At 40.6% G+C, this 137800-nt stretch overlaps 1 protein-coding gene across 1 annotated transcript; it reads right to left on the bottom strand.

The window, feature by feature from the left end:
- Positions 1-48717: 48717 nt before the first annotated feature.
- LOC126253144 (ATP-dependent RNA helicase CshA-like) lies at positions 48718-128168 on the bottom strand. The gene is made up of 5 exons (XM_049954288.1): positions 127637-128168; positions 127390-127563; positions 92811-93012; positions 92262-92543; positions 48718-51411 (listed from the first exon to the last, which is right to left on the bottom strand). Exons 1-5 carry the CDS (start codon positions 127821-127823, stop codon positions 49809-49811), a joined length of 2448 nt encoding a protein of 815 aa, XP_049810245.1. The 5' UTR covers positions 127824-128168; the 3' UTR covers positions 48718-49808.
- Between the last annotated feature and the right edge of the window lie 9632 nt (positions 128169-137800).

The following is a 137800-nucleotide window of genomic DNA, read 5'->3' as shown; positions in this document are numbered from 1 at the left end:
AATTACAATGTCATCGGCAAACCTCAAAGTTTTTATTTCTTCTCCATGTATTTTAATGCCTACTCTATACATATACTCTATACATATTCTAAATTAAATTCCCACCATTTTTCTATCTGTATGTGATGGGTAATCTCAGGAACTGCTGTAGCGATCTTGATGTGATTTTCATTAACAGTCAGACTGACTCCCAAGAAAGGTTTGTGTACAATTTATTGTCACTATGCTAGTCAAGTCGACCAACCAACAGATACTTCATACTGGCAGTATTTTATAATTTTAAGTTGATAAGAGGGTGGTTTGAAAAATTCTTGAAACGGAATAGGAAAAAAGTACTTACATTACTGAAACTTTTTTTTTTAATTTCTCAATGTAGTCTCCTTGTAGGTTAATGCACTTGGTCCAGTGATCTTCGAGTGCATTGATTGCATCTCGATAATGAGTTTCCTCCAGGCCTGCAAAATAGTTATCAACTCTGACTATCAATTCTTCGTTTGAAGTGAATCTTTGTCCACCAAGAAAAATCTTCAGTTTTGGGAAGAGGTGGAAGTTGGATGGATCAGGTGAATAAGGTGGATGTGGCAACAGTTCATATCTTAGTTCGTGTAATTTTGCCATGACAACAGCACATGTGTGTGGGCATGTGTCAAGAGTCACAGCACCCATCTTGCAGATAATTTTTTAATTTCTAATTCTTCCACTAAAATGTGATATACCCTTTCAGATGACATCTGGCAAGTGTGAGCAATTTCACACACTTTCAATCGGCGATCCTCCATGACCATTTTGTGCACTTTTGCAATGATTTCTGGAGTAGTGACACATCTTGGCTGACCACTGTGCGGATCATCTTCTAAGCTCTCCTGACCAAATTTAAATTCCTTTGTCCACTTGGCAACAGTCGAATATGAAGGAGCAGAGTTCCGCAGTGTATTCTGGAAATCGGCATGAATGTCCTTTGCTTTCATACCTTTCTTTACAGAGTACTTAATCACTGCTCGAATCTCGAGTTCTTCCATCTTCACAATTCACTACATGGGAACAACAACAGAGCCATGTCACTGCCACACCTCCCTTCCAAGAGCACTGACATGGCTCGTGTTTACAAGCAACAGTCCAGTGAATATCACGTAAACAACTCGGTGCTAGTGCTGATCTCTCATGGTGATTCCAAGAACTTTTCAAATCACCCTCGTACATACATATTAAATAAAATAGTATTATTCTGAACTAATTTCCCTTATTCCCTGTGGGTTCCATCTGAATGTTAATATATTTTGCCATGCTCAGAGAGAAATCAGTATGAATGAAATCTTGTGTAAAAACCTGTTTGCTTATTCAAGAATTCCATGGAAGGAGGAAAAAAAATTCTTGTCACAAGTTCATGTGAAGATTCTAAGAACTGAATAATAAGGTATAACTTTGACAGTAATATGTAGGGATCTCATATCTATATTAAGATGGCTATTAAATGTAAAAAACTGCCCCCCACCCACCATCCACACACACACACACACACGGGGTTTCCAGGTAAGGTAGTGTTGCTTCTCTTGTATGCACTTTACTGGGTCAGTTTAACACAAAATATTTTATTGTCAAGATAAGCAACTTCAAATATTTTATGCAGTATCACTTTCTGGACAAGCTCTTCGTTCTGTTGAAAATATTCTGCCCCCCCACATTTGTGGTCAGTTTATACTTCTATCCGAATTTTCATTTTTTCCCTAATATTTCCTTTGTAGAATCACAGTTCAGGTGTGGAGATGCCTCCGATGGTTTAGCAGACTAATCCTGCCATGAAACATGTGGCCTCATAGATAACACATAATAGAAGATGGAGGGCATGTCTGGGTCTGGCGAAGTTTGGTTTTTGCTCTGTGATGTTTCTCTCATTATCCAGTTTTCAGCATTACTGCTCAGAGTGTATGATGTTCTGCTGTGGTGCACCAGTTACTCAGGTCAGTGTTTAAACACACTAGGATTTTCTCAAATCGATTCATATAGTACTTCACAGAAGCACCATGGGGCCTTCTACCTGTGCCCACTCCACTATATAAAATTTGTTGGGGAAGTCTGTCGTTTCTATATGCTGAATACCCCAAACCATTTGACCTGGATGACCAATGATGTGATTTGTATACTGTAAATCTTCACCTTCTATATGAAGTCAACCTATATAATGATCATAATGTATCTAAAACTACTGTTGCTTGAACTATTGTAGTTTCTTAAGATCACAGAAGCATCTAGGTTTCACAACCAGAGAGCAGGGTAGAAACCACCACTGCTTGATATAGCATTAGTTTGGTGCATTGTGTCGGATCTCTATTCTGGAAGATGTCCAAAAGCAACATGTGCAGCACATATTATATTCTCCACACTGACTTCCAATGAGCAGTTAGTTGATAATATATTTCCAAAATAGAAGAAGTTACCTTCTTTTCCAAAGGAGTGCTGGAAATACAGATACTGAAACCCGAAAAGCCAGTTCCAGGACCTGGCTGTGTGACTATCTTTGTTTTTGGGATGTTTATGGTCAGGCCAGACTGTTCACTTGTACCGCTGAAACAATCCCAGATATACAGGTGTACGAGCTGGAGCAGCACTGTTACCTGTATATTGCAGTTCAGTAATGTGGTGACACTTAAGAACTTTTATAATGTAGTCTGGGCTCATTAGTCCTCCATCATATCTGTTTTTAAGTTCTACACCTGCATTATTTACACACAATGTCTCTCAATGCATGGATGCAAGGTACAGGGCAAACTTTGTTGACACAAGTACTCATCCTTTCTTGAGCCTGTAACGTCTCTTAGCAAAAGACATATTATGTAATAAAGAGAAAACATTGTGTGTCATGTTTTGGTCTTGTATGGAATTATGTACTGTTTTTTTTATTTATTTTAGATAATATCTGTGTCGGCGAGTACTGAAACCGCCACAGACGATACTTATTAAATATCGAACAAAGATGAGAATGTGTGACTAGTATAAATAATACAGAACGAACATTAATTTCTCTGTCGTGTTCTTGGAGTTACGTGAGTAGGATAGCCTGTGACGGTATATTGTACGCTAGCGTAGCATTCTTTTGTCAAGATTGAGAGACGTACGCCATTACGTACTCATTGTAAAGGTGTGTAATAATTAATAGATTTAAATGTTTTGAATAGAGTTACTTAGTGAAACCTTGCATAATGATTTGTAATAAGCTTGCCTGGTATATTATCCCATCCCTTTAAGACATTTTCAGTTATTTAAATATTATTCGTGGTGCAGAGCTGCGCTACGAACGAACGAGCCACTGCCGCGGCGCATTCAAACTGCATTAAACGAAATCTCTCATACCACAAAGAAGCGGGAAGGTAATAGTGAAATATAATTATTTCTTTCAGCTTTCGGACTTGCAGAGCAGCAGATTGTATGATGTGTTTTGCAGGTTGACGCGGGCTGCTGATAGTAATAACAGTACAAAAAAGATAATTTACCTTCATAACATAAAAGAAATCTTGCTGTGCTTAGTTCTGGTCTGGCAAACCTTATAGTAAAAACGTCTTTTTCTCCGATAATAGTCTCATGTTCTTGTGCTAGTCGTGGTACTTATTGGTGTTTTACTGTTAACAAAAATCCACTGCAAAATTTTGATGTTGAACAATCATTGCGAACTGTAACATCAGTATTCATAACAAAGTAATTTTCATTAACCTTTTTAATAACTATAAAGTTAACTTTATAGTGACTTACAGTAACGAAAAAATGTTCCTTTAATAGAAAGCCAGATCCAGAAGAATAAAAACATAATATTTTTTTGTTGAAAATTAATGATCCCAAGAAAGTCACGGCACAGCATCACTAAAAGGTATTTCAGGGCTCTTTTTGTAGTAACATATTTCATTTAATATATGAGTTGTTACGCGAGTAATAGTAAAACAAAGCAAATAATATAAGAGCCAGCGAAACTGTCGCCCAAAAACGTGGGGCCCGAATTTGCAGTGGCCACGAAAATAATAATGTTTTATGTGTTTTCTTTCATTGTCTATTGTTATATACATGTATGTATTTAGTGCTAAATGTATGTGTGTGTCTCATGACTAATGCCATGTATTAACGAATGTACAAAAAATTTTTCATGAAAAAACGCGCCACTGCAAGCGAGTCAGAGGAAAAGATCCTGATAGTACTGAGAAACTGTAACGACTACATAATCCGGGGGCAGCCGAACCCCGAAATCAGATAAACTGAAGGTAAGACTACAGTGTAGTTGTCCTGTTTGTAGAAGCTTAACTCCAGTGAAGTGATCTCATATCGCTAGTGGTGTGCGTAGTTTGACATTAGTATTTATGACAGGGCAAAGTTGAGTGTAGATAGTAATTTTTAGTGTGCAGTGTATTGTAGATAAATTAACATATTTTGTGTGCAAGTGGCAAAACTGTCAGATCCTGTGTTCGAGTAGGTAATTTATGAATATGGTTAAATTGCGTAGTCAACGTCCGAGCAATATGGATACTGAGGAACAGCCATTAGTTAGTGCAGGAAATGTAGAAACGGGTGCATTAAGCAGTACAAGTACTCTCTAAAAAATGGCTCTGAGCACTATGGGACTCAACTGCTGTGGTCATTAGTCCCCTAGAACTTAGAACTACTTAAACCTAACTAACCTAAGGACATCACACACATCCATGCCCGAGGCAGGATTCGAACCTGCGACCGTAGCAGTCGCACGGTTCCGGACTGTGCGCCTAGAACCGCGAGACCACCGCGGCCGGCAAGTACTCTCTTTGAGGATATACCATGCGAAAATGTGGGGGCAGGGGCACAGGAAGTGGTGCCACCACCCACCAGTGCTCAAGGAGATGTAGATAAAGAAATTGCACCACCCCCAGAAAAGCAGGAACCAGAGAGTGGTAATCTGCCTGGTGGGTATTCACTTCAGGCGATATTAGAGCGCGTGCTGGATTACCAGTCAAAATTTGCTCAACAAGAAGCTGAAAAGGACGAAAAAATTGAGATCTTTCTCGCACAGCAAGCTGAGCGAGATCGCCAGCTAACGGAAAATTTCCTTGCACAGCAAGCTGAGCGGGATCGCCAGCTAGAGGAAAAGTTTCTTGCCCAGCAGGCTGAGCGGGATCGCCAGCAAGCTGAGCGGGACCAGCAACTTGTGCATCGTTAGAAATTATGAAAAAAGAGATTGCCTGTATGAAACAGAATTATGAGTCGATACCTAAGGCCGTGCAGGAGTTGACTGTACAGGTCAACAACCTGCAAGTAGCAAACACTAACATTGTAGACGAGATAGGTATCCTAGCCAACCGATTAGAAAAGCTAGAAATAGATTCCACACAGCTTGTAGAGCAGAGGTGGAACGAACAAGCAACTAAAATTGAAACCGAATTTAACTCATGGCTAGAAGCGAAGGAGAGTGAGATCGACAAAAATATAAATTCTAAGGTACAAGCAGCCATGGCAGATAGAGATTCCGAATCGTTCAGTACCGCAGTAAATAGTCAGGTACAGAACGACGTGCAAACCATCAAACAAATACTCAGTGAGGATATTCCGCAGTGGCAAGTGAATATTAGCAAACGGATATCCGACTTGGAAAAGGGTTTAGCACAGAGCAGCAAACATCTTGAACATGAAACTATGTCGCCAACAGCCAATGTTTTTGGCAATGCACAAACTTATAAGCGACGCAACAATGGTGAATCTTTAGGCGATGATGCGACGAGCTGTAGCTTCGGGTCGGAGCACACAGCCTATGTCCCAGGAGCAAACCAGTATAGTCCAAAAATATTGGTTGAAGAAAGTTTGATCAAAAATAGGCAGTTTCAAACGTTCACTACTGAACGGAAGTCAGTACACCCAGTAGTATTCATAAAAAGCTTTAAAAATATCTTGCCTAGTGTGTGGAACGAAGCACAGAAAATTCAATACGTAATGTCATACATTCAGGGTGATGCAGCGTTGTGGGCTACGGAAGTAGCAGACAGCTGCATGACGTATGAACAGTTTGAAAGGGCGTTTTTGTCGAAATACTGGTCGCCTTGTATACAAGAGCGGCTAAGAAAAGAAGTATACAATCCCGAACCATACTCACCCCGTCTTGGGAATCTGAGACGGTATTTCGAGAAGTATATAAACAAGACACGCTACTGGGATGAGCCGATCTCACCAAGAGACATAATAAGACTCCTAAAATCACATTTACCCATTCATATCAAAGAGAAACTAATACACGTACCAGAGAATGACATGGAACATTTCCTGTCTGTTCTAGATTCAATAGACTTAATCCAGGAAGACGCAAAAGCAGCGTGTGATCACTCACGGAACAATGGATCAGGGTGTAAACATGACAGAAATAATAGTGCACAAAACCACAACCATGGAAATGGTGGGGGTGGTAACAAGCGGCAAGAGCATTCGCAAAATGGTAATAATGGTAGAAGTCAGAACGGGTATGGGCAGCCGTCCCATAATAAAAAGCGTCGATTTGACGACCGGCACGATTCCGGACTGCCAGGGACCAACCGCTGGAAAAATGCGCGAGGTCAGTGGCATAGCAATTACAGCGACAGTAATCGCAATTGGAATCAGAATCAGCGACCAAGCCCAGAGCGGCAGGGTAATGACCGGTACGATAACAACAGACCACCACTGCAAAACACGCCTATTGTGCAGTCGTGGCGGCCTACAAATCAAAACGTACACATAGTAGAGGTCGCGGACAATAGCCGTCCAAATACCTTGCAAGCAAGCCATCCAACAAACTAGAATCGGCCACGATATGCTCTCCATCGCTGGCTGAGGGGTGGAGTGAGAGCAACACCAATGACAATAATATGCCTGGAATACATATGTTGCGATACAACGACGGTATCAGTATGGATAAAGATCTACTGACCGAACCGCATGAATGTAAGAAAGATAGCAACGAAAACGTGCAAGCCATGATAGAAGCGAAAATCAATGATATTGCAGTGAATATAATCATCGACACAGGTGCCTCAGTGAGTGTAATGAGTACAGAATTGTTTAAAGCGCTGGGGAAGGGACGTAGCATACCGACTTTCCCGGTTAATAATTGCAAGGTGTCTGGAGCTATAAGTGCACAGAGTTAAGTACCAGGTGCCAGGTGGAGATTTGTAAGGAGGGCGAAGCCATAGTGAGCTCGTTCCTCATTGTTAAAGGGTTAAAGGTGGCCTGCATTCTGGGAGTAGATTTTCTCCGTGAGAGGGACGCAGTGATCGACCTCTCCTCGGGAAAACTAAGCATAGTTAATAAAGGAAGGAGGATTGAGTTGTCTATGATGAAATTGATGGAGGTACTTGTGCCATGTTGCAACCGAATTAATATCAAATGTAGGAACCCCTGGGTACTACACCTCAATGATTATTCACCTGTGACGGATCTCTATTATCCGAGTATAGAAGATAGAAATTTTGAAACAAATGTTGATGCATTTCAAACCAAAGTACAGGAATCTGAAAGTTTAAGCAACATACAAAAGCAACAGTTGACGCAGCTGCTATCGGAATATACCATGGTATTTACCGACCGACCAGGAATAGTCTAGGGGTACCACTATCACATAGAGGTGATGCCTCACAAAACGTACTGTCGCACATCTTACTCCATCCCTTGGTCGAGGAGGGAAGTAGTGGCTAAAGAGATTCGGAAGATGTTAGAGTGGGATATCATTGAGCCCTCTCTCTCCCCATACAGTAGTCCTCTTGTAGCAGTGGCGAAAGCCAACGGAAAAATCCGGCTAGTGTTAGATGCACGGGACATCAATAAAATTATTATACCTGTCAGAACTCGTCCAGAAAATTTAGATGAGCAGATACAAAAATTCCACGGAGTGCAGTACTTGACCTCGGTCGATCTTAAAAGTTCTTACTGGCAAATCCCACTTACGCCAGAATCAAGGAAGTACACAGCCTTCATATTCGGAGGGCGAAGTTACCAATTCAAGGTACTTCCCTTCGGGTTGAATGTAAGTGCTGGAGTATTTATTACTGCTCTAGACACGGTACTGGGTCCAGACTTGTTAGAAAAAATCACAGTATATGTTGATGACCTGGTAATCGCTACTGCTACTTGGGACGAACATGTGGAATTGCTGCATAGAGTATTAGTGAAATTTAAACAGGCAGGTGTGACAGCAAATTTAGAAGAGTCAAAATTCGGACGCAATAAAATTAAATTCCTAGGACACCTTATCACGCCGCTTGGTATCAGCCCAGACAACAAAAAACTAGAGGCGACCCGAGAATTTCCGAGCCCCCAAACTAAGAGACAATTGAAAGCGTTCATTGGACTTATGTCTTTTTTCAGAAGGTTTGTACCTAATCAGTTGTTAAGTGACACGTCATTGTTAAATCTACTGCGAAAAAATGTGCAGTGGGTGTGGACTGACAAATGTCAGCAAGCCTTCGAAGCAATTAAAACCGCCCTGCTGAATGCAAATATTTTGCAGCACCCGGACCTATCAAAAGATTTTTGTCTTGCGACGGACTCGTGTTCCTATGGCTTGGGAGCGTGCCTGTTCCAGTGGGAGGAAGGCAACGACCCGGCAACAATAAAGATTATCGGCTTTGCCAGCAGGACTCTAACTAGCTGCGAGAGAGCCTACTCGGCAATCGAACTGGAAGCGCTCGCCATAGTCTGGGCTGTAAAAAAGTTTAATTACTATCTATATGGGAAGGAGATTAAAGTGTATAGTGACCACCAGGCGTTAAGTTTTTTGATGTCATGCAAGCTATTCCATACCCGACTAAGGAGATGGATGCTTACCTTACAAGAATACCGAATAAAGATTATGTACATAAAAGGCCAAGACAACATAGTAGCGGATGCTTTGTCGCGACTGCCGGTAGGATTACCAGAGTTAGCAGAAATGCTAGAACAATCCGCCGAGTATAAAGTGCTTTTAGTACGAGACAATGCGTACAGGAAGGATTTTCTATATATGTGTAAAAATATGTCTGAACTACAGAGATGAGATCCGATGTGGGCAAAAATCATTAGTAATATTGAAAATTATGCCAACAATAGAGATGAGCAAGGCTTTAAAATTGTGGACAATCTTTTGTACCATAAACTTAGCACGAAAGAAGACTGCTGGGCAGTATGCATACCTAACCAGTCCGTCAAAGTCATAATATGGCACACGCACTTGGCATGGGGCCATGCAGGGATCGGGAAGTGCGCAGAACTCATGGCGAGATACTGCTACTTTCCCCGAATGAAACACCAAATTCAGGTAACAGTTAGGACTTGCGTTATATGCCAGAAAGCAAAACACTATAATAGGTCCACAAAATTTGAACTTCATCCCATAGTTCCACTCCGGCCGCTTCAGTTAGTATCTTTGGATGTAGCAGGTCCCTATCCCATGGCCAGGGGAGGTATGAAATATATACTGGCAATGTACGATATTTTTTCCAAATACTTGGAAATTTATGGTATAAAATCAGCTACTGCCAAAACCATAGTCAGACGGATCAATCAAGAATACTTGCCTCAAGTGGGGAAACCTGAAGCTATAACAACTGACAATGCCACTTATTTCATTGGTCGTACTTGGAAAAATTATCTACAGGAACAAGGTATACAGCATATTCTGGTATCCCGGTTCCATCCAGAAGCAAGTTTAGTCGAAAGAACATTCAGAGAATTGAATAAGTTCCTTAGAATTTACATTGGGAACCGACACACAAAATGGCCTGAGTTGGTACCTAAATTTGTAGAAATACACAATTTAACACCCCACTCAAGTACAGGATACCCACCAGTAGATATATTGAAAGGGGTTGATGAGACACAGAGTGAATGGCTCACGCCTCTCCCGAGACTACCAGCCAGGGCAGAAACAAGAGAGGAAAAGATAAAAAAGGTATGGGACAACTTAAACAGCTGTGCCGCAAAGAGAAAAAAGAACTACGACCGAGGTGTAACTAACAAACAGAGATACAATGTAGGGGACATGGTGCTTATTCGTAACCACCCCAAATCCTCAGCCACCCTAAAGCAAAATAGTAAGTGGCAATTGGTATACAGCTGTGCCGCAAAGAGAAAAAAGAACTACGACCGAGGTGTAACTAACAAACAGAGATACAATGTAGGGGACATGGTGCTTATTCGTAACCACCCCAAATCCTCAGCCACCCTAAAGCAAAATAGTAAGTGGCAATTGGTATATTCAGGGCCCTTTGAAGTAATAAAGGTGCCACACGAATGTAGCTATTTGTTAGCACATCCCCAGACGGGGAAAATAAAAGGATTGTATCCACGTAAAGATGTAAAATTATTTATTCAATGACCTGTCAGATGTAAATAGTAGCAGTATGAAGATTTCAATTGTGTTTTATAGTATAAGTATGTGAGCTTTAAGAAAGAATTTGTGTGTATTTAAAATTTTGAGGAAGTAAAACATAAATAAGTAAGCATAGCATGTGAAAGTAGAATCAGTAAACTGAGCAATAGCATGCAAATTGAAGACTTTGTTTACAGACAATTAGTGTCATTAAAATACTACATGCTCATCAAGCAATGAACAATCTTTTTGTTGATAAAATAATGATTGATTTCTTGAATCATTTTTCATTTGTAGTAAGTAAGTACAATTAATGATGACATCTCATATAGTAATGTAACAGGTGTAATTGTGTTAGAATTAAGGAACCCTGAGAGAGAGTCTATACTGGACAAAAATTGACTTTGTAGTACGAAACAATTATGTGATGTAACGTTACTGCCAATAGTGATCTGAGAACGACACTGGAGCAGAATTCAATCAATGACAAACCCGTTCCGTGTGATCTACGCTTTGTACGTATCGATGCTTCAATTGAAGCATGTGTACTGGGTACATGTCCTTGAGTATTAATTACGCGATACGCGAATCAAGTCAATCAACGCGGAAACTACACTGTAGTCCTGTAGGACAGATCATTTAAAAAAAATTACTAGTACTAAATGAAGTATTTATTGAGCAATATGCCCAAGTCCAGCTGTCATGCACATGGTAAAATCTGTTTGCTAGATGGGTGATAACCTGGCAAGCTACACCGAAATAGGAAAAGAAAACTATGTACAAAAAAAACATCACACACCTTTAAATGTACTTTCTAATTACAAAAAAAAGCCATATGCCTAGTAACAATACTAAAAGTGTAATGACATGGTAAACACAATGGACTCAATGTAGATGAGAGTGATTATGCTAAGAACAGTTGATATGCATTAAAAATAAACTGTGTGCATAAACAATCTAGGAAAGGACGGAATATTGTGTGTAGCAGGGACAGAAAATGACTGTTGTATCTGCACCAATATATACGTCGGTATAAGTCAAGTGTTGAGTGACTAACTGTCATAGTGCAGTGCTCAACGAACAATAAATTTACTGTGTATAAAAACGATAGTTAGTGATCCGTTCGGAGTCAATTCAAACAAACATCGCTCGACGGAAACATTTTCGCGTGTTGAGAGACGCTCTGGCAGCGTATCGACCGTGAGAACAAATGAAAGTGTGTAGTACAACGTGCGTGTGACGAACCCTAAATACCAGTGTCACAATGCGATTCACTTGTGAAGCCACAAGAAACCCGTTATCACGCCAATACATCCTGTGCATACCAGCGAAACGACGGCTTACTGAACAATAAACGCTTTTAACCAAGTTGCATTTTCTTCCACAGCAAATAATCTGTATCCTTAAAGACAGTACACCGTTGTGGAATATTTGTTTCATGCGTTGTGACGGGGAGCCATGCGGAGAAGCAGAGACGGGTGCCGTGCCGCCAGCCAGCCGGTCGCGGGAAACAACTGCAACACGCCGACATTGGTGGATGGTTCGGCGCGGTTCGCGACTGCACGGGCGCCACCCCAACACTCCGTCGCTGGTACGGCGTGCAGGTCGTCGACCCCAGCGGTCGTTGGCACGCCGCGTTCCAGATGATGCTACGCAACAATTGCTTCGCGCCGCCCACTCCATACGACATTGTTGACATTCAACCGAACATTGCCAACTATGCTGTTAATGTACTAATATGAAAATGATTTATTGGACACGAAATTACGTGACAAACATTTTTTTCTTTAGTTTACTGTGTATACACTCAAAATATTCATTTGTTCGATGATATATGTTATATGTTTTCGTCACATTAGTGAATCAAACTGAGACGAATGATATACCATGGTAGAACATTTGTCATGAGTAAGTGTAGAGACAATCCATTACACTGCTGTAAAATTGTTTAATGGTTGACTTTCAGTGTGACACAGAACACAAATATTATCACGAATGTGAAAGAGCGTAGAAGGTACATTTTTAACAAGGAGACTAAAGGTTTAACATTTTGTCATAAATAACCTTTGTTATCTGTGAACATTGGATAAATTCCAAAACCTTTTTTTGATGAACAATCAAACTGTGTTTTAAGACAAACCAGGTGAGATGGCCATGGCTCCGGCGCAGTTTTCCGACCACACGTAGCCCGAATGGGGGAGCCAGAAAACTGTAATGACCCTGGGACTAGGTTTACGGTCACCTCGCAAAGTGTGAGAAAACCATAAAGAGTGTAATTAAAACTATAGTGCAAAAGAGCAAAGAAGTGAACAGTGAATATTCCAAATAAGGTGACAAACAAGGACAAAACGGACGTTAGTGGCAGCATATTGCCGAACATTCTTAACATTAGTCAATTGCTGCCAGGGGGCATTGTAACGTCTCTTAGCAAAAGACATATTATGTAATAAAGAGAAAACATTGTGTGTCATGTTTTGGTCTTGTATGGAATTATGTACTGTTTTTTTTATTTATTTTAGATAATATCTGTGTCGGCGAGTACTGAAACCGCCACAGACGATACTTATTAAATATCGAACAAAGATGAGAATGTGTGACTAGTATAAATAATACAGAACGAACATTAATTTCTCTGTCGTGTTCTTGGAGTTACGTGAGTAGGATAGCCTGTGACGGTATATTGTACGCTAGCGTAGCATTCTTTTGTCAAGATTGAGAGACGTACGCCATTACGTACTCATTGTAAAGGTGTGTAATGATTAATAGATTTAAATGTTTTGAATAGAGTTACTTAGTGAAACCTTGCATAATGATTTGTAATAAGCTTGCCTGGTATATTATCCCATCCCTTTAAGACATTTTCAGTTATTTAAATATTATTCGCGGTGCAGAGCTGCGCTACGAACGAACGAGCCACTGCCGCGGCGCATTCAAACTGCATTAAACGAAATCTCTCATACCACAAAGAAGCGGGAAGGTAATAGTGAAATATAATTATTTCTTTCAGCTTTCGGACTTGCAGAGTAGCAGATTGTATGATGTGTTTTGCAGGTTGACGCGGGCTGCTGATAGTAATAACAGTACAAAAAAGATAATTTACCTTCATAACATAAAAGAAATCTTGCTGTGCTTAGTTCTGGTCTGGCAAACCTTATAGTAAAAACGTCTTTTTCTCCGATAATAGTCTCATGTTCTTGTGCTAGTCGTGGTACTTATTGGTGTTTTACTGTTAACAAAAATCCACTGCAAAATTTTGATGTTGAACAATCATTGCGAACTGTAACATCAGTATTCATAACAAAGTAATTTTCATTAACCTTTTTAATAACTATAAAGTAAACTTTATAGTGACTTACAGTAACGAAAAAATGTTCCTTTAATAGAAAGCCAGATCCAGAAGAATAAGAACATAATATTTTTTTTGTTGAAAATTAATGATCCCAAGAAAGTCACGGCACAGCATCACTAAAAGGTATTTCAGGGCTCTTTTCGTAGTAACATATTTCATTTAATATATGAGTTGTTACGCGAGTAATAGTAAAACAAAGCAAATAATATGAGACACTGAGAGCACAAGCGGACTAACCCACACTTTTTGTGAATTTGAGGTATTGACATGTTGTGATAACAGTATACGAGTATTATGCAATGCATGTTGATCTGTTTGTTTATCTGAAGGTTTGTCTAATGTAGCAACGTAAACATTGCTGTTGCACTCAACCGCCGATAGATACCGTTGAGAGCAGGAGTGGACTATGCGTCATAGTCCATTTGTGCTCTATGCTCTCCGTCCACTGCCATTGCGCGTGACGCCGGCGAACGAAAGACTTGTGTATTTAGTGTGGAACAACGTATTGGACCAGTGACCACGTGGACGTGTATTTCAGTTGATCAGCATGGCAGCCCCTGCGAAAAGCGTGGAGGAGCAATTGGAAGGTTAGTTTTTATTGTGTTCCATTCCTTTTTTGCGGATAACATTGTCGATTGTACACTAACGCGTTCATATGCAAACACGTCTAGATGTACCGTATCTTGAATGGTGACTTTGTTCAGAAAATGCAGGTTGTTTTCCATACGAAAACAGAATGACATACAAACAATACTTTATGTATTGCTATTTTGTGTAATCAAGTAACGATCACTTGTAATGTTATGTGTACAACAATGTTTTACCGGCCGCCGAGTTGTGTTGAGCAATTGCTTCGCCTGTGGATACCAATGCACACGTTGACCATTACTGTAGTGTAGTTAATATTACATTGAGGGATGGATATTGTTATTACAGAGATGTTTGCGTCCGATGGGGAAGTGCCGGGAGACGCGAGAGCGAGCACGGCTGCAGCAACAACTGTTCCAGAGGACGTGCCAGAGACGAACGACGATGCCGTGGTACGGAGCCGAGGAAAGAAGCGCCTTAGAAACGAAGATAAATGGCTTCGTAACGTTAGGAAAGAACGGAGAGCTCTAGGTCAAGAGTATGTAAACCGTAAGTGTAACCTTGTACCTCGAAAGGAATTGCGGAACATCAGCGAGTGTACGTGCCGGTATGAGTGCCACAAACACATCAACGAAGAACAGCAGGAACAAGTGTTCAATGAGTTTTATAATTTAGGCAGCCACGATCTGCAGTCGGCTTTCCTGTTTACCATGATTAAAGTCGTTGATAAAGCACGGTCTTACGTAGGTCAGCAACATTCACGTAGGGAGAAGACGAGATTGTATTACTTGCTCAATTCAAATGGGTCTGAAACGAGGGTGTGCAAAAGATTCTTTCAGAATACTTTAGCCGTATCTGCTGGAAGAATCGATAGGGTACTCAAGAATAAAGGGGAAAAAGCCACCCCTCCTCGTGATGGTAGAGGTAAAGGTGAACCTGGTAATAAAACACCTCGCCACAAAGTTGATGTAGTAAAACGTTTCATAGAAAAATTCCCGGCGTATGAAAGCCATTATGCGTATCATAAAAATAACGGTAGAAAGTATTTAGGACCAGATTTAAATTTATCAGTCATGTATTCACTGTACTGTGCAGAGGAGCAAATGCCCGTTTCTCATTTTATTTTCCGCAAAATTTTTTACGAAAACTTCAATTTGTCATTTCATCCACCAGTGTCCGACTCTTGTCGAACATGTGATGCTTTGCAGGTAAAAATAACAGCTGCCGATAATGATAAGGAGAGGACGGAGTTAATTGCAGAACGTGAATTCCATCAGCAAAAAGCTGAGTATGCACGGGCAGGTTTACATAGTGATACATTGCTTAGCAAATCAGATGGTAACGTTACAGTGATAACATTTGATTTGATGAAAACTTTGCCTACACCGATCATCTCAACTGGAGTTTGCTATTACAAACGTCAGTTGTGGACATATTGCTTTGGCATCCACAATATGCACAATGATGATGTATACATGTTTCTGTGGCATGAATCCATTGCGTCGAGAGGGCCACAAGAAATTGGTTCTTGTTTGCTGTACTTCATACGCAATTTTGTCAGGACTGAAAAACTAATTATGTACTCTGATCAGTGCGGAGGCCAGAATAGAAACATAAAGGTTGCTGTACTGTGCCAATACATTGTCAACAGCTCAGAGTTCTCTGTGAAGGAAATAGACCATAAATTTTTAGTTAGCGGACACTCGTACCTGCCGTGTGATCAGGATTTTGGCTTAGTTCAGAAACGAAAAAAGTATTTTCCTAATATTTACCGTCCTAAACACTGGAATGATGTGGTAGTGAGTGCCAGAAAAAGGAATCCATTCAAGGTAATTAATATGAATGCGGAATGTTTCTTTTCAACAAAACAACTCGAAAGAAACATCACGAATCGAAAAATGTCTTCTGGCAATTGTAAAGTACAATGGTTGAACATACAGTGGCTGCGGTATGAAGCAACCAACAGATTCAAAATATTGTATAAATACTCGAACCAAAACCAAGAGCCATTTCAGGAAATTGATGTGGCCAAACGAACATCCACATGCATCAGCAATCTCGAACTGCTTTATCCTAATGGAAATGTAATTACAGAGGCAAAAAAGAAGGATCTGCTAAGTTTGCTTCCGTATGTACCTCCACTTCATCATGATTTCTACAAAACTTTACAAACGTCATCAAATGCTGTAGAAACATTGCCTGTGGATGATTTTGAAATGTAACACAATGCGTAACATTACAGAAACCAATGTAAAATGTTACATGTAATGTGTACAATGTATACTAGTAATGAATACTATTGTCACATGCATCAGCGTACTAACGGACCTGTCATTGAGAATGTTCAACTACTTGGAGCGAAAATGGACTAAGCCACAACAAAACTGCTAATATTCTACTATATAGTACTTTTGTAATTTATCTATGTCAAAATATTGTTCAATAAAACCACAGTTACATCATATGCATGTTACAAGGCTGCAATGTATCACAAACATACATTATTTGTGGGCCCGTATTATGAGACCTGTTTCCTCCATATTGACTTCTCCGGGGTTAGTCCGCTTGTGCTCTCAGTGCCTCATATAAGAGCCAGCGAAAAGCCCTTTAGTAACAGTGGGATTTATCAGATGTTTCATTCTAATTTAGCACGTGTCCGGAGATCTTGAATCAGTTCAACAGAGTTCAGGGCAGCCAAAACATGTTAATAACTTCCACAAAGTTTCTCTGCGTAAAGTATCAAAGGCCTTTTGTAGGTCGCAGAACACTAATAGTAAAGGTTCTTGTTGTTCCTTGCACTTCTCTTGCAATTGTCTCACACATGTCATATCAATAGTGTCTCTGGCGGGGCAAAATCCGTACGGTGATTTGGGAAGTACTGTTTCTGAAAGTCTGTAGGCGATTCAATGTAACTAGCAAAAATTTTACTAGCCACAAAGACTAATGATATGCCATAGTAATCACCACAGATGCCTCAGTTGCCATTTTCAAAGTTAGTAACAGTTGTGGAGTTCATGTCATCTGACACCTTACGGGTTCCATCACCAGAAGAAGCAGGGAGAAGAGCCTGATTTTTTTTTTTTTTAGAGTCAAGCCACCATCTCCTGGGGGATATTTGTCAGATCCAGGTGTCTTCCTCAGTTTCATACTACCTAGAGCCTTGCTAACTTCATGAATCGCAGCAGGACTGCCGTCCAAGTTGTAGGACATACTTCATAAATTTGTCAGCAACAGAGAGGTACACAGTTTAAAAGTGAAGTGAAGTGCCCTTTCTAGCTACATAAGATATCCTGAGTCATTGAGGAGGCCGTGCTGGCGGCAGCTTTCAGGGTTCCTAATTAGGGATGAACAGATCCATATATCTTATTCCAGTGTAAAAACTCTGCAAGTTTCTTAGATTTTTGTTGCCACCTGTTCTTGATCATTATTTGAGTCTCACATTTCTGCTTGGGCTCTTGAAAATGAGTTTTCTTTTCCATGGAAGGTGGATCTTAAGCAAGAGTTGGGTAAGCATCCAGCTGGAAACTTTTGAGATTCTTAATCACTTCATTATCATGAAACCAGTCATTTTTCTTCTTGCATGAAAACTAGTGACCTCTACTGCAGTCTCTTTGATGATATATTTTTTAAAGTGGTCTATTCCTGTTCAACACCTGGTGTGTAGCTAACTCAGTTTAAAAGTGTCTTGCAAGAGAGAGCACAGTTTTATCCTGCAAACTGGGAAGCAAGATTATAGTTTATGATGAACGAGAATAATCAGATGGCTAGCTAGCAGTTTGTGATCAGTTGTGCAATCATTGATGTCCTAAGCTGTTTTTGTAATCAGAAACTCTTTCTTGTCATGCTGCTGAGTCAATAGTGAATGAGATGCATGTGTTTTGAGTGTGACTGCATTCATGTAGTCTTATAAAGGTTAGGTAAGCTGTCAAGTAAAAAGAGTTTATCTTTGGTATGTATCTTGATAAGACTATTGTTCAGTTGATCGTAGGAACTGACTCATTGCAATCTAAAGTGGGAGCACTTCCAGCAAGAGGAATTCGAACAGTCAGAATTATTTCATTGACAGAAATAGGGGTTAATCAATGTTCTTGCACTGTTTTTGTTTTTACCACAAAACCTACATCATGGTTCCCCCGCATCCTTTCCTTTCCAGAAGATGGCATACTGTGAGCTAGTCTCATCAATGTGTTCTTCACGTACTAGTCTAGTTTCACTTAAGGCAACATTTGTATCTAGGGACAGGAAAACAACACAAATTAGCAGTTTCTAGCAAAATAACAAGAAACTGATGACTTATTATGTACTTCAAAATCTGCGATTTTGCAATGTATAAAAATGCTATAAAAATAAACATAGCAAATTACTAATGTTTGTAACTAATAAGGCTGATCTGGAAATAAAAGGTAATTTCCTGCGTAACAAATTTTGATTTTACAACGTAAATAGTGCCAAAGTCAACAAAAACCCCACTGAATGTGACCACAGACACCACTGAACTTGACAAAAAGCAACGATAAATTTGGTAAAACCACCACCAAATCTGGCAAAAACATAAAAACAACACTGAATTTGACAGGAAGCATAGCATTTGGGAAAAAAAACACTAAATTTAGTGAAAAAGCATTAAATCTGGCAAAAACTGAATCAGGCAGAAAGTAACACCGAATTTTGCCATGGAATGAAACGATTTTTTTCCTGTCCCTGTCTAACCTACCTAGCTCACAGTGACGGGAGCTGCCCTTCTTCCTGATCTAGTACCATTTAAGTCCAGAGGGGTACTGACACTCTGTGTTCCGTTAGTCATAATCGTATTGGGCTTTCTCCACAGGTTAGGAGTGACCTTCTGAGTGCATATTCTCAGCCAGGTGCAAATGAGAGTACTAATGTTTAGACCACCTTTTCTAGAGCCATCCCCCTTCATGGTGGACAGCAAATAGGACTGTCCAGTCACAGATGCAGGACTGGATGCATCAACAGTCAAAGGGGTTCTCAGGAAGGTGATTATCACACACTTGCTGTCAATGTGCAGGTGCAGACTTACCAGCTTCCAGCCTCACTCAAGCCTGCTACCACTATCCTCATCCCATTCCCATTGGACTTAAGGAAAATGGCAGGAGAAATTGCCATTCATGTAATTTTGTTTAAGGGGGATCTCAACTTTAGGAAGTAAACCAGTCACTATGATTCTGGAACCATTCATCACAGCACATGGGCATGAGACACGCCTTTACAGTCAGTTTATCTGGCATGAACTCTTTCACATATGCAACTTTTGGGAATCTCAAATGTGAAATGTGCCGGGTCCTAGAATGTCGGGGGAAAAAAGACTATGGAAAAAGATGTGGGAGGAGATGGAGTGTTGTGGAATGTACTTTGTCAGGTTAATCCACTGAGATCTGTCCAGCTTGGGATACCCTGAGAGTAGCTACACTACCATTGGCATAGCGTCCAACATCACATAAACACACAAAGCTCTCCAGCCAATCAATCAATGCCACAAGGTGGTCTCCCTGTATTCCACTTTTGAATAGACCACAATATGAGTTTAACTCAATGACTGCTGTATATCACAAGTAAGCTTATGTTGAACATTTTAGTAATAACAATTTTGTTGAAACTTCCTGGCAGATTAATACTGTGTGCCCGACCGAGACTTGAACTCGGGACCTTTGCCTTTTGCGGGCAAGTGCTCTACCAGCTGAGCTACCCAAGCACGACTCACGCCCCGTCCTCACAGCTTTACTTCTGCCAGTACCTCGTCTCCTACCTTCCAAACTTTACAGAAGCTCTCCTGGTAGAGCACTTGCCTGCGAAAGGCAAAGGTCCACAGTTCGAGTCTCGGTCCGGCACACAGTTTTAATCTGCCAGGAAGTTTCCACACTCCACTGCAGAGTGAAAATCTCATTCTGGGAACAATTTTGTTGATGCTTATTTAACACTCAGTCACAGAGATATCCCATCTGATGTCAGGTCTCTTCTGTTAACTTTGACACCTGGAATATGTGATTGGGCAGCTATAATGGTCAAATGTAAAAAAAAATAAAGGTTTAGAAATATGTATTAGTAATTAATTTCTTGACGTTTTTGTCTTTGTTGTTCCAAATTAAAGTTTCTCTGAACAAGTTGCCACCCAATTATTTCTCTATGTTAGCAGGCATTCATTATTGCCACAATCCGCATTCCCTTACCTGTTAAAATAGGATGGTTCGAAAGTAACTCCACATTTTAGAGGACAAGATGGATAGCAGACTCGTAACTAAATGTGATTTGAGTACTTTGTTTTTCACAAACAAGAATACATTTTCACTCTAGATTAAACAATGTGTTTTAGCTTGTGTTAAAAATAAAGCGGAGATAGGATGATTGCACCAGCCACACGAGGGTTCACCCCTTCAAATTTGGGCAGGGAAGATGTGTTAGGTGATGGCAAACTGCAGCATCGAAGTGAGCAAATGCACTGCCAAGTTGCAGCAAATTGCTTAAGAAACTCCCGATACATTTGTTATTGGAGTCAGAGGAGGTAAAGTTCAATCTGATAGAGGATTCTGATTTTTAGCTAGGATCTTTCTGTTTGGTTTCCTAACCAAAAGTATTCAGTTTTGATTCCTCTATCAGTTGCACAATTTTGAATTTGGGTTGGGAAAACACCTTTTACATGGTTACAGACATTGCAATTTTAAATTTATGTATGCAGTTGTTTTTCTCGGTTGAATGTTGTGATGGAAGGCATGATGCACTGTTCATAGCAGTCCATTTATTCTGTTGCATTCATTTCCATGGGGGAAAAAATCATAAGTGGTAGTGTGACATTCTGTCTCAAAGGATTGAATTGCTTTCGCCGGCCGGTGTGGCCGAGCGGTTCTAGGTGCTTGAGTCTGGAACCGTGCAACCGCTACGGTCGCAGGTTCGAATCCTGCCTCTAGCATGGATGTGTGTGATGTCCTTAGGTTAGTTAGGTTTAAGTAGTTCTAAGTTCTAGGGGACTGATGACCTTAGATGTTAAGTCCCATAGTGCTCAGAGCCATTTGAACCTTTTTCTTTTCTTTTTTGAGATGATTAGCAATGTAGGAGGGTTTTCTGAAAGTTTCTTACTACTACATTTACAAAAGTAATAGTTTTGTCAGGCATGACGTTGTAATTAAAAATAAATTGTAATATTCCTGACCTTCCGTGTACCTTATATGACGATTTCCTATAGCTCAGTTGACGAATAAGTAGATAGTTGTAAGAACTCAAGTAATGTAACACTGTCTGTATTTATATTGCAGTCAATGTAGGTTTATTTCCTGGCATCAGCTCGCAATCTCCAGTCCATTACTCATATGGACTCAAAGACTCGAGCCTAATTATGAATAATAGTTTATAATAATTACTGTAACACTATTTTGAAAATTTGGCAACATTTGACTTAAAATATTTGAGATTAAATGCTTAGTGATCACTATTGTTGGTCAAATGCAACATAAGTTTCAATAACAATTAACTGGCTTTACTATGACTTAACAGTGACACCTTGGAACTGTCCATGTGTCTAAAGACTCACCAAGAAAACTTATTACAAACTTTTTATATAAAAACCAGTTACACATTAATACCAACATAAAGACAGATTGTAAACAATACCTACACACATTTGGTAATGAGTTTATTTTATTAACTGCTGGCTGTATATTCTTTATTTGGTTTAAACATTGGGTTATTTTATGACTGGATTCTTAAGCACCCAAATTTCCCCCAAGCTTTCTAATAAACACTGCCACGATTATTGTGGCAATCAAAATTTTGTATCTGAGATATTTCACTTCATATCCATAGTTGGATCCTAGATAAAATAACTGTCTAACTAATTCAGTACAGTGAAAGGGCTGTGCTTTTTGTCACGGGTCCACCTCCACTCTTGGACCTATGAGATGCTACCTTCCCAAATTGCTGATTGGTCCCTCTGTCAAGTGTTTGGGAGGTGTGAACAATCACCTAAGGCAGGTGCGCCCCCTTGTGAAGGGTGTCCCCAGTTGGATGCTGGCAATTATGGGGGATTTTCACACAATGAGCCACTCATCGTCACAATCAACATCTACGAAACGTAAACAGAATGAGGCTAACAATTCAAAAACACTTCCAGCTGCACCACGCTTCATCGTGTTTCACGTACTGAAGACTGTCAATCCTTCCCAACGGTAAATCTGCTCATTATTCAGAAAGGTGTCGTGCAGTTGCCGGCGCTGTGAATTCCTGCTCTTGTTTGTGGAATGGCATTTTGCTTTTGGAGACTACTTGTGATTCTCAAACACAACAACTGCTTGCCGCTTTTCTTCTCCATGGCTACCCTGTTCTTGTCAAGGTCCATAGAACTCTGAATTCTCTCTGTGGTGTTATTTACACTAGGCTGCATGAAAGTCTGATCGAGGCCGAAATCCAGTCGTACCTCTCTAATCAGGGTGTCATTGCCGTCCATCGGGTGATGAAAACGGTAGATTCCTCCTTAGTGCCCACATGGACTCTGTTTCTCACCTTTGATAGGGTGGTGCTTCCGTCCAAGATCGAAGCAGGCTATGAAATTATCACAATCTGACCATTCATTTCGACCCCGATGCCTTGCTACCAGTGTCATTGTTTTAACCACACTCGGATGTCATGTCGACACGCAGTCAAATGTGTAACCTGTGGTAGGGATGCAAACGGGGGCGATCGTCTGCCTCCTCCTCCACGCTGTATCAACTGAAATGGTGGCCAAGCTGCCTTGTCTCGAGATTGTCCCATATATCTCAATGAGCAGGTTGTCCAGGAGATCTGGGCCAAAGAAAAAGTTTCATAACTGGTTGCTTGCAAGTTATTGGCTAGTCGCAAACCGTATGTTCTACCGTTGGGTACTTAAAGTATTGTTCTTGATACATCTCACACCTTGAAGGACATGGCTATGCAGATATGTGACCTCAAATTCAGCTCTGAGGTTGTGTAATTGCCCAGTGTCAAGATAGAATTACCGTCCCCTCACCCAGCTGTGCAACAACCATCAAACTCTCCCTCAAGGGGTGAAGTCACCAGCTACACAACCGGCATACTGGAAAGGACAGAAGGAGTACTCCCATGAGGAGTGCCTATGGCCCTCCAGCCAACCAACATCTGAGTCTTCCTCTGCTAACTGGAAAGGCTTGAAGAAGTCCAACAAAAGCAAATAGTCTTCTCCTTCGCTGAATCAAAGATCCTCTTTGATGGTGTCACCATGTGATACCTTTGACAGGCTGGCCTCCTCCATGTTGCCGTTGCTCACCACGTTTTTCTGCGTCCGACTCCGCAGACCAGAGCACAAGAAAGCCGATGCTTCTGTGGACCTCATGGAGTAGGATCCTCCTGCCTCTGTGCCCTGTAGTGGCGAGTCTTTGCAGGCTGGCACTCATCATGACTCTCCTCCAATGGAACATTTGCGGCCTTCAATCCAACAAAGAGGATTTACGGCTGCTTTCAGAATCACAGTGTCCCCTTGTACTCTGCCTTCAGGAAACAAAATTGCTTCCTAATGACCGCTTTGAGCTTTCACATTTCTTCCTGGTCCGTTTTGGCCTTCCCCCTGAGGTCGTCATTCCTTCTCATGCGGTACTCATGCTGCTCTTATGGGATGACATTCATAGTCAACCCATTTCCCTAACTACCTGTCTTCAAGCTGTTGCAGTTCACCTTTTATTCCTCACCTGACATTTTCCCTATGTACCATTTATATCCGTCTGTCATTTCATGTCACCAGGACAGACTTCCTCCAGCTTATTGGACAGCTACCTCAACCATTTCTGCTGCTTGATGACTTTAATGTGCATCATCCCCTTTGGGGTTCTCCCAGAACCTGTCAGAGAGGTGCCCTCTTGGCTGACCTTCTTAATTAACTTAACCTCTTCTGCCTTAACACAGGAGCACCTACATTCCTTTCTGACTCCTCACACACCTATTCCCATTTGGACCTTCCTTCTGCACTGCTGAGTTTGCCTATTGTCTTCAGTGGTCCGTTCTTTCTGACACATACTTGAGCTGCCATTTCCCAAGTGCTACCCCTTTACTGACTCCTAGCCCACCTGCATGCACACCGGAATGGCAGCTTCCTAAGGCTGACTGGTCGCTTTACTCCTCTCTGTCGACCTTCGAAGAACAAAATTTCCCCAGTTGTGATGCCCAGGTGGAATATCTTACGAACGTTATCCTTATGGCTGTAGTACATTCCATTCCTTGCATTTCCTGTTTACCACGCTGTCTTAGTCCGTTGGTGGACTGAGGAATGCTGCGACATTTCGCGTGCACAGATGTACTCTCTGCATTTTTAACCATCATCTGATGATGGCAAACTGCATTCTTTGTAAACAGATGCATGCACAGTGTCATTGCATTCTTGGAGATAGCAAAAAAGCTAGCTGGATTTCTTTCAATAGTTCTTTTAACAGTTTCACCCCCTCCTCTGTCTTGTGGGCTGACTTCCAACGGCTCTCTGGAACCAAGATCCATTCCCCAGTTTTCGGCCTGACAGTAGCAGACGATGTCATTGTGGACCCTATTGCTATCTCCAACATCTTTGTCAGCCATTTTGCGGAAATTTCTAGCTCTTCCCACTATCACTCTACCTTCCTCCATCGGAAATGAGTGCACGAGGCTCGGGCAATACCCTTCTCTTCTCAGAATCGTGAATGATACAATCATGCTCTCAGTTCATCCCAATCCTCTGTCCCCAGAGCAAGATGCTGCTCACATTCAGATGTTGCAGCATCTTTTTCTTGTGGGCAAGCACTTTCTGCTTAATACGTGCAACCACATCTGGGCAGAGGGCACTTTTCCCAGATGTTGGTGTGAAGCAACTGTCATACCCATACCTAAGCCTGGTAAGGACAAACACCTTCCTTATAGCTATTGCTGCAATTCCCTCACCAGCTGTTTCTGCAAGGTTATGGAATGTACGATTCATGCCCGGCTGGTATGATGGCTAGTCTTGCAGTTTACTAACCACTGCACAGTATGGATTTAGAGCGCCTGCTGTTGTGCAGTTGACCATCTCGTCACTTTGTTCACCCATGTCATGAACTGTTTTCTGCGGAAATCATAGATAGTGGTCATGTTTTTCGATTTGGAGGTGGCCTATGACACCTGCTGGAGAACTGGTATCCTCTGTACTCTACACATGGGGCTTCTGTAGCCAGCTGTTTTGTTTCCTTGAGGAGTTTTTAAAAGACTGAGTTTTCAAGGTGTGTGGGTTGTGCCTTGTTTAACAACAGGAAAACAGTGTGCCTCAGGGTTCCATCCTGAGCGTCATCCTCTTTGTGATCACCATTAACTGTGTAATGGTCTATCTCCCACCGGGCATCTCCGGCTACCTTTTTGTTGACGATTTTGCCATATACTGCAGTTCTCCACAGACCTGTCTCATTAAGCGACATCTTCAGCGATGTCTTGATCATATTTACTCATGGAGCATTGACAATGGCTTTCGTTTTTCCACTGACAAAAAACTGTATGAATTTCTGGCGGTGCAATTGGTTACACATTTTTACACCTTGGGCCTGTTGCTCTTCTGTTCATTGAAACTACAAAATTCCTGGAGCTCATGCTCGATAGGAAACTCTTGATCCTCACATGTGTCTTACCTAGCAGCCCGCTGTATGCAGTCCCTAAATGTCCTGTGTGTCCTCAATGGTACTTCCTTGGGAGCAAATCGAACCACCCTCATCCATTCAAAACTAGACTATGGGTGCTTTGTTTATGCACCTGCACGTGCATCCCTCTTACACTGTCTCAACGCTATCCATCATTGTGGCATCCGTTTGGCCACTGCAGCTTTTTACTCTAGCCCGGGTGAGATTCTGTATGCCAAAGCTGCTGAACTACCACTGACCTACCACCGTGACTTTCTCCTCAGCAAGTATGCATGCTATTTGTCTGCTATGTGTGGCCACCCATCCTATGCCTTCTCCTTCGATGACTCCTTTGACCGCCAGTATGGGGCGCGTCCCTCTTCTCTGTTACCTCCTGGAGTCCACTTTTGGTTTTTACTCTAACAGTTTAACTGCAGCTTATATGCAACTTTCCCAGTGGGTGTGAACCCTTCACTACCAAGGCTTCGTATGGCCCGTGTTCACCTTGGCCTTCATTCACTCCCTAAGGACACTACTCCAGCCTCGCTCTATTGCCTTCAATTTCACGACCTCCGAATGGAACTTTGCGATAATACTTTTATGTACACTGATGGCTCTCGGACTGACCATGTGTCGGGTGTGCCTTCGTCATTGGCACTGATGTTTTTCAGTATCAGCTTCCAGCACATTGCTCAATATTTACAGCAGAACTCTTCGCCCTGTAATAGGCCACAGAGTACATCTGGCAACACAGGCTTTTTGTGTTCTCTGTTCAGACTCTTTCAGTGCCCTTCACATTCTCTGTATGCTGTACATTGTCCATCCCTTAGAGTAATGGGCCCAGGAAAACTGTCATTTGCTCACTCTTCATGGAGCCACTGTGCTGTGATGTTTATGTGGGTTCTTGATCATGTCAGTCTGCCAGGAAACAAAGCTGCTGACAAGGCTGCAGTCCTCTTACCCCAGCCCACTTGTTTCTATATTCTCTCTGATGATCTCTGTGTTATCATCTGTCAGGAAGTGCTGTCACTTTGGCATTGTCATTGGCACCCCCTTCATTAGAATAAGCTCCATATTATTAAGCCTCTCCCAGCGACTTGGAAGACCACCTCTTGGCTGTCCTGCCAGCAGGTGGTCATTTTAACTAGGTTGTGTATTGAGCACTGCCTTTTTAGCCATTGCCATTTGTAAAATGGTGCTCCCCACCACATTGTGCACATTCGCCCCAGTTTTAACTGCCCGCCATTTCTTGACAGAATGCCCATTTTTTAACCGTTTACATTCTCGCTTGGGTTTGCTGTCTGAGTTAGCGAGTGACGTGCGGGCTGTCGACTGCGTTTTACCTTTAAACCATTGTTTTTGCGCCGTAAAACGAAACAACACTTGATCTCTTAACAGAATTTCCATAGATTATTCATCCAGCAGGTGTGCTTGATCCCCTCTTCAAGCCATTCAACAGTGCACCTTATATGAACTACAGGTGGTTCATCCTCTTTTTCAGTTGTGTGGTGATTACAGAACACTAAACGAACAGATAATTTTGTGCGGCATCTTTCTAGATATAATGTTTTTTTCTTTACTGCTGGACTTTCTCAAGGCCTACAAGCAGCTCCCACTGGCCACATAGGCTATAGCAGTACACAAAATGACTACTAGAACTCTGAATTTCCCTACATGTTGTACAGAGTTCCCAAAAATTTGCTGATGAGGTGTTAAGTATTCTATCTTGCCAACACTGAAAATGTGCTGTCGGCACCATCTTTGCCAGAAGAACACAAATGTCATCTTTGAGAAGTTTTCCAAAGCTTTGTAGTGTTGTGATCTGGCCTATTCAGAATAGACGAAAGAAAATGGTGTAGGAGAGAGCTGACTTACGTCAGGGTGCACAGTGAAACAGTAGCAGCATTACAAACTGTTTATTCCAGCAGCAGTGTACAGTGCAACAGCCATCCTCTAGGCCCCTCAGCATGCATGCTATTGCAGCTGGTTGTGGAATATGCTAATGTCCTAATGGAGCCCACGTGGCTTCTAACATGGCACCATGTGGGCTGCAAACTGGTGAAGAAATGGCCTCACTAAGGACCTCCAGAGATTTGTGAGCTACACACCCACATGCTTACTTGTAGTCACCGCACGTCATGAGCTTTGGTGTAATAGCCAATGTTCAATGCCCAGCAGTGATGGCCCTGGTCATCCACTGGTGTTTGACAAGGTGGCTGATGATGTCTAGATGACAAGCAGGCCATGAAGGCGAGCCTCCCCCAAGCAGACTGTAGATAGCCATAGAGATCCATTGGCCAAGGTCCCTCAGAGGGCAAGGCTGGCCGCACACCAGCATTTCACATCAGGAAGTTTCCAAGTCCAGCAGCTGCTACGTCACGGACGTGGTGCACCTTGGGCTGGCATTTAACAACCTGATCAGTGGTCAGTCAGCCAGCAGATCTTCATCACCGAAGTGTTAGTCGTGGTTTCTCTGAAACTCAGCAGACCATCACACAATCCAGTTTAGGGTGCAAACAGAATGGCAGTACACTGAATGGTCTGAGCTTCTAGGCTCAGTTATTTATATACTTACTGCTACACTTCTGAAGTAATCTTACTGATGGGAAAAATGGATCTGTTCCACATGCTTGCTCCAGGGCTCAACTTTGAGCACAGATGGCTAGGCACTGTCACTTTTGCAATGCACCAGTTTCCAGCAGAATGCAGATGCTTCGAGTTACTCTTGGTCACACTGTGTTGCAGCATTATCTATTCTATGCGCTTCACTTGTGGTCAGTGTAATGAACCCATCTGGCCAGAGTGTTTGAAGTAATGTCAGCAGTACTGCCCAATGGCCTCCCTGATTAGTTCGCTGGGCCAGGGTAGCCTCTATTGCCTAGCAGCAGCTGGAATAAAGATTTAAAAAAATTTACAACTGGCATGCTGAAGTTTTTTGGGGCACAGTACACCTTCCCCCTTCTGAAAGGTTCATCCCGAATCTTCCAGGACGAATCAACTGTTACAATTACTCTTAACCATAAAACACTGTACTGTGTTGATGGTAACACCCACCTTTGACAATGAGCTGTCCCATATGGGTTCCTCCCTTACTGTGAGCTTACTCTTTAAAGTGTGGTTTCCAGAACCGTATTACAATGCAATCCTTTATCTAGTGCTTATATTACTTAAAACCCAGTTGTTTTGCTTCCATTAATTTTCCCCCCAGCCTATGACCGCTAACCACTCGACTGGCAACTGATGTGTCAGTGGATCTGTAGACTGTGCATGTCTGCGGTTTTTTTATTGAGATTTTCCTCTGTATAAACTTTTTTTTTTCCAACGTAACAAATACCCAGAAATTATTACTTCTGTTACGTAAGATCTTAATTTCTCTCTTTAGGGTGTCCTTAACAACATAATCACTTGAGCTTCTTTATCATCTGACATCGACAATACCTTCCGTATACATTTCTCAATTACCCTCATTTCAACAGATATGGGTGAATGGCATAACACTGAAATTGTACACAAACCCTTGATATGGAAAAAACCTCTAAATTACTTTCCATCAGTTCTGCTATATGTCTTAATTCTGCCAGGAGCTGTGAGGCCTATTCCTATTATGAATTCCTGTGGTGGAATCAACACCAGACTGAGCCATCTGTTTACTGCACGATACACTACTTCCTGCAATAACGTCACATCATTCCTTGTCTCACCAAGCCAATCTGCCAATGCACACAATAATCTTGTGTGGCTAATTTGTTATCTAGTATCTTCTCTAGATCGCTATTCAATACCTTCTGCGAATCGTTGATATATCGCGTTAGCTCCACCATTAATTCTAGTACCAACCTCCTATTATTCAATACTCCCAGCTGCAAACTAGACAGTCGCGTTGGCTGCCATTCAATGACACTTTCCATAGAGTACCATTTGCTGGAACAGACCAAGTGTTTGATTTAATTTCTGAGCATTTTCCTCATCTGTTGTCCCAAACACAATTTTTAGTAATTTCCCTCACAAATTCAACCAACCTCTTTTCCTCTGAATTACAGTCTGTGGTACAATATCCACCACTGGTGACATCTGTACCCTTAACTTACCATACATGAAGTGTAACCCATGGCACTCCCCTTGCATTTCCCTTTGCCTCTTCACATAATTCCGAAAAAAATAAAAATTAAAAAAAAAAAAAAAAACTTCCAATCTCCAAATATCATTTCTAATTTCCAAATCTCTGCTGATTTTAACGTCCACCGATGGCTCAAACTGCTCAGAGAACCACACACCTTACTCCATCGGCTGAATGACAGTTAAGTGTTCTCTTGATGAAGCACGGCCAAACCAGGACCATCACCACCCAGGATCTCCCTACAAACATGAACTCCCCACCTAAGGAAAGAAACTGTCCATCATCCTCTTCCTCCTTGAGTACCAAGTAACTATCAACAAGTAGAAAACAAACACCACCAAAAAAACCTGACAATAACCTTACAATAATAAAAGCAAAATACACATGGCAACAATATACCCATAACAATACAACATAAAATCCATCTGAACACAACACAATGTAAAACATGTCCATAAACAGCAAATATCAAGATTAAATCTAACACCTCACAAAGCACTGCAAAGAACTTGACAATATAATTAGTTATGTGACCTTAAAGCATACCATGTGTGCCTTGCACTGTCTAACTGCTAAATGTCCTTTCTTTCTGCCTATTGCACCTTTGTGTATTGGATCAGTTGCCGTTAACTGTGGTACCATATCCACCTAACTGACATGAATGATAGATTTTCTGATAGGAAATTGTACTTTTACATTAACTGGTGAGGTCATTTTCATGAACTGAAACTGATATGGTTGATGATGTTTGCTCGAGAACTACTTCGTCTTTCCCTTCAGAGTACAGTGATTAGTGACCAGTACCCACTGCTTTATATGACATTGTGGTAGTTTGCCCAAGGGCCTCTTTGGCTGTTCCTAGCTTTCCTGAGCCTTTGTGTTTGCTTTTTGCACTTATTCCATATTCCCATATTGTTCTCGCAAACTTCTTTACCAATTCGCAATCCAGACCCAACTTGGGACTTAAGACATCAAAGGGGACACCATCTTTCTCCCATACACCACCTCAAATGGTGACATGCCTGTTCCTGTATGAGCCTCTTAGATGAATGGGCAAACCACATATAGAAGATACGTCTGTCAGTCATGGCATCCAGCATTCACACAGAAGTTTGGCATTTTCAAAACAGTCTTATGGATATGCTTCGTTACTCTGTTGGTCTGAAGATGGAACAGGGTCATTCATAACTTCCAAATACGTAACACACAGCACAGCATTTTGTAGGTTCTGAAATGAAGTTTGACCCTGATCTGTGACTAATATATCAGATATTCCAAACTTCAATATCTGACTTAACTGATGCCTGTCACAGTATTGGCCTGTTCGTCTGGAACTGCTACAAACTGTGAAAAATGGTCAATGATAATAAACACATACCTATTCCTCGAAGATGTTTTGTTGAATGGTCCGAGGATGTCAAGCCCATGCATGAGAAATGGCTGTGGAAATTTCTGCAAAGGGATTTTCTGATGTGAAATATCTACTCTCTGTGTGCATGGTAAACACTCCTTGACATACTGCTCCATGTCTATTTCTCCACCAAAACCATTCTGCAATACGTCTATCTGTTGTTCGTTGGCACCACGACCTAACATAACATGGTCATGAGCTTGGCATAACACTTCCTTTTGAAAAGCTGCTGGGACCACAACACATGGCTTGCTGGTTATTGGGAGCTCCAACGTTAGGCGGGTGATGGAGCCCATTAGGGAAATAGCGTACAGGGCTGGAAAGAAATCCAGCATGCACTCTGTTTGTCTGCTGGGGGCCATCATCCAAGATGTGGAGGCTGCCTTCCCTGCGGCTATTGAGCGTACGGCGTGCAGTCGTCTGCAAGTAGTTGCTCACGTCGGCACCAATGACGCCTGTCGCTTGGGTTCTGAGCCGATCCACAAGTTCGTACAGATGGCTGGCGGATTTGGTGAAGACCACTGGCCTCGCACGTGGGGTGCAAGCAGAGCTCTCTATTTGCTGCATCGTTCCCAGATTGGATCAGGGTCCTTTGGTTTGGAGCCGAGTGGAGGGTCTCAACCAGAGGCTTCGTCGACTCTGTGACGGTCTTGGCTGCAGATTTCTAGACTTGCGCTATTGGGTGGGGAATTGTGGGACGCCCCTAGATAGGTCAGCGGTGCACTACACGAAGGAAGCAGCTACTCGGGTAGCAGAGTACTTGTGGTGTGCACATGGGGTTTTTTTAGGCTAGGCAGTAGTGCGAGGTGTCCTGATGAACACTCACTAGTCGACGTCCAGGCAGGGAAATCAGGACGCGCTCAGTGTAAAGACACTTCAGCTATCAAGATATTAGCAGTAAATTTTCAGAGTGTTCAGCATAAAGTTCCTGAATTTACTGCCCTCCAGGAAGCGTGTGGCACGCAAATTATTCTCAGGACTGAGACCTGGCTGAACCCTGAGATAGGAAGTTCTGAAATATTTAGTGAGGATTGGAACGTGTATCGGAAAGACAGATTAGACACCGTAGGAGGTGGTGTCTTCATTGCAGTTGACAAAAATATTGTGTCTACTGAGGTCGAAGTAGAGTGTGATTGTGAAGTTATCTGGACATGTTTAACAGGGCTAGGGGAAATAAAGTTAATTGTGGGGTGTTATTACCAGCTACCAGGATCCACCGTGACAGTTCTAGATCATTCAAAGGGAGTCTACATTCTGTATCGCAGAAGTGCCCGGATCGTGCTATATTAGTCGGAGGCGACTTCAACCTACCTAGTATAGACTGGGATGTCTATGGATTCATTACAGGTAGTACAAACAAGCCGTCGTGTAAATTACTTTTGAACACATTATCCGAAAACTGTCTTGAGCAGCTAAATCAACAGCCAACACGTAATGGAAATATTTTAGATCTGGTAGCCACGAACAGACCAGTCCTCATCGACAGTGTCAGTGTTAAGACTGGGATTATTGATCATTACGACTATGGTTACGGAAGTTAAAAAGTCGATCAAGAAGGCTAGGAGAGTATTCTTACTAGAAAGAGCAGATAAGCAGTTGTTAGCATCCCACTTAGTAAATGAATAGACTTCATTTACTTCCGGTACGATGGACGTGGAAGAATTATGGGCAAATTTTAAACACATTGTAAATCACGCATTGGACAAGTACGTGCCGAAAAAATTCGTTACAAAACGGACTAGACCCACCGTGGTTTAACAGCGCAATTCTGAGAAGGCTCAGGAAGCCAAGGCAGTTGCACTCGCGGTACAAGAAAGATCGGGAGAATGAGGACAGGCAAAAGTTAGTAGAGATTTGTGCTACAGTAAAAAGAGTGATGCGCAAAGCATACAACCACTACCCCTGTCATACCTTAGCAAAAGATCTTGCTGAAAACCCAAGGAAATTCTGGTCTTACGTAAAATCGGTAAGCAGGTCAAAGGCTTCCATCCTGTCACTCACTGATCAGTCTGGCCTGGCAACGGAAGACAGCTAAACGAATGCTGAAACTTTAAATTTAACATTTGATAAATCTTTAACGCAGGAGGATCGTACAAACATACTGCCATTTGAATCTCGTACTGATTCCCGCATGGAGGACATAGAGATAAGACATCCCTGGGGTTGTAAAGCAACTGAACGGGTAGAAAATAAATAAGTCGCCAGGTCCTGATGTGATTCCAATTCGGTTTTACAGAGTACTCTACTGCATTGGCTCCTTACGTAGCTTGCATTTATCACGAATCTCTTGCCCAACGTAAAGTCCCGAGCGACTGGAAAAACGAGCAGGTGACGCCTGTATATAAGAAGGGTAGAAGGACGGATCCTCAAAATTACAGACCAATATCCATAACATCGGTTTGCAAACCTGTCCAGCCAGAGTGTTTTGACGTTAGCAATAGTGGCCAGTGGCCCACTTGATTAGTGCATCGGGTAAGCTGGTCTCCATTGCCTGGCGGGGGGTCAGAATAAAACTTTAACCCTTTATAGGGCATGGTACAATGATGTACGACCTTTCTTAAAAAAATTATGTTTCCCAAACGTCTGCAGTACAACAGTGTACCACTTATTCAGTGCCTTGTACACACAATATAGTATCGATTTGACAACATTAAACGCTCTTGGAAACGATATTATAGGTAGCGCAATGATAATGTCTCTGATCGGCCATTACTTCCGCTGCTCCTTTGCAACTGTTGTGAATTTTCGGGCAAAAACAAGAAGAGTGATTGCAGTTCAGCATCTGTAAGTACAGTACAATAATGTGACAGTAAAATAAGTTGGCTTACAATCTTAATTTTCGACTATTTGATAGTTTTTCAAGAAAAATAAGTTTGTATCACAATGAGGTACATGAAAGTGGGGGCTTTTTACTTGCATTTTTCACCAATTCCACTTTTTGTTTAAATGAAATTTCACATTTGCCGTGAGCTATAGTGTCTTGGCTTTGTACTTCGATAATATGTTTCCCCGAAAGATAATACTGAATTAGTTTCAATAACTCTACGAAAATTTCACACCATAACAGAAATCTCAGAAGCATGTGTCCACTAGAATTTTTAGTTCATTTTTATTTCATCTTTTCAATTATCTTTCAAAACATTTATTTCAGGTTATACAGTTTGATAAACAATTACAAAAAGAGAGTTTGACGCTTGATAATATTTGGTTGGGGGATGTTGGGATGTTTAAGGGGGACTAAACAGCGAAGGTCATCAGTCCCTAATATTTGGTATCACCAACAATACAGCGTAGTAACAAATAGCTTTACAATCCTTTCAAATAATGAAGGGACTTTTGGATAAAGAAATGGAAGATCTCAATTCGTTTACCGACGATCAAGTTTACGACTCAGAAGAAGGAGGCGATGATAACACCAAAGATTTACTGCCAGTGACAGTGCATGGATCACCATGCACGACCTGCACATAAGCATCTCCATGCACAGTAGCTGGGCATTCACAGCAACACAGAACATCTGCATGTCTATCACACTTCACAGAAATTGTAGATGAAAGTGATGACCATATCTCGCCATACGATTCAGTTACTGATCCCAATTATTTTTCACGAGATGAGTTAGTTAAGTCAGGAAGAAATCTGAGTTTTTCAGAATAATTTTCCCAGCTCTGATTCAGACTCAGATTCTGATGAAAATACTAACTGTTCTCTTGGTCCAAGCATATGTGTTTACCCACTAAATTTAGTACCATGCAATTTTACGAACCTTATGGTCCAAAAATAAACACACATAATAAATCACCAGGTGAAGTATCATATTTTTTTTACATCTGATGTTTGGAAAGTTATCATGGAACAATCCAATCTCTGTGACAGTCAAACAGTGGGTACAAATCTCTCTACTACAACAGAAGAGATGAAAGCTTTCTGTGGCATTCTTGTAATAATGGACTTTCATAAGTTACCAAGCATGAGGCTCTATTGGTCAAACGATTCAAATTTTCACATGGAAAGAGTTGCCAGTGGGATGTCAGTGAAACGTTTTTTGAAACTTATTCGATGTATTCATCGAAACGATAATTTGAAAGCTCCAGCTTGTAGCACACCACAATATGATAAATTGTTCAAAATAAGGCCCCTAATAAGCATTTTACAGAAATCATTCAAAGGTTCATTCTTATCCATCTAGACACATTTCTATAGACGAAAGCATGATCAGGATCAAAGGAAGAAGTACCCCAAATCAATACATGCCTATGAAACCTATAAAAAGGGGCTTCAAAGTGTGGGTTGCTGCATGCACAGTTTCAGGTTATATGATGGGATTTTCAGTATACAATGATAAATCGAACTCTGGGGAGATTACTGTTGGCTTAGGTGAAAGAGTGGTTCTTGATCTAGCAGAGCCATTTCAAAATTTGGGATATTGTATATACTTTGATAATTTTTTTTACATTTCTTCCTCTTCTAAAACATCTGTTGGCAAAGGTCCTTTTCTCCTGTGGGACAATTAGGCCAAGTAGGAAATATTTTCAAAAATCACTGCTGAATGAAGACCATTAACTCAAACAATCCGAAAGTGATTTCACCCAGTCAGGTGACATATCAGTATGCAAATGGATGGACAGGTGGAAAAGGGCAGTATGTGTAGCAAGTTCAATGCACGATCCCTCTGCCGAGGCAACTGTGCAGCGTACCAATCACAGTGTGAAAGAAAGTTTCGCGTCCCGTTCCAGAGGCATCCTATAATATGTATATGGGTCGTATCGATAAATTCGACCAATATATGGCCGTATACAGTTTGGGCTGGAAGTCACAAAGATGGTGGATGAGAATATTGTATTACCTGTTTGATGCTACTATTGTTAACAGCTATATTATTTATTGAGAGAATGTAGACTGCAGGATAAGAAATTGTGGATGACTCAACTAGAATTTCGTTCACAGTTGCCAAATGAGCTACTTGCAGATTTTACGTCCAGAATAAAAAGTGGGTATTCACCAGGAAATTTATCCGTCTCCCAAAGAAAACTTCCTACTGATAGAAAGACTTGCGAATGCTGTTCGTTTTGCTAATATTGGCATCTATTTGCTTGAAGTTGGTAGCAAATGATGGTGTGCTTAGTAAAAATTTTAAAACTTAATACACTGTGCAGCAATACTTGCAAAGTAGCACTTTGCAAAGGGTATTTTGCACCTTTTCACAAATCAGTGCAAAAATAATTCAAGTTTATTGTTATAGCTTCTGCAAATTATAGTTTGTAAGAACATGCACATATATGAATAAAACTATGTTTTTTGAAACTTGTTTTGTACCTTACTCCTACTGCCCATTTACAGATTGTAGTCGTCATTATAGGGCTATGGTACACACACGTACCACCATATTAGTCAATCTAAAAATTTGGAAAAAATTGTAACTTTTTTTTGGTTAGTGGGGACCAAAAATACCTGTTAGAAGTTTAAAGAGAGAAAAAATACATTTTCATTTATTGCCCTATAAACGGTTAAAAATTGTACAGTTTGCTTACTAAACTTTTTGGATGCAGCAATTGAATACTGAATCTTGTCAAATGCGTTGTCATTGCGACTGAGGTGATCTTTGTTGGATTCAAGCTATCTGCCAGTGGCTCATGCCCACCTGCAGACCGGGGTCGTTGCCCTAAGAGAGTATTCAGTCCCAATGACAATGCAAGAACTGTTTTGATTTTTAGGCATGATCATTTTCTATTGCTGCTTTATATCTTGCATTGCTAAATGCCAGGTGCCACTTCAAGTGGTCCTTGCTGGCTCCACAGTATGTGGTTCCAAAAGTCTCACTTGGAACAACAGTCTACAGAATGCATATGAATCACGTCATGCAAGCCTGGAACGTGTTGCACTCTTTGCACCTGCTGTTGTTGGAGACTGCTTTAACATCTTTTCCAACACTTCAGCCTGTTCTGTGGGTGGTGTTGTGCAATATAATCTCAACAGAGCCTGGAGACATGTTTTTCTCAAAAAACTATCTGAAAAAGAGTGCTCTTCGCCAACATTCTACACAAAGCTCGTGGCTGCTTGTAGGGCCTCTCAATTTGATGATGTGTGTTGCACAAGCATTTTTCAAACTGAAAAATCATGACTGGCACTACAAAAAAATTATTTTCGTAATGAATACATAGGTGGTCATCGAATTTTTTTGGTCGAGCCAAGGCTTACATTGTGAGGCACATTAGGCCACATGTTTACCATTCTTGTTATTAACTGCTAATCTACATAAATTAGTAGGTCAAGAGTCCACAAAGACTAGCTATAGTAAGGACCTGATGTACTGACTGCTAGACTCGAAGTACCGATCTTTCCAAGTCGGCACCATTCGAAACATTTCGTGTTGACAGTTATCTATTTCAGATTGCTGACACTCTTGGATACCACAAAGTTGTGAGATAATAACTGCCTCATAAAGTGTTGTTGTGTTGTCTGTATGATTCAATGAGAAACTAACTAATAACAGTAACTGTACTGTTATTTAAGTTCATAACACAATGTGAGACATGATCACAAAAGTTTGATAAGTGATTTACATGCCAGTTTTCTTCTGACCACTGCATTGAATTACAACAGTGTTAATTAATTTAATGCTCCTTGCTACAAATAAATACTGAATTTGAAGATTACTATCTCTATAACTTGCATTCACGAATCCGTGTTACTTCCCTGTCAAAATTTATACCAAAGCCGAGTTGCACATGACCATGAGTTGTCAGGAGTGGCAAACAATAAAACATTCACTCTCTCACATCTTGTAACTTCACAGTGGCCCGCTACTTACCCCTCTGCTCCTGAGTTGAGTGGCCAACTTAGATCACGGTTGAGTTAACCAACATCAATTAAAATTAAGTACATCTTAAAGTATTACTGTCTCAGTAAGTTTTCGTTTTTTTTACTGATCAGAACTACTACACTCTTAAGAAGCACTTAACGTTAGTTGCCATTTCTGGATTCAGGTGTTAGTTGATAGATGCATATTATTTTAAAATTTGGTTGAGAACTGCCGGCCACATGAATACTTCATTTGGGCTGCATGCAGCCCTCAGGCCACAGTTTGATGACCACTGTATAACATAATCTGCTCTTTGGATATATGTTTTATTTGTGTGCAAGTATCATGAGATGGATAGATGCAGCATATCTGCAAGCTGGGATGACAATATACATCGTACCACCGTCACAGTACCTGCTGGTGTGGCAGTTTGTTGTGTTGTTGGTTCCTGACTTGGTGGCATGGTGTGCACTATAGAGGAAGAGTGGACATGACAATATACGGGGATAAGGCAAAAGTTGTTATATAGATACATTCAACTGACATCCGATAATGAAGACAAATCTTATTTTCTCTTTTACTTAGTTTTGGCATTATGCACCAACTTCGTAACGCACAGTTACTATAAACTAGAGTGCAATATATGAGACATTGTTAATGAGAAGTCTTGCATTTATTTAACTTCCAGCAGCAACTGCAGCACTTCGAGGAAAAAAGTATGATCAAAAGAGGTTGGCACGTGTTCTGAAATAATAAGATGATCAAATAACAGGAAGTGTTGGCTCCTGATCAGACTTTACTTCGCCACCTGGTATCACCGTAAATAACAGTGGAACATCACAGGTGAAAAAATATTTCAGGTTTATGATTAAAGATCACAATATTTCATGTTTATGATCAAAGATCACATCTTAACCATATACACCAAATGTTGATTGCTGAAGTTCGAAATTTCACAGCCCTTGAACAATAGCTCTCCATTCGATGGAGTGACATTTGGCACACTACTGGTAATGAAAAAATGGTTGCTGACACTGTCTAAACTCGGTACCACATCTCAACGAACAGATTTCGACAACACAAAACAATAACACAGAACTGAAGGACCTGCTGCGAGTAACATTAGAGAAGCCACAGGCCAGCAGCAGTCACACACATCCATATCACTGCAACACCATGAAATCGAGTCCTTGCACGGGCTAAGCTAATCAGACATATGCACCATGCTGTACCAGATGTCGAAGAGAAGAAGGTGTGACTGTGACAACACAATATGGATGACACGTGTGATTCCCTTGGGCCACAAGGAAAATTTCATGAACTTTATCATTATTGGTTTTTCTGCATGGAAGAAGAGTGGTGTGGCATTCTCAGCCACTTCTATGCAGGGAACAGGCAACACTCAGTCAGGAATTTATGCAGAACAAATGGTTTAAGAACGCCAGCTTGCATCTAGCCAGTGACCCAACCAGACAACTGTAGGCACTACTCTGCATACAGTTATGCAAATAAAACACTGTGCTACCATATAACTGGAGTTGACTAAAAGAAAGTATTAAATGTTTTGACAGGTGACCTGTATGGACCAAAAAATAGCAAAAATGTCCAGTAAACATGGACTGCAAAATGTATACTTAAGAGCTATGAGCACCACACTTAAGAGCTATGAGCACTTGTTTATCTTCATTACTATGAAACACTTCATCTCCTACAAACTCTTTGCTAATACAAACAACCCACAGAATGAAGTAAACAAATGAGAACAAATGCCTGTTACTATCCATGGATTCAGCAAACATCCGTTAGCACTGTTCCAGTAAACTGTATTCATAGTTCAGGGTTAAGTGCAGCATATACACTCCAATTCCAATCGAACCAGTCTGTGTTGCAATAATTTTGTGAAATGTTTTACATTGTAGTTCTATCTTTGCACATACCAGCATAATACGAACCAATTCCGCATGGGAAATGGTACACATGATGATCTGTTATGGTTGACAAATGGAAGCAAGCAGTGTGCCTTTGTCCTGTATACTAAAAAATATCCAGAAACCAAGGTGCTATCTGACTATTATTCAGCTGTCTTTTCCAGTGACTAGCAGACTCTGAAGATCCAACAACAGTTGAGTGTGGCAAACATTGCATCATTTGTACTCCTGGTGTGAAAGAACAACTGTTGCAATGAATGGAAGAAGATCTTTGAGCACCCAGCATCTATTAACGTTAGCCATCCTCTAACCTGGGAGATCCTCTATGAACAGATGTTACACCCATATCATATGCAGTGTGTCCAAGCCTTACTACCACAAAATCAGCCTGCCAGAACACAGTTCTACCAATGACTTATGCAAAGATATGGTGCTTCACTTTTCACAAAAAAGATACTGTTCACTGATGAGGCTGATTTGATGCAAGATGGGTTTGTAAGTTTTTATAACCACCGCATGTGGGATGATGCATGGGCAGGAACAGACTAGATGGGCCTTACATACTGCCAAACTGGTTGAGTGGTGCAAGGTATCATCAGTTCCTATCAAATGGCTTGCGTATTCTGTTAAAGGTGATATCATTCCAACGACAGCTGGAGTTGTAGATCATGCATGATGGAGCGCCAGCCCATTTTCTCCTAAAATTCCGAGAATACCTCATGCAGACAACTGATGGGTAATTGATTGGTCAGAGAGGACCAGTATATTGGCCAGCTTGTTCCACTGATCTTAATCCCTTAGATTTTCAGTTGTGGGGATGCTCAAAATCTGTGGTGTATGCAAGCCCCACTAACGATGTACAAACACCATGGGAACATTTCATCAACACCTACCAACTCATTTGTGACCATCTGGAGTTTTCCAGAGTGTGCATGATTTCCTTAAGACAGGGCCAGTCATGGAGTGTCAAACTTCACACAAGCAGCAAGTGCGGGCCAAGGCCCGGCCTGTCATTCGGCTTTGCTCGGCTCTTCTTGGAAGTACATGGAGCAGTGCAAAATTTCATTCAGCACTGTGATGCAGCATTTTTTGGTTGGTACAACTTTCTGTGTTTGGCAGAATTGTGCCGTGATTGCTGATTAACCTTTACTATTTGTTCACCGGTCCAGTGGCTGTTTGCACAAAAAGAGGCAGTCTGGTGATCTATCATCACAATCCTTTAAAATGAATGGCAATGACAGAAGAGAGGGATGAGAATTCTTAATTCGCATAAGCAACAGGTACTGCATTTATGTCCTATGAAGCGACATTACAATACCATGCAGAATGAGTCTGAAGGTCTAATTGACAATGAAAGAGCAAAAAATAACAGTGATCGACAGACATGATTCATTGTTCTGTACATCAAAAAGCACTCTGTGCTTAAATTTGAGGCTTGGAGCAAGTGAAGAAATTTGTGGTATGAATAGTAATATTTCTGAAGTCACATGAATTATTTCATTGTCAGTTGCAACAGTTTCCAATGGAAGTGAACAATATGTATGGAGACTTCATATATTACTGCAAAGTACATTGGTTAAGTCAAGGGGCATAACTGGAACAATTTTTTTGGTTTAAAACTCACTATTGTTGAATTTATGAAGGAAAAAGGAGTGCTGGAACACAAATTAGAATATTTTGAATGGATTGCTCACTTCACATTTTAAGAGACTTGACTGCACACTGCCCATAGTAAGACATTGCAAAGTAACTTCTTCCTGATTTTGCATTGTAGAAGGGATACATTCTAACAAAACAGTCCAGTTCTCTAAGTTCTCTAGTATTAAAGAAAACATGAGGTTTCAAGAATTCATTCTGGCCTTGAAAGAATTGCGAGGATAGTTTTATAAAGATTTTGGGAACATTTTCAATCTTACATCTGTTTCTGAGCTGATTTCAAGACTGTTTGGCGTTTCAGTTAAAAGTGTCCCTGTGTATGTCAAATTGTAACTGTTTGGCCTGCAAGATAATTCGTTTGCCTGCATCTGTCTGTATGCCAACAGTTTGTACCAGACAGAAATTATATTGTCTTAAGTGCACCAAAAATAATTAAGCAATACTGAAAATTTGTTTTGTTTGTGACCTATGTTGTCGATTAATGTGAAATATAAAACCACTGCACTGCCATTTAAATGTGCTGCATGCACAGTTTTCCCCTTGTGCTCAGACAGTCTGGCGTGGTCGTGGAAGAAATGAGAAGTGAGGCTGTGCGCTTCGGTACTCACACCTGGGCATGACCTATCAGTCACACTCTTGGCCACTTCACCTTACGACATTGAATAGAAGAGTGCCCTATTATTAATGGACACCATAATGAATATCTCCTCTAGCAATGTCTCACAACTGCAGGTAGCATACAATAACAAGCGAATTAAATACCCGGTATACTTCCAGTCGAAGCATATTTGCACCCCATACATTCATTGTAGTTCTCATGGTGACAGCATTTCTCATAGGAGTCAGCAGATTAATTTAACAAGTAGCAGATCACAATCCCCTGTATCTGCAAAAAACATGAATTTCCAACCAATTCACTTCAGAAATTCAGCTACACACTTGCAACAGCTGTGTAAGTATTTTTTTTTTTTTTTAATTTCTCTCCATGGCTCTCATAAAGGTACTCACCAAAGGTCCACATTAGCAGCTCTTTTTCCAATAGCTGTGATATAGTGATGTTCTGTAAGGTTCTAGAAGTCACAGTTACACACCAGCTGTAAGGGAATGCCAGGTACACTGTGTACACTTTCAAGATACTTTAGTGAGTCCATCGGTGGATTAAACTGAAGATCGGGGCTGAGCCCAGAAGTTCAGACAAAAGTTAATTTCAAAGTATAATGAGCTTAAAAGTGATAAGGAGAAGTTTTTAAGTCATGTTCATGATTGAATATTCATGGGAAATAATTTCACGAAGCAGAAGTGTGTAGAATTGCTAGTTTTGGGCGGTCTGATGATGGCAGAATGATACGTCTATGGTTAAAGGCCATTAACAGCGCATGACAAATTTCTTAGGCAACAGTTTATGGAAGTTGAATATAGGAAGTAATCTTAAAGACTTTCTTATGAAATAGCTAAGTAATTGAAACATTCGTACTGTGAAACCGTTAATTAAGGGAACTGACTTATATGGCTATGCAGGATGAGTGAAGCTGGATTGAGAGAGAGGCAGATGAACTATAAACTTGCCAAAAATCAATAAATGAACTGTGGTAAAGTTGAGTAACTTTGTATCATGAAAATAGTTCCCTACATACAGGATACAACGTGCAGTTTGGTTTATGCAAGCAGTTCAATTATATCGACCTGCTTGTCTGATATAAAGAATACCTTTCACTCACCTGATTACCATAAAACTTGAGCGAACACTTCAATTATTAAAAACCATAGCTGGGGGAGGTGATTCACACTTTTCATGCTGTACCAAAGATGCACTACTCTAGTGCCCATACAATCTTTCAATCACTAATGTTGGTTAGCTCTCAACTTGTTACAGACAAGCTATCTTTGCTTCAGTTTTTCCACTTACGGTGGATGTCTGCTGCACCTGTCATGGGTTTCATGCCTGTCAATGGTTTTTTTTTCTGCTGGAATATGAACAGTAGTTCTGATTCACAAACACATAAAAACCATAACTTGGTAACAATTGTTCAGTGGAATTTAATGTAACTTGGGTTAAAACTACACAAGGTCAAATAAAAACTGTAGTAATTTATGAAACAAATCACACACAGGAGCATGAGTTTTACTCAGAAAATAATCAGAATTTTGAAATTTCATACGGTGAACTATTCCGATTTGTTAGAGATTTTTGTTCTGTTGATAACTATGTCTGAAAGATACCTGTACAGTATCAACCAAAATCGAATATTAAGACTGCTGTCAAGCTGTCAAAAAGGTTACACGAGAGTTGGCAGCTCTGGCTATTATTTACTCTTTATAAAAATAGATCACAGAATTTGTGTTAAATTTTGATATAAGAAGAGAACAAAGTGTGTTATCAGTTTATAATGTCTTGGTTCCTTGGCTGTGGTAACACTGCTCATACACTACTTCTTGCATAGTGCCGGTAGGATTGTATGGTGATAGGATGCTCCAGAATCAGGTGAAATTAAATGGTTCTTCATGCAGAAAGTGTAAAAAACATGTAGTCAAAGGAATTCGGTGCATTAAGTGCACTTTTGGTTACACGAGAAGTGTGCAAACATGTGCATGAAATTTATGAATGATGATATTCAGTGGACATGCCTCGACTGTATAAGTGACGAAGATGCGCGATTAACATCCGCACCAACAATAAGTTCTAAAGATGAAATTATTTGTTTTCCTCAAAGCGTCATTGGTGCTCTGAAAGCAGAACTGACGTTGCTAAAGCAGGAAAATATTGCATTGAAACGTGAAAAACATTATGTATGGGAAAAAACTCCAGTATTAGATGGACCTACATCGGCAAATACGCGGAGTGACAACTGACAAACCACAAAAAAATACAGCCACCATTACGAAAGGAAAAGAAACTGAAGATACAATAGAACCAAACGGATGTAAGTGAACCAGCATTATAATAAGACAGAAAGTGAATTTTTTATTATAGGAGACTCATTGTAGAAAAACATAGTCGTTCCAAACACCAAAATCAACATTTGACCAGGAATCGGGACGCATCAATTGCACACACACCTAAACAAAGTCTTAAACAAAAGAGAAAATACAGCAGATAAGCATAACAGACATCCAAAAGGTGTTTTTATTCATGTACGAACAAATTCGCTTTGAAACAACAGCAAGGAAGAAATTTTAAACCACACAAGGAACCTCATCTGAACAGCCAGAAGACTCTACTCAAATTCCAGAATAATTATAAGTGGCATTGTGTACAGGAGATTGTTGGGTGATAGTTATGTGCAGAGAATAAATGGCAATATTAAAATAGAGTGCAATAAATTAGGAATCATTTTCATTGATTCCACCAAATTTCTAAGTGCAAAGTGTCTTGCCAAAGATGGTCTACATCTGAATAACTTGGGCTCAAAAATATTCAGTAAGATGTTCACAGATCAGAGTGTATAAGTGAACAAGGAAAAAATAATCCCGGAATTCCCAGTTAAAAATGCACTTTTCCCGTGCTAACACACACGTTTTCTGTGTTAAGTGAATGTCGTGTGACTAGGGTCTCCCACTGGCTAGACCGTTTGCCGGGTGAAAGTCTTTCAATTTGATACCACTTTGGCGACTTGTGTGTCGATGGGGATGAACCGATGATGATTATGACAACGCAACAGCCAGTCCCTGCGCGGAGAAAATCTCCGACCCAGCCAGGAATTGAACCCGGGCCCTTAGAACTGACATTCTGTTGCACTGACCATTCAGCTACCGGGGGCGGACCTGTGTTAAGTGACAATATACTTTCCCCTGGACTTGTAAAACTTATCAATCCTGTCAATGGTTAAGGTTGTATACTCTGGTGCAGAGCTTCCCGGCACTTTAGAAAACAAAACCCCCTCCCCCCAAAAAAAGTGTTTTGGAAAGATCTTTGGTGTGCAGCAATATGTATACTGCATATTTTTGTTTTACATTATGCCTCATATCTTCGAATTACCTACGTATAAAGTCGAATCCCACCAAACTCAGCACGTTAGTTTCAGGAGCATTGAAATCGAGGCTGTGATGCATTTTGTAAGTCACCACCAAACTCAGCACGTCAGTTTCAGGAGCATTGAAATAGAGACTGCAATGCGTTTTGTAAGTCAATCACAGCTCATGTCATGTGATTCCGCCAGCCGGACACAGGATGTAGTCAGCCGATAGCAACACCACTGGTAAGTAGCGGGAACACACAAACAGGAAAAAATTAATGGTTTAAATTAATATACATACTGTAGCTACAAGAAAAGCTAAGCTTTCACATACAATTTTTTTGTGCATGTTACACTTTAAGATACATCACACAAACGTTCAAGTAAAATTTTAAATAATGACAGAAATGACTGGTCTCTTGGGCACGAAGTTCTTGTAAGTGGCTGGTCCTCTAAGTGTTATTTTTTAAATGAGAGTCAAAGGTTCCGTGATTCAAAGACTCGATTGCACATTCACACACTTAACATAATTAATCTTGCGTAAAAGGAAGTTCACTGTGAAAGTAATGCTTTTCACAACCATCATCATTCGCAGTATTTTGCAGCAACCTGTTAGAAATAGTTTTGTTTCGGGCAGGAAACAGGCGTTACTGTGCGAGCACAGCTACAATAATGCAGGAAGCCTGTATTTTTGTACCAATATAATGTTAAGAGATCTTACATTACATCAAAATAGAAACAGGACATCAAAAGATACTCCAAGAGCATCAGAATTTCAAACAATACACTAAAATGCATAATTCAGTTTAAAATGTGAATTCGTATGCCCAGATTCATAGAGATTACTTTTAAGGAAGTCAGCATGTACTAACAATTTCCTTCTACTATCCCAAATTTTAATTTCTAGCTCACTGGTTGTCATACAAAATTGGCAAAAAATATAAATTTTATTATAAAATTAAGAGAAAATAAAAAAGTAAACGGCAGTAAGTCTTTACGGTAAATTCGTGTAGTTACAGTAATTCACATTTACCTAAAATTTTAATACAAAATATGCAGAAAATAAAGAGAAAAATGAGTGTTTGTTTTCTTAAGTTCCCTTTTTCAGAAAAAAATTAAGTATGAAGAAAAAAGGTAAAGGAAGATAAATAAAACAGCAAAATAAAATTATTCATGTTTACTTAAAATTTTTCTTTTAATAAGGTTTCAAAAGAGTGCAAAACAACTCCCACATTGCATATAATTATGCTATGATTTTGTTGATGCTGTTGTATCAAAAGTTATCTTGTTGTTATACCTTTTAGAGTGATCTGTTTCGTATGTCATTTTACACAGAAAATTGCATTAAGAAGTTTTCATAGGCAGTCCTGTAGATGACTGATGGTGACTAGTTTGTAATTGGAGTTGTCACAGATCTTTACTTAGTCGAGTACTAATGTAAGTAGCCCCAATAAAATCAGAAAGTTGTCTTCTAGTTGGTTAACCTGCAGTTAATTGCAGAAGTTATTTTATTGTCATTTTTATGCCTACATACAGACTGTAAACTGTTAGTAGCTCAATTCTATGTAGGGGGTGAATTCTACTTGATAATTTTTTCATAATGTGAGGCCACAGTCATAATTTATTTCTTTAAGTCAGTACCGCCATTAGACTTTTTTTATTTGCAGTGTTACATTTACATAGTCATGATCATGATTTCGGCTTTAAAGTGCCATTATCAAGTGTTTTAATGTTACACAGTACCTAATATGGCATACTGTCATATTTAAAATACACTATTAGACACATTGTCTAAGGGTCAATCTTTCTGACTCAAGATGGCATACTCAGTGATAAAACAAAGCAGTAGGCTTTTACCAGAAATACTGACCCTTAGACAATGTGTCTAATAGTGTATTTTAAATACAACAGTATGCCATCTTAGGCACTGTATAACATTAAAACACTTGATAATGGCACTTTAAAACGAAAATCATGATTGTGTAAATGTAACACTGCAAATAAAAAAACAGTGTAGTGGCGGTACTGACTTTAAAGAAATTCTGCTTGAATTTTGTATTCATTATGCTAAAGACATTTTACTTTGTTTTTTGCTTGTTTAGCCCAGCCTCCAAGAACTGTATTGGGCTGTAAATTTTGTTATCATTTCTATACTGTCAAGAATAATATTTTTTGTTAATAAATTCATTGTCAAATTGAGCCCACACCAGCACAACCCCACTCCACACAAAGCCTAAGCTACAAGTGCAGCAAAGTTTTAGAAACATTAAATACTACTTCTCATGAGTCTATTACGACAGAAACAAGGGTTTACTAATGGTGTAAGTGTTCCAAAGAAGTCCGTGAAGATGTTGATGATAATCACTCTGGATGCCCCAGCATGTTGTCAGTCAACGAAATCACTGGAAAAGTGAAAGGAATGATTATGAACAATCGCCAAATCCCAATTGGAGAAGTTGCTGATGACACTGAAATATCAATAGCTTTGACTTTTCGGGATGTTTTGGGCATGAAATGTGCAACAGCAAAATTTCTTTTACCCTTGTTAAATTTCAAAGAAAAACAGCGATGAAAGCACATTGCTCAGGAGTCGCTAGATGACATCAATACCTATAGCAGAGCTACTGAAACATGTCACGTAGGTGATGAAATATGGGTTTATGGTTATGATATCACAACCAAGGCTCAGTCATCTCAGTGGAAGCAAGACAGAAAAGCTCGATTAGTGCAATCAAATGTGAAGGTTATTTTTTTATTTTAGTGGCAATATGCACTATGAGTTATTGGCTGAAGGTGTAATGACCAGTAAGAAATACTACTTACAAGCTCACTGACTGCGCTAAGCATCTGAGGGACTTTTTCTTTTCTTTAAGGGAGGGAGGGAAGGTGGGGAGGGTGTTTTTGGCAAAACAATTCATTGCTTTTGCACCTCAATAATGCACCTGCTCAAATTTTGTTGCTTTTCGTGAATTTTTTCCAACAATAATACCCCCCAATGATGTCCCAACCTCCATACTTGCCACAAATGGTATCATGTTTCTTTATTATGTTGTCAAAAATAAATAAAACCTTACAGGGCCATTGTTTTATAAGCATAGATGAGATTAAAAGTGAATCTTTGGGAGAGCTAAAAGGTATTCCAAAGATAGAGTTCCAAAAGTTTTATAGAGAATAGCTTCAAGGGGATAACATTTATGTATTATACAGACAAATAAAATTATCTTCCATTTTTTTAACATGCCTTGTACATGTACAGTGCAGAGTTGGCAACTGATAAAGGCTTCTGCTCTCTGATAGCAGTCCTCCCCCTCTCCAGCACTACGACATCCTTATATATTCCACCACCTCACGTATACAAGTTGTTCTCTACTACAAACAGCTGTTAGCTGGGTGATACGGTGACTTAACCCGTGGTACTTCCACGTTTTTATAATCATCTGTAACTGTAAAACTGTATATGAATGACATTAAAAATAATTAGTAAAATTTCTAAAAAAGGTAGCCAAACAGTACCACACTGCATCTGCAGTACAGTACCACACGTCTTCTCACATTATTGGAAAACATTATTTTGTTTGTTAATAGGTAACCAGTGTACTGTGTTAAATGCTGCTGGTATCAGGCTGGATTTGAATTTTCTTGAACACAATTGTTCAAGTTTTGGAGTCTCAAGAAACACCTATGTTTGTAGCTAGATGCAGTGAAAAATGCATTTCCAGGTATTGCTAGAAATTTCAGAGGGAGTGAGAATATGAGGGTGGTGAGACTGAGGAAAGTTACACAACAAGTGGGGAGAGAACAGGCCTCTGCCCAGCCTTTTAAACAAAAAATGGATGTCAGTTTCATATGACCAATGGAACAAATATAAAACAGGGTTAATGTCACACAGTTGTATGTGTGGTCATCCATAATTAAGAGAAGGTGAAACTATTTAGTACCAAATCTCTGTATTTCAATATCAGGAGTTTAAATAAATTAACATCAAAAACCCATTTTGTACATTTTATACATATATGCAATATACAAAATATCTCAAAATTACCAACATTTTACTTCCTAAGCCTCACAGCATAAAGTGCTTTAAGGGAAAATGTACTTTTGCTGCATCATGTACTGGAAGTATTCTACATACTGCAAATACTGCCTATATATCTGTTCTCTCCATGTCTTGTGCCAGTCTGCATTATCAAAAGGAATACCTTTACTATTGTTGCCCAATCTCTTGCTGGCAACAGTATTGTTTTCAAGATAATAATGCCAGTTAGTTTTATCAGGTTTTCTTATCCCTGAGTAAGTGTTGTGAGAGTTCACACCTTGGTTTTGGGTGATACTCTTTTTGTTTCTTGTAATATATTTATAACATTTATCCCACTTCACTTCAGGACCACAGTTCACATCTCCATTAGGATATCCTTTAGCGTGAGCCTCCTGATGCAATTTACTTAATTTTGGGTTCACACCACTAACTTTAACTTTTCTGCCAGAAGCATGACATGGAAATGGAAAATTATTTGTTTCATTACTCATCACATTTTGTCCATTCAGGATCTCCGATTTTGTAGCCATTTCATCTTCTCTGACTTCCTCTCTAAGAATTAATGTATCATTGCATGGAGTTTTAGGTATGTGACATGGATAAGACATTTCCTTATTCTCTGTCTTTTTATTGTTTTGACTAGAGTAATTCTGACTTTTCCCCACTGAAATCACTTTGTTTCTACTGATATCTTCCTGAAGGACAAATGTACCACTTTTACACAAATCATTCAGTAGCTCTTCGGTTTGAAGATTTCTACAATTTTCGAAGGCTTCACTGAATGTTACTTGTGCCTTTTGTTCAATCATTGACAATAATGCTTCAAGATCTTTAGTCACTTCTACCAGATTCAAAGAACAATTTCTTTTTAGTGATATTTCAACTACTTCACTGTTTCCCATCTGTACAAGTTCATTGTATGGCTCAAGTGTTGTTAACCAATCACTACTGTTTCGATCAAGAAGCAGGTTTTTAGCAATTCTGTCAATTTTATTATTTGTACTCTCTTCTTCAGAAATGTTTGGATTATTCCCATCCACGCAAACATGGGCAGTAGAAATCGGTTCATCCAGATTCTCGCATTTAACCAGCATTACTGACTCCTCTTTGTTGCATCCTCCTACATCTGCATTACACGGATTTTTGACAACAGTTGTGGCATTTCCGGTGAAGGAGTTTTGTACTGTAGCTCTTGTTTCCTTGTCATTTTCATTATTAACAACAGTTCCTTGAATTTTTTCAAATTCATCCATCTTGTAAGCCCATAAGTCTAATACTAAATGATCCAAAGTAAGCTTATAAACATATGCACTTTCCCCACCATATGAACCTAACATCTTCTGGAAGTCCTCAAGCTCTTTACCATCAGCTATAATAGAAATCACAATTCCATGAGACCCATACCTACCTGCCCTACCAATTCTATGTAAATATGTAAGACTATCATATGGTAAATCTAAATTTATCACTAGATTAACATTTTCTAGGTCTATGCCACGTGCTGTCAGGTCTGTAGAGATCAAAATACGGTTCCGGAACTCGCGCAGTGTAGCTATTGCCTCGAGGCGAGCTTCCTGTGATTTGTTGCTGCTTATCCATGTGGCTGGCCAACCATGACCATTCAGCATATTGCAAATACTTTCAGCCCTGCAACAAGATATTTTTGAATTTTTGAAAATAATTATTGAGAATGGCAACAGCAAGGTGTATATTTTCCGTGCATATCATTTTCTGACAAAACATGCAACCATCTTGTCTTGACTATATACTAAAAAGAATTACATAAACAGATTATAGTTTCTGTAGTCTTCTGGATTCAAAAATAGGGAAAGCATTAGAAATAAAAGATCACAGAATCAAAAAAGGTCCAAAAGCCTATGAAAGAGACGAAGAGTTCAATAAAATCATTTAAAATACACCTATACCTCACCTTATGGCCTAGATGCATTCTGTGAAAGTCGGTCGTAAAGCGAAAAGCTTTATAACAACAACAATTTTGAAAAGAAACCACACAAATTTAACTGGATCTGTTTCATATTTTGCAAAGAAATATAGTCTTTACTTCACAAAGCATTTTACTATTTTTATTTCATAAAAATGCTTTCTTAAAAATGAAAATACAAAAAATGCAATAATAAACAAACGTAAAAAATCATAAGCACAAATGCATACCACCTACAATAAAAAAGTTTACAAATGTTTTAATCTAGTGACAAACATTAACATAAAGAATCACTACACTATTACGTTCAGACATCCTCACTTTCCTCTTTTTGTGGATTGAATCAATTTACAATACTGTTTCAAAGTTGTCTGCTTCACTTTGCTTTCTGCCTCTTTTAGCAATGTTTTGTAACAGGCAATGGCTGAGTTTGCTCTTAAAGACACATTAGCACTGCCTTCTTCACTGGGAACATTTTGAAAAAAAGATGTTCACTCCCAGCTGAAAATAAGAAAGTGCACTTCACAAGTTTTTTTGTAGTTACCTACTGGCCCACAGCAGGTTCAGGTTCTGGCTCTTTATCAAATGCTCATTCTAACTGGAATAGTTCCTTGTTTGAAAGAGATTCTCTGCCAGCATCTAGAGTGCCAAATTCTCAAAATTAAAAGATAGTTTCCGTAGTTCAGTATGTCTTGTCAAATTTCTGAATGAGAATCACCTTCATGAGTTTATATGCGTTCTAGCCAGATTTGTTTCCAAACCTGGTTCAATGTGGTTGATTTCAATTCCTCCCTGATTTGCTAATGTTGGTTATGACATCTCTGATGTTGTACATTGGCAAAATTGTTTTACTGAAGTCCCTTATAAATAATAAGACTTAAAAGTGGCAATTGCACCCTGATCCATCAGCTGGAACAGAGCTGTCGTATTTTTCGGAAGATATGCTATCTCCACATCACCAGGTAATTCGAATAAATTAACCAGGTGTCCTGGAGCATTATCCAAAACATCTTTATACTAAAATTGGTTTCAGCTTAATGTCACCTGCAGCATTAGCATAAAGGAGCAAAGTTTATAAGTCTTTTAGCACCTTATGCAGATTTTTTACATTTTGGAGTTTAGGTTCTTTCAGGCATTCACTTCCAATAGAGTTTAAAGAGTAAATCACTATTTGACTGTGTATTGCTTTGTGTATTTATCTTTTGTCTTATTTAGATTTTGGCTCTTATGCCACTCCAGAGCATTATTATGTCATATCTATTAATGCAGTCCAAAGACTTCTAGAGTCTTTGACAGTTGCATCTTAAAGACGTGTTAGTCTTGTTTACCTGCTTTGGACTGCCTTAAGGATACAGGGTACTTATAAATGGTAGAAAATCGAAATTTTTTTATGATTTTATTAAATTCTATAGTCTTTCCTGATTACATTGCTGTATACATTATAGGGTTTCAAATGAAAAATGACCTATATATACCAAATTTTAAGTTACGGTCATGTACGCCACCATGCCTCCTTTATTTCTGTTGCAGAAACCAGTATTATTTCGAAAAGAACTGTGAATTTTCTGTTTCCAGCAATTACACGTATCATACATTGTATATGTTGGTAACAGTGCAGGTTTCTAGTGTCTGTAAATGATTATCTTTGCTAGTATTTACTTTTGTTTCACTGAAGTAGTTTGTTCACTTGTTACTGAATTTTTGTTGCCCAAGTGCTACATATATTTGAAAAGTACATATCCTTTAGTGTGCAATAAATATGAACTATGCTCGCATCAAGAAATTCAATAAAAGGGAAATCCAGGTAACCAGTTCACAAACAAACCAAGCCACACTGTTGAAAGTAACCTATGTATCAGTTCTTCAGGGAAGAAACTCCCACATGCCATAGGATGGGGGAGGGACACAAGGGAAAAAAAAAAAAAAAAAACCACTCCGTCTTCAGGCCACTCATACGACCGCCATGTCATCCTCGGTGGAGGATGCGGATAGGAGGGGCGTGGGGTCAGCACACCGCTCTCCCGGTTGTAAGATGGTATTCTTGACCGAAGCCGCTACTATTCAGTCGAGTAGCTCCTCAATTGGCATCACGAGGCTGAGTGCACCCCAAAAAACTGGCAACAGCACATGGTGGCCAGGATGGTCACCCATCCAAGTGCCAACCACACCAGACAGTGCTTAACTTTGGTGATCTCACGGGAACTGATGTATCCACTGCGGCAAGGCTGGCACGCCTCCTGGTGATTCAAATTTGTGTGTTAACAATGACACTGTTTGTAGTGGATTGGTCGTTCTGGAAGTGGCAAAATGTAAACAATGTGATGGTGTAGGCTGCCTGGAAATAATTGAACAACAAAGTAGCAGGAAGGGTTGAGAGTCAAAATTAGTTGGTCTGTGAAGATCCTGCAATAAATCTACCTAAAAATGACTTCGAATATTGTGCATAATTCATATGATGTGAATTTGAAGTTAGTGCATACAATGCGTGCAATAGGAAAAGGAAAAAAAGGCTGCTGAAACATTTTGTGGTTTGATGGACCTTCCTGCTCCTCCCAGGAGGTTCAGCAAGTACATAAAAATACTTTTAGATGTCTTGACGGTTGTGTCTAAAGCATCTGTGAAACATGAAGTAGAATAAACTAAATATTAGTGGAACCGGGGACATTGCTGTTGCACTTGATGGGACAAGGCAACATCAACGACATTCCTTGAATGGTGTCGTAAGTGTTATTTCTCTGGAGAATGGAAAAGTTGTTGATGTTGAGTGCTTATCTAAGTACTGCCACACCTGCCATGGTAACACTGAAGGACATATTTAACATCGATGTTCTAAGAATTATGATGGTTACAGTGGAGGTATGGAGTGTGCTGGAGCTCTGATATTTCAGAGGTCGGTGCCCGTTTATTACATTAGATATACGAAGTACCTAGGTGATGGAGACTCTGAAGCTTTGACTAAAATTAATGAGTTCAATGTTTATTGTGATACCTTGGTAACAAAAGTGGAGTGTTGTGGATATGTGCAAAAAAGGATGGGTGCTAGATTGAGGAAGCTATGAAGAGAAATGAAAGGAAAGTTGCTATCTGATGGAAAATCTCCGTCTGGCGCAGGCTGATTGGCAGAAGCTGAAATAGAACTCCTTCAGAGTTATTATGGAATGGCTATTAGACAAACTGCACCTCTGAATGTTGTTACAGCAATGAGAAAAGCTGTGTGGGCCACCTACTTTCATAAGTTGTCCACAGATGACCACCCTGCTCACGGACTTTGCTCTAAAGGAGCAGATTCTTGGTGTCGTTACCAAAAAGAAAAAGAAAGTGGTCAAATATACCATCATAAGCATTCTCTTCCTGAGCCTGTTATGAATGAAATGAAACCAATTTTTAGAGACCTGAGTGACCCTGTTTTGCTTAGTACATGTCTTCAGGGGGCACTCAGAATATAAATGAAAGTTTCAACCACTGTATATAGGAAAGATTACCCAAGACTCTTTTTGTAGAACTAAATACATTAACAGTTGGTGTACTAGATGCAGTGATATGTTTCAGTGATTGAGTGATAGGAAGGTTGGAAGTCCTGAGAAATTTAGGCATAAAATGTGGCTAGAGCCACGTATGGAAGATATGGAAGATCAATTGCTTGCGTGTGACAGACAATGGGTGCATGATGCTGAAAGATTTGCTCTTCAAGTTACAAAGAAGCAAGAAGTGCTAAAAGGAATGCCAAGAGGAAGCTTGCAGATGAAGAAATGCTGCAGGATGAAGACTATGCTTCAGGAATGTTCCGAGGTACAGTTAAATTGGACTCATCTCTTCGTTCAAAATTTTCCGCAAGTTGTATTTTTCAGCATTGACGTACAAACATTTCCTGAAGTTCATGAAGCATTGCTCTGATTTTTTTCTGTAACTTGCGATAGTCCATACGTATGTAGTAGACCTAAGCTTTATTGCAGAATCAACTAAATTATAGAAAAAATAACATTTTTATTAGGAAAAAAATTATATAAAATTAAAATGTATGATGTGATATTTTTTTATCCTGGTAATGTACATAATGGGTGGAATTAAATAGGTCTAGTACCTCAGCCATCATGTCACACGTATCTGGTAAAAATTTGGTCTCCTTCAAATGCATAACACTGGATTAAATGGTACCTCAATTTGAGAAAGCATTTTGGAAAAAAATGCATCAATTTCTTTGTAATTTTTTTAATGCCCCTAAGCAGGTTCAAAAATATTTAAAATACTTCTAATTTGTTCAGAAAGTGTGCTGCATTATCTGAGATCAACAAAAAATCTGTAAAACAAGTACATTGTAAACAGAGCCTGAAAGAAATAGATGTTGATTTTTACATAACATTGAGACTGAAAAGTACCCTGCATCCTTAACAGATATGACATAATGGTCTAACAGCTTTTAGCATTGTACTTGAGAATTGTATAAAACCTGAAATCTTGATAGTACAAAAGATAAATATAGTAATACATAGTCAAATGGTGGTTTACTCTTTTAAACAGTATTGCATGACTGTGGCTCAACATCATCAAAAACTTTATTTCCAATAGAGTTGTGTCTTATCTACACTGAAAACTTATTTGGGTCAGCATCCACCTTTCAGTTACACCATCATCTGCACTAACTATCTCACTTTAATTTTTAAGTTTTGCAAATCATGCCGATTTTTGAATTTTTCAGACCAACTGTGGCTTCCTTTAAGTGTTATCTGTTTCACAAATTTGTCACTATCCCTCCTTTTGATTTTTCAAAAAGACTTTCTTGGATAGTCATTTGACTCATTGGCATCCCTCATTAATTATAATTTTCAATAGAATTTTTTCCATTTTTTCCATCATGGAACTTCTTCAGCGAGTTAATTTTGAAATAGTTGAATGAGCAGCAGTTAGCAATTGTGTTTTGATTTCTTTTTTTCTATCCTGAACACTATGAACAATGAACTTTGCCGGTTCCATGACATTACAAGTTTTATGAGTACTAATATCCAACTTCAAACATTTTGGTAACATTCTTTCCTAAAAACAAATGATTATATTTGAAGGGATTAATAAATTAATTATGTATACAAAAAACAGCCTTTTAATTAATGTGTATTAAATATGCTTACAATTAAGCAATTAATTCAAAACAAACTAAACAGGAATCAACATGTCAGATTAGAGTCACTGGAAAACATTCAAGTGACAGCACAGTAAATAAAGATATGACAGAGGCAAAATATAGCAGAACCACCTGAAGGAAGAGGTTGAAACTTAAGTATTGGCCATGTAACAAACTAAAGTGTTGCTATTGGCCACATAACAAAATGTTCTTCCCCCATGAACCATGGACCTTGCCGTTGGTGGGGAGGCTTGCGTGCCTCAGCGATACAGATGGCCGTACCGTAGGTGCAACCACAACGGAGGGGTATCTGTTGAGAGGCCAGACAAACATGTGGTTCCTGAAGAGGGGCAGCAGCCTTTTCAGTAGTTGCAGGGGCAACAGTCTGGATGATTGACAGATCTGGCCTTGTAACATAACCAAAACGGGCTTGCTGTGCTGGTACTGTGAACGGCTGAAAGCAAGGGGAAACTACAGCCGTAATCTTTCCCGAGGGCATGCAGCTTTACTGTATGATTAAATGATGATGGCGTCCTCTTGGGTAAAATATTCCGGAGGTAAAATAGTCCCCCATTCGGATCTCCGGGCGGGGACTACTCAGGAGGATGTCGTTATTAGGAGAAAGAAAACTGGTGTTCTACGGATCGGAGCGTGGAATGTCAGATCCCTTAATCGGGCGGGTAGGTTAGAAAATTTAAAAAGGGAAATGGATAGGTTAAAGTTAGATATAGTGGGAATTAGTGAAGTTCGGTGGCAGGAGGAACAAGACTTTTGGTCAGGTGATTACAGGGTTATAAATACAAAATCAAATAGGGGTAATGCAGGAGTAGGTTTAATAATGAATAAAAAAATAGGAGTGCGGGTTAGCTACTACAAACAGCATAGTGAACGCATTATTGTGGCCAAGATAGACACAAAGCCCATGCCTACTACAGTAGTACAAGTTTATATGCCAACTAGCTCTGCAGATGATGAAGAAATTGATGAAATGTATGACGAGATAAAAGAAATTATTCAGGTAGTGAAGGGAGACGAAAATTTAATAGTCATGGGTGACTGGAATTCGTCAGTAGGAAAAGGGAGAGAAGGAAACATAGTAGGTGAATATGGATTGGGGGGAAGAAATGAAAGAGGAAGCCGCCTTGTAGAATTTTGCACAGAGCATAACTTAATCATAGCTAACACTTGGTTCAAGAATCATAAAAGAAGGTTGTATACCTGGAAGAATCCTGGAGATACTAAAAGGTATCAGATAGATTATATAATGGTAAGACAGAGATTTAGGAACCAGGTTTTAAATTGTAAGACATTTCCAGGGGCAGATGTGGATTCTGACCACAATCTATTGGTTATGAACTGCAGATTGAAACTGAAGAAACTGCAAAAAGGTGGGAATTTAAGGAGATGGGACCTGGATAAACTGAAAGAACCAGAGGTTGTAGAGAGTTTCAGGGAGAGCATAAGGGAACAATTGACAGGAATGGGGGAAAGAAATACAGTAGAAGAAGAATGGATAACTTTAGGGATGAAGTAGTGAAGGCAGCAGAGGATCAAGTAGGTAAAAAGACGAGGGCTGCTAGAAATCCTTGGGTAACAGAAGAAATATTGAATTTAATTGATGAAAGGAGAAAATATAAAAATGCAGTACATGAAGCAGGCAAAAAGGAATACAAACGTCTCAAAAATGAGATTGACAGGAAGTGCAAAATGGCTAAGCAGGGATGGCTAGAGGACAAATGTAAGGATGTAGAGGCTTGTCTCACTAGGGGTAAGATAGATACTGCCTACAGGAAAATTAAAGAGACCTTTGGAGAAAGGAGAACCACTTGCATGAATATCAAGAGCTTTGATGGAAACCCAGTTCTAAGCAAAGAAGGAAAGCAGAAAGGTGGAAGGAGTATGTAGAGGGTCTATACAAGGGCGATGTACTTGAGGACAATATTAAGGAAATGGAAGAGGATGTAGATGAAGATGAAATGGTAGATATGATACTGCGTGAGGAGTTTGACAGAGCACTGAAAGACCTGAGTCGAAACAAGGCCCTGGGAGTAGACAACATTCCATTAGAACTACTGATGGCCTTGGGAGAGCCAGTCATGACAAAACTCTACCATCTGGTGAGCAAGATGCATGAGACAGGCGAAATACCCACAGACTTCAAGAAGAATATAATAATTCCAATCCCAAAGAAAGCAGGTGTTGACAGATGTGAAAATTACCAAACTATCAGTTTAATAAGTCACAGCTGCAAAATACTAACGCGAATTCTTTACAGACGAATGGAAAAACTGGTAGAAGCGGACCTCGGGGAAGATCAGTTTGGATTCCGTAGAAATGTTGGAACACGTGAGGCAATACTAACCTTACGACTTATCTTAGAAGAAAGATTAAGAAAAGGCAAACTTACATTTCTAGCATTTGTAGACTTAGAGAAAGCTTTTGACAATGTTGACTGGAATACTCTCTTTCAAATTCTGAAGGTGGCAGGGGTAAAATACAGGGAGCGAAAGGCTATTTACAATTTGTACAGAAAGCAGATGGCAGTTATAAGAGTCGAGGGGCATGAAAGGGAAGCAGTGGTTGGGAAAGGAGTGAGACAGGGTTGTAGCCTCTCCCCAATGTTGTTCAATCTGTATATTGAGCAAGCAGTAAAGGAAACAAAAGAAAAATTCAGAGTAGGTATTAAAATTCATGGAGAAGAAGAAAGAACTTTGAGGTTCGCCGATGACATTGTAATTCTGTCAGAGACAGCAAAGGACTTGGAAGAGCAGTTGAACGGAATGGACAGTGTCTTGAAAGGAGGATATAAGATGAACATCAACCAAAGCAAAACGAGGATAATGGAATGTAGTCAAATTAAATCGGGTGATGCTGAGGGGATTATATTAGGAAATGAGACACTTAAAGTAGTAAAGGAGTTTTGCTATTTAGGGAGCAAAATAACTGATGATGGTCGAAGTAGAGAGGATATAAAATGTAGACTGGCAATGGCAAGGAAATTGTTTCTGAAGAAGAGAAATTTGTTAACATCGAGTATAGATTTAAGTGTCAGGAAGTCGTTTCTGAAAGTATTTGTATGGAGTGTAGCCATGTATGGAAGTGAAACATGGACGATAACCAGTTTGGACAAGAAGAGAATACAAGCTTTCGAAATGTGGTGCTACAGAAGAATGCTGAAGATAAGGTGGGTAGATCACGTAACTAATGAGCAGGTATTGAATAGGATTGGGGAGAAGAGGAGTTTGTGACACAACTTGACTAGAAGAAGGGATCATTTGGTAGGACATGTTTTGAGGCATCAAGGGATCACAAATTTAGCATTGGAGGGCAGCGTGGAGGGTAAAAATCGTAGAGGGAGACCAAGAGATCAATACACTAAGCAGATTCAGAAGGATGTAGGTTGCAGTAGGTACTGGGAGATGAAGAAGCTTGCACAGGATAGAGTAGCATGGAGAGCTGCATCAAACCAGTCTCAGGACTGAAGACCACAACAACAACAACAACAACAACAACAACAAAATGTTATGGACCGTAAAATGAAAATGCATCACAAAGTGAAAAGGCCATTTATAATGCAAAGCCATATAAAGAGTGGCTGTATAGTGAGGTATAGGTGTGCTCTAATCAGCTTGATTATATCATTATCAGACAGAGGCAAACTAACTTATCAAAGAGACATTTTGTTTGTTGCCCATTTCACGGACAGATTGCATAATGATGCAGTATGATATAGCACATGTCAATAACAACACTGTTAAATAACTTCATAAAATATTTGACAAAATAATAAAACTAAAAAGACTTGCAGAACACTTGTTTTAGTCTTCAGTCTGAAGATTAATTCGATGCAGCTCTCCATGCTAATCTATCCTGTGCAAGCTTCTTCATCTCCCAGTACCTACTGCAACCTACATCCTTCTGAATCTGCTTAGTGTATTGATCTCTTGGTCTCCCTCTACGATTTTTACCCTCCACGCTGCCCTCCAATGCTAAATTTGTGATCCCTTGATGCCTCAAAACATGTCCTACCAACCGATCCCTTCTTCTAGTCAAGTTGTGCCACAAACTTCTCTTCTCCCCAATCCTATTCAATACCTCCTCATTAGTTACGTGATCTACCCACCTAATCTCCAACATTCTTCTGTAGCACCACATTTCGAAAGCTTGTGTTCTCTTCTTGTCCAAACTGGTTATCGTCCATGTTTCACTTCCATACATGGCTATACTCCATACAAATACTTTCAGAAACGACTTCCTGACACTTAAATCTATACTCGATGTTAACAAATTTCTCTTCTTCAGAAACAATTTCCTTGCCATTGCCAGTCTACATTTTATATCCTCTCTACTTCGACCATCATCAGTTATTTTGCTCCCTAAATAGCAAAACTCCTTTACTACTTTAAGTGTCTCATTTCCTAATATAATCCCCTCAGCATCACCCGATTTAATTTGACTACATTCCATTATCCTCGTTTTGCTTTGGTTGATGTTCATCTTATATCCTCCTTTCAAGACACTGTCCATTCCGTTCAACTGCTCTTCCAAGTCCTTTGCTGTCTCTGACAGAATTACAATGTCATCGGCGAACCTCAAAGTTCTTTCTTCTTCTCCATGAATTTTAATACCTACTCTGAATTTTTCTTTTGTTTCCTTTACTGCTTGCTCAATATACAGATTGAACAACATTGGGGAGAGGCTACAACCCTGTCTCACTCCTTTCCCAACCACTGCTTCCCTTTCATGCCCCTCGACTCTTATAACTGCCATCTGCTTTCTGTACAAATTGTAAATAGCCTTTCGCTCCCTGTATTTTACCCCTGCCACCTTCAGAATTTGAAAGAGAGTATTCCAGTTAACATTGTCAAAAGCTTTCTCTAAGTCTACAAATGCTAGAAACGTAGGTTTGCCTTTTCTTAATCTTTCTTCTAAGGTAAGTCGTAAGGTTAGTATTGCCTCACGTGTTCCAACATTTCTACGGAATCCAAACTGATCTTCCCCGAGGTCCGCTTCTACCAGTTTTTCCATTCGTCTGTAAAGAATTCGCGTTAGTATTTTGCAGCTGTGACTTATTAAACTGATAGTTCGGTAATTTTCACATCTGTCAACACCTGCTTTCTTTGGGATTGGAATTATTATATTCTTCTTGAAGTCTGAGGGTATTTCGCCTGTCTCATGCATCTCGCTCACAAGATGGTAGAGTTTTGTCATGATTGGCTCTCCCAAGGCCATCAGTAGTTCTAATGGAATGTTGTCTACTCCCGGGGCCTTGTTTCGACTCAGGTCTTTCAGTGCTCTGTCAAACTCTTCACGCAGTATCTTATCTCCCATTTCATCTTCATCTACATCCTCTTCCATGTCCATAATATTGTCCTCAAGTACATCGCCCTTGTATAAACCCTCTATATACTCCTTCCACCTTTCTGCTTTCCCTTCTTTGCTTAGAAGTGGGTTTCCATCTGAGCTCTTGATATTCATACAAGTGGCTCTCTTTTCTCCAAAAGTCTGTTTAATTTTCCTGTAGGCAGTATCTATCTTACCCCTAGAGAGACAAGCCTCTACATCCTTACATTTGTCCTCTAGCCATCCCTGCTTAGCCATTTTGCACTTTCTGTCGATCTCATTTTTGATACGTTTGTATTCCCTTTTGCCTGCTTCATTTACTGCATTTTTATATTTTCTCCTTTCATCAATTAAATTCAATATTTCTTCTGTTACCCAAGGATTTCTATTAGCCCTCGTCTTTTTACCTACTTGATCCTCTGCTGCCTTCACTACTTCATCCCTCAGAGCTACCCATTCTTCTTCTACTGTATTTCTTTCCCCCATTCCTGTCAATTGTTCCCTTATGCTCTCCCTGAAACACTCTACAACCTCTGGTTCTTTCAGTTTATCCAGGTCCCATCTCCTTAAATTCCCACCTTTTTGCAGTTTCTTCAGTTTCAATCTGCAGTTCATAACCAATAGATTGTGGTCAGAATCCACATCTGCCCCTGGAAATGTCTTACAATTTAAAACCTGGTTCCTAAATCTCTGTCTTACCATTATATAATCTATCTGATACCTTTTAGTATCTCCAGGATTCTTCCAGGTATACAACCTTCTTTTATGATTCTTGAACCAAGTGTTAGCTATGATTAAGTTATGCTCTGTGCAAAATTCTACAAGGCGGCTTCCTCTTTCATTTCTTCCCCCCAATCCATATTCACCTACTATGTTTCCTTCTCTCCCTTTTCCTACTGACGAATTCCAGTCACCCATGACTATTAAATTTTCGTCTCCCTTCACTACCTGAATAATTTCTTTTATCTCGTCATACATTTCATCAATTTCTTCATCATCTGCAGAGCTAGTTGGCATATAAAATTTGTACTACTGTAGTAGGCATGGGCTTTGTGTCTATCTTGGCCACAAAAATGCGTTCACTATGCTGTTTGTAGTAGCTAACCCGCACTCCTATTTTTTTATTCATTATTAAACCTACTCCTGCATTACCCCTATTTGATTTTGTATTTATAACCCTGTAATCACCTGACCAAAAGTCTTGTTCCTCCTGCCACCGAACTTCACTAATTCCCACTATATCTAACTTTAACCTATCCATTTCCCTTTTTAAATTTTCTAACCTACCTGCCCGATTAAGGGATCTGACATTCCACACTCCGATCCGTAGAATGCGTTTTCTTTCTCCTGATAACGACGTCCTCTTGAGTAGTCCCCGCCCGGAGATCCGAATGGGGGACTATTTTACCTCCGGAATATTTTACCCAAGAGGACGCCATCATCATTTAATCATACAGTAAAGCTGCATGTCCTCGGGAAAAATTACGGCTGTAGTTTCCACTTGCTTTCAGCCGTTCGCAGTACCAGCACAGCAAGGCCGTTTTGGTTAATGTTACAAGGCCAGATCAGTCAATCATCCAGACTGTTGCCCCTGCAACTACTGAAAAGGCTGCTGCCCCTCTTCAGGAACCACATGTTTGTCTGGCCTCTCAACAGATACCCCTCCGTTGTGGTTGCACCTACGGTACGGCCATCTGTATCGCTGAGGCACGCAAGCCTCCCAACCAACGGCAAGGTCCATGGTTCATGGGGGAAGGGATTTTGTGATTAGAGTTTCTAAAAAAAATGATTATAAAGCCTTTCCATGCATTGATGTGTACACTCACAGGGTAGTTTGGTTAAATTTGTTCCTTTTACAAAACGTTCAGCTAGATTATTAGACACAGGCATTGTAACTACATAAATTGTTTTCTGATAAAAAGAACCTGAAGATGATGCAAATGTAGCACTGAAACTAATCATCTGAATAATAAGTACTTTGACAATATGGCTGTGGTGTTCCATTTGCATTACTTACACTGTCAACCACTGTCCCACGTTCACAAGAATAATGGTCTTTCATAAGGTGATACTTCTTTAATGACATATTTCCTCATCTAATTCCCTCAAGCATTGCCTGATTCAATTTAATTGTTTTCATTACCCTTATTTTACTTTTTTAGCTTGTAATCTATTTTCAAGATGCTATTCATTCCATTCAACTGCTATTTTGGAGTCCTTCAAACCTTAGACAAAATTACAATGATATTAGTAAACCTCAACAATCTTATTTTCTTAATTCCCTTTTCAAATTTCGGCCTGGTTTCCTTTACTGCCTGCTCAATGAACAGACTGAATAACATGGGGGATAGGCTACAACCTTGTCTCATTCCCTTCTCAACTACTGTCTCTCTTTCATATCCTTAGACTCTTATATGACTGCAATCTACTTTCTCTACAAGTAGTAGATAATCTTTCACTTCCTGTATTTTGTCCTTGCTGGCTTCAAAAGTTAAAAGAGCGGAATCCAGTCACCACTGTCAAAACCTTTCTCTAAACCTACAAAGGTTATAAATATAAGTTTATGAATAATTTGAGAAAATCAGCCAACCACACCTGCAGGCATAAAGATTTATTAAAACCCTAGACCATTCTTTCAACAACTGTAAAACTGCCTCCCTCAGAAGTAAGTTTTACAATTGTTGAAATAATGGTGAACGGCTGTTAATAAACCTTTGTACCTGCAACTGGCTGGCTGATTTCCTCAATCATTTAATTCACTGCTGCTGAACAGCAGTTATGTTCAAAATTTAAAACATAAGTTTGCTTTGCTTCAACCTAAATTCTAAGCTACATCAAACAATAAATATTAACAATACGAGAGAAGGACTACTACTCACCATATAGCAGAGATGCTGAGCTGCGATAGGCACAATAAAAAGATTCACACAATCACAGCTTTCGGCGATTAAGGCCTTTGTCAGCAATAGACACACACACACACACACACACACACACACACACACACACACACACAAGCTCAAGTGCAGCTTGCACACACATCTGCAGTCTCAGAGAGCTGAAACTACACTGCGAGCAGCAGCACCAGTGCATGATGGGAGTGGCGACTGAATGGGGGTAAGGAGGAGGCTGGGGTGGGGAGGGGGAGGGATAGTATGGTGGGAGTGGCGGACAGTGAAGTGTTACAGTTTGGACTGAGGGTAGGAGAGAAGGTGTGGAGGGGGGAGGGAGTAAGTAGTGGAAAGGAGAGAAATTAAAAAAAAAAATTAAAAATGAAAAGACTGGATGTGGCAGTGAAATGATGGCTGTGTAGTGCTGGAATGGGAACAGGGAGGAGGCGGGATGTGCGAGGACAGTGACTAATGAAGGTTGAGGCCAGGAGGGTTATGGGAACGTAGGATGTATTGCAGGGAAAGTTCCTACCTGCGCCATTCAGAAAAGCTGGTGCTGGTGAGAAGGACCCATATGGCACAGGCTGTGAAGCAGTCACTGAGATGAGGCGTATCATGTTTGGCAGCATGTTCAGCTACAGGATGGTCCACTTTTCACAGGGCTACCTGTGAAACCAGTCATGTGATCTATAAGATAAGCTGCAACCACTGTGCTGCATTCTATGCAAGCATGACAACCAACAAGCAGTCTGTCCGAATGAACGGCCACCGACAAACTGTGGCCAAAAAACAAGTGGACCACCCTGTAGCAGAACACGCTGCCAAACATGATACCCCTCATCTCAATGACTGTTTCACAGCCTGTGCCATATGGATCCTTCCCACCAACACCAAAATGGGTCAAATGGCTCTGAGCAATATGGGACTTAACTTCTGAGGTCATCAGTCTCCTAGAACTTAGAACTACTTAAACCTAACTAACCTAAGGACATCACACACCTCCATGCCTGAGGCAGGATTCGAACCTGCGACTGTAGCAGTCGTGCGGTTCCAGACTGTAGCGCCTACAACCACTCGGCCACTCCGGCCGACCCACCGACACCAGCTTTTCTGAATTGCGCAGGTGGGAACTTTCCCTGCAATACATCCTACGTTCCCATTGGCCTCAACCTTCATTAGTCACTGTCCTCACACATCCCGCCTCCTCCCTGTTCCCATTCCAGCACTACACAGCCGTCATATCACCGCCACATCCAGTCTTAATTTTTTTTATTTTAATTTTTATTTCTCTCCTTTCCGCTACTTACCCCCTCTCCCCCATCCACACCCTCTGTCTAAACTGCAACATTTCATTGTCCACCACTCCCACCATAATATCCCTCCCCCTCCCCACCCCAGCCTCCTCCTCACCCCCACCCAGTTGCCACTCCCATCATGCACTGGTGCTGCTGCTCGCAGTGTAGTTTCAGCTCTCTGAGACTACAGATGTGTGTGTGTGCAAGTTGCACTTGCATGTGTGTGTGTGTGTGTGTGTGTGTGTGTGTGTGTGTGTGTGTGTGTGTGTCTAATGCTGACAAAGGCCTTAATGGCCGAAAGCTATGATCGTGTGAATCTTTTTATTGTGCCTATCGCGGCTCAGCATCTCCATTATATGGTGATTAGCAACTTTCTTTCTCTCATACTGTTACATTCCATCCTGGATTTTCCATTGTTTGAAAGAATAAATATTGCCTCGCATGTTCCAGGAACCACAACTGATCTTTCCTTAGTTCAGCTTTTACCAATTTTTCCCTTCTTCTGTAAATAATTCATGTCAATACTTAGCAACCATGACTTGTTACACTGACGGTTTGGTATCATTCACACCTGACAGCACCTATCTTTTTTGGAAGTGAAATTATTACATTTTTCTTGAAGTCTATAAGTATTTGCCCCATCTCATCTATTTGGCACACCAGGTGGAATAGTTTTGTCAAGGCTGGTCATCCCAAGAATTCCAATAATTCTGAGGAAATGTTGTCTACCCCACAGACCTGGTTTCCATTAGGTCTTAAGTTAAACTTTTCTTGGAATATTTTATTTTCCATATCATCTTCATCCGATTCCTTTCCTTTTTCCATAATATTGTCCTCAAGTTTATTTCTCCCTACATAGAGCCTCAAAATATTCCTCCTACCTTTCAGCGTTCCCTTCTTTGCTTAATACTGGCTTACCACCTGAGCTCTTTATATTCATAGAGCTGCTTCTCTTACCTCCTACAGGTAGCATCTATTTTTTCCTTGGCATGCATATTTCTAAAGTCTTACATTTGTCCTCTAGCCATTATTGCTTAGCAACTTCACATTTCCTGTCAATATCAGTTTTGAGACACCTGTATTCCCTTTTGACTGCTTCATTCAGTACATTTTTATATTTTCACCTTTTATCAAATTCAACGTCTCCCATGTTATCCAAGGATTTCACCAAGGCTTTGTCTTTTAACCTACTTGATGCTGTGCTGCCTTCACTATTTCATCACTCACTGTAAGCCATTTGCCTTCTACTGTATTTCTTTTCCCTGCTTCAGTCTAATGCCTAATGCTCCCTCTCAAATTCTCACAACCACTGGTTCTTTCAGTTTATCCAGGTCCTATCTCCATATGTTCCTACCATCTTGCAATTTCTTCAGTTTTAATCTGCAGTTCATAACCAACGGCTCATGGTTAAGAGTCCACATCTGCCCCCGGAAATGTCAAAAGTTTAAAATCTGATTTCGAAATATTTTTCATACTGTAGTGTAACACGTAACAGTATGCTTTAAAATTCATTTTAAATAGGTTACGAATGCACTCTTGGCATGGCCTCGGGTGGCTACCATTCAGGGAACCATATTACTTATGAATGTAGGGATTCTGTGCTACTATTGGCATCCACTCACCGATTCATTTTGTATTATGAAATGGATGGTAATATGGCCCAAGGCCCCACTCCTAATTCTTAATCTCATGTCAATGATGATTACTGCTTGCTTTTTTGTCTTTTTCTTTTTGATTATTCAGACTTAAACCTTGACCTAAAATTAGAACAACTTCAGATCACACTATGTAACACACAGAAGTTGATTAAACAGGCTTGAGCTCTATAATTGCAAAATTAACCAACCCTATCGTGCTACAGAAGAATGCTGAAGATTAGATGGGTAGATCACGTAACTAATGAGGAGGTACTGATATAAATGGGGAGAAAAATTTGCAACACAACCTGACTAGAAGAAGGTATCAGATGGTAGGACATTCTGAGACATTAAGGAATCACCCATTTAGTTCTGGAGAGAAGCGAGGGGGGGGGGGGGGGTAAAAATTGTAGATGGAGGCCAAGAGATGAGTACAGAAAGCAGGTTCGGAAGGATTTAGGTTGCAGTAGTTACTTGGAGATGAACCTCGCACAGGATGAGCAGCATGGAAAGCTGCATGAAACCAGTCTTTAAACTAAAGACGACAACAACGGAATCTTATTACATGATTGTTTTCACAACACCAGTTACAACCTGCATTTCACTTACAAAGTCCGATAGCCTGGTTTGTTAACATTATTACAAGAATTAATTTTTTTTAAACACATTAGCACCAGATAGGATGGGCATGCTATAAATATAGCACCTGTTCGAGGACGCTTAAAAAATATTTAATTAAATATCTGTATACTAACATTAGTTTCATGCACTTGATATAACTATTTTTGGAGTGGGAAATATTACCAAGAAATTTTCAAAACACGCAAAGAACTGCTGCTGTCCAGAATCAATGCAGCAGACGTTGTGCAGGTACATGTATACCGTCTCACATCAAGTAATGATGTCTCTCACAGTTCAGTGTACTGTAATCAAATTTGCAACACTGTTGAGTGATAGTTAACAGACTGAATTTTGGCATGTGTTATAAAGCTACACTAGACAAGGGCTTAGAGATTGTTTATGTAAACTAGACAGTGTGAAATTGTTACTGCTTGATACTATTATTAGTTTTGCCAATATTATCACTAACATATTATGGAAAGGATAGGCTGCTCACCATATAGTGGAGATACTGATTCACAGACAGGCATAACAATAAGACTGCTGGACAAAAAGACTGCTGAACAAGTAAGCTTTCCGCCCCAAGGCCTTAATTCGACAGGAGACCTTTACTTGTTTAGCAGTATTTTGTTGTGCCCGTCTATGACTCAGGATTTTCACTATATGGAGAGTAGCAGTCTATTCTTTTCAAAATTGTCATTATTCCATCCTGGATTTTTCATTGTTCAATATTGTTAGTATTATTACTTACTCTTTGGCTAATGCAACGTGTGGTGCAGGGCCAATGCCGCATTTTGCTAACATGTTGCTAGAAGAAAATGTTTAGGCATTGTCAGCACCAGGCCCTTATTCAGAATAAAAAAAAAGAATTGTCCACCCAATCGTGTTCATAACAGCATTTCAAGGAACTGTACCATGCTCGTGGAGAGACATACAGAGGACTGCGTTTGTGACAGGCTTTATGCAAGTAAAAGAGCCTTATGGGCAGCAGATGTTGCTGAATAATATAGAAGCTATGGTTATTTCGAATGTGCATTTATACCCAAATATTGATCAGCAGCCATGCTTGGAAGACTACATAAGGAAGTTTTTAATCCCAAGCCTTTCCTAGTACGACAGGGAGATCTGAGGAAATATTTTTACAAATACTTGAATAAAATTTGATACTGGGATAAACCTATTTAACAATAAGATGTAAGAATTTTAAACACTAAACTGCCAATTTATATTAGAGGAATGTTAATTTATCTAGTGTCGAGGAATTCATGTTGGCATTAGATTACATTGACATGATTAATGAGGATGCAAGGCATATTATCAAAATGGAAAAAACAATGCTACTAATTCAAATGATAATCATAATGGCGCAGCAAACCTTAATCATCAACAGTGGCAGCATCAGCAAGTCAATTACCACATAAACACTAATTGTGTGAACAATAGTAATAACAATAATAATAGTAATTCCAGTGGAAACGATACTGTTCAAATGGTTCAAATGGCTCTAAGCACTATGGGACTTAACATGTGAGGTCATCAGTCCTCAAACGATACTGCCAACAATAATCGACTGCATGTATCACGTTTAGGAAACATGTCTTTGACCCTGTTTAGCCCTGAAAAATGTGAAGGGGGCAAATAGGAAAAGGTTAATTTAGTAAGATGTGACAATGGTCATGACATCCAGGAAGAATTTATTGCTGATAACACAAACTATCAGACTCAATTACAAACTACATCACAGTCGACTATACATGCCATAGTAGGAGACATACCTATCACAATAGCTATACATACAGCTAGCTTAGTCTCTGTAGGCTTGTTCGAAAGATTGCATCGAACAATTTAGCTGCTCACTTTGCCAATCAATGGTCGTATGATAAAAGGGGAAACATACACATGATATCAGATTGTTAAAAGCCCAAATTCCATAAACTGTAGGAAAAGTAGCAACGTAAAAGTGTTGAGCACAGATTGTGCAATAGGTACTGATTTCTTGCATGAGAAGATGACTACAGTAGAACTCTCCACAAGAAAATGTGTATTTTAGTTAGTGAATGCTAAGGGATGATCGATCTTGTCAAGACCAATCTAGGCCATGGCACATACTGCCTGGAAATCAGACTAGAGTTCATGAGTAAGGAGAATGCAAAACCATTATATTAGCATTCTGAAATAGTCAGCGAGTTCAGTATTGAACAGTGAACTGAATCTCAGTATCTGTGTAAAATTCAAAGAACATATTTGATCAGTGTTTTATTGCAACATGTTTAACTATATGAAGAAAATCCCGATGACATGAAAGGTTATTCTTATCATCTGAACATTCTACCTCAAAAAATGTTCTGTATACCCTCCTACCCCATTCTTTGGTCAAAATGGACAGTTGTTGCAAAAGAGATCTGAAAGATGGTAGACTGGAATGTGACTACCATTTTCAAGCCAATATGGCAACCCTTTGTTGGGCATAGCTAAATTTGGGGGAATATTAGGCAAGAGAGCAATAAATAAGGTAATAATTCCTGTGAGAACCCAACCAGAAAATTCTGAATAACAAATACAGAAGTTACAAGGGAATCAAGTACTCAAATTCCATAAACTTTAGAGGGTCATAGTGGCAAATTCTTTTAAATGAACCCTAAAGGTAGTGTACTTATTTTATTTTTGCTGGTCATAGCTACAACTTCAGAGTAATGCCAGTTTGGTCTGAACATGATCGGTTTTGTCTTTATTGCAGCACTGGACTACATATTAAGTCCTAAATAAGCCTCCACAAATTTGATATGTCTTGTTTGGATACTAGTTTTGGTGTGATTTCACAGTTCATCCTTTTACCCAGAATTTGTGGGATTGCATCGCTCAAGGTGTGGCTGGTGAGGTTCACCACTGTTCGTCACATGTCCAGAATCGGTCCTTCATCCCTTGTTTTCCATTGCAATTTGCTGAACTTCGTCGTCTGGCGGCTGGTGGTACTTTCACTTGATCTTGTCACTTGTTGGAAGGTTAACCTGTGAACCTTCTCCCAGTCATCTTCATCCAGTTTTAAACTAGGAAAAAGGTGCAGTTCACACAGTTTTATGTTGTTCACGTCTAGACCACCTCGAATGTGGCAGATCCTTTCCCAAAGCTTTGCTGGCTTGTATAAAGATATTCCTGGCCTGGTTTGATTTTATGTGGGGCAGCAGCCATAAAATCAAGAACTGTTAAAGGAACAGAGTGAAATAAGAAAGTTCTATCTTGCTATAGGCAAAATAAAGAGAATAAGGGAGGAAGAAGAGAGAGAGGGTAGATGGGCAGAGCATTTGAAAGATACACTAAATACGAGTCTAGAAGATGATGAGACAGCTGCACAGGAAGAAAGAGTAGAGCTGGAAATAGACAGTAAAGCCAACGAGGCAAGAAAGCCAAAACTACAGGAGATCTCACAGGCTGTGCACAAAACAAAAAAACAATCAAGCCTCTGAGGAAGACAGCATAATCCCTAAATTAGTAAAAACTGGCAGAGAGGCTGTAATAAAGGAACTGCACACGTTAATATCAGATATATGGGAAACGAAAACTATGCCAGATAACTGGTAAACTGGAATAATAATCCCCGTTTATAAGAAAGGGGATAGAACATGTGAAAACTATAGAGATATAACACTCCGAAGTGCAGCTTGTAAGATCTTCAGAAATATATTAAATGAAAGGATACAGTAGTGCGCAGAAGACATACTAGGAGAATATCAGTGTGGCTTTCAACCAGACGGGGCAGCAACTAATCAAATATTTGTGATAAGACAAATGATGGAAAAGTTCTATGAATATGATATAGATCTGCAGTTCCTATTCATCGACTTCAAACCTTGTCAGTATAAACCAGTAAGAACTACAAAGAGTACTGAAAGAAGCTGCCATATGCGCTAAACTAATAAGATAAATCAGAATGACAATGGCGAGGACAGAGACAAGAGCAAAAGTAAAGGTCTTCTGCATAACAAGTGAAAGCTTTGACTTTAATAAAGGTGTGAAGCAAGATGACAGTTTCTCTGCTGTCCTATTCAATATATCCCAGCAAAATGTAGTGAATAAAACCAACAAAAGAGGCACCATATTTATATGTGCAAATACTGATGACATTACTATAGCGGGAAGAAATATCAGTACCAAGAAACATACTGGGCAATGGAAACAGAAGCATTAAAAATTGGCCTCATAGTAAATGAAAACAAAACAAAGTATATGGTTATGTCACAATCTGAGGTCAGAAGAACCACTAAAGATCTAAACATCAATGGGAAATGCTTCAAAGGAATGTTCTCTTTTAACTACTTGGGAGCCCTAATAACAAATGATAACAGTATTGGAAAGGCTATAAGAGAAAGAAAACCGAGCCTACTTTGCAAATATACAAATTTTCAGAAATAACGTCATTACAAGTAAATCAAAACTACTAATACATAACTCCCTAGTCCATTCAATTATCACATATGGGTCAGAGGTATGGCTGTTGACAGAGCATGACAAAAATACACTAAGAACCTTTAAGTGGAAAATACTACACAAAATCTATGGTTCAATATGGGAAGAAGAGACTTGGAGAATACACTACAGTGCCATGGATCGCTCGTGGGAAAATTCCTGTAGTAGTTGGTGTTAGAGCTGCAACTTTTTTAGACTGAAGTCAGCTGATAGGTATACCACCTGCTTAAACAAAGTTCCTCAACTAAGGGCTCACCTTCAGAGGATGTAATGTTTCCAAGTAGAGAAGGAATTAGCATATTTCATCAAAATATAAGAGGTATTAGAGATAAAGTTAGTGAACTGCTTATACATGTTGCCTCTGAAATTGTTATATCGGAACATCACTTAAGTAACTTTACAATTCAGAGGCTTCCTTTACCAGGATACAGATTAGCTAGCTGTTTTCCAAGGAGTTCCTTGCGTGGTGGGGGAGTGGCTGTGTACGCAAAAAACAGTATTACATTTGAGTCCACAGACACATCACGGCACTGCACTGAACAGATATTTGAATGTTGTGCAGGGACAGTTGAATTTAGTGAAACTAAACTTCTAATTGTTGTTGTTTATAGGTCCCCAACTCTGACTTCAGAGCATTTCTGCTCAAGCTAGAGAGGGTTCTTGATTCACTTTTGTAACAACACATTCCGACGCAGAGACATACAATACCTTAAAGGCTGCGCCAAAGATTAAATTGAGAGGCATGTAGATTATAATCTTTGTAATGTTCACATTGGATTCTCTTTTGTTTCATACTCCAAGAAGGAGCGAAGAGACACTTTCGATTGTTGCCTTGTGGAGGATGGACGTAATTTTTGGAGTGTGCGGAAAGGCAGCCATATAGTTAGTAATTATGTTTTGTGCGATGAGCAGAGCAAGTCTTATTGTGTTGTCAATAAAAAATAGTGAGAAGTATCCAAGTTTTACGAGAATTATTTAAAGCGAGGTAGCATTGTATTCATTTGTTTCCACCGTCTTCGTGAAGGAAACCGATGCCGACTTAGGAAGATACACACGGTCAACAAAGAGGAGAGCATCGATGGCGACTAATGAATTAATATTGTGGCAGGACGAATTCCACGTCGAAGGTGAGAACTCTGAATAAATCAACAATGACGTAGAATTCAAAAATGTAATTAATCAGAATGGTAAATTATGTTACAGGCAAATTTCACGCAGCACTGAATTTGTCCGCATTCAAGCCGGTCAATACAGTCCGTAAAAAAGCCTTTCAAAAATTGTGAAGTTACAGTCCCAAGTCCATAATTTTTCCTCTTTTCAAAAAATCAATAAATTTAATTTTTTTTTTTTTATTTATTTCGCCACACTGGTGACTGCTGACAAGGACAGTGCTGGTGGAACAAAGAGTAAGTACTTGATTGTTGTACTACAAATGTACTTGTACTAATTACTGTTTCTCTGTTACATGACGCACATGGAAAATGACGAATAAGGTGAAACAATATTAACTGTAATCGTGAGTGACGCAGCTCAGCAGGAATTAAGGTAGAAAAGCGCAAACGCATGCAGCGGCTGCACCTTGGCTTAGCTCCACTTAAAGCAGAACCTTTTCCTTTCCATATTAAAATCCTGGTAGTGTTTGTGGCAACACACAATTACACTTTGATAATTACTTTTTTATGTTCAACAATCGCAGAATTAGAAGACGTAGTGCACCATCTTGTAAATTTCCGACGCGAAACAAATAATCGCGAGATATTTTTATTAATTCAACTGCGAGAGAATTTAAAGGTTTAGATTAACAGTGAAGTACAGATAAAAATAGTATCTTCACAATGGAATCGGAGAATTTTAATTTGACAAATGTTCATGGACACGTCACCGATTGTGACAATAGTGACGTAAATGGCGACGTAATTAGTTTTTCAGCACAACATAATGTAGAAGTAAATACAATTCAATTGCACTCAACAGGGATTAACAATAACGAACCACTTGCAAATGAAACCTTGTACACAGTCAATGAAGCATCGATTACCAGATCAGATGAAAATATTTCACGTGAAATCAGTGAACCTAGCCCTGTTTAGATTCAATCAGACCGTGGTAGAGAAACAATAGCTACAAATAATGGCATAAATACAAACACAGAAGCTTTGTCAGTTACGCTTGAGGCATTATAAAGTCTGATGTCAAACAGGAGCGAGCAACTATCTGATTTAAAGATCAGTCACAACACAATGAACACAAAACTGTCGAGTCTAGAAATCAGCCACAACATGACAAACACAAAATTGTCAAACATGGAAATTGGGCTCCAACAGCAGTTTTCAAGTGTAAACACGCAATTTGAAAATATGCACAAACATTTCGATCAACGCTTAAATAAACTCACCAATGAAATGGATCAAAAGATCGAAGACAAAGTCATCAAAACAGTCCATAGTGTATACAATGTATTGGCAAATGTTTTAGAAAAGAAATTGGTCAGATCTTACAAAGAAACAGGAACTGCCAGAAATCGTAGAAACACACAATCAAACACAAATGGTACAAAAAGAAATACATGAAAACGTACAGGCTATTCAATTAAATTTAACCAGAGTACAGTCCGCATGTGAAGAAATACCTGACTAAGGAAATTGCTAGTAGACTGAATGTTTCAAATGACTTGCCTACGTCAAGCAACAGGCAGTGCGACACTTATTCGCCCGCGCCAGATTACGATGTAAATAACGCAGAATATCACGCGCCCAGTCCGCATATGTGCACTAGAGATGGGGGATCCGCTCTTGAACTGATTCATAGAGTTGAATCTTTCAAAGGAGTGAACAATCAGTGATTCAGAAAAAAAGAACGGTAGCTCCAAATGTTTCCCACAGCAGAGAGAGAGAGAGAGAGAGAGAGAGAGAGAGAGAGAGAGAGAGAGAGAGCATATCAGCGGGGCCTCCGCTGGTCAGAGCACACTGCACGCCACACAACACAGTCAGCACCGGCCTCTGCCCTGCTTCTGCCTTGGCTGCCTGCATTGTGCAGTGCCCCATTGGATTTTGTGTTTCACATATGCCATGCCGTCTCTGTGCTTCCTCTGCCGCGTGCAGTGTCTGGAGCAGCTTAACTTACAAGGGAACATCCCCATCGCACCCCCCTCAGATTTAGTTATAAGTTGGCACAGTGGATAGGCCTTGAAAAACTGAACACAGATCAATCGAGGAAACAGGAAGAAGTTGTGTGGAACTATGAAAAAATAAGCAAAATATACAAACTGGGTCGTCCATGCGTAAGATAGGCAACATTAAGAGCAATGTGAGGCGAGGAGCGCCGTGGTCCCGTGGTTAGCGTGAACAGCTGCGGAATGAGAGGTCCTTGGTTCAAATCTGCCCTCGACTGAAAATTTTGCTTTCTTTATTTTCGCAAAGTTATGATCTGTCCGTTCGTTCATTGACGTCTCTGTTCAGTGTAATAAGTTTAGTGTCTGTGTTTTGCGACCGCACCGCAAAACCGTGTGATTAGTTGACGAAAGGACGTGCCTCTCCAATGGGAACCGAAAACATTTGATCGCAAGGTCATAGGTCAACCGATTCCTCCACAGGAAAACATGTCTGATATTTTGTATACGACACTGGTGACAGCATGTGCGTCACATGACTGGAATATGTTGTCGACCCACCTAACTAGTACACTTAGCGAATGGGTGAAAAGATTCTTCTACCTTGCCCGATTTAGGTTTTCTTGTGGATGTAATAATCACTCCAAAAAAAGTGATGAAAACATAAGAGTTTTTCACATAAACTGAAAATAAAAAGTTAAAATTTTCGGTCGAGGGAAGATTTGAACTGAAGACCTGTCGTTCTGCAGCTGTTCACACTAACCACGGGACCACGGCGCTCCTTTGTCTCATACTGCACTTAATATTGCCTATATTACACATGGACGACCCAGTTTGTATATTTTGCTTATTTTTTCATAGTTCCACACAACTTCTTCCTGTTTTCTCGATCGATCTGTGTTCAGTTTTTCAAGGCCTCTCCACTGTGCCAACTTATAACTAAATCTGAGCACGTCCTGCCCTCTGGGTGGTTGATGCGAGCAACAAGACAGAGAGCCTCCTAGCCGAGAACATAAGAACTACTTGCAACAACCTGCTCGCAAGAGAATGGACGATTTGTCTTGGAGCGGGTGACTGGTGGCCGTTCACCGCTCCCCCCACCCTCGGAACTCGCCCGCTCAAAGCTCACCCCTCCGTTCTCGACTCTAGCCAGAGCGTTGAGCAAAGCAACTCAGATGTCACTCTGGTCTCTGCGGTCTTAGCTCACGCAGTAATACAGCTCGCGGCTCCACCTGCTTGACTCAGCGCCTCTGCATCGGAGTTCGTCTCTACTGGATATTGTTCTTCGTAGTAATACCGCTATGTATATTATGTTATTATGTTATGTATACATCATTTGTTTTTATTTTATTTTTATTTGTTTAAACTGATCAGATTAGGTTCCTGACGACTCCTCTTACTATAGGATTTTTATTACGGAAACTCTAATTTACGCTTTAATTACGAGCGAACCGATAAACGTATCGCAAAATGTCATACACCAATATTTTCCTTGTTTTATTCTGTATAAGGCTATATGCAGCACTTTAGTCTTACAGTCAAATTATATATATTTCTTTCTTATTCTGGTACGGATTTTACGATTTTAGGCGTCTTCAGAAGGAAACGTTCACTTTAAAAATATATGGCTTGCGATGCATTTGTACGAGGTTAATGAAATTTTAATACATTATAGCCAAATATATTGTTAATTTAAATCTCAAGTTACAACATTTTCCGATCAACCAAAAAACCATGATAGTGCAAAATAAATCAATAATCAAAAACTTTGTCATATTGTGGAAATTTCAATAAACAATACAAAATTCTTACTCATTATCTGTGTTACTTCAAAATAGGATCAAATAAGATCAAAATACAGGTATAGTACTGGAATAAACCAAGTTTAAAGGGCAATGTGCCTTCCATTTATTTTCTATTGTGAATGAGTGGTGAGTCATGAAAAAGAGCTAGTTCATTTCAGGGAGTGAACAGTTCTGATCCGATCTCTGAAAAGAACAGTTTTGCCCATCTCTAATGTGCACACATCGGCGCAGGCAAACAATGGCTATTCGCCAAACGCGGTGCTGCAACAGGCAGTAGGCATGTCGCCTTGCATCTCGACGATTCTAGTCGATGAGAGCCTGTTGAAACATAGTTTCCAGTTTTCTCCACAGAATCCAGAAAAACTCATCCAGTCGTATTCGTAAGAGCATTTAAAAATGTCTTACCAAGAAACTGGACTGAGGCACAGAAGATTAGATATGTAGTAGGCTTCACACAAGGCGACGCACTTTTGTGGTCCACAGCCATGGCTGAACAGTGCGTCACCTACGAACAATTTGATCGGGCTTTCTTGGAGAAATATTGGTCTACTGGGGCCCAAGGAAGACTGCAACGTGAGGTATTCAACCCACAACTGTTCAACCTAAAGAATGGCGGGTTGAGAAGGTATTTCGAAAAGTATTTGAATAAGACGCACTATTGGAACAATCCAATACCGCACGTAGATGTTCTCAATATTCTGAGAAACAGACTACCCGCGAATTTACGCGAAAAATTGGTAACCATACCGGAGAACGACTTTGAATACTTTCTTTCCGTGCTTGACTCAATATATGAAGAAGAGCCGAGCACAAGTAATCGGAATGAACACTCCGTAACCAATAAAAACAACGGTAACGGAAATCATTTTAATGGCAGTGGACAAAACCAACACAGTTGGCATCCATATGCTACAAGGCCAAATAATGGAAACCGGAATCACGGAAATCGGAGGAATTCGGCGCCACAGAGACGTGAAGACCGAAGATATAATACAGATTACGGTCCATGCCGGTATGGAAACGATAGAAATCACGTGAATGATTGGTCAGGTCCGAGTTATGAAAGGCGGCACACAAATGAAAATTACAATAGTTACAGTAATATGAATGACCGACCAAGGAGAAATAGCGACGGCCGGCCGCAAGAAAATGTTGCGCGCAGCGGTCCGAAAACTAACTGGCGACAGAATAACCACTCAGTACACTTCGTAGAGGTAACGGACAGTAATGAAGCAACGCCGTTGTCTCCCCCGGTAAACAACAATCGGTCGCAATGAGCCCCCACCGGCCGACCGATTTGACAACAGGGGGCACAAAGAAGCACACATTACATCTTAAACAATTATTTTTAAGATATGATCAGGATGCTACAGTAGATGATGATCTATGTGAAGAAGAGATGAAAGCATCGGACAAGGTCAGTGACCTCGTGCAGGCTGTAATAACAGCCAAGATAGTAACTATAATTACCAACGTAATTTTAGATACAGGCACATCTACGAATATTATTTCTAACAGTTTATTTAAAGAAGTTTCGAAAGCATAAAAAGTACCAGTGTTGCCAACGGAAATTTGTAAAATCTTGACAGCTGTAGGTAACAAGTCAAAAAGTATTACATGGCAGACGCAAATACCTGTTACCATTAGCAATGTCACGATAAACTGTACATTCTTAATCGTTGAGAAATTAATCGTCAATTGTATTTTAGGTATGGAAGTTTTCCGGCAGCACAAAGTAAACATCGACATAGGCAGTGGACTTTGCTATTTCCGAGTGGGCAGTCGTAGCGTGAAGGTCAATCTTGTAAAGTCAACAATAGAGCGTAATGGCCAATTACAGAAACAAGCTGAAGTAAAATTAGTTTACCCACAAGTGTTATTGATAGGTATTCCTTACCCCGAACAATTAGACACGGAAATAATTAACAAACAGGCCGCCCACGAGAAGGTAGGAAAATCCACTTGTCTTTCAGAAACTCAACAAAATGAACTAGCAGATCTTATTTATGAATACCGAGACATTTTTAGAAAACAGCCGACAATAATCAAAAATTATGAATACAAATTGGAAGTCTACCCACATAAAACATACTGCCATAAATCATATGCGATACCATGGGCAAAGAAGGAAGCAGTTCGCAAAGAAATAGATAGAAAGGTTCTGTGGAAGGTGACAGAACCTTAGCATTCACCGTACTGCAGTCCCATCCAAGCTGTCAGCAAACCTGACAGGTCAGTCAGATTAGTACTTGATGCGCGGGAAATTAATAAGATCATTGTACCAATACGCACTAGACCGGAAAATTTAGATGAGCAATTGCTTAAATTTCATGGAGTGAAGTATTTAACATCCGTTGACATGAAGGCTTCGTATTGGCAAATAGCCCTACATAGTGATAGCAGTAAATATACTGCATTCATTCATGCTGGCAGAAGCTATCAGTTCCAAGTACTGCCATTTGGAATCAACGTGAGTGCTGGGGTGTTTATAGAGTATTGGGTCCAGAACTGATTAGCAAAGTGACGTTGTATGTAGACAATCTCTTGATAGCCACGGAGACCCGGCAAGAGCATGTAGAATTGGTACGCAAGGTGTTCCAAAAGTTCTGAGAATATGAAGTCATAGCAAATTTTAAGAAGTCCGAATTTGGAAGGGATCGAATAAAATTTTATGGCCACATTATTTCACCAGGCGGAATTTTACCAGATCAAAAAAAGCTTGATGCCATAAAATATTTCCCCTCACCACAAACACGTAAACAATTGAAAGCTTTTCTGGGGGTCACGTCATTTTTCGAAAATTCATGCCCAAACAGTTACTGAATAGTGATTCCCTACTCAACCTTTTAAGGAAAAACCAAACATGGTTGTGGACAGAAAAATGTGAGGAAGATTTCGTAAAAATCGAACAGGCACTAATAAACGCAGCCATTTTGAAGCATCCTAACATGAACTACAACTTTTGTTTGATCACGGACGCCTCATGTCAGGGATTAGGCTCTTGTCTGTTCCAATTAGTAAATGATAATGGAGAACAGAAAGTAAACATAATTAGTTTTGCCAGTAGAACGTTAACGGAATGTGAAAGAACCTATTCGGCAACTGAACTTTAAGCGTTAGCTGTAGTGGGGGCTTTCCGCAAGTTCCAATACTATCTATGGGGAAGGCATACACGAGTGTTTTGTGACCATCAAGCATTATCATTTTTACTCACATGTAAACTGCTGCACAAACGGATTGCACGTTGGTGTTTATTCCTCCAGGAATTTGATTTTGAGATAGTTTATATCAAGGGTGAACAGAATGTAATTGCCGACGCATTATCGCGCTTGCCACAAGGCTTGAGCAAGTTCAATGAATTGATCAAACAGACTTCCGATTTTAAAGTTTTTCTGATGCATGATGGCACATTTCAACCATATTACTGAAAGATGTGTAAAGACATGAGCAAACTACAAAAGGAAGACAATAGATGGAGACAAGTTATACAAAAACTGCAGGCGGATGACAATAGTACACTGAAACAATATTACACACTGTCAAACGATGATCTTTTCTACTGGCACAATCCAACACCTGGTGTGTATGCATCCCGGAAGAATACATAGACAATTTGATAAGACACACACAGAGTATGGGGACACAATGGGGCATCAAAATGTACAGCAAAAATATCAACGTATTTTTACTTTCCGAATCACAGATGCAGGATTGAACAAATAATAAAAAAGTGTACAATATGTCAGAAGGTTAAACATCTTAACAGATATTGTTTGGACGTATTACACCCTATCATTCCAACTAAACCAAGAGAAATAGTTTCCGTGGACACAGCAGGACCATATTCACGAGCTAGGGGAGGAGTCAGATATGTGATCACATTTTATGTTGTCTTCTCAAAGTACTTAAAAATGTATGCTTAAAAGCAGTACTGTCGGGATCAATAATCAAATGCATGATAGAAGACTACATACCACTAGAGGGAAAACCAAAAATTATATTAACTAATAATGCAACAAACTTCACTAGTAATAAATGGAAAACATTTCTCGAATCTCAAAACATAACACATATATTGGTATCCAAATTCCACCCAGAATCAAGCCCGATTGAGAGAAATTTTAAAGAATTTAATCGCTTTATAAGAACTTCTATACCAAATAAACAGACAAAATGGGTACAGTACATAGCCCCATTTGAGCATATTGTAAATAATTTAATTCCTACTTCAAACATTCAATTCATACTCCCCCATGAACCATGGACCTTGCTGTTGGTGGAGAGGCTTGCGTGCCTCAGCGATACAGATAGCCGTACCGTAGGTGCAACCACAACGGAGGGGTATCTGTTGAGAGGCCAGACAAACGTGTGGTTCCTGAAAAGGGGCAGCAGCCTTTTCAGTAGTTGCAGGGGCAACAGTCTGGATGATTGACAGATCTGGCCTTGTAACATAACCAAAACGGGCTTGCTGTGCTGGTACTGTGAACGGCTGAAAGCAAGGGGAAACTACAGCCGTAATTTTTCCCAAGGGCATGCAGCTTTACAGTATGGTTAAATAATGATGGAGTCCTCTTAGGTAAAATATTCTGGAGGTAAAATAGTCCCCCATTCGGATCTCCGGGTGGGGACTACTCAGGAGGATGTCGTTATCAGGAGAAAGAAAACTGGAGTTCTACGGATCGGAGCGTGGAATGTCAGATCCCTTAATCGGGCAGGTAGGTTAGAAAATTTAAAAAGGGAAATGGATAGGTTAAAGTTAGATATAGTGGGAATCAGTGAAGTTCGGAGGCAGGAGGAACAAGACTTTTGGTCAGGCAAATACAGGGTTATAAATACAAAGTCAAATAGGGGTAATGCAGGAGTAGGTTTAATAATGAATAAAAAAATAGGAGTGCGGGTAAGCTACTACAAACAGCATAGTGAACGCATTATTGTGGCCAAGATAGACACAAAGCCCATGCCTACTACAGTAGTACAAATTTTATATGCCAACTAGCTCTGCAGATGATGAAGAAATTGATGAAATGTATGACAAGATAAAATAAATTATTCAGGTAGTGAAGGGAGACGAAAATTTAATAGTCATGGGTGACTGGAATTCGTCAGTAGGAAAAGGGAGAGAAGGAAACATAGTAGGTGAATATGGATTGGGGGGAAGAAATGAAAGAGGAAGCCGCCTTGTAGAATTAGATTTGAAATCGGGATTTTGGCAAATTCAGCTCCATCCGAACTCCAGAAAGTATAGCTAACACTTGGTTCAAGAATCATAAAAGAAGGTTGTATACATGGAAGAATCCTGGAGATACTGACAGGTTTCAGATACATTATATAATGGTAAGACAGAAAAACTGAAGAAACTGCAAAAAGGTGGGAATTTAAGGAGATGGGACCTGGATAAACTGAAAGAACCAGGTTGTACAGAGTTTCAAGGAGAACATAAGGGAACAATTGACAGGAATGGGGGAAAGAAATACAGTAGAAGAAGAATGGATAACTTTAGGGATGAAGTAGTGAAGGCAGCAGAGGATCAAGTAGGTAAAAAGACGAGGGCTGCTAGAAATCCTTGGGTAACAGAAGAAATATTGAATTTAATTGGTGAAAGAAGAAAATATAAAAATGCAGAAAATGAAGCAGGCAAAAAGGAATACAAACCTCTCAAAAATGAGATTGACAGGAAGTGCAAAATGGCTAAGCAGGGATGGCTAGAGGACAAATGTAAGGATGTAGAGGCTTGTCTCACCAGGGGTAAGATAGATACTGCCAACAGGAAAATTGAAGAGACCCTTGGAGAAAAGAAAACCACTTGTATGAATATCAAGAGCTCAGATGGAAACCCACTTCTAAGCAAAGAAGGGAAAGCAGAAACGTGGAAGGAGTATATAGAGGGTCCATACAAGGGCGATGTACTTCAGGACAATATTATGGAAACGGAAGAGGATGTAGATGAAGATGAAATGGGAGATATGATACTGCGTGAAGAGTTTGACAGAGCACTGAAAGACCTGAGTTGAAAAAAGGCCCCGGGAGTAGACAACATTCCATTAGAACTACTGACAGCCTTGGGAGAGCCAGTCCTGACAAAACTCTACCATCTGGTGAGCAAGATGTATGAGACAGGCAAAATACCCTCAGACTTCAAGAAGAATATAATAATTCTAATCCTAAAGAAAGCAGGTGGTGACAGACATGAAAATTACCGAACTATCAGTTTAATAAGTCACGGCTGAAAAATACTAACGCGAATTCTTTACAGACGAATGGAAAGACTAGTAGAAGTCGACCTCGGGGAAGATCAGTTTGGAATCTGTAGAAATATTGGAACAAGTGAGGCAATACTGACCTTACACTTATCTTAGAAGCTAGATTAATAAAAGCCAAACCTACATTTCTAGCATTTGTAGACGTAGAGAAAGCTTTTGACAATGATGACTGGAATACTCTCTTTCAAATTCTGAAGGTGGCAGGGGTAAAATACAGGGAGCGAAAGGCTATTTACAATTTGTACAGAAACCAGATGGCAGTTATAAGAGTCGAGGGACACGAAAGGGAAGCAGTGGTTGGGAAGGGAGTAAGACAGGGTTGTAGCCTCTCCTCGATTTTATTCAATCTGTATATTGGGCAAGTAGTGAAGGAAACAAAAGAAAAATTCGGAGTATTATTAAAATCCGTGGAGAAGAAATAAAAACTTTGAGGTTCGCCGATGACATTGTAGTTCTGTCAGAGACAGCAAAGGACTTGGAAGAGCAGTTGAACGGAATGGACAGTGTCTTGAAAGCAGGATATAAGATGAACATCAACAAAAGCAAAACGAGGATAATGGAATGTAGTCGAATTAAGTCGGGTGATGCTGAGGGAATTAGATTAGGAAATGAGACACTTAAAGTAGTAAAGGAGTTTTGCTACTTGGGGAGCAAAATAACTGATGATGGTCGAAGTAGAGAGGATATAAAATGTAGACTGACAATGGCAAGGAAATCGTTTCTGAAGAAGAGAAATTTGTTAATATCGAGTATTGATTTAAGTGTCAGGAAGTCGTTTCTGAAAGTATTTGTATGGAGTATAGCCATGTATGGAAGTGAAACATGGACGATAAATACTTTAGACAAGAAGAGAATAGAAGCTTTCGAAATGTGGTGCTTCAGAAGAATGCTGAAGATTAGATGGGTAGATCTCATAACTAATGAGGAGGTATTGAATAGGATTGGGGAGAAGAGGAGTTTGTGGCAAAACGTGACTAGAAGAAGGGATCGGTTGGTAGGACATGTTCTGACGCATCAAGGGATCACCAATTTAGTATTGGAGGGCAGCATTGAGGGTAAAAATCGTAGAATGAGACCAAGAGATAAATACACTAAGCAGATTCAGAAGGATGTAGGTTGCAGTAGGTACTGGGAGATGAAGAAGCTTGCACAGGATAGAGTAGCATGGAGAGCTGCATCAAACCAGTCTCAGGACTGAGGACCACAACAACAACAACTTCAACAGGCTTTACACCTATAGAGTTAATGTTTCAAGGCACAGAACTTGACGAATGGGCTAAACCTTTACCTAAATCCGCCAGAAAGGAAATAACACTATACGAAAAGGTACGTCAAGCATCACTACAGATGGAAGAACAAGCAGAAATAAGGAGAAAACAGTTCTACAAAAAAAATAAGAAAGGTTACAGAATTTAACGTTGGACAGGAAGTACTATTACGTACCCACCCAAAATCCTCTAAAATTAAGGCATTAAACAAGAAGTGGCAGTTTTTGTATGATGGCCCTTTCATTATAATAGATAAACCTCACCCAGGATGTTATATGTTAGGTAAAACACGAACGGGCAAGGTGAAAGGGTTATACCCCCACAAGGATATCAAGGAATTTTTTCATTAAATGTTATATGTTATTTTAGCAAAATTGAAATTATGCTACCTCGGATCACATAGTAAAATTGCTGTCATTAACCTAAGAAACGTGCGAACACGGAAAAAAAAAAAAAAAATTTTTTTTACTCTAAGTCCGGTGTTCATAGTTTAAGAAGTACATTGATAAAGACAGTTAGTTAGTGAAAAACATGCATTAAACTAGAAAACATAACTGAAATTTCAGCTAAACATCGAAGCTAGTAAACAACTGGGGGCATAAGCCAGCTTAAAAACTCATAGTTAACCACACCTAATGGAACATGTGTTACTGTGAGGGTTAACACTATAAAATAAACCATACGGTACTTTTGTAGTCTAACTCAGTTATTCAAGAGAGAGGAACAAAGACAAATTAGTGCGAGGGTCAGAGTTTGTTCGCTTGAGACGAGCAACAAACCACGCGTCGAAGTTGCAATCCAACGCTCAGCTGATGAGCACGCGATAGCTGCATGGCAAGACGAGGTCATTGGCCACGCTGTAGGCAGCAAGCCGGCGAGAAATCTTCCCCCTTACCTGTCCGATCAGCGAGTGTATACAAAGCGCGAAGGCGCATGCGCGGTTGAGTCCAGACGACACGTGACTCATATTACACGATGGCGGCTATCACGAATAATGTTCACAAATAATGCAGAGTTTTCCCCGCGCCTACAGTCCAGTCGTGGTACATAAGCGCGCATGCGCAGAATGTTTAAAAGTTTTGAAACCACGCTTACTATGAGGCACAGTGACGAAAGTCATTCAAAAACAAGAAAGAAAAGGGTACACAAGTCTTGTAAATAGTAGCTTAGAAAATTTAATTATAAGCTGGTACTACGTAATAAAAGTGAACATACAAGTACATACTGGTCATGGACGGTATTGTAATATTTATTATATTATATTATATTGAGTAAAATCTTAGCTTGTACAGAAGGAGAAAGAAAATAGCACAATAGAAAAAAATAAATAATGCAGATATATAACCGGAAGAAGAGCTATGTTCACGAAAACTACACACAATTACATATAGGGAAAAGCTAGCAGCAAAGAGGAAAGCAAACATAACGCATACATTTACGTTACACAGTAGCGAGCGATTTTCAGAATGAACAACAAGACAAACGTGTTAATTTTTGTGACTACGGAAGAGAATGACACAAGCTTTAAAATAGGAAAATAATAAACAAATCTATGCAGTGTGAGTAATGAACTGAATCCCCTCAAAACAAATACCTAGACTTTATACAGAGAGAAACACATTAACGTTAGGATACACCTAAAGCACTCAGCAAACAACTTTGTAGAATATATAAGCTATACACAATGGTACATGTACGAAAGCAAAAGCTAAAATGTAAAGGAGGAAAATATGGAATGATTGCGCATTAACGGACCGTAAGGCAGTTATGTATGTAAGAAGAAATATTTAGTTCTAAGTATTATTAGTATGAGGGGACGATGCTCAGCACGCCCTGAATTATTTTGGAATATTGAGGGAATTGTGCAGGGTAACGAAAAAGGGCCCCACCACCAAAGTGTATATTATAGTGGTAGATATTTTTTGTGTGTATAAACGTATGTATGAATGTGTGAAAGGCGAAAGAAGCTCTGTACATGTACGGAGCCTAAACAACATAGAAGTGTATAAGGAAAATTAAACTCTAAGACAGCCTCGTATAAACAGGTATACCTAATGTCAAGAAACAATTAAAACCATAAGACTACGAGTTTCCGAGAAAATACGAAAAACCTGATACACAGTGCAACATTAGCGATGCTTCACTCATGTATGCTGCAGGAAGGTATGAATTACTTTACACACTTGAAACATAAAATTATGATCATGTCAAAATTATATCTTTCATACGTATCATGATTTATAGTCACAAAGAATGAAAATGATATCGCCACTATACGAGAAACAGGTAAGTAGTGTGATCGACGATCTGTAAGGAATCGTCTATAAAATTAGGAACAAAGACATCATACAGAATTTTTTGCTGCACTGAAGCTATGAAAGTCTGATTATTCGTGTACATAGATTTTCATGACAACCGATGCATTAAAATGTCTGTATTTTTTTTTTTTCTCATGACAACACAGGACGCCTATAAGTGCATTTCAATTGAAGATGATACACGCACACAAGGGCATGCCGCTAAAATGAAACACTGTACATAGTAATAGTAGCTACACCCTGAACTTCAAGATTTTATGTTTATATGTCCATGTTAATGTAAGAAGTTTTATTAGGGTTAATGATTTACAAGCACATCAGAATGTGCTTACTCACAAAACACTGTACATATTAGGGTTATGCTACATACAAATGATTATTTCGTACATTTTCAGATTTTATACGTAAAAACCGTAGCATACACGTAGTCGTTGCCATTACCCTAAGTCAAAGGTAGAAGTTCCCTTCCCAAGCTTCAGTAGAGTGGCTACAGGTGTATTCTCTGCATGCTGATGCATGTCGTTGTGTATAAAGAATACGTAACGAAGGTAAACCTTAAATTACACTCGAGTTCAAGAATGAAAACAAAGGACTTGTTCCTTCTAAGAGATTACTGGAAAAAGGTGTGTGTCAGTAAAATCCAAGATGAAGAAGCCACTATGAGTGGTCAAAAAATTTTTCAATTTTGGTTGATAGTTTTTTCCTGAAATTCATGTAAACAATGTATTGTATGTGTTATATGTTATTCCATTGTATGTGATGTATTTTCTATTTCATGCCAAGTCCCGTGACTTACAAATTTGTGAATACTTATGTACAATGACCAGAAGTATTGAGGGGAATGAATCTAGGTGCAATAGGTAGAAGAGGTTAATGCGAAGAAAAAAGTGTAGTGAAAAAGGAAGTTTCGATCGCAATACTCGCAGTTAAAGTGGTGTGTGTAGAAATTAAAATTGTGCAAAGTAGTGCTACGTTGCAAGTGTCAACGAGCCTAAACAAGTGACATCGAAAATTGAAGCTTGTATCGTCAAATGACCCATGGTGTCACCATAAGAAAGGACAATGCCAAACAAGTTTGACATGGTACGCTTCTCACCTGGAGCTGCATCGACGGGATCGTCCTCAGCCTTGCACATAGTGTGGTGTGTTCTTCGGGGCACATATTCCAATGTACCTCGTCGTATCCAGTCAAAGTACTGGAAGGAACTACAAAAAGCACATACATACTGAGGTTCGGAAGTCTAGACGGTACCCGCACGTCTGTGTATATTCACTGCACTGGCGCGCGCATTCAACCAACGTCGCCAGCTAACGGACGACCAAACAATCAGGCTCGCATATCGCCCGCCCATATTCAACACTGGGGCTAGCGAACAAACCTCGTCGCCCCAGAATAAATACAGAAAGCAATACAAGGACTTAATTTTCACCTCTGATGAGGAAGGAAACATTTGTAAATTACGTTGTATTCATTGTATATTTTATTGTACAAACTTTACCACATGATGTCATTTTCTCAGTATTAACGAAAACTTTGTATATTAGGATTAAGGTTTGTAAATATAAGCATAAATATACCAAAAAACTGACACACACTCAGTAATACCAAAGAATTCACAGTGCCATGAAAATGAGACAGTAAAAATGAAGTTTGTAAATAAAAGACCCCCAAACCTATCAATTGCAAGGTCGACTACTGTATCCTGTCAACCAAATAAAATTTTCTAGTGACAATATACAGTAGGGGGCAGTTGTAATGACACATTCCGACGCAGAGACATACAATACCTTAAAGGCTGCGCCAAAGATTAAATTGAGAGGCATGTAGATTATAATCTTTGTACTGTTCACATTGGATTCTCTTTTGTTTCATACTCCAAGAAGGAGCTAAGAGACATTTTCGATTGTTGCCTTGTGGAGGATGGACGTAATTTTTGGAGTGTGCGGAAAGGCAGCCATATAGTTAGTAATTATGGTTTGTGCGACGAGCAAAGCAAGTCTTATTGTGTTGTCAATAAAAAATAGTGAGAAGTATCCAAGTTTTACGAGAATTATTTAAAGCGACGTAGCATTGTATTCCTTTGTTTCCACCGTCTTCGTGAAGGAAACTGATGCCGACTTAGGAAGATAACACACGGTCAACAAAGAGGAGAGCATCGATGGCAACTAATGAATTAATACTGTGGCAGGACGAATTCCACGTCGAAGGTGAGAACTCTGAATAAATCAACAATGACGTAGAATTCAAAAATGTAATTAATCGGAATGGTAAATTATGTTACAGGCAAATTTCACGCAGCACTGAATTTGTCCGCATTCAAGCCGGTCAATACAGTCCGTAAAAAAGCCTTTCAAAATTTCTGAAGTTACAGTCCCAAGTCCATAATTTTTCCTCTTTTCAAAAAAATCAATAATTTTTTTTTTTATTTATTTCGCCTCACTTTGTAGGAAGTACTAGAAATTATTGTTCATGTCGTGTAAGAAGGTGGCCCAATTATCAGGCGTTTTACTACTCAGTAGTAATGCCGCTTTATACAAAGGGAGAAAGGGATAATGTAGACAATTTTAGACCCATTTCTATGCCATCAGTTATTAAAAAGGCTGTGTATATAAGGATAATTGATCATTTTATATCACACGATTTGCTATCAAATGTACAGTTCAGCTTTAGAAGTCATTTAACAACTGAAAATACTATGTTCTCTTTTCTCTGTGAGGTACTGGATGGGTTAAACAAAAGGTTTCGATCGCTAGGCATATTTTTTGATTTAACTAAGGCTAAGGCATCTAATGGTGTTGATCACAAAATACTGCTCCAGAAGTTGGACCATTACGGGATACAGGGTGTAGCTCACAATTGGTTCACTTCTTACTTTAGCAACAGAGAGCAAAACATCATTATTCACAATGTTGAGAATGGCTGTGATGTGGGGGTCTTAGTGGGGGTATAGTTTATTCCCAAGAATAAGCAACTTTCACTCAGTTAACACTTGGCAGAAATCAAACCTGCATTTGGATCAGACTTCTTAACTTTTGTGCGGAAAGATGTGCAGTATACTGCTGCATCCATTTTCAATAAGCTACCACTCGAATTCAAAAATCTTAGCAGTAACCCACGTGCTTTCAAATCTGAACTAAAGGGTTTCCTCATTGGTCACTCCTCCTATTCTGTCGAGGAGTTCCTTGAAAAATTAAGCTGATTCTTGTTGTATTGTTGATTGCGTTTACTTAAACTTAGAAACTGACTTTTTAAGGGTTCGTGAACATTTATTTTTATTTGTTATTACTTTTATGTTGTAATTTCATGTACTGACACATTCCATGACCTTGGAGATTTGCTTCTTAATTTGGTCCTATGGAACTTGATGTGTAAATAAATATTATTGCAAGGTAAGATGTAAATCACAGTGAATACGCTGGCTAGGACATGTGCAGAGAATGGTAGAGGATAGAATTCCAAAGAAAGTAATGAAAGGTGTGATCTACTCAGATAGGTGAAAAGGGAGACCTAGAAGAATATGAATTGATGATGTAATAGTGGATCTCATCATCATGAGAGTCTGGTGGTGGAAAAGAGCAGCAAACAACTGATAAATGGAGGAAAATCATTGAAGAAGCCATGGCTCACCAAGGGCTATAGTGCTATCGTAGAAGAAGAAGAAGAAGAAGAAGAAGAAGAAGAAGAAGCTACCAACCTGGTTAATGTGGTATATGCTAAACAATTTTTACTTCAATTTGTTTAGTTTCCCAACTGGTAAAGCATTTCTGTGGAGAACTGCATTGTCCTGATGGTGGAAAACAAACTTTCCATTCTGCAAACCCAAACCCTTCTTACACATTTTCATCTTCATAGACCATAATACTTTTGTAGTACTTATCACTTATTGTTTTACCCTTTGCAAGATTATCAGTAAGATGGATCCTTTTTACATTAAACGAAACTGACTGTGTATAACCTTCTGACTAGATAAATCTACTTCACCTTTCTTGAGTGCAAGGCCATCAGTTACCACAAACTCATTTGACTCCTGTTTTACATTCTGGTTTTAATTTGTGGACAACTAATAATACACTAAATCAGTTAGATTCTTTTCAGAGTCATTTAAACATTGGGCATTCCTATTCCACTTCCATTTGTGATGAACCATCCAAAAAGTAATAAATAAGAATATGTCTATGGCAACAATAAATTCTAGTTTACCGTAATGAAACACACACAAAACAACTACTTTAAAAAGTTGTATGGGAAAAACTACTCTACAGATGAAACAACACTACACTTCTGTTATTGCATTACATGTACCAACAGAATTAAAATAAATTTTCATTTCCATGAAAGTTTTCTGTGTTATACTAGGTAATTGTCTCATTGTTCTTTGACTATATTTAAAGCAAGCAAGTGTTTACAGAAAATCTGAAATTTCTTACCTGCTCTGATAATTTGAGAATATAAGGCACTGCTGAAAGGAAACATGTGAAAGAACATGTACAAGACATTCAAGTTTTATCTGAACTTGGGCTGCAGGATTAGGGTGTGCTCGAACCAGTGTGACAAATGGCCGAAGTCCCAATAAAGTCAATGCTGTTTCATCAGGACTCACATGCAATGGATTATGCATATAACGAGACAAGAAGTTCTGCAATTCTTGAGGAAATGTAGCAGTCAAAGCCAACAACTGTTTCCTTGTTGGCAGCCTAGAAAATATATAACTGCAAGAAACAAACAAATTAGAATCCACTGAAGACATGAATATAAAATGGAAAACATCAAACATACAGAGCGATACATGTTATATTTTTACATTACATTTTTTTCAGACATATTTTACATGTGTTATTTTGAGTAAACAATAACTTCTTAGAAAGTTTGGTTTTCCAAGGCAAACTAGTTTACAAATACATTTAGCAGCCTGTTTACACCGCACAAAAGTAACATTCTAACAAGAGTTTATGTAAGTACAGAGACATTTCACTTACTTTATATCTTTCTGGAAAGAGGGTTCCAACAACTTATCAGCTTCATCAAGAACAAATAGACGTATACAATTTGTTTTCATGTATCCTTTCTCTATCAGGTGTTTCACTCTGCCTGGAGCTCCAATAGCAATGTGAGTTCTTTTGAGCTTTCTCACATCTTCCTCAAAAGGCAAGCCTCCGATAAATGTGTCTACTTTCAGACCTTGCAAAGAAACATTGAAATCATTAAGTCAACAAGCTTTCAGTAAGAGACAAAAACTTGAAGTTTTTAATGGGGAAGATGCTAAGCTGCTTCTAGATATTTTTAAATGCTCCATTTAAAGCCCACTCAGCTGTCTCATATCACCGTATTACTTTATCAAAAGCCACATTTGTATGTTGACAATTACATTATATTATTATTCTACAGGCATCAAAGGAAACGCTTTCAAAATATTTCTTCGGTGAAGAAGGTTTCACAAATAAATGTGTGTCAAATTAAATAACTAGTTTTCCTGAAGCTCTGCAATACACATTCAAGGAAAGTTGGGCATACCAACAAAATTAATATTACTCAATCAAATAATGAGTTCACCAGACAATACAAGAGATGCTAAACAAAATGTACAAAAATTGAGTAGTACTGCATAAACAAGCTGATCATTCAATTCTGTAGAATGTCAGGTTTAAAGTTCTTTACTAGTCAGGATACAATTTGACCAATAATAATAGCATGCAAAAAAGATCAAAAGCAGCAGCTTTTAAGTCTACAATAAGACACAAAAGTCTGCCAGCAAGGTTCATCTAGTTAAATTTTGTTGTCTCTTTAGGGACTGTCACCTTATGGTGGGCGGCATGGATTAGCCGGGCAGTCCGAGGCACCTTGTCACAGTCCATGCAGCTACCCCCGTCGGAGGTTCGAGTCCTCGCTCGGGCGTGTGTGTGTGTGTGTGTGTGTGTGTGTGTGTGTGTGTGTGTGTGTGTGTGTGTGTGTGTGTGTTTTGTCCTTAACATAAGTTAGTTTAAGTTAGATTAAATAGTACTGATGACCTCTCTGTTTGGTCCCGTAAGACCTTACCACAAATTTCCAATTTTTTTTACCTTATTGTGATGCTGATGTTTGCATGCTCGAATATGAAACTGGGAGCTATGATGGTAGTATTTTAAGGCCCTGACCAAAGAAACAGAGATGGTTTGCCAGCTACAGCGAAGGGGGTTCCTTTAGAAGTAGAAAACCCTGAAACAAAGTCCCTGGTCTCCGGCGTTGGGGATTTTGTGGTTGATTTGTCACCTAAAAAGAATTCCAGGTTGGAATAGCCAGATGGATAAAATTATGACAATACAGCAAGAAAAAAGGAAAAATATTTGAATAAATGGATGAATGACAAGTTTAACTTGGAATGTAGGAGCAGAAGCAGAAGGTAAGGGAATTAGGCCTCGAACCTGCCAAAATGAAAACCGCCATGGCTGCGATTACAGATACACCAAACAGAACGGATCCAAGGAAATGCTCTTCATCTATCATATTTGACAATCATGTAGCTCATGCTTTATCTGGAGCAGCCAGTTTACTTGACAATAAATACAGACACAGAGTAGACTGATCAGTGAAACCATCCATTTCAAGGCACAAACATAAAAAAACACTAACTGAGAATGAGGAAAGAGCTATGGACCTAACAACTTTCCATGGACTAATGGACAAGCTTGGTCCCATGGTTCAAGACACTAGGATTTACTGAAGTTACGATATTTCCAATGACCCATTTGCAGTAATATCAAAAACATATTTACCAACAAAATGGAGAACCTTTGAAAGGAAAGTGCCCAACTACTGTCATCAACAGACATTCAAGAAGCGCCCCCTACAAAAGGAGAGTATATGGAGACTATGCCGTCAGCGACTAGATACACGCACAAACTGCAGGCCTTGTTGAAAGTGAGTGTAAAGATTTTAAAACTCTGTGCAGAAAAGCTGCACAAGAAGTTTCAGGTTCTTGGTACAAAATGGAAAGGAGAAAAGGTTTAAAATTTTGAATAAGTTAAGTGCCTTGATAAACTATGCAAATCTCCATTTTTTATGAACAAACACTGTTACAGATAACACAGAATACAGAAGGAAATGTATGGCTGTTAAGAGAGAGACTGAAAACTACTGTAATGCTTAGCACCTTTATCTCTGGACAAAAGGGTTCCAGTTAAGCTATTGACTATCAGTAGGTGGGACTATACTAGGCAAGGCCTTCAATTGCACAGGAAAGGGAAGGGAAGGGAATGGGAAAGTGTCTCATCTAATAGCGAATAACTTAAGGGGGAGGGGGGGGAGCACTATCACAAGTGGTAAAGTACCAGTGGTTACAAGTGACAAAGCAGCAATCTCTTTGGGGTAGGGAGGGAGGGCAGAAACAAAAGATGTTCAGAGACAGGGTAAAAATGACATTCACAATGATAAAACAGGCAGTCAGAAGACAAATTTTAATGTAGAAAATCCATGCAAACCACCTCTGATTGAAACTGGAGATATTCAAAGATTGACAAGAAAATTAGGTTCACCCAGTGAACAAAATCAGTTAGCCTTATTGCATCAGAATGTCCGAGGACTAAGGGGTAAGCTTAATGTGTTGAATTAAAGCTGAGCAAACCATTTGATATAATCTGCCTCTATGAACGTCATGTGACCATTGGTACAGGTATGTTAAATGTTACAGGTTTAAAGTTAACTTCTTACTTCTTTACAGAAAATATGGAGAAAGGAGTAGTTATCACGTCAGTCAGAAACTGTTTTAATTTCAAGAACACTGATAATACATTTTGCTCAGAGCAGCACTTTGAAGCTTGTGCAAAGGAAGTAGTATTTCATAAAAGTTCTTTATAATAATAAGTATATACAGAGCACCTTCAAGAAACTTAACCTCTTCATAAAAAATCTGGAAGCTCTGTTGTCACATCTCACAGTTAAAAACAAGAGAGTACTGGTTGCTGGTGATTTATTTAAAAGCTCTGTCGCTGAACAATTATTGCAATCAGTAACACCGCCATTCAATTTAATACCTCCTGTGAACTTTGCAACTAGGGCATGTAAATGCTCTGAGACTGCTATTGATAATATCTTTGTAGACAAATCTAGGAGAAAAAGTCATATCACAAAACCAAAAGTAAATGTCCTATCTGATCGTGACATGCAGCATCATATGTTAAATGTTGAAACTTGTCAGGGCACAAAATCTATTAAATCTGACTACAGGAGGGTAATAAATCAGTCAAAAATTGACAATTTTAGGCGACTGCTCAAAGACATGAACTGGCTAGATATTTACAATAATTCTGGCCAAATAGAAAATACAAAGCATTAATTAATAAAATTATTTCCTCTTTTGAAAATTGTTTTCACCTAAAGGTAACTCAAATCAAACAGAAGTCTAAAAATAAACCATGGATTACACAAGGACTAAAGACATCATGTGGGACTGTACAATCTAGGAACAGCTCTGATGCTAGCATTTTCATGTATTACAAAGAATACTGCAATATACTGAAGCAAGTAACCCACAAATCTAACAAGGTTTATTATGAGAAAAAGATAATTACATCAGGCAACAAATTATAAACAAAATTAAATATAGTGAAGACAAAGACAGATGGGGCCAAAAAGGAAGAGGAACAGATAGCTCTAAAAATAAGAGACATTGGCAGCTAGTGCATGTAGTGTTGCAAACCTCTTAACCAAGTACTTCGTTTCTGTTACTGTCAGCTTGGGGTTATCAGGTTCGGCAAACAGTGCAATGGAGTATCTGAGACCAGACTTCACCAATACCTCCAGTAAAATGGAAATGAGTGTCATGTCTCCCAAAAAAGTAGCACCCATTATAAAATCCTTAAACACTAAGTATTCTAGTGGTTATGATAACATATCAACAAAGTTAATCAAAGAGTGCTCAAGCGAGTTGAGTTCAGTCTTAAGTTATTTGTGTAATTAATCTCTTATCAGCTAAATATGTTGAAGTTAAGCCTCTTTACTAGAAGGGGGATAAGGAGAGACCATCAAACTACTGGCCAATTTCACTCCCCCCCCTCTGAACAATATCTGAAAAGGTTGCATTCAAGCATCTGACTGCAAATAACATATGGTGCAAGTCACAATTTGGATTCCTTAAGGATTATGATATAGAGAAAGCTATTTACACGTACAGTGAGAATGTACTTAATTCATTAGATAAAAACTTAGAGGCTACTGGCATTTTCTGTGACCAGTCAAAAGCCTTTGAGTGTGTCACTCACAGCATTCTCTAAAGTAAATTACAACATTTTGGTGTCATCGGCAGTGCTGCGAAATGGTTTGAATCTTATCTAACAAACAGGAAATAAAGAGTGTTGATGTGAAATACCTATGCAGTAAGCAGTCAGTCTTCATCTGATTATGAATTAATTACATCTGGTGTTCCTCTGAAGTGCCTACATAAGTCTGTATTTGCAGTGAGAATGATTTCATATGTAGGAGATATAAATTTGCTTACTTTGCTTACCTCCATTTACTGTGTCATATGAGATCATATTCTGGGGTAACTCGTCAAATCTAGCAAAAGCTTTTAGTGTGCAAAAGTGTATAATAAGACTCCTATGTGGTGTAAATTCAAGATGATCATGTAGAAACCTGTTCAACGAACTTGGTATTCTAACTGCTTCTCAGTATAATTATTCCTTAATGAAATTTGTTGCAAGTAATATATATCTCTTTCTGGCTAATAGCTCAATACATAGTATCAATACTAAGAATAAGAACAATCTACATAAAGACCTAAAACCATTTACCTTTGTCGAAAAAGGAATCCAATATTCAGGAACAAACATTTTCAATAAATTGCCAGTAACCATTAAAAACTTGCTTTCAGATAAAGCAAAGTTTAAACAGAGTTTGAAAGACTTTTGATAGGCAACTCCTACGCTACAGATTAATATCTGAACAGGGACTATCAGACTAGCTTAAGTAAAAATGTCTATTAGATTCCAGTCTTGACAACACTGTCACAACAGTTAGAATTAAGTATTTTGTGTAAGATAAATTTATTAAAACTGTGTAACTATGTTTCAGTCTGACAGTATATTAATTGTGTAAATATTAGCAGTTCCAATTTACAATAAATTATTTACCTATTTTGACAATCCCATGACATGTGATCAGGGTAGTGTTATTATATTCAAATGTTTTTTGTTTCATACTTTCTGACTTGTTCAGCACCCACAGCAGTCATTCCATTTTTCCCTTTGGAATGCAAACTGAATCTAACCTGTTCCTTGTTATTGCGAGACTTTCCCCAAGCCAAAATTCTGGCAAGTGAATTACTAGGGAACGCATCATGGGAAGCAAGCTTGCATACACTACATTGGCCACTGGTGATAGGTAGCCAGGTCCACTGGTCCCAAGAACCCACAGATTTTTCATAATTATCCAATTACTGAGTCATATATGTCTAGTCAAACAGCCATGAGAGACTTGTATAAATAATTTATATGCAAATAAACAAATGTGATTATTATGGCAGGTAGCTTTCCCCGTGAACCATGGACCTTGCCTTTGGTGGGGAGGCTTGCGTGCCTCAATGATACAGATTAGCCATACCGCAGGTGCAACCACAACGGAGGGGTATCTATTGAGAGGCCAGACAAACGTGTGGTTCCTGAAGAGTGGCAGCAGCCTTTTCAGTAGTTGCAGGGGCAACAGTCTAGATGATTGACTGATCTGGGCTAACCAAAACGGCCTTGTTGTGCTGGTACTGCCAACGGCTGAAAGCAAGGGGAAACTACAGCCGCAATTTTTCCCGACGGCATGCAGCTTTACTGTTGGTTGGTTGGTTTGTGGGATTAAAGGGACCAGACTGCAACGGTCATCGGTCCCTTGTTCCAAAACTTAAAAACTACCACACAGAGTAAAAAAACGGATAATAGAGACAACAAACACAGGACAAGAAAAACTCAGACAAAGAACAGACATAACAAATTAAAATCGCACAGAGTATGGCGGTGGTTGGCCGACCATAGAATAAAAACGGAAAGGCCAACCACCGAGAACACATTAAAAACTCAGTTTAAAACCGTAGGCCAAAGGCCAGAATCAACACAAAACAATAAAATAAAACATAAACACTCAAATTAAATGATAAAAACCCCCTGTCCGAATAAAACGTAAAACTAAGCCAGCCATAGCAGGGTCATCAGTTAAAAGGGCAGTGAGCGTATCAGGCAGCGCAAATGTCTGCCTGACCACAGCTAAAAGGGGGCAGGCCAACAAAATGTGGGCCACTGTCAAAGCCGCCCCGCAGCGACACAGAGGGGGGTCCTCCCGACGCAGTAAGTAACTGTGTGTCAGCCAAGAGTGGCCAATGCGGAGCCGACAAAGGACGACTGAGTCCCTGCGGTTGGCTCGCATGGGTGACCGCCATACAGTCGTCTTCTCCTTAATGGCACAGAGTTTATTGGGCGTGATCCGATCGCGCCATTCAGCGTCCCAAAGCGCAAAAACTTTTCGGCGGAGGACTGCTCGCAAATCAGTCTCTGGGAGGCCAATGTCCATAGATGGTTTACTGATGGCCTCTTTCGCCAGGTGGTCAACATATTCATTGCCCGGGATACAGACATGACCGGGGGTCCACACAAAGACCACACAGTGGCCGCAACAGGCAAGAGTATGCAGGGACTCCTGGATAGCCATCACCAGACGAGAACGAGGGAAACACTGGTCGAGAGCTCATAAACCGCTCAGGGAATCGCTACAGATCACGAAGGACTCACCTGAGCAGGAGCGGATATACTCTAGGGCACGAAAGATGGCGACCAGCTCAGCTCAGCTCAGCAGTGTAAACACTGCAGCCAACCGGCAATGAACGTTGTTCGGAATGGTCCCCTAGAGTAAGCGCATAACCGGCACAACCAGCAACCATCGAGCCGTCAGTGTACGCAATGCCAGAGCCACAGCTTTACTGTATGGTTAAATGATGGCGTCCTCTTGGGTAAAATATTCCGGAGGTAAAATAGTCCCCCATTTGGATCTCTGGGCGGGGACTACTCAAGAGGACGTCGTTATCAGGAGAAAGAAAACTGGCGTTCTACGGATCGGAGCATGGAATGTAAGATCCCTTAATCAGGCAGGTAGGTTAGAAAATTTAAAAAGGGAAATGGATAGGTTGGTTGTTTGGGGTTTAAGGGACCAAACAGCAAGGTCATCAGTCCCTTGTTTCAAATGTGGTCAATTCCGCTAATGTGACATCTCAGGAAAGTCAGAACAATAAAAGGGAAAAGGCTAAAAACATAAAAGGGCAGTCATGTTGTCAATGGTAAAAACAAAATGAGGGAAGTCAGCAAGAGAACAAACCCAACGCTATGCTGAAGCAGTATAGGCAAGACCACCTGTGACTTAAAAGGTGCAACCGCTAGAATGTAGAATTACGTATGGGAAAAGGAGACTAACCAATCCTTAAAAAAAAGGGGTAAAAACAGAGTAAAAGGGGTAGAAAAGAGGATCTCGGTCAGGGAGGTGAGTCGGGAATCTCCCACTTACAGTGGGAGAAACCCAAACACTCACCGCCCTGCCCCAACACAAGAGAGAGATTAAAAACCTTAAAACTGAGAATAAAAACCACTTTCCTGGAGGAAACCGAGAACCAGGTCGTCCACCCGGGAATCGTCAGCCAACATCAAAGGTAAAGTATGGGGGAGTCTGTACTTAGCACGCAGAGCCAAAAGAAGGGGGCAGTCAACCAAAATGTGGGCGACTGACTGGAAGGCTCCACAAGCACAAAGTGGGTGTGGCTTATCACGCAAAAGAAAACCATGGGTCAGCCTGGTATGGCCAATGCGGAGACGACACAGTGTGGTCGAGTCCTTTCGGGAGAGGTGCAAGGAAGAACACCACGGGCCTGGTGTCACCTTAATCGCACGAAGTTTATTAGACAGGGGAGTAGCCTCCCAAGAATTGGCCCATGACTGTGCGAAGTGGGATTTGATGTGAAGCCGTAAATCCACTGCAGGAGGGGTTACAGAAAACGGGGGGGGGGGGGGGGGGGGGGGGTAAGTGACTGCTCCCCCAGCCAAGCGATCAGCGAGCTCATTACCCGGATACCCACATGGCCAGGGACCCAAAGGAAGTCAATGGAACAAGCAGCACAGTGAATATCAGCGAGATGGTCATGGATGGCAGAGACCAAGGGATGGCGAGAAAAACTCTCGTCAATAGCAAGAAGGCCACTCATCGAGTCCGTACATAACAAAACGCGATTGTGTTAGGACTGTTTAATAAACGTAAGGGCCTGGGAAATTGCCATCAATTCTGCAGTAAACACCCCACATGTAGGTGGCAGCAGATGATTTTCCGTTCCAATAGAGGACGTGAAGGCATACCCCACATGATCAGCAGATTTAGAGACATCAGTGTAAAAAACAACAACATCCCGAAACTCCCATAAAATTTGGCGGAAAAAGGAACGGAACACCATCGGGGGGATGGAATCTTTTGGACCTCGGCGGAGATCCATCCGAATTCGAGGCCGAGGAACTAACCAAGGGGGGGGGGGGGGGGGGGGGGGAGGGGAGGGAGCGAGGAAGACAGGACAAAGAAGGAAGCTGAAAATCACGGTAAAGAGACGCAAGGCGGAGCCCAACCGGTAAACCCGCCCACGGGCAACGTCCATGATCTGGGAACAGGATAGAAAAGGAAGGATGAGTGGGAGAGGAACAGATAGTGAGTGCATAAGACACCAGAAGCTGGGACCGCCGAACAGAAAGGGGGGGGGGGGGGGAGGGGATCCCAGCTTCAGCCAGGAGACTATCAACAGGGCTAGTAGGGAAGGCACCGGTGGCCAAACGGATACTTCAATGGTGGACTGGATCCAGCACGTGCAGTGTGGAAGAAGCAGCTGAACCATAAACTTGACAACCACAGTCCAAGCGAGACAGAACTAGAGCACGATAAAGACGGAGAAGGAAGGAACGGTCCGCACCCCAAGAGGAGTGGGCAAGGAAGCGAAGGGCATTGAGTTTACGGAAACATCCTACCTTCAGAAGTCTGATATGAGGCAGCCAAGTGAGCTTGTTGTCGAAAAGAAGACCCAGGAAACGAAACTGTGGGACCACAGGCAATTGTTGTGCATCAAGATAGAGCTCTGGATCAGGGTGGATCGTAGTACGGCGACAGAAGTGGACCACCCGTGATTTTGAAGGAGAGAATTGAAACCCGTGTGAAAGGGTCCATGCAGAGGCACGCTGTATAGCTCCCTGGAGCTGCCGTTCTGCAGATGCCATCGAGGAGGAACTAACCCAAATGCAGAAATCATCCACATACAGGGCAGGGGCGACCAAAGGACCGGCAGAGGCCACAAGTCCATTGATAGCAATGAGGAAAAGGACATTCAAGACAGAACCCTGTGGGATGCCCATCTCCTGGGTCTGTGGAGAACTAAAAACAGTACCAACTCGAACTCTGAATGACCGATGGAACAGGAACTGGCTGATAAAAATCGGGAGTGGGCCCTGAAGACCCCACTGATGAAGGGTAAGTAAGATGTGATGCCGCCAGGCCGTGTCATACGCCTTGCGAAGGTCAAAAAACACTGCAAACAAATGGCAGCACTGGGAAAAAGCCTGCCGAACTGCGGATTCCAAGTGAAGTAAATGATCGATTGGAGACCGTCCCTGTCGAAAGCCACATTGGTAAGGGAACAATAGATCCCGAGATTCGAGGACCCAATTGAGCCGACGGGCTACCATCCGTTCAAGTAACTTACAAACGACTTTAGTCAAACTAATTGGCCGATAGCTGTCAACAGAAAGGGGGTTCTTACCAGGCTTAAGGACAGGAACCACGATGCTATCCCTCCACTGAGAAGGGAAGTCACCCTGGAGCCAGATACAGTTAAACACCCGAAGAAGATGTTGCCGTTGTGGAGCACTGATGTTGAAGCAGTTGGTTATGAATGGAATCTGGGCCAGGGGCCGTATCATGAGAAGAAGATAGAGCAGAAAGAAATTCCCATTCAATAAAAGGTTCGTTGTAAGATTGTGACTCACAAGGGGTAAAACATAAGGTGGAAGCTTCAGCCAGTTGTTTCTGGTGAAGGAAAGCAGGTGGATAGGAGGCTGATGCTGATGCCACTGCAAAATGGGTCGCAAGATGTTCTGCAAGAACTAATGGGTCCGTACAAAGGCCATCTGGGAGGTGAAGGCTTGGGAGGGTGGACTGCCGAAGGCAACCTTGGAGAGAGCATACCTGTCACAGAGGGACAGTAGAACCAAGGGAAGAAACGAATCATTCCCAACATATCCGCTTGCTCTGTTTGATTAAATAACGGGCTTTAGTGCGAAGGCGTTTAAAGTTAGTAAGGCTGGCTACGGAAGGGTGCCTCTTAAAGTGTTGCAAAGCTCGACAGTGATCACGGATGGCAATGGCAATGGCCATACTCCACCATGGGACTTGCCAGCGACGAAATGGTCCAGATGAGCGCGGGACAGCAAGGCTAGCAGCACGAACAATCGCGTCAGACATGCCACGTAGGACGTCATCAATACAACCCGACAAAGAGGGAGAAAACACGACCTGTGCAGTGTATAGAGGCCAATTGGCGCGTTGGAAAGACCAACGAGGTAACCTGTCCATCCGGGAGCGGGAAGGGAGCGAGATAATCAACGGGAAATGGTCGCTATCACAAAGGTCGTCGTGTGGCGACCAGTGTAATGAAGGGAGGAGAGTGGGAGAAGAAAGAGAAAGATCAATGGCAGAAAAGGTACCATGACCGGCACTGAAATGAATAGGGGAGCCATCATTAAGAAGGCACAAGTCGTGGTCTGCAATAAACTGGTCTATGAGAAGACCTCGTCTAGATGGAAAGGCACTGCCCCACAAGGAATGATGAGCATTAAAATCCCCAAGGAGGGGGAAGGGAGGAGGAAGTTGCTGAAGAAGGGCAGTTAAGGCAGCAGGTGTAAGAGTTCTGTCAGGAGGGAGATAAAGATTGCAAACTGTGACCGCAGAGTCTAGGTGGACCCTAACAGCAACCACTTCCAATGTAGTTTGAAGAGGAATCCACGTGCTAGCAATGTCTGTACGGACCAACGTACAAACGCCACCAGAAGCCTGCAGGGGTCCGACCCGATTTAGGCAGAAAACACGGAACCCACGGAGGGTCGGTGAGTGAGCATCAGTAAAATGAGATTCCTGGAGAACCACACAAGCTGCAGAGTAAGACGAAAGAAGGGATTTCAATTTCGGAAGATGACGATAGTATCCATTACAATTCCACTGAAGAACCACAGAACGATGATTTAAATGGGGGCTGAACACGCTAAAGCCAGTCATACCACCGGGTCCCCACCGTCACCGACAAGGAGGGGGCGACATCCATGAACGACAGGTTAGAATCCGGTTGTGAAGCCGGGGATGGGACCTCTGGTGACACCAGAGGCTCTTTGTCCCGGGACTTATGTTTCTTCTTCTTCTCAGGCTGAGATCAAGGAGGGCTGTGTGGCATAAAGGAGCCAGCTGCAGCAAGATCAGGAACAGAAAGAGACCGGGCGACCTGGGGGCCGACAGACAGCAGCACGGCAGCAGACCTTTGGCCTGGAAGGTGCCGGGAAGGGGCATCCCGGGAGAGGTGCCCTTGACCGGCAGACGCTGAAGGAGTGGGACACTTCTCCGGCTGGGGAAGGGGTGCAGCGCCCAGAGGAGAAGGTGTGGGAGCCGCAGGGGAGCGGGGGAGGAGAGGGTCCAGGTGGGGGTAAGGAAGGGGGAGGAAGGGGTGAAGATGTAACCAAAGCGTAACTAGATGTCATGGACACAGGGTGAAGACGAGTATACTTCTTACGTGCCTCTGTGTAGGTTAAACGATCGAGGGACTTATACTCCTGTATCTTCTTTTCCTTCTTATATACTGGGCAATCTGGTGAACGTGGAGAATGACTGCCATGACAATTTACACACACAGGAGGGGGAACACAGGGATTCCCATCATGGAGGAGACATCCACAGTCACCACAGAGGGGGGCCTGTGAACAGCGGGAAGACGTGTCCAAAACGCAAGCACTTAAAACACCTCTTAGGAGGTGGGATGTACGGCTTCACATCACATCGATAAACCATAATCTTAACTTTCGCAGGGAGGGTATCCCCTTCAAAGGCCAGGATAAAGGCACCAGGATCAATGCGAGTGTCTTTAGGACCCTTCTGAACACGCCGAACAAACTGAACACCCAGCCGTCCAAGATTGTCCCGAAGTTCCTCATCAGTTTGAAGGATGAGGTCCCTGTGAAAAATCACACCTTGTACCATATTTAGAGACTGGTGGGGGGTAATGGACACAGGAATTGTGCCTAGATGGGTACAGGCACGAAGGGCGCAGATTGGGCAGCTGAAGCAGTTTTGATCAGCAACGAACCCGACCGCATCTTGCTCAGGGAGTCCACTTCACCAAACTTGTCTTCAATGTGTTCCACAAAGAATAAAGGTTTGGTATTGGTGAAAGTATCTCCATCACTCCTGGTGCAAACTAGATTTCGGGGGAAAGGTTTCGCCCCTAGCCGACGGGCCTGACCCTCTTCCCAGGGGGTAGCCATGGAAGGGAAGGCCGAAGGGGCAAGAGAAACAGCACTTGAAGAATTAGTTCCACGCAGAGAGACGGCCGCAGAAGAACAGCCAGAGTTCTGGACCCGTATGCGTTTCATTTGCGTAGCGTCCGCCCTGATACCACCCACTCCGATCAGGGGCTCTCCTCACGGGCGCCACCCAGCCGCAGTAAGGGCCGTCTGGCACGGCGGCAATTGCAGGGAGTTCCGATGCTCCAGGATGATGAGCAACCACTCCAAGGCATGCATGAGGATGTCACAGCTCAGGTATCAAAAGTGTGATCCCTGCGTGTTCAGGGGGCTCAACCAAAAGGGTACATAGCGACCCCACCACACAGGCTGGCTACCGTGCTGGCTATGCACCCTAGCATTAGACGACGACATGAAAAAAAAAAGTGGAATGTACTAGGAGGGCACACGTCGGAGACACTAGGTAAGGTGCTCTTCCCCAAATGGCCCACACTACGGAGGAGAAATTTTGGAATGGAGGTCAAACACCAGAGGGGGACCAGGGAATGCCAAAAGGAGGAGACGATTACGCAACAAAGCCGAATTGTAAAACAACAGAACCAGAATAGCGGGGCCAACATAAGCAAGGACAGCAAGAGAGGAAGAGGAGAGGGTGACTGGAAACGAGCAAGGAGAAGGAGGGGAAGGGGAAGGGGGAGGGGGAGGGGAGGAAGGATAGGTTAAAGTTAGATATAGTGGGAATTAGTGAAGTTCGGTGGAAGGAAAAACAAGACTTTTGGTCAGGTGAATACAGGGTTATAAATACAAAATCAAATAGGGGTAATGCAGGAGTAGGATTAATAATGAATAAAAAAAAAAAAATAGGAGAGTGGGTAAGCTACTACAAACAGCATAGTGAACACATTATTGTGGCAAAGATAGACACGAAGCCCATGCCTACTATAGTAGTACAAGTTTATATGCCAACTAGCTCTGCAGATGATGAAATCGATGAAATGTATGATGAGATAAAATAAATTATTCAGGTAGTGAAGGGAGACGAAAATTTAATAGTCATGGGTGACTGGAATTCGTCAGTAGGAAAAGGGAGAGAAGGAAACATAGTAGGTGAATATGGATTGGGGTAAGAAATGAAAGAGAAAGCCATCTGGTAGAATTTTGCACAGAACATAACTTAACCATAGCTAACACTTGGTTCAAGAATCATAAAAGAAGGTTGTATACATGGAAAAATCCTGGAGATACTAAAAGGTTTCAGATAGATTATATAATGGTAAGACAGAGATTTAGGAACCAGGTTTTAAATTGTAAGACGTTTCCAGGGGCAGATGTGGACTCTGACCACAATCTACTGGTTATGAACTGTAGATTAAAACTGAAGAAACTGCAAAAAGGTGGGAATTTGAGATGGGACCTGGATAAACTGAAAGAACCAGACGTTGTACCGAGTTTCAGGGAGAGCATAAAGGAACAATTGACAGGAATGGGGGAAAGAAATACAGTAGAAGAACAATGGGTAGCTCTGAGGGATGAAGTAGTGAAGGCAGCAGAGGATCAAGTAGGTAAAAAGATGAGGGCTAGTAGAAATCCTTGGGTAACAGAAGAAATATTGAATTTAACTGATGAAAGGAGAAAATATAAAACTGCAGTAAATGAAGCAGGCAAAAAGGAATACAAACGTCTCAAAAATGAGATCGACAGGAAGTGCAAAATGGCTAAGCAGGGATGGCTAGAGGACAAATGTAAGGATGTAGAGGCTTGTCTCACCAGGGGTAAGATAGATACTGCCTACATGGAAAATTGAAGAGACCCTTGGAGAAAAGAGAACCACTTGTATGAATATCAAGAGCTCAGATGGAAACACAGCTCTAAGCAAAGAAGGGAAAGCAAAAAGGTGGAAGTAGTATATAGAGGGTCTATACAAGGGCGGTATACTTCAGGACAATATTATGGAAATGGAAGAGGATGTAGATGAAGATGAAATGGGAGATATGATACTGCGTGAAGAGTTTGACAGAGCACTGAAAGACCTGAGTCGAAACAAGGCCCCGGGAGTAGACAACATCCCATTAGAACTACTGATGGCCTTGGCAGAGCCAGTCATGACAAAACTCTACCATCTGGTGAGCAAGATGTATGAGACAGGTGAAATACCCTCAGACTTCAAGAAGAATATAATAATTCCAATCCCAAAGAAAGCAGGTGTTGACAGATGTGAAAATTACCGAACTATCAGTTTAATAAGTCACAGCTGAAAAATACTAACGCAAATTCTTTACAGATGAATGGAAAAACTGGTAGAAGCTGACCTCGGGGAAGATCAGTTTGGATTCCGTAGAAATGTTGGAACACGTGAGGCAATACTAACCTTACGACTTATCTTAGAAGAAAGATTAAGGAAAGGCAAACCTACATTGATAGCATTTGTAGACTTAGAGGAAGCTTTTAACAATATTGACTGGAATACTCTCTTTCAAATTCTAAAGGTGGCAGTGGTAAAATACAGGGAGCAAAAGGCTATTTACAATTTCTACAGAAACCAGATGGCAGTTATAAAGAGTTGAGGGGCATGCAAGTGAAGCAGTGGTTGGGAAGGGAGTGAGACAGGGTTGTAGCCTCTCCCCAATGTTATTCAATCTGTATATTGAGCAAGCAGTAAAGGAAACAAAAGAAAAATTCGGAGTAGGTATTAAAGTCCATGGAGAAGAAATAAAAACTTTGAGGTTCGCCGATGACATTGTAATTCTGTCAGAGACAGCAAAGGACTTGGAAGAGCAGTTGAACGGAATGGACAGTGTCTTGAAAGAAGGATATAAGATGAACATTAACAATAGCAAAACAAGGATAATGGAATGTAGTCGAATTAAGTTGGGTGATGCTGAGGGAATTAGATTAGGAAATGAGACACTTAAAGTAGTAAAGGACTTTTGCTATTTGGGGAGCAAAATAACTGATGATGGTCGAAGTAGAGAGGATATACGAGGGGCGTTCAGAAAGTAACCTCCGGTTGATTTAAAAAAATACACCAAGTTAAATAAAAATATTTTAATATATACATCTTACAACTACATCTTTGCACTATTTTTCTACATAGTCTCCATAGCGATTGAGGCACTTATCGTATCTCTTCACAAGCTTTGAAATTCCTTCCGCATAAAAATCACCCGCTTGTGCCTGGAGCCAGCCTGTGACCGCATCTTTGAGCTCTTCGTCTTCATCAAACCGCTGTGACCCGAGCCATTTCTTCAAATGCATGAAGAGGTGATAATCACTTGGCGCCAGGTCTGGGCTGTAAGGTGGATGGTTGATAACGACCCACTTGAAGGACTGAAGAACGTTTCACTTGACCACGGCTTGATGCCGACTGACCTGTTGAATGCGTGAACGCACAGATGGCGTCGCTACTCCCCCACAACCCACACTGTGACCAATCGGAGGTTACTTTCTGAACCGCCCTCGTAAAATGTAGACTGGCAATGGCAAGGAAAGCGTTTCTGAAGAAGAGAAATTTGTTAACATCGAGTATCGATTTAAGTGACAAGAAGTCGTTTCTGAAAGTATTTGTATGGAGTGTAGCCATGTATGGAAGTGAAACATGGATGATAAATAGTTTGGACAAGAAGAGAATAGAAGCTTTCGAAACGTGGTGGTACAGAAGAATGTTGAAGATTAGGTGGGTAGATCTCATAACTAATGAGGAGGTATTGAATAGGATTGGGGAGAAGAGGAGTTCGTGGCACAACTTGACAAGAAAAAGGGACCGGTTGGTAGGACATGTTCCGAGGCATCAAGGTATCACAATTTTAGCATTGGAGGGCAGCGTGGAGGGTAAAAATCGTAGAGGGAGACCAAGAGATGAATACACTAAGCAGATTCAGAAGGATGTAGGTTGCAGTAGGTACTGGGAGATGAAGAAGCTTGCACAGGATAGAGTAGCATGGAAAGCTGCATCACACCAGTCTCAGGACTGAAGACCACAACAACAACATGGCAGGTAGACTGGAACAGGCCTGGATTTTTGGGGGAGGGGGGGGGGGGGGTAGGAAGCTGGGGTATCTGCCCCCCATGCAGCAATTTCAGGGGGCACAACATTCATATCCTTGAAGAAAAAAAACCTTGCTTCACAAAGCACATAGCACCCAGCGCACTTTGGATTATCTATTGTTCAAATGATTTTGAAACACATCCCTATTGGTTTCCGAACACACTTTAAGTTGATTTCCGAACGAATCATAAGTTGATTTTTGAATGTGTGCATAGTGTACATGCTGTGTCTGCCAGGGGAATCCCTGCTGAATCTAGAACTAAAAAGCTTTCCTGAAGACAAAAGAAGACGGGCTATACAAGGTGAGCCGAATAAACCCAAACAGGTGAATGCCAATCGCTGTTTGCTTATGTGGTTGATTTGGTGTGCGAATTATAAGCGCTGTTATAATTATTAGCACAATCTACAGATTCAGACTAACAGAGGGGCAATAAACGACTAACAGGAATAACGGGTAAGAAAGATTATGTATTATCTTCTCAGTGTATCCAAGAAAATGAAATTTCGACAGAAAATTTTTGCCGGATCACTACGCTACTAATGGCCGATTTTACAGTTTATGGTCGGAGCTGCGTAAGTTCTATTCTCGGAATAGCACAGAAAATGCATTGTACGAACACATAATAACGCCTAACCGGGTAATATACGCTGCATACCTAAACCGGTGATTCTGGCAGGGTTAGTGAAGTTAAATACAGAATAAGTTTTGACAGTGGTAGCAATAGTTACAGAATTAGTGATGACACAACTGAAACTTCCCGACAGATTAAAACTGCGTGCCGAACCGAGACTCCAAACTTGGGACCTTTGCCTTTCACAGCCAAGTGCTCTACCAATGAAATGCAAAGATCCCGAGTTCGAGTCTCAGTCAGGTGCGCAGTTTCAATCTGACAGGAAGTTTCATATCAGTGCACACTGCACTGCAGAGTGAAAATTTCATTCTGATGACAAGATTGTTAGAACGTGGAAGGATAAGAAACAGGGACATCTCACTGATTATACAAAAGAATATGACAATTCCAAATTTATATAAAAATTTCATACTACTACTACTTTTTGATCTCATGCTTGAAAAACTGGAGCATATGAATGAAATGTCCTAATGGCATTTGATATTGGTACTTCATGAATTATATTCTGTCGTGTTATTTATGTAAATGAGATTGATAGAAATGAGCATTTGTGCCCAAAGTCTCACTTATTTAACATGTGTTACAACTGCTGCAATATTAGAAAGGCTTATTTCGTTTTATCTAGCAGGGAGGGACAAAACAGATGTAATCAAATTGAGAAACCACACCAGTCTTAGGTACTACTCGTATTAACAGCTTTTTCAGTATTAGACAACGATATTTTGATTTTTCATGTAGCAAAACGTTTGACGAGCTTTGATAAGGTAAAAGATTGTTTTACAGAAAGGAAAGCATGCTGTGTAAAGCTGTAGCAAGATTAAAGAGAAAAAAATGCTATGACCTAAGAATTCAAGAAATGTGTACTGTCTTGCTTGTCTCGTCTTTACTAGTTCTATGTTTCCTATATTTAATTTTATGTCACATTAAAGAGACAGTTATTAAGGGAACAAAGAATGCAAATTTTCTGAAGTGTTTTTGTTCTAGTGGTTACAAACGATCCCACCCAGTATTAATTATAAGTTTTTTTAAGGGGGGGAGGATGTCAAACTGGCTGACTGGAGAGGTACCAACAGGACATTTTAATTTCCACTGCCATGAATATAGGTTTGATGGCTTCCATTACAAAATTACATATGAATTCCAAAGTGGAAAATATAGTGAATGTGATTGAAGAATACTTTGTGAAGAGGCGTGGCATTCCACTTTGGCACATTTAAGAACAAATAATATATCTTAGAATTCCTCGAACATATACTTTTCTATATTAAACTCTTCAGAAAGGTGTGAGCTATAAAATGAACATATTTTTGAAAAATGTATTTTTTTTTAATTTTTACAACCTATCACTAAGACTCAAAAGGGAGGGGGTGCCACTAGAGAGTTTTTGACCAGATTCGGAAATATCGTAGATCCGGGGTTGGACTGCAGTGAAGAGCTGATTCAGGTGGAATGGGCAAGGAGAGGAAAGAAGCAAGGAGCAGAAGGGAGGGTTGGGGACAGGTGGCTGACAGCTGAGAGGGAGGCGGCAGTTGCACAGGATATGAATTCAACACACAGGCTTTGGAGTGGGTGAATTTGTGCAGCACACAATGACGACAATGTGAGGTGGTGACAGAATAAAGGAAGAGGAGAGTGTGGAGGAAATTGTGTGGGTGCAGAGGGTTAGCAGAGATTGAGACCACATGGACTACAGGAGTGAAGGGTGCGTTGCAAGATGAATTCCCATCTGTGAAGTTCAGAATAACTGGTGCGGAAGGAAAGGATTCAGATGGCACCAGTTGTGAAGCAGCCATCAAAACTGAGCTTGTGTTCCACCACTAGGCGGTCAACTCTGCTCTTGGTCGCAGTGTGGAGGTGGCTATTCAGTCAGGAGGACAGTTGGTTGATGGCCTTGCCCACACAAACTGTTGGGTAGACGCTGCATCACAGCTGGTATATGGTTGGTTGGTTGGATTAAAAGAGTGGGGAAGGGACCAAACTACGAGGTCATCAGTCCCTTGTTCTGAATAAAGCAATGCCACAAGTGTGAGAATAAAACAAACGAGACTGACAACCCGAACAGGATGAAAGGGGGGAAAAAAAATCACAAGAACGATGAAAAGCAACAAACGTGTAAATAGACAAAACGGGGCCAAGAAAACCATAGAAATGCAAGAAAGGGGATGAAGAGAGTAAAACAACAAAGCAGATGACCACGTCTGGTTGACCATGAAAATAAGAAGGAGAAGCCAGTCACTCTGCTACACATTAAAACCTCCACACTAAAAGCACTAGCGTGGAGGACACACAGGGACAAAGGACATATGCTAAAACTTAGATCAAATGATAACACCTACCCCACAAATAAAACTTAAAACTATATCAGCCAATGAGGCGTTGTCAGATGAAATTTGCAGCAACGAATCCGGTAACCCAAGATTTCGTTGCTGGGCAGTCAAAGTGGGACAGTGCACCAGAAGATGGCCCACTGTCAACCAGGCGCCGCACTGACACTGAGGTGGGTCTTCACGGCGCAGAAGGTAACCGTGGGTCGCCCAAGCGTCGCCAGTGTGGAGCCGGCAGAGGACAACCAATTCCCTGCAAGAGGCCAGCATGGAAGACTTCCACACATTCTTAGTCTCCTTAATGACACGCAGTTTGTTGTGCATACTGTTATGCCATTCAATCTCCCAAACCGAAAAACCCTGCAGCGGAAGTCAGAATGCAGGTCAGGTTCAGAGATGCCCATCTCCGCAAGGGGTTTCCATGTAGCCTGTTTGGCCAGCCTGTCGGTAAGTTTGTTGCCTGGGATTCCGTAACCTGGGGTCCAGGTGAACACCACTGAATGACTGGGCTGTTCCAGGGCACAGATGGACTCCTGGATGGTCACTACCAAAAGATGACGAATGTAGCACTGGTCGATAGCTTGTTGGCTGCTCAATGAATCAGTACACAGGAGAAATGACTCATCTGGCCATGAGCAGATGTGCTCAAGAGCATGAAATATGGCCGCCAGCTCTGCAGTGAAACCACTGCAGCCATCGAGCAAAGAGTGCTGTTCTATATGTCCATACGAACATAGGCAAAGCCAATGTGACCATCGGCCATTGAGCCATCAGTGTAAACCACTTCATCGCCCCAGTACATGTCAAGAATCAAGAGGAAGTGACAGCGGAGAGTTGCAGGGTTAACTGAGTTCTTAGAGCCATGTGAAAGGTCCAGGCGAAGCCGCAGCCTAGGTGTACGCTATGCAGGTGTACGTGAATGGACCTCAAGCATAGGTGGTAAAGGAAGAGAGAGCACGCAAACCGCAATCATTAAGCCCTGACCTGGGCCGCCGATGCAGGAGACGGGCTGCCGCGGGTGGGAAAATGAGATGGTAATGTGGATGTACAGGAAAACTATGAACGTGTGCAACATATCTGGCGAGCAGTTGTGCACGCCTAACTTTCAATGGAGGGACTCCAGCCTCCACCAGGACTTGTTCTAAAAGAACCTGTCGCTGGTCAAACGCCACAGTCGTACATTGGGTCAAGTAGACGCAACACCATAGGTGCCACAGAACCATAAACCACACTCCCATAGTCAAGGTGAGATTAAACAAGGGCTCTCTAGAGCTGCAGAGCATAGAGCGATTTGCACCCCAGTTAGTGTTGTTCAGGCAGCAGAGGGCATCGAGGTACTGCCAGCATTTCTGCTTAAGCTGATGGTGAGGTAACCAAGTGAATCTGACATCGAAAACCAGTCCTAAGTATCAATATGCCTCCACTACAGTAAGTGGATCATCAGCAAAGACAAAGTTCTGGTTCTGGATGAACGGAACGATGCCGACAGAAACGCATGACACACAACTTCACGGCTGAAAACAGGAAGCCGTGGGCTAGAACCCATGACTCCGCCTTGTGAATGGCTCCCTGTAGGCGCTGCTCAGCAACACCAGTGCTGGATGAGCAGTAAGAAATGCAGAAGTCATCCGCATATACAGAGAAGGCAAGACAGGTGGCCCTACAGCTGCTGATAGACTTAATGGCCACTAAAAATAGAGAGACACTCAATACGGAGCCCTGCGGGACTCCATTCTCCTGGATATGGATGGAACTATGGGAGACACCAACTTGGACATGGAAAGTACTAAGTGACAACAGGAAATTTTGGATAAAAATCGGGAGTAGGCCTCTGAGACCTCATTCATATAATGTGGCAAGGATTTTCGTCGCCAGTTCGTGTCATATGCTTTTCGTAAATCAAAAAAGGCGGCAACCAGGTGTTAAGAGTCTGGAAAAGGCTGTGCGGATGGCAGACTTGAGGGACAATAGATTATCAACGGTAGAGCGACCATGGCAGAAGCCGCACTGACATGGAGCCAGTAGGCCACGTGACTCCAGGACCCGACCCAACCCAACCGCCGTCACATGATACGTTCCAGCAGCTTACAAAGAACGTTTGTGAGGTTGATGGGCCGATAGCTATCCATATTAAGCGGCTATTTGCCATGTTTGATCACTAGTATAATGGTGCTCTCCCACCATTGCGATGGAAAGACACCATTGCACCAGATCCGGTTGAAGACGATGATGAGATGTCGCTTGTAGTCAGATGAGAGATGTTTAATCATCTGACTGTGGAGCCAATCTTACCAAGGAGCATGTCGGGGTAATGTGCCAGGGCACTGAGGAGCTCCCACTCTGTAAATAGTGCGTTATAGTATTCACTGTGGCGTGTGTGTGTTTTTGTCATCAGTCTACTGACTGGTTTGATGCGGCCCGCCACGAATTCCTTTCCTGTGCTAACCTCTTCATCTCAGAGTAGCACTTGCAACCTACGTCCTCAATTATTTGCTTGACGTATTCCAATCTCTGTCTTCCTCTACAGTTTTTGCCCTCTACAGCTCCCTCTAGTACCATGGAAGTCATTCCCTCATGTCTCAGCAGATGTTCTATCATCCTGTCCCTTCTCCTTATCAGTGTTTTCCACGTATTCCTTTCCTCTCCGATTCTGCGTAGAACCTCCTCATTCCTTACCTTATCAGTCCACCTAATTTTCAACATTCGTCTATAGCACCACATCTCAAATGCTTCGATTCTCTTCTGTTCCGCTTTTCCCACAGTCCATGTTTCACTACCATACAATGCTGTACTCCAGACGTACATCCTCAGAAATTTCTTCCTCAAATTAAGGCCGGTATTTGATATTAGTAGACTTCTCTCGGCCAGAAATGCCTTTTTTGCCATAGCGAGTCTGCTTTTGATGTCCTCCTTGCTCCGTCCATCATTGGTTATTTTACTGCCTAGGTAGCAGAATTCCTTAACTTAATTGACTTCGTGACCATCAATCCTGATGTTAAGTTTCTCGCTGTTCTCATTTCTACTACTTCTCATTACCTTCGTCTTTCTCCGATTTACTCTCAAACCATACTGTGTACTCATTAGACTGTTCATTCCGTTCAGCAGATCATTTAATTCTTCTTCACTTTCACTCAGGATAGCAATGTCATCAGCGAATCGTATCATTGATATCCCTTCACCTTGTATTTTAATTCCACTCCTGAACCTTTCTTTTATTTCCATCATTGCTTCCTCGATGTACAGATTGAAGAGTAGGGGCGAAAGGCTACAGCCTTGTCTTACACCCTTCTTAATACGAGCACTTCGTTCTTTATCGTCCACTCTTATTATTCCCTCTTGGTTGTTGTAAATATTGTATATGACCCGTCTCTCCCTATAGCTTACCCCTACTTTTTTCAGAATCTCAAACAGCTTGCACCATTTTATATTGTCGAATGCTTTTTCCAGGTCGACAAATCCTATGAAAGTGTCTTGATTTTTCTTTAGCCTTGCTTCCATTATTAGCCGTAACGTCAGAATTGCCTCTCTCGTCCCTTTACTTTTCCTAAAGCCAAACTGATCGTCACCTAGCGGATTCTCAATTTTCTTTTCCATTCTTCTGTAAATTATTCTTGTAAGCAGCTTTGATGCATGAGCTGTTAAGCTGATTGTGCGATAATTCTCGCACTTGTCAGCTCTTGCCATCTTCGGAATTGTGTGGATGATGCTTTTCCGAAAGTCAGAGGGTATATCGCCAGACTCATATTCTACACACCAACGTGAATAGTCGTTTTGTTGCCACTTCCCCCAATGATTTTAGAAATTCTGATGGAATGTTATCCATCCCTTCTGCCTTATTTGACTGTAAGTCCTCCAAAGCTCTTGTAAATTCCGATTCTAATACTGGATCCCCTATCTCTTCTAAATCAACTCCTGTTTCTTCTTCTATCACATAAGACAAATCTTCACCCTCATAGAGGCTTTCAATGTATTCTTTCCACCTATCTGCTCTCTCCTCTGCATTTAACAGTGGAATTCCCGTTGCACTCTTAATGTTACCACCGTTGCTTTTAATGTCACCAAAGGTTGTTTTGACTTTCCTGTATGCTGAGTCTGTCCTTCCGACAATCATATCTTATTCGATGTCTTCACATTTTTCCTGCGCCATTTCGTCTTAGCTTCCCTGCACTTCCTATTTATTTCATTCCTCAGCAACTTGAATTTCTGTATTCCTGATTTTCCCGGAACATGTTTGTACTTCCTCCTTTCATCAATCAACTGAAATATTTCTTCTGTTACCCATGGTTTCTTCGCAGCTACCTTCTTTGCACCTACGTTTTCCTTCCCAACTTCTGTGATGGCCCTTTTTAGAGATGTCCATTCCTCTTCAACTGTACTGCCTACTGCGCTATTCCTTATTGCTGTATCTATAGCGTTAGAGAACTTCAAACATATCTCGTCATTCCTTAGTACTTCCGTATCCCACTTCTTTGCGTATTGATTCTTCCTGACTAATGTCTTGAACTTCAGCCTACTCTTCATCACTACTATATTGTGATCCGAGTCTATATCTGCTCCTGGGTACGCCTTACAATCCAGTATCTGATTTCGGAATCTCTGTCTGACCATGATGTAATCTAATTGAAATCTTCCCGTATCTCCCGGCCTTTTCCAAGTATACCTCCTCCTCTTGTGATTCTTGAACAGGGTATTCTCTATTACTAGCTGAAACTTGTTTACAGAACTCAATTAGTCTTTCTCCTCTTTCATTCCTTGTCCCAAGCCCATATTCTCCTGTAACCTTTTCTTCTACTCCTTCCCCTACAACTGCATTCCAGTCGCCCATGACTATTAGATTTTCATCCCCCTTTACATACTGCATTACCCTTTCAATATCCTCATACACTTTCTCTATCTGTTCATCTTCAGCTTGCGAAGTCGGCATGTATACCTGAACTATCGTAGTCGGTGTTGGTCTGCTGTCGATTCTGATTAGAATAACCCGGTCACTAAACTGTTCACAGTAACACACCCTCTGCCCCATTCATAACAAATCCTACACCTGTTATACCATTTTCTGCTGCTGTTGATATTACCCGATACTCATCTGACCAGAAATCCTTGTCTTCCTTCCACTTCACTTCACTGACCCCTACTATATCTAGATTGAGCCTTTGAATTTCCCTTTTCAGATTTTCTAGTTTCCCTACCACGTTCAAGCTTCTGACATTCCACGTCCCAACTCTTAGAACGTTATCCTTTCGTTGATTATTCAATCTTTTTCTCATGGTAACCTCCCCCTTGGCAGTCCCCTCCCGCAGATCCGAATGGGAGACTATTCTGGAATCTTTTGCCAATGGAGAGATCATCATGACACTTCTTCAATTACTGGCCACATGTCCTGTGGATACACGTTACGTGTCTTTAATGCAGTGGTTTCCATTGCCTTCTGCATCCTCATGTCGTTGATCATTGCTGATTCTTCCGCCTTTAGGGGCAATTTCCCACCCCTAGGTCAAGAGTGCCCTGAACCTCTATCCACTCCTCCACCCTCTTTGACAAGGCCGTTGGCAGAATGAGGCCGACTTCTTATGCCGGAAGTCTTCGGCCACCAATGCTGATTATTTATCAAAATTTAGGCAGTGGCGGGGATCGAACCCGGGACCGAAGACGTTTTGACTATGAATCAAAGACGCTACCCCTAGACCACGGGTAGTGAACGAAATCACTTGCCCTTCCAGCTGCCATTTGAGAGTGCAAAAGGCTGGGGGGTAGTCCTCTGACACAGAGGACTGAGTATAGTGGTCAGCACAGTGCTCGGCAATCGCATTCGCGTCAGCAGATAACATGTCATTTATATTAACACCAGTTGGGGCCTGGTACCCGAAAACGTTTGATTTTTACCCAGACTTGGGAAGGTGACTTATGGCACCCAATGGTCACGATGTATCTCTCCCAACACTCCTGCTTCCGTTGTTTGGTAAGATGGCGAACACGGGCAGGGAGCTGTTTAAAGGCTATGATGTGTTTCAGGGAAGAGTGCCGCTTATGCCGCTGTAGAGCTCGCAAACGCTCCTCAATTGCTTCAGTGCTTCCGGCGACCACCAACGGACTCCATTTCGCTGCGGGCACCCTAAAGAGCGAGGGATCGTGTTTTCAGCTGCAGAAACGATAGTTGTACTCACCTGCTCAACCATCACATCGATGTTACCATGTGGGGGAGATTCAATAGTGACAGCAGAGGTGAAGGTTTCCCAGTCCACCTTGTTTAAAGCCAATATGGGCAGTTATTCATGGGCCTGATGCCAGGGCAGTGACAGGAAGATGGGGAAGTCGTCACTACCACATAGGTCGTTGTGTGCTCTCCACTGGATAGATGGGAGAAGGCCAGGACTGCAAACAGAGAGATCAATGTGCCATAAGCCACACTGAAATGTGTTGGGGCACCTGTATTTAAGAGGCAGAGGTCGAGTTGTGACAGTAAATTTTCGACATCTCCGCCTCAGCCAGTAAGCACGGTGCCACCCCACAAGAGGTTATGATCGTTAGCCACAGAGAGTAGGGTTCCACATTGCTGGGAACCAAGTTTCCTAGAGGGCAATGCAGAAAGCAGGTGTAAAGCTTAACAGTTGCCGTAGCTCAGCCAGGCGGTGGAATAAACTGCCCCAATTCCACTGGAGGATGACATGATCGTGAGACTGGGAAGGCATTGAACATTCAACGAGGCAGTTTACGCCTCAGGGTCATCTGCTGCCACCGATTTATTTCCTGAGCAGTCTGTATCCATGGTGTCTGAGGGTCCGGTGAGATCTAGGTCCTCAGCGGATGCCAGAATCTCCACCTCATCCTCAGAAGCAAAGCTTGTATGTAGTGATGGAGAGGGTGCCACCGCAAGTCCCTTGGTCTTGGGGCGGCTACTTTTTGGATTTCTCTCACTGCTGCTTGGGTTTCTCTGGCTGGGAGGACTTCACTGGTTCAGTCTCCAGGACTGAGGATAATCATGAAGCCCTAGGACCAGCTACTTTTGGGCACTTCAGTCACTGGCGGGAGTCATCTTTCCCACTAGCAAAAACATGGGGAGGGAGTGACCTAAGGGACCCCTTCCTAGTGAAAGGTGCTGAAGAAGACTTACGCTTCTCTGGCTGAGAAATGGCGACTGGTGTCCCTGATGCTTGGGGAGGGGGGGGGGGGGGGGGGGGGGGGGGGGGGGGCAGTGCTCCCGAGATAGGTGGTGTGGGAGCAACAGCAAGGTAAGTGCCCCCACCATCAAGGGGGCAGGTGTAATCTTCCGGCTCAGAGAGCCAACCAGAATTCGAGGAACAGATGGGGCTACAACTGTTCTCATAGCGGCGGCATAATAGGTGGTCATAGCCACAGGATGTAGATGCTGAAATTTCCTCTTAGCCTCAGTGCAGGTCATTTGGTCCAGGGTCTTGTATTCCATGATATGCCTTTCATGCTGTAAAATCCTGCAGTCTGGCAAGCAAGAGGAATGATGCTCTCCGCAGTTGACACAGATGGGAGGCGGGGCACATGGAGTATTGAGATGTGATGGACGTCCACGATCTCTACATGTGACGCTGGAAGTACAGTGGGAAGACATATGGCTGAACTTCCAGCACTTAAAGCACCGCATAGGGGGTGGGATATATATGGCTTTACATCATAGCAGTAGACCATCACCTTGATCTTCTCGGGCAATGTGACACCCTCGAAGGCCAAGATGAAGGCGCTGGTGGCAACCTGATTATCCCTCGGATCTCTATGGACGTGCCAGGCAAAATGAATGCCTCGTCGCTCTAAGTTGGCGCGCAGCTCATCGTCAGACTGCAAGAGAAGGTCCCTGTGGATGATTATAATACCCTGGACCATATTTAAGCTCTTACAAGGCTTGATGGTAACTGAAACATCCGCCAGCTAGTCACAAGCGAGTAATGCCTGTGATGGGGAAGAGGATGCTGTTCTTATCAAGACTGACCCTTACTGCATTTTGGACAAGCCCTCCACCTCCCCAAACTTGTCCTCTAAATGGTCTACAAAAAACTGTGGCTTCATCGAAACAAAGGAGTCCCCATCAGTTCTCGTACATACGAGGTACCGGGGGAATAAGGTTCACTGCCATCCTTAGCCTGGCATTCCTCCCATGGTGTGGCCAAGGAGGGGAATGATTTAGGGTTGCACTTCCTTGCATTGTACTGAGTCTTAGAAAACTTAGAGACTGCTGGTGTTTGATCACCATCAAGTGATGATGTGGTACTTTTCATCACGCGTCATCTGCCCTAATGCCATCCACTCCAACCAAGGGCGCCACCCAGCCACAGCAAAGGCCATGGCAGGATGGTCATTGCCGGGAGTCCCGATGCCCCAGGGTGACAGGCATCTACTCCTTGGTATACATGGAGAGTTAATGGCGAAGGCATCAGCAGAGCAATCCCTGTGTTCTCGGGGGACTACAACCAACAGGGTACATGGCAGCCCCACCACAACGGACTGGCTATCGTGCTGGGTATCAGGTGCAAACAAGTCCATGGTCAATGTCTGCACAGAAGGCGACACTGCATAATGCATTGTGGAAAACACACCCACGAAGGTGTCCTCACCCAAGAGATGGAGAATGAGTGGGACAGTAATGCGACGACGAGAAAGGTGGCTACAGATCTCAAGGCACGATGCATCATGTAATGCGCCCATCCCCAATGGGCTTGCTCTTTGGAAAAATTTTGGAGAATGGTGGTCAAACCCTACAGGGGACCATCACATACAGGCCAAAACATGTGAGACTCCTTTTAGTCGCCTCTTACGACAGACAGGAATACCTCAGGCATAGTCTTACCCCCGGACCGGCAGGGGAAGGGGGCAGCTGGTACACGACATGGCTGCTTAGACACATGGCACTGCCTTTGATGGGTTAGGATATACCTGTGACAGGAATGGCGTAAGATGTACACCTGGGTCTTCCTCAGAGAAATGACCATGTGGCAAGGATAGGGAGTGGATGTGGCAGAGGGATGGATCATGATAATGTGTAGGCTGGGTTGATAGCAGACTACCACTTTAGAAGGGATGGGAAGGATTGTGGGTAGGGTGTCCCTGTACTATTTGTGTGCTGTTACCTTTCCTCCTAAATTGTTTACATTCTACCACAACATTCCATACCATATTTATAAATAATGATTGGTACACTCATCAACATTTCAGTTATTACAACATTTTTGTTGCAGAGAGTGGGGGCATTTAATTTAAATTTGTACATAACATATTAAAATTTGGGATCATTAGGTAAGTAATATAGAATATAGAATGCAAGTAAAAATACACAAAAATAATTAAACACTTTAATCAGCACTGAAAGCTATGTATCACTAATATATTTAATACATTAGAAAAATCTGGTTGGAAAGATACAAAGACTAACGTCAATAATAGACACAGGGACAAAAAGTTCAAATGTACAGACCCACTGACATCACAAGAAGTGATGTCAACATTTAAGTTTATGAAAAATAGAAAAGTCATAGGTTGTGACAATGCTAACACACAGCATGGCTTCTTAAATATATCTTGTATGCAGCAAAAACCATATTTTTAAACATCCTCACCATTTCTCCCAAATAATGGGCGAGAACAGCTACAATACCCATTTAAAAGTAAGGGAACAGGAATGAACATGACAGTTTTAAGGGCATAAGTCTATCAACAGCACCATGTAAAGTCTGTGCAAAAATTATTACATGGCACATAAAAACATACCAAGGCTCTCTCATCCCTCATGCTATCTGCAAGTGGAACAGGGAAATGGGGGGTGGAAGGGGGATCAGTTAGTGGTATCTGCCACACACTTAAGTGGCTTGTGGAACACTACGTAGATGTAGTTCTGTTGTTGATGAAAGAGACAGGAGAGAGGGACGTCTGGTGCCGCCACATATTCTAGCACTAAAGTGGAAGCTTAATACAATTATCTAATCCAGTCAATGTATCACCATCAACAGTGTCACATGTCAAAACTCCAAGAGAGATTAGGGAGAAGTTTGAAATTTAACTCTTGGCACTGGCTCACAGTATGGTGGCCAGGAACTGCACACTATCACCTCTCAACCCCTCCTGCCAGTCAAATACTGGTGATCAAAATAACTTCCCCCATGAAGATTCAAACACAACATACCTCAGTCAAGTGTCTCCATACATGTAAGCAAGCATTAATAACCATGGTTGGCCAGTACAAATTGGGACAAGACGCATAGACCAACAGCATAGTCAAAGTGCACTGCATTTACACAAATGCTTTCCTGTTCTTCGCCAGAAGAAAATCAACACTCCACATATTAAAAATTTTGTTGACAAACAACAACTTCCAAGCACTGATGACTACCTGAATTATATGCATGTAAGTAATGAGCCATTCTTGTAGGGCCAATATTTGTGTAATTTAAGTTATGCTTGGTTACTTTAACCCTTTGTTGCCTGACGGTACTTAAAAGTACCAGTAAGTTTTGACTCTCATTATTTTCTCGTGGTGCACTTTCGTGACCTGAGAGCCTGTTGGTACGTAACAGTAACTCTGCTCTACTGTTTCATAGATGTTATTGTGCAATACATAGACCTCTCTGGCGGTCAGAGCTTGAAATTGTTTTTCGCGCGCTGCTGTGAAAACAGAAGATTGTATGTGCTTGTTTCCATGGTGTTGCCTGAATTTGTGCGCAATTTATTGAAACTTCCGTTGAGTTTTCCATTGTACGTACTTACCTTCTTTGTTTTTTTTATAATAGTTTGAAGCATTACGTTACAAGTGAATGAGATAAAGTGGAAAATATAAAGCTGACTTATTAGTACCGTCAGGTTGTGCGAACACTTTATTGTAGCAACAATGCGTTACCTCTCACTAGTTGTTCTGTCCCCTTTTTCTCACACAGAAATCCGTAAATACATTTGCCTGTGGAACAATTAGAACAAACAGGAAAGGTTTGCCAGGGAATTTGCCTAAAGAAAAATGTCTAAATCAAATCACAGAGAGTCATCTTTAGACCTAACAGTATTTCAATGGAAGGAAAATAAAGTAGTGTATTTTGCGTCAAACTTCCATGGCACTGAACAGAGGGTAGTGACAAGAAAGCAGAAAGATGGAACTAGTATGACTATACCATGTCCAATTATTGTATGTGATTACAATAAAAACATGGGTGGTGTGGATCATGCAGACAGATTACGTTCAACTTATGGTCTTGACAAGCGATCAAAGAAATGGTGGCACCGTCTCTTCTGGGGAGCAATAGAAATTGCTTTTGTCAATGCTTACGTCATTTTTAGTGATCTACATGGGGCACTACCACTGCTGGAATTCAGGCGTGCTGTAGCACTAGGGCTAATGAATGAACAGCAAGTGCCAAATCTCAAAAAGAGAAACTCTGGTAAAGATGAAATAACTCTCCCAAAGAGAAGGAAGGATAGCTTTTCTGTTCCGAAGGATGTACGTCTTGGCAACCGAGGGAACCATTTTGCAGTGTTCAGTTGTAAAAGAGGACGATGCGAAATGTGTGCGAAAAATAAAATTCAGTCGAGACCACATTTTCAGTGTAGTACATGTAAAGTGCATTTGTGCTGCAATGAGAAAAATAGCTGTTTCCTACAATTTCATGAGGTATCACTAAATATGTGATATGTATAAAATGTCAAAAATGTATAGCCAAGTTAATATGTATTGTGAAGTTGCTCTAGAATAAATTTATGCGAAATTTAAAAAAAAATTCAGAAATATTATATTTCTGTTAATTAATTTACTAATGTAAAAATATTTAATATTTATGTGGCATAAAGTACAAGTTATAAAAATTGGAGCATTTTTCTGCGCATGTTGTGATTCTGTCCATGGAGTCTGACGGTACTTCTGAGCACCAGGAGAGAAAAAAGTTGTGAAAAACAAAATAAAATTTTACAAAAAATCCTACCATCATTTGAGGCCACAATAGCATAAATTCTGCAAAGAAAATGTTAAAAAGTAAATTTTATCTTATGTCAGGAAACAAAGGGTTAAGCTCCTCTAAAGCTGCTACTTAACTGCAACAAAATCATCAATACCTTAAAGAAATGAGTAATAAATATTTACTTTAAAATGAAACAAACTGTGCAGCAGCATGTCATCGTTTTGAAACTCCCTGACAAACTAAAAACAGTCTGGTGGACTGTCTTCAACCCAGAACCTTACCAACTGCGCAATCCAGACTAGATTCATAACCCCTCTGCTGTGTTACGGTAACAATGAGGAGGAGACAACACATTTTCCAACACATGGGGCATCAGAAGTGACTCAATATTTTAGTAACCAGCCCCTGAAAGTCAATGACAGAAACACTGTTATTGGAGTTATAATCAGGCAACTCATGCCACTGACATACAGGAAACATTTGTGGAATTTTGTATATGGGCAAAATACTATAAAATTCTTGGTCTGTACTCTGAGGGCAATCTTCGATGGGGAAAACAAAATTAATTTTATATTCAGGAAAATAAGTAGTATATTGTAGTTACTTAGACAGCTGTCCAAACTAGTATGTAATAAAATGGTGAAAACCATATACGGAAATACGGAAGCGTCCGATCCCGCCCGTCTGCTTTGACCCATGACGTCACAAATATGGCGGAAACACACACACACACACACACACACACACACACACACACACACAAAGCCTAATGACACTACCGGGACAAGCGCGGGAAATGGGGTGTTTTGGGTGCGGGGCAAACTAAATATAAACAAATCTAGACGCCTTGCGTAGCTACAACGTGTAAGTGAAGACAGCCATGCATGAATACCCACCCACCTCCCTAGGGGTCGTAACCCCTGCAGCCCATAGAAGGGATAGAACGAACAGATCAGAAAGATAAATATAATAAACTTAAACAGAAATTCGAGGAAACAGATAATTAAAATAAGTAATAAGTGTTTTTAAATTAAAAAAAAAAAAAATCTCACGAGATAGAATGAACAGATCAAAAAAGTAAATAAAATAAGATAAAACAGAACTGGAGACAGCCACACTCAAACCAAATTCCATGCTGTCATGACATCACACACGACAACACCCTTACGTCACGGGTCAAAGCCGACGCGTGGGATCGGACGCTTCTGTCGACCCCTCAAACCAAACTCCGCGCCGTCATGACGTCACACACGACAGCACCCTTACGTCACGGGTCAAAGCCGACGCATGGGATCGGATGCTTCTGTCGACCCCCATATACTACAGGGCAGTTTTCATATTTATCAACTATGGGATAAATCTGTAGTGGTGTGCTGGTGATATGCACTTAAACAAAATACTGGTGCTACAACAGAGATAAGTTAGGCTGATATATGGTCTGGTCTGCTTGATGCTCTTATCCAAAGTACCTCAATGTAATACTCGTTGTATATATACACTTCTTATTTTCTTGTAAACCATCTGGATGTCACACCCTACTGATATGAGCTACATAATTACAATGCAAGAAATAAGCAGTCGTTATGGAGGAAAAACAAAATTAAAAATAACAAACCACAATCTGTATATCAGTGGCTCGATGTGGCACAACTTGTCTGAATCCATATGAGCACATACTGGAGATGCATTTAAAACAAAATTAAAATCTTTTCTTGTTCTTAAATGTCAGTATTCACTGAAATAATTCTCGGTCACACATTTTATGTATTAAACTTTGCAGATAAATATGTTTTAAGCCTGTACACTATGTGACATTTGGGAAAGTCATCATTTGATGGCTACAATCAAAAAAAAAAGTAAGTAAATGAAAGAAAGGTTACAGATTCAATTCTGCCTTACCTCCATCCTACTCACAGAAGTGGACTAGCACTCCCGAGACAAATAATACCACAAATAAGTGGCTTTGCCATAGCATGGGACTTGTTTCCAGAATGGAACTTCCACTACACAGTAGAGTGCACTTTGTTCTGAAAATTTCTGGACAGTTAAACCTCTGTGTTCACATGGGAGAGAGGTGCTGACTGAACTGAAGCCATAAGGACAGGTCATGAGTTGTGCATAATTCGGCCGATAACATCACTGCTCACAAAAATTACTTGTCCAGTACACAGTATCAATGTTAATTAGTTTCAATACTACCTGCTGACTATATAAACGATTCTACTTTATTTCCATTGATCTCCACTAAGCACACATTACGAAGGGGCCATTGTACTTACATGATTCCATTTCTTTTAATTTTCAAAGATCTCGCAAGAATAAAAAACTACTGTCTTCACATGTCAGAGAAGTAGTGTGCAGTTGTGTGCCTCTGGCATACAGAAATCCGTAAGCTTTCTCCACTTACTGTACAGCTCACTTTAATTTTAACAAGAAAGCATATACATCACCAGTACGGTACAACATTACTCATCGATTCTGTAGTCAGCTGTTGTAATCAATAATTTACGCATTTCCAGGTTATTTCTCCCATGAAAGGTTAGTAAAGTGAGCCTCTTTTGTAGACGATTCCTACTTGTCTTTACACAAAACAACATTTGCGTCCTAGGACGTGTCAATTTAGTAGTTATGGCTAACCCTCGTAACAAAACACCTTCCATAATTACCACAACAATGAGATAATTTTATGGCAGATAACTCACATGGCTGAATGTGGCAGGGTGAAAGTAAGGTCTTCGCTAACAAATGTCGAAAGTGTCATAACATATTTCTGCTATATAGTGTATGTCAACTAGTAAGTTGATCAGACATTGTTTTCCTTAAAAAAAATAATAAAAAGGAAAAAAAAAGAAGTAGCCTAAGATCTTCAGACATGTTGACGATGATGTGCATGAACTATCGCTAAAAATAGACTTAATTGTAGAGGTTGTTCTCTTTCAATGAGGTAACACTTCTAATTCTGACCCGCTCAGATAAACTAAAATGTGTAATTGTTTAAATCTAGTGAAGACATAAACAGCACTTCCTCCTCATCCCCTATCCTAAATGTTAGTGCTATAGATACCTCCAAGCCCTGCTATCATAATAAATGCCAATCTACATTACAGTACAATGTAGTTATTTAAATACCTTTTACGGAACAACCAACGCTGGATATCACCTGCATTATTTGTACAGCAACTTCTCGTGTTGGTGCCAAAACTAAAGCTTGCAGTGACATACTTTCGACGTCAACCATTTCTAGGGCAATTATTGTAAAAACGCATGTCTTTCCAGTGCCACTTTTTGCTTGTACCAGCAAATCTGAAATGAACAACATATTTATTTTTCTGTTAACGTACGTCTGGATCTAGTATAATGTTAAGTGGTTACACACCGAACCCGCAGCGACCCAAGGGCACAGCTTTCAGCTGAATAGGCGAAGGTCTCTTGAAACCACATTTTGTTAACCCATCAAGAACTTTCTGTGATAGCAAAAGTCCATTAAAACTGACATCTTCACTAATGTATATGTCTTTAGTTCGCTCTTTAGCTTCAACGTCGTGGGCTACTTGCTTAACCATTATCACAGCAGCTACAGTGAAATATACTTCAATAAATTCACTTCGCAATACGCATTAGTATTTCATGTGTAACTGTTAGTGGTGTATTTTTTTTTTTTTTTTTAATCCCATTACTTAGTTACATACTACAAAAGCGTAAGATGGCACTGCGTTCGAAATGACGGTTATATCAGTCATGATTTTTCCAGATCCTTATTTCGAATATTTTTAACTTACGTAAACCTATGCTTATTGCCCTGCAACAAATGCCTGTTAATGTTAAATAACTAATACAATCACAATTAAAGGTCTGTCAAATCTCCCATGTTTGAAACACATTCCGCGGTTATACCAAAGTGCTTCTTGGTCGTTGTTCACTTCAAAGTAAGCACAGATGCTTACACCATTTACACAAGCATTGAAAACTTGCACATACTCCCCCCCAAAAACACGTATCCATCGCAGCTCAGGCAAATCACTTATGAGCAGTACATAAGGAAACACCAAAAAGGGACATCACAAACCGATTTTTAATTTAATCCACATTTTGCAGCTATGAACGTGACTTTATGGAAATACGGAAGCGTCCGATCTAACCCGTCGGCTTTGACCCATGACGTCACAAATATATTTGGATACTACATGCGTGACGATCAACTAAAATGACTACGGTACAACTGGCGATCGGCTGAAATCGACCGATGAAATAAGGCACGAACGTAAACATTTGTCTATGTTGCAGTTTATGCAGATTAACGCTGCTAAATGATTGGTAACACTGTTTAAGGGACAAAATAAACGTATGCCTCATTCGCACAACACATATTAATACATTTGACTACCAAATTATATTACGTTGCCCCTTCAACAAACACGGAACATATATATTCCAGAGAGTCTAATGCACTCTGCACATCATATCTTGTGCGCCATTATGCAAGTTGGAAAATGTTTGTTCACATATCGCCAACACTCCCCTTCAAACAAATATTTTTCAGATACTCACAACTATACACCCGAGGTTAAACCATAATGTTTCACCAGCTTCTGAAATTTGTCATTACTGAGAGGCTTGGTTAGGGCATCAGATAACATTTCTTCTTTGCATAGTTAACTGAGGACTATATTTCCCTGTTCCACATGATGTCTTATAATGCCTTATGTCACTATGTTTGGATCTTACACTTGTGACATTATTTTTTGCAAGTTTAATAGCTCCCATATTGTCTCAAAATACCACAGTTGGCTTCAGTGTTGGAGGAGATTCTATTTCACTGATCAGTGTACGGATCCAAAGAGCTGCTTGGATAGTGGAGGACAAAGCCATTTATTCAGCTTCTACAGTACTTAAAGCAACTTTTATTTGTCTCTTACATGACCATGATATCAATCCTGCCATTAGTCTAAAACATCTTCCGGTGATGGAGCGTCTGCTTTCCAGCTCATTTCCCCAGTCTGCATCAATGTAAACTTCCAAATTTACATTTCCATTTTTAAAATATTTTAAATTATAATCAGCAGTTCCATTTAAATATCTGAATATTCTCTTGACTGCCATCCAGTGCTTTCTCTCAGATCACTGCAAAACTTGCTTACTGCATTTGTGGCTAATGAAATGTCTGGTCTTGAAGTAGGTGCCAAGTACAGTGAACCTCCTACAGCTTCCAAATAGGGTACACTTTCCTCACATTTCTTGTCATCATTAGTTATTATCAGTTTTGCATTGTTTTCCATAGGAGTAGAAATAGGTTTACAATTTTCCATATTGAACTTTTCTAAGATCTTCCTTGTGTACAGAGATTGATCAGTTCAATAATTCTTCTCTGTTGGCACTTCTTAGAATCTTCATGTCTAAGTATTGATTAATTACCCCTAAATCATGCATACTAAATTCTGACCGTAACTGTTCTTTAAAAAAGTCCACCTGGCTGTCACTATTGGTTAAAATAAAAAAAAAATCATCTACCCATACGGCCATGATTGCAATTTCTTTATTGCTCCTTTTATGATATATGCTGGGATCTGCCTTTGACTGTAACATGTCTAGTTTTATCAAACTTTTATGCAAACATTTATTCCAGTAATGGAAACTTTGCTTTAATCCATACATGCCTTTCTTCAAACGTCAAATTCTTCTTTTCCCTTGATAATGTCGCATAACTTCATCGGGTGGAATCACATCTATTTCCTCTTCCAGTCTTCCATTCAGGTAGGCTGTTTTCACATCCATTTGATGAATTAATAAGTCTTCCTTTACTGCAGGAGCTAAAAGGTATCTTAATGATGAGTACTTCACTACTGATGAAAAAGTCCCATTGTAATCTATTCCTCCTTTCTGGGAATATCCTTTAACTACCAATCTGGCTTTGAATTTTGGTATTGCACTCTCAGAATTTTTAATACTTAACACCCATCTTGTTCTTAGTGGCTTTTCATTTTCAGGCATGTCAATCCATGCATATGTATCATTATCCACAAAAGATTGCAGCTCCATTTCAATAGCCTTTTTCCAGTCTAGAGCATTTGAACTTACTAAAGCTTCATCAACTGTGATTAGTTCATTGTTGATTGTCTGGGTAGCATACATTTCATAATCTGGATATTCTTTTGGTTTTCCTATACGTGAAGACACCTTAAACTGACTTTCTCTGTTGAATTTTCTTCCTCAATTTGATTCTCGGGTAGCACATCAGCTTCCTCTTCATTCTCGTCTTCCTCTGTTTCAGTTTCCATCTCTGTTTCAGCACTACCACACATTATTCTTGGCTGCATTACTGTATCATTTTGACTACTTTTCTTTATTTTCGGTCTATAATCCTCGAAAAATACTACATCTCTACTACTTATTATCTTCTTATTCACAGGATTATAAAATATGTAGCCCTTTGAATACTCACAGTAAGCAACAAAAATATATTCTTGAGATTTTGCATCCCACTTTCCTCTTAATGGTTTTGGAATATGAACCCTGACTTCACATCCAAAGACTTTTAAGTGCTTTAGATCCAGTTTCTTCCCAGTCCATACTTCATAAGGTGACTTGTGTCTCACAGCTTTGGTAAGTGATCTGTTAATTAAATACACTGCTGTTGACACAGCCTCTGCCCAAAACACTTAGGTAGCTCAGCATCACTTAACATCCTTTGCCTTTTCTACAATGGTTCTGTTTGCTCGTTTTGCAACTCCATTCTGAGAAGGACTGTAGCGAATGGTAGTCTGATGCCTAATACTCATTCCATGCAAAAGTTCCTTAAACTGTCTGTTTACATATTCTGATCTAATAATTTTAATTTTCTTCCCAGTCTGTCTTTCGACCATTTTGCAATAAACAGCAAGTACATCATTTACTTGATACTTGCTGCTTATAAAATAAACATCCATATATCTAGAAAAATCGTCTATTAATGCCAGGAAATAGAAACTACCTCCTAAGGATTTATTCTGCATAGGTCCATAGAGATCTGAGTGTATGAGTTGCAAAACTTTGGTAGAGCTGCTCCGACTCGATTGAAATGGCAATCTAGCCTGCTTCCCTTGCAAACACACCTCACATTGAACATTATTCATTCCACAATTTTCCATCCCAGTTACCATATTCTTCAGTAAAGTCATACTTTTCCAGTTCAAATGTCCAAGTCTCCTATGCCACAAGAAACCTTTTGCAGCAAAAACAGAGTGATTTCCTGTTTAAGCAGTATTTTGAACTGTAGTCGCTTTGTCAATACCTCTTACTTTACTTGCAGTAGCTACAATATCACCAGAAGAGTCTATTACTTTGGCTCCCTCTATATCGCAGATAACTTTTATTACCCTTATTTACTGTTTCGCTTACTGACAACAAATTAGTTGCAATATTCTTTACGTAGTGTACATCATGAGCAGTAACAATTTCCTTTTCCCCATTCACAAGCAAATTAAGATCCACTTTTCCTGTGAGTTCACACCTTAACTTAGATCCGACAACTGTGGAAATTCCAATGTCAGTCCTTCACTGAACATCATACAAACCTACGGAGCTTTGGAAATGTGCACAGATGCTTCTGAATGTAGGAACCATTCGGCATGATCGTCACTCACTCAGTTAAAAGAGTAAAAAACAGAAAATGCCTTTCCTTTATCAGCAGTCTTTCCCTCAGAACTACTAGAATAAACATGCTTCTTTTCTTTTACACTTAACTTTTCGTTTCACTTTGAAGCAATATGTCCAATTTTCTGGCATATGAAACATATTATTAGCTTCTTCTTCTTGTACTTAGAGTATAAAGCCGATGCTGTTTCTTTTTCTGAAGCATTAGAATCTGGTTCATTCTTCATGTCCCATAGAATCTTTACTTTAACACTGTCCTCTGTAATGGATATTCCCAAACTTTCCAAACCCATAATCATTGGCGAGTATTTCTCTGGTAGTCCATCTAACAATAAAGTTCCAATCCATTCTTCTGCAATTTCAAAACCAATATTCCTCAGACGATTGGAGATTGAAATTATTTTATTCACATATTAGTCATCCACACTTTTACACTTATTCAATCTTGTGGCTATCAGCTCACGAAGTAATCCTACTTTTCTGGTTAAACCACCATCTTAAAATGCGTTTTTCAGTTTGTGCCATACCTTCTTTGCTGACGTAGCCTTTCCTATGTGAATATAATTCACTGGACCGATCAAAAGGACTAGTTTTGATTTCGCCTTCCGATCCTTAGTAGCACAACTTGATTCTGTAGGTGCCAATTTAACGTTTACGACGGCCCATAAGTCATCCAAGTGCAAATACGCCTTTTCAGGTAGGCAAAGAGTTTTGATCCCTTTATGTGAAAGATACCGGTGTTAAGTTGGTGGCCACGGGGTCGCGTGAGAGATGTTGGAGGGTGTGAGACAGTCAGTCTGCTTCCAGCTCGCCAAGAGTCTGCAGCTGAAGTCTCTTCGAAGAAGGGTGAGTTGATGGAACCACGTGGCACATTGTCTCATAGCAGGAGGCGAGCTTTTATCTTTTGGTCTCGCATTTCATCTTATAAAGATTGATTTTCTGGATTGCAGCAAGGAATGCGAAGCTTTTGCAGACTTTCAGTTTGATTCCTAATGCAGACTTGACTTTGATCCGTAAGAAGAATGTAGTACAATAGTGTTGTATATGTTGAAGCACCCTCGGTTCAGTGTGAATTTTTGCGTGCCTGCAACTGCGTCTGTATACATTCTAATCTTTTCCTAACCTAGATAACTTTTGCCTCTTTGTGGATTTTCTTGTCACATTACTTTATGACCGTTGGAAACCATCCACGTGGGTTAATATCAGAGCATTATCATTTGTCTATTCAAATGTGTCCTCTGTAAAATATTAATTGTTCACAACTGCGTGGTTTGATGTTACTAAACTTTGGCCACAGTATGTAGAAATTGTGTCCCCACAAACAGTATGGGTACAAGAGGCTGTTGTGAAATGTATAGGGTTTCACAAGCAACTGTACGCAGTTACCAGGCAACAGCAGTTCTATAGATGCATTACATCAATGTTTTATGGAATAAATAATTTTGCCACCAATCTTATCCAGTGTACCGATGTTACGTCTCCGTTACGTACCCCATTTACCATGTAGTTTTCCTTCTTAGCCCATCCATAACGTTTCCATGCACACAGGTCAAATAATTAGTGTTCCCTTTTTATTTTAAACAAATGCCCTTCTTTGAAGATTTTTCTTATGAATAGATTAAGTAATTTTCCAACTTCGCCCAACTTCTTATTTGTCGTGTGGCTAGAGTTGGTGGCGACCTAATCTTTTACATTGACTTCAATGTCAGATAGCATTTTCTTATGCAATGTGCGCTTCATGCACCTTACACATAGCAACCCTTTACTCACTCTACTTACACATGGCTTACCGTAATTGTAAGCATTATGTAGATTGTAGATTATATGTTAGTAAATTGACCTATGTCAGTGAATAGCACATAAGCATGATGACGGAGATGTTGTACCTTCTGCAACACTTTAATTGATATGCGTGACCTATGTCAGTCAATAGTATAGATGAATTTAACAATTACGCAGCAAAGTAAAGTAGAACTTAGCTGCTCTAAATATTTCCCCTTTTAATGATACGATAACGTTACATGTGTATTGCGTTACTTACAATGCTACTTATAGAAAATATTTCCCGTCTAACGTACATTGTAGACTATATTTTAGTATACTTGACCTATGTGGGTCAATAGCACATAAGCTTGATGATGGAGACGTTGTACCCTCCGCCACAATTAAATTAATATGCTTGTCCTATGTCAGTCAATAGTAGTAAAGTGTGATGACAGGGGCGTTGTATGCCCAGTTACACCCTAATTAAATTATAGCTAATGATTAAGGTTTTAAATAAGTGAGACAAGTAAGATACTCGCTATTAGTCATGTTCGGTGGGGATACTTTACATGATGACCATATGTGCATAAAGTCGTAAAGGTACTCCTTAAACATTATATACTTAACTAAGTAAATTTCCTACCATTTAATACAATTTGCATGTAGTTAATACACATAGGGACTTCATCTACATAATGCTTAGTTTGCTTGCAATTACGGTTATCAGCTCCCAACATGTGATATACAGACAGCACAATGATATACAGCTTTAACTCACCCTATGTGCACGTGCACGAGTTTCTACGTGCTCAGTGCAATTCTGCATGCAGTTGTCAGTGCAAACGTAGTTGCCGCTGCCATCCGACCTTGTGGTGAAGTGATGCCGGGGCTGCACTTCAGTTAAGTAGTTTTAATTCGACATGGTGCCACGGTACTATAGGTTATAATTTTTAATGCTGACTGTGTCTTACTCTGGCATTTATAGTAATTTTATGCTTCTGAAGGAGGCTAGATTATTCTAGCCGAAACCTGGGTAAAGACCAGTAAATTTTCGCAACTGGGGCGGATTTTTCAATGTATTTGGAGTATCATGTTGTGAAGGGAGCTCAGATGCTTTCCTCAGAGTTAAATTCATTTCCCTTTATCGTTAAAACTAATCCTAATGCTTAATAATTCGTCATATAAGTTTTCTTTTTCTAGATAATTAAGAAGGCCCTGTTTGTAAAACCAATTTCGGGCAATTTTGCATGTATTAGTCAGTAGTAGGAATTTCCGCAGATTCTTTCCTTGTAATATATGCATCATATTATGTGAAAGTCTCTGTGAGTGCAGCTATTAAGCGGGCGCAACATCGCCAGGCCACCTAGTGAGTCTGCGCATCAGAAAGTACTGGACCTGCTGCAACAGCAGGTGTTGCAGAGCCTTGCTATCATTAGCGAGCCACTGGTGTGGCGAGCAGTCACAACTGTTTCTACGTCAGAGGGGGGTGGATGCTGGTTTTCCCTCAACCCCAGAGTGTCGGCCGGCGCAGACAACAAGACACGGCAGTGATCGAGGCCAGGCACCGGCGTGCAGCACTGGGTTAGCGTGACACAGAAGAGCGTCGCTCGTGCACACACAAGTGAGATTTGGGCAGTGCCCGAGGCACGACCAAAAAACATTAATACGGTCTGACAGTGGCATGGCTCCTGGTCTATTGAGACTTTACCGTCTCAGGAAGATGGATTCGCTGAGTTTCACAGCACGGGGATGTGCTCATGTGACAAGTACAGAGCTGTGCAGCTGACCACTACCAAACAGCAGCTGAAGTGGACATTCCCTGAGGGAAGGCATGAAGAAGAGCTTATTAGTGCCTTCCTCGCGTGGGAATGTCCTGATAAACATTGCATGAGTCTACCAACTGAGCTGTGTGCAAAAAATGATGATGATGGTATGAAGACTGAAGTGACGTACCCTGACATTCAGAAGAAATGCCGTCGTGGTCGACGTTCCTTGCTTGCCGTGGGCGGTGCTAACAGAAGAGTCATTTTTTTGCCTCCCTCGGGCAGGAACGTCAAACAACCATGGTGTGTTAAGATGTCCTAATGAAGAATTGACACTGGCCACGATGAAGTACTTCCGCGAGGTTCGGAAGTGCCGAGTAGGCGTGGCGAATAGACAGTGATGCGTGCTGACAGCTATGCCAGCGGGAGGCGTTCAACCAATGAGGACCTTCACTCTGTGAGACGACGGCGTGCGCTCTAGTGGATTCAGGGGTTATGCCACCCCATGATCAGAGAAGGGCAAGTGTTTTTTTTTTTGTGTTGTTCGCCACATAATATGGATGTGTGATTGTCTTGAGATAATCCATCGAGGCGCATATGTCTTTAGTGTGTTATGGCGTAAACTAGCTATGATGATAAACAAAGTGCCAACGAAAGTTGCGAAGTCATGCTTGCAAACAACTGACGTAATATTCTCTTGTCTAGCCGTGCACTCACGAGTTTAACCCTGTAGTATTGTGTTTTTCTTTGTAAACCTGTATATTTGTGTACCTTTTATGTATGTTTCTGTATTAATTATGATTTTTTTGTTGAATATCATTATAGCCGTGCACTCACGACTTTAATCTTGTAATGTTGTGTTTTTATTGTAAATCTGTATATTTTGTGTACCTTTTAAGTATTTTTCTGTGTTAATTATGATTTTGTGTTGAATATCGTTATAACCATGCACTCACGACTTTAATCTTGTAATGTTGTGTTTTTTTGAAACCTATATATTTTGTGTACCTTTTATGTATGTTTCTGCATTAATTATGATTTTGTATTGAATATCGTTAACCAATTTAAAACGTTACTTTGATGACCAACAAAGGTCTGTTTTGTCACATACATTTCATGTTTTCTCTTTAACATTTTATTTGAAATCCTTGTGATTTGGCTCTTGCATTGAGCATAATGATCAGGACACAAGTACTGATCACTTTATAATATTAATTTTTAATAATTGTTTAAAGCCATTTTTAAGATGATATTTCTTGTTTGTTATTTCTTGTTTGTCGGATGATATGATGTCAACTTCCAATGTCATACATTTCATTTATCTGTTTCCTTTGCGGACCACATGAGGTCACAACTACTGACTAAAGTCAGCCAAAATTCATTTAAATATTGTATATTAGTCGTTTCTTTTGAGCTTCTGTTTGCCTGTTAGGATAATTGTTTCTAGAGTTATGTTTTTTAAAGACTGTTGGCGAAGCTCCTAGCATAGCTAGAAAATTCACGGCACAGTGTTCTCCAGGAGGTTTGGGATGATGAAAGGGTCCTGTAGACCCCTTTCAATTTCGTTTTATTTGCTTTCCAGTGATACAGAACTCTCTGACATGCGTGAGTGAATGAATGTGGATGTGTTTCAAAAGGCTCTGAGCACTATGGGACTTAACATCTATGGTCATCAGTCCCCTAAAACTTAGAACTCCTTAAACCTAACTAACCTAAGGACATCACACAACACCCAGTCATCACGAGGCAGAGAAAATCCCTGACTCCACCGAGTATCGAACCTGGGAACCCGGGCGTTGGAAGCGAGAACGCTACCTCACGACCACGAGCTGCGGACGGATGTGTTTCTTTTTGCTATACAGCGGTAGTCGTACAGAATGGCCAACCCTTGCAGTTTTCAGGTAGGTGAAGAGGTTTGCTCCCCTTGTGTGAAAGTTAGCGGTGTAAGGTTGGTGGCGGAAGCCTCATCTCTGGGTTTTCCTGGCTATGGGGTCGCGTGAGAGATGTTGGAGAGTGTGAGACAGTCAGTCTGCTTCCAGCTCGCCTAGGGTCTGCAACCAAAGTCTCTTTGAAGAAGGGTGAGTTGAAGTAACCACGTGGCGCATTGTCTCATAGCAAGAGCGAAGCTTTTAGCTTTTGGTCTCGAATTTCATTTTATACAGATTGATTTTCTGGATTGCAGCAAGGAATGTGAGGCTTTTGCAGACTTTCAGTTTGGTTCCTAATGCAGACTTAACTTTGATTCGTAAGAAGAATGTAGCACAATAGTGTTGTATATGTTTGCCTCCAATCTTATCCATTGTACCGATGTTATGTCTCCGTTACGTACGCCATTTACCATGTAGTTTTCCTTGTTAGCCCATCCATAGCGTTTCCATGCACAC

This window comes from Schistocerca nitens, chromosome 4 (genome assembly GCF_023898315.1).
Source record: "Schistocerca nitens isolate TAMUIC-IGC-003100 chromosome 4, iqSchNite1.1, whole genome shotgun sequence".
NCBI lineage: Eukaryota > Metazoa > Arthropoda > Insecta > Orthoptera > Acrididae > Schistocerca > Schistocerca nitens.
This window is presented reverse-complemented; position numbering and strand designations above follow the sequence as displayed.

What these genes read in the sequence shown, in the direction of transcription:
- LOC126253144 (XM_049954288.1), bottom strand. Translation starts at nt 127,823, where the DNA reads ATGGTTAAGCAAGTAGCCCACGACGTTGAAGCTAAAGAGCGAACTAAA. An exon ending in CTTGGGTCGCTGCGGGTTCG is followed by an intron (nt 127,564 to 127,636) that starts GTGTGTAACCAC and finishes TGTTCATTTCAG; the next exon opens with ATTTGCTGGTACAAGCAAAA. An exon ending in CGTTGGTTGTTCCGTAAAAG is followed by an intron (nt 93,013 to 127,389) that starts GTATTTAAATAA and finishes TTTCTTTGCAAG; the next exon opens with GTCTGAAAGTAGACACATTT.